The sequence below is a fragment of the Odocoileus virginianus genome, unplaced genomic scaffold, assembly GCF_023699985.2.
Source record: "Odocoileus virginianus isolate 20LAN1187 ecotype Illinois unplaced genomic scaffold, Ovbor_1.2 Unplaced_Contig_1, whole genome shotgun sequence".
NCBI classification, from domain to species: Eukaryota; Metazoa; Chordata; class Mammalia; order Artiodactyla; family Cervidae; genus Odocoileus; species Odocoileus virginianus.
Window position 1 is genome coordinate 4,803,119 of NW_027224318.1, and position 144,179 is coordinate 4,947,297.

The 144,179-nt window shown below is 40.1% G+C and overlaps 2 protein-coding genes, 1 non-coding gene and 2 pseudogenes across 3 annotated transcripts; 2 read left to right on the forward strand and 3 right to left on the reverse strand.

Annotated features, from left to right (window-relative positions):
- Window positions 1-5,793: 5,793 nt before the first annotated feature.
- Window positions 5,794-16,611, reverse strand: LOC139033741 (adhesion G-protein coupled receptor G4-like; annotated as a pseudogene).
- A 5,308-nt stretch (window positions 16,612-21,919) lies between these two features.
- ADGRG4 (adhesion G protein-coupled receptor G4) lies at window positions 21,920-121,108 on the reverse strand. Its single transcript, XM_070463247.1, is given in 32 exon segments — window positions 21,920-21,972; window positions 21,975-22,168; window positions 23,096-23,217; window positions 25,514-25,544; window positions 25,546-25,615; window positions 32,295-32,340; window positions 34,242-34,361; window positions 43,215-43,349; window positions 54,545-54,707; window positions 57,215-57,431; window positions 66,265-66,383; window positions 68,164-68,296; window positions 69,302-69,465; window positions 71,141-71,194; window positions 72,416-72,454; window positions 74,738-74,802; window positions 76,814-76,908; window positions 78,029-79,022; window positions 79,024-79,328; window positions 79,331-79,707; window positions 79,709-79,864; window positions 80,100-80,361; window positions 80,364-80,565; window positions 80,568-80,666; window positions 80,668-80,813; window positions 80,846-81,472; window positions 81,475-82,298; window positions 82,300-82,334; window positions 82,425-83,206; window positions 100,420-101,034; window positions 118,422-118,500; window positions 120,918-121,108. Coding segments are annotated over 31 exon segments (7,314 nt in total). The 5' UTR covers window positions 118,492-118,500; window positions 120,918-121,108.
- On the forward strand, window positions 84,095-84,935 carry LOC110125988 (small ribosomal subunit protein uS3 pseudogene; annotated as a pseudogene).
- LOC110125985 (small ribosomal subunit protein eS6) lies at window positions 107,152-107,931 on the forward strand. Its single transcript, XM_070463242.1, has one exon. The coding sequence runs from the start codon at window positions 107,167-107,169 to the stop codon at window positions 107,914-107,916; it is 750 nt and encodes a 249-aa protein (XP_070319343.1). The 5' UTR covers window positions 107,152-107,166; the 3' UTR covers window positions 107,917-107,931.
- A 3,890-nt stretch (window positions 121,109-124,998) lies between the features above and the next one.
- On the reverse strand, window positions 124,999-125,071 carry TRNAW-CCA (transfer RNA tryptophan (anticodon CCA)). The gene has a single exon. It is a non-coding gene; the product is annotated as a tRNA-Trp (tRNA).
- Between the last annotated feature and the right edge of the window lie 19,108 nt (window positions 125,072-144,179).

Genomic DNA, 144,179 nt, shown 5'->3' on the forward strand with positions numbered 1-144,179 from the left:
GTTAATGTAGCACATCCTTCAGGCTCAACTCCCCTCCCATCTAAGTGATAGGAGGTGTGAGCAAAAGCCATCAACCCTGTTTCTATGATGAATACTAGGTTCACAAAAGTAAATCTTGAAAACTTGGGAATTTGCCAGTTCCAACTTTTTATTTAATTTGCATAATCATTTGCATAGGACTACATACTTTAAGGAAACATCTGTAGTTTTCTTATGCTTTTAGATGACATGATTTTTTTCAATATTTGAAGTTCCCACTTATTACCAATTTTTTTTGCATCTTTTTTCAATACTCACACCAGAGTCCTGCAACACAGGGCCCTGAATGTCATATGCCTCCCCTGTTTCTATGAATCTATGTCTGTGAGTCTGTTTCTGTTTTATAAATAAGTTCATTTGTATCATATTTTAAAAATTAGATTCCACATATGAGTGATATCATATGATATTTGTCTTTGACTTATTTCACTTAGTATGATAATCTCTAGGTTCATCCATGTTGCTGCAAGTGGTATTATTTTGTTCCTTTTTATGGCTGAGTAATATTCCCTTGTGTATATGTACCACATCTTCTTTATCCATTCCTCTGTTGATGGACATTTAGGTTGCTTCTGTGTCTTGGCTATTGTAAACAGTGCTGCTGTGAACATTGGGGTGCATGTATTTTTCAGATTATGGTTTTCTCTGGGTATATGTCCAGGAGTGGGATTGCTGGATTATATGGTAGCTCTATTTTTAGTTTTTTGAGAAACCTCCATACTGTTTTCCGTTAGTGGCTTCACCGATTTACATTCCCAGCAACAGTGTACAGGATTCCCTTTTTGCTACATTCTCCACAACAGTTATTATTTGTTTCCTTTTTGATGCTCAGTTTAAACCAATATTTAATGAAGAGCAGTTACCTGTGGTATTGAGAAACAGAGTTCTGCCTTACCCAAACTACACCCCTAAACCTAGAATACCCCACTCTCAGCCTGAGTAAATAGTACATCATTTCCTGCAGGGGATGCACTTCTCTTTCATCACATCCTTGCTTTAATCATTCACTCTTCCAATGTGTGTATCTGATCTCCCCAGGTAAGCAATAAGCTGCAGGAGGTAGTGGCCTAAGTACGACATGTCTGAATCTTTCTTTTCTCGTCAGGGCTCAATGAATGCTTGGAGATTGACTGTTGATTGAAAACAGCCTAAAGGTTCTAGAGTCTCTGTTCCATAATTACTCAAGTCCTTTTTCAAGCAAGTGTCTACCATTTAGTGGGTCTAAGAAGAGTAAACCAAAGGATGCCTGAAGGATATTTATTTAATCAGTGTTTGCCCTACAGTCTTACAATGTCATCTAATTTGCCATAAACTCATGTTTTACTAATTAGCAGGAATAGTCATGAAAGGAATCATGAACTTTTCTATAAAATAGTGTTTCTATTCTTGACAGCATGTCAGATCACTAGAGACAAACTGCACGTTCATCACCCAGCAGCAGCAGAGCAATCAGAATCCTACTACTCCCTGAAAATAAATACAATCATGGGCATTGTCCACAGTCCCAAATGGTCCCCCCAAATCAAAGCACTTCCAGAATGCATTTTGTTGTTGCTGTTTAGTCACTAAGTCATGTCCAACTCTTTTGCAACCCCATGGACTGTAGCCTGCCAAGCTCCTCTGTCCATGGGATTTCCCAGGCAAGAATGCTGGAGTGGGTTGCCATTTTCTTTCTCCAGGGGATCTTCCCAACCCAGGAATTGAACTCATGTCTCCTGCATTGCAGGTGGATTCTTTACTGCTGAGCCACTGGAGAAGCCCATAAATATGCATAGGTTTGCTAATTATACCCAAGTCTTTTCCCTAGATCTATTTTTGAATGAAAGTGACTTAATGTTGCCAAATCAAAGACATTTTCTAACATTCAAGATACATTGTTCATCATTTACGTCAGTCCTTTCTCTCTCACTCCCTCACCTTCCCTTACTAAAAAAAAAAAAATGTACACATAAAGCCCTATGGGGAACAATGGAGGTGAGATTTCATGAGGACAACATTTCATAGACAATGGGGTTGACTCTGAGTCAGATATCCAGGGGCCTAAGTGCCTACCTACAATTTTTTGTTATGTGAAACGGTAGAGGGAGCAAACAGGGGTCTAAGAGCTTTATACCAGTGACTGGCACCAATGTTCCAATCTGTTTAGTAGTCAGTGTTAAATCTTGCTTAGAGGGGCTAATACAATAGCTTTAATGGGGGTAGACCTGGTGGGTTGGACCATGAGGGAGTGAGAGCTGAGTAGGTAAGAGTTATCAATATAAAGAGAAAGAGGTTAAGTTGTATTATGTTTCTCTGTGCTAGAAAACGTATAGCCCTCGTCTCATTTAAGCCGCACTTCAACTCTATGATGAATGTAATATTACTACCCCAAGCCTCACATCTAGGAATCTCTGTCACATCTCTGCCAAGAGCTGCAATATGAACTCAGCTCTGCTCTCTCCATGGCCCACTGCACCATATACATTCATGAGAGTAATGGGGAACTCAGTTTGTAATATTGAAACCCAAGAATTTATCTCTTTGTTCCTCACTGGAAGAGTCCAGTTACCTTTATTTATTTTCATTTATTTATTTCTTGAAGAAGTAGTACACTCTCTCAGCACAAGATTCAAAAGAGGTAGGGTGAAAAGTAAACGTCCCTTCCTCCTTGGGTCCCAGATACCCAGTTCCCCTTCCTGAAGACTACCACTCATACTTGTTGCTTGTGTATCCTTCCAGAATGTTCATCTCTTTACTTGTTTATACCCAAGGACAAATGTGAGCAACCTGCCTTGGCTGGGAAGCCTTGGTGACAGCATTTTGGATGAGATCAAGAAGGCCACCCTTTGTGCTTAGCCACAGAGAGCAAGGTAGGCAAAATTCATCCTCAGGGTCACTCCATTTCAGTGAGTCTTCTCGCCTCCATCCCCCTACTGTCCTGCTCACCCTGACCTATCCTTTCCTCCCAAGGGAGAAACACTGGCTTCAGACAGCTCCTATTCTGTTCCCTTGCTCAGAACCCTGCCTGCTGTGCCTCAGGGGCTGTCTTGGGTGAGAAGTTCATCCCCCCTAAGGAACTGATGGGTGTCTGGATTGATGAGCCACCGTTTTCACAAAACATGTTGACATTTTAACAAGGGGCTTCAATCAAAAGTGTAACTTGAATAATGGGGATTTCAGATGCTTTGTCATGACAAGCCAACAGGATAGCATTTTTTTTTCCTCAAAAGGTATGACCTTGTGACTTTTCTTCTCTCCTTCCTGTATGCGTGTCAGACCAACTGCGTACCTGGAAACTTGGGCCACCTGAAATTGCTTGACTCTCAGTGCAGTGAGGACTCTGACCATGGTCTTTTTTTTCCTTTCAGGATGTGGACACAAGAGTTTTTGAAACAAAATCTCCAACTCTGTAGACAGTTCTCCCCTAACATAGGCTCATGTCTTCTCTACCAAAAGATAGGAAACAACTATTACAATGAATAGGAGAATTATTCTAGCTTCAATATTCACTAAATGCTATCTCATTCTGCCCCTTCCAAAATAATATTTAGAATACGAAGTTGGAGCAGATGGTTTTACAAATTCAACATTTTCCACAATCTGAGGGTGGGGGAAAGTGGGATTTCTGCCGGGATTTACTGATGAAATCTTTGTTTGTGAATGGAATTCATTTTGATTTCCTCAGGTAATATTCTTCTCACACTATTAGACACAGCTTCACAACTCAAGGAAGAGAAACAGTTGGGATCTTCATCAAAGTCATCTGCATTGGAAAAAAAAAGAGCATTTTCAGCTGTGGCATTACAGGCTTTGCACATAGTAGCATCAAAAGATACATTTATCAATTGAAGGAATAAATAGAAGAATTAGAAAGGAAGTAAAAGTTGTGGTGCTTTCCTCAGATAGTTTAGTCTAAATCTGGGGTGAATTAATTCATCCTGACAGCATTGTTAGGCAATTACAAGTGCATCCGTTCGATCTGCATTATGACTTACAAGCTGTGTTGTTCACAGTAACCCTAACCAACGGGAGGCTAATCATGGGCAAAGACTGGAGGCCTTCAGGAAGAGACAACATAAAATAATAGCACACCTATCTGTATCCCCTATGAAATTGATATTCTTGCTCTGAAGGTTCAGCTGTTTCTCAAGTTTGAGAGTGCCTAAGTGGTACAGACAGTGCAAGTTTTCACTTAGTGCTAATGGAATCAAGTTTCTGGCTGCCATACGTCTGATGGCAGCATCCAGATTGCATTTTTATAACCTGTGGCCCAAGAGGCTAGACATCCCGCCCCATTGGCTGAGTTACTGTCACAAATAACGAGCATCTCGGTGCTGGCTGCAGGCACCTGGGCTCTCCAGGTCTATAGCTTGGTCTAACAACATTACAATCTGGGATGTGGTATTTACTACTGCTCTTTCAAAGAAAAACATGCCCATTTGTGTTGCATATTTGCTTATGAAACAATATCCCTCAGAGGCAGCAGGGGAGCCAGGAGTAACTCACCCTCTTAGAAAAATATTCCCCAATCAGTCACAGCTATTATCATCCAAGGAACTCCCACAATTCTGCCCTCCATATGCCATGCTTCTTCAGTGCCTCCTTATGAGCGCCAACATATCTTCAGGTTAGCTGGCCAGTGTATGATGGATGCTTGTCACCAGGGAAAGATTTTCTTCATATGCACCACCCGGCAGAAATGGAGACCGAGACTCCAACACTAGTCAATGAACCTAAACTGGAAAATGATGTTGCTTCACATGGTCCTGAAGCTGATAGGCACTTTGGAGATGGTCCATCTTGGCCCCCACTCCACCCTCCACCATCTTGAAGGTAAGGAAATGTCACTCTGAGTAGGGAAGTGATGTGCCCAAGGCCACAGAGTTAGTGGCTTAAGCCAAAGCCTTCTGATTCCAAATTTGGTGTTTTTATTTTTTTTTCAACCCATCATACTGCTTCCAGATTGGCTGCAGCTCTTGGAAATAGAACTGCTGAAGGAGCCAATAGAATGAAAACTACAATGGATGAGGCTGTTCTACCACCAGCACTGAGATGGTGGGAGAATGACTACAGCCAGGCCACCAGAGGTATTCTGTGCATTGACTGGAATCTACTTTGGTCTTTAAGAAAGGAAAACAACCTGCAGTACAATACAATTGGAAGCACAGAACACAAAGTCACTACATCACCCCCTTGAAGTTCTTAAGTTCTTGCTCTAGTTTGCCTTTCTCTTTACTTTAGGCTTTCAGACCAATCCTTTTGCTACACTTTCCCTCCTAACACTCAACTCCAACTCAACATCAGTCACTGTACCTAGAAACTTGGCTTCCTATGGGAGAAGGTGAGCATCTAAGAGTGACGTGCAGCACAGCCTGTATTCTCAAGGGTGTGTGATGAGCAACTAGCCTGGGAGCCAGAAGACCTGAGTTCTGGCCCCACTTCTGCTGCTGGTGGGCTGAGTGACTGTCCATAAACAATTCTCCTTTACCTGCTTAAGGTCCCTCATCTGTAAAATAGGGGCTTGCACCAAACAGCATATAAGGTGCCCTTGGATTTTAACAGTGTGTGAGGATCATTTGCAATTACCCATGAATGATTTTTTACCTCCAGTCTTTTCTCTCCTCCATTAATCTAGCCACCCACTGCATTGTACACATGAAGTTCAGTGTGTGCTTCTATGCACAGTTTCTCGGCCCAGAGTGAGCCTGGGTGTACACATGGACCTGTGCACGTCATCTTGAGGAAGAATCATCTCCCAAGACCGCATCTGTGGCCTCACACTAATTCAGTGTCTCTGGAATATAAGTGTAGACAGCATAGCCTTTTCTCCCACAAACTTGTTTCTCTAGGCATGCCTTGGGCAGAGCCTAAAGATTTCAAAATGGAACTAACTGTAGCTGACTTGACAGATGATGTCAACAAGTTGTGCACAAAGATTTTCCTCAGTCTTTCCTCTTTCTGCCCGACATTGAGCCCACACCAGGTGCTGCCATCTGGAATGACACTCCAAACAGTTAAAAACGGAAAACTCATCAAATTCTACACTTCAAATGGGTAGATTATACTTCAAGAATCCTCTTAAAAATATAAAGCTCAATGTACAGACTGTTCACTCTGGGTACCTTAAAGAGTGAAAAGTAAGTCTGAACCATAATGCGTAGTACAGGCAGAGCCAATTCACTTACCAAGGATGCCTCCTTCCCCTAGAGCCCAGCACAGGGATCAGCAGGTTACTGACATGCCCAGCAAAAAAGAACAGGATCTCTGTGCTACTTATAGAATCTTTCCAGTTCAAGCTCCGCCTTCCCTAAAGGCAATAAACTGAGCTTTGCATGGAAACTTAGAGAAGCTATCTAAATGGGATGGAAGAGCCTTTGGATGTATAAAAAACTGGTTTGCCTGGACTGGAGCTCTTTTCAGTGGCAACACCAGAGTCCACTACATCTCTCACTGTGCAGGAAGGACCTTTGGTCCATCTGGGCAGCCCACCAGCCATTTAGGGAGGCTGACAAGTTCTCTCCTCCTCCACCATCACTCTTTGTTTCCCACATCTGGCTATGGGCCAGAAAGCCCCTGGGACCCAGTGCTTGGAACACAGTAGGCACTCAATCAATGTTCTTTTAATTGAGTTGAGACTCAAGTGACAGCAAGGACAAGCAGTCCAAGGAATTTAGGCCAAAAGTGAAGCCTCACTAAGTTAAAATATGGCCCAAATCACACCCTTCACCTGACTTCATTCATCTCCACACAAAAGTACAAATCATTTTCCTGGCAAGGAAACAGCCTCCGTTTGATGCTAACGCTGTATGAACTCAAGTCAGGAGGCCAGTTAACCTCATCAGTTTGGAAAAGCTGCAAAAGTCAAAACTTTACCCCAAATGGCATCTTACCAGAAATGTTATCCAGTGGCAACCACCCATAACAGAAAGGCAGCTGCCACTACTTCTGCACATGCTCCTTCATTGCACAGTGGAACACAAAAATGAGGAACCCTAAGTCAGGAGAAGAAGGTCAGTCTCTTTCAACTTCCTTCACTCACGGTCACCAGTGCCTAGACCCAAGCCTACTCTTGTCACCATCAATACTCCTTCTAAGGAAACCCAAGGCTATTACTAGTTTTCTGAGGTCACCTTTCTAGCTCCTTCCCAAATGGCTGATAATAAGTGATAATAAGAAAGTGTATCAAGATTTCATATCAACCATAGTTTTCCTCCTGGGCTACTGTCCGTCCCAGAGCTTGAGAGGTCAGGTGTGCAGTGAGAAGCAGCCTCTGAGATGGCTTTCAATGTAGCCCAGACCCTGGCATTCACATCCTTATGGAGTCTCCTCCCATGTTGTACCAACAGAATAAAATATGGCAAAAGTGATGGCATGTCATTTGCAAGATTAGATTATAAAAGACATTGTACAATCTCTCTCTCTCTCTGGCTCCTTGTCTTTCTCTCCCTACCCACCCTGCCCCCACCCTCAGAGCTGATTAGAAGCTACAATGGTAATCATATTACAATATATGATGGGTAAAATGGAGTGTAAGCTTTAAAACTTGTGAATCACTATATTGTACACCCGTAACTTAAATAATATTGTACAGTGGCATTACTTCAATTTTAAAAAAAGAAAGAAGGGACTTTCCTAGTGGTTCAGTGGTTAAGACTCTGTGCTTCCAATGCAGGGGCCATGGGTTCAATCCCCGGTTGGGGAACTAAGTCCCCACATGCCACATGGCCAAAAATTAAGTAAGTAAATAAATATATGCAACTTAAAAAGTTTTTAAATAAATAAAAATAAAAACCATAAAGGCTTCCCTGGTGGTCCAGTGGTTAAGAATCCAGCTTGCAATGCAGGGGACACTGGTTCAATCCCCTGGTCTGGAAAGATTCCACATGCCAAGGAGCAACTAAGCTTGTCATGTACCACAATGAAATGAAGCCCATGCACCTAAAGCCCATGCTCTGCAACAAGAGTTTGCTGTTTAGTTGCTAAGTCATGTCCTACTCATTCAAGACCCCATGGACTGTAGCCCGCCAGGTTCCTCTTTCCATGGGATTCTCCAGGCAAGAATACTGGAGGGGGGTTGCCATTCCCTTCTCCAGGGCATCTTTCTGACCCAGGGATCAAACCTGATTAATCCCTGATCTCCTGCACTGCACGCAGATTCTTCACTGCCGAGCCACCGGGGAAACAACAAGAGAAGTCACTGCAATAAGACGCCTGCACACCACAACTAGAGAGAGTAACTCCCGCTCACCACAACTACAGAAAGCTTGCACAGCAATGAAGACCCAGTGCAGCCATAAATAAATAAAAATAAAAAAGAAAGAAAGAAAGAAAAAAGGGACATTAAATGGTCTGCTTCATGGAGTGGGGAGCTTTCTGTCTCTAGGAAGCTTCAGGTGGAGGCTTACTGTTACTTGATGGGAAGATCTGGCTTCCCGAGCCCCAGCCCGGAGACTCTCTAATTTCATGTGGGAGGCAGCAATCTGGAGGCTAAACAGAATGACAAATCTCACTACCTCCCCTGAGGGCTTTATCTCCATTTGTAACCGAACCACGGTGGTGAGGAAGCCAGCAGCACCCGCTCTTTGGCTAAGCAGTGACCACCTGGAAGGTAGTCCAGCAACTTGATGAGAGCATACCCCAATCTCAGTCTCAGAGCAGGTAAAACTCCTTCAACTTCAGCAGGAATAAGGGGGCCACAGTGACAAGCAGCTCCTCTTACTGCTCTGATTTCCTGCACGGAGTTTAGCTAGTTCTCAGACTTAAAGGTTATTCTGTGAATTGCAATGAGCTGCGTGCCAGCTCTCCCTCTCTGCCTGACAGCCTCCCTTTTTCTTTCCAATAACAGATTGATCTGCTTACTCACTAGCACATAGCCATGAGGGAAGATGGCAGGTTTTTGCCACCTGTATTTTTATTTGTGCATCCCTCCTTCAGAAACAGCTCATCAAGAGCATCCTTTTTTCACACCTGACCACAGGGCAACCCCCTTCAGCCAAACTCACAAACTTGCCATCTGTCTTTTAAATGGCTAATTTGTTCACTTGTTTCATTGCATTCTTGTTTTGAATATCTGGGACGTGTATGTATGTGTGTGTATGTCTATGGAACTTGAGTTTAAAACTCCGAGTTCTGAAACCCCCCTCTCTGCAAGATGGCACATTCTATCTTGTAGGCGGGACTAGGAACTAGGAAGTCTTGGTGATTGACATAAAGTCTATCTGACAGACAGAGACAGCCTGGCTCTGTCGATGCTGGATCTGTGGGGCTTTGGTTTTCATCCTCAGGAGATATCTCATTGGATTCTGCATCTACCCATCCAGGCTTCCCATTTAGAGACGACTCTCTCCTTCCAGTGTGAGAACGGAGCACGTGCTGTTTTGCAAACACCCCTCCCCTGCTTTTAGCTTTAAACTTATTTGCTTTCTGGTTCCTTCGTCTGCTTTCCCTTTAATCCCTGTTTCCATAAGGTTGAGTGTGTTTCTCCTCAGAGCTCGTGTGCCTGAGAGAAGCCTGGAGTTAACTGCTTAGGAAGAAATCCACACAGGCGTTTGGTTCTGAAGCCACCTCAGTACACAGTCTTGAGCAAGGCACTTTCGTTCTCAAAGCGTCATGCTGCTGAGACTGGGGTACCTCAGTCCAGGTAAAGTCAAGAAGTAAAATGTAGAACCTTTGCCAGGGCCTCGGTCAATGATCTGGGATACAACCAAGTGTTGGTAGCCTCAAAAGTCACCGTGTGACAGTGGTGTGCAGCGCTTCTAAAAATTCTGTCCCCACTGCCAGAAGGAATAAAGATGGCATGTGGGTAAAAAACAACACATTTCGTGTCTCTTTATATTCCAATCAGAATTGGCTATATAAGGGACACCCCTGGTAGTCCAGTGGTTAAGGCTTCACACTTCAATGCAGGGTGCATGGGTTCGATTCCTGGTCGGGGAACTAAGATCCTGCGTGCCACTCGGTGTGGCCAAAAAGTAAAAATTTTTTAAAAAGAATTGGCTGGTTGGTGGAATCCAGTGGAACAGAAAGTTTCTTTTTTTCTTAAAGATTTTTTTTGATGTAGACCATTTTTGAAGTCTTTATTGAATTTGTTGCAGTATTGCTTCAACATTGCTTCAGTATTGCTTTTTGGTTTTTTTGGCCATGAGGTATGTGGGATCTTAGCTCCCTGATCAAGGATGGAAGCAGCACACCCCGCATTAAAGGTGAAGTCTTAACCACTTGACTGCCAGGGAAGTCCCAAAAAGTTTCAGTTGGTACACCTCATTGCTCTAAAATGAGATGGTTTCTTGAATCACAGGACTTGCAGTCAAAGAGTATACCTTATTCTGGATTGTTTCCCCACCCCCTGCAGCACCTTGTAAATGACTGGCCTAAAGTAACTGCACAGCAATTCACATTTCCCAAGTTTCCTCAGGGGTTAACAACTACAATGATAAAGGATTCTGAGGTTTTTAAAACGCCAACTTTGAAACAAAGTTTTAACATTTTCCCCCAGCAGCATTTCTCAGACCTTCCAGATACCAAGGTACATTGTACCATTTCAAGAGTGAGGGAGGTACTTTTATGCATTTTCCAAAGTTCTTTAACCATAGTACTCCTTCTTGCTGAGCACCCTATGGGATCACCAACTCCCTTTACTCTGATAACAGGGTTAAGAGCAATAAAGGAGACCCTAACTCAATGGACTTCCCAGGTCGATTCACAGCCTGCCCCAGCAGCCCAGATGAACTGAGCCAATCTTGAGGATAATAGTATGGGGTAGAGTTTGAGACATCCAGGATTATTCTGCATGCCTCTTCTTACCAAAAATTTTAACCAGGCAACATCAGATTAAAACAAATAGCAGCAATTACTCAGAGGTGTGTTAACCAGAGCCCTAGCTTTTACTTTTCGTGGCATCTTTGGTCTTCCATTTATTAACTTCAGTAATCATTTGCTGCTTTCACCAGAAAATAGAGAGTGAAGGGCTATAAAGTCATTAGTTTAGGATCAGCTAATTCAACCAGCTGTAGTAACTTTTTTAAGATTGGTTTGTAGCAAAACCGAGACCAGAACCTTGGCTTCTTGCCAGGGCCCACTGCTCTTTGCTCTCCACCTCCAATCCTCTATGGCTCTAGAACTTCATAACCAGGTTCCTTCCCACAATATGAGGATATCTGATGCAGCCAGAGTCTATAGGGTCAACAGTTCAATGTTTCCACTGCCCAGTAATTTCTCTGTTCAACAGGATTTGAGTCTGTACACTTAGGAGCACGATGTATCGATGCAATGAATACTGTAGGAAGTACTGCCCATCAGTGTTCCATAGAGACATGGCCAACTAACAAGAACCTACTGTATAGCACAGGGAACTCTACTCAATAACTCTGTAATGGCCTATATGGGAAAAGAATCTAAAAAAGAGTGGATATATGTATATATATAACTGATTCACTTTGCTGTACAGCAGAAACTAACACAACATTGTAAATCAACTATACTCCAATACTCAGCTGGAGCTGAGTTATCTATCTGGGTTTCTCTCTACATCCCTGAGTAAGAGAGAGTGGGCTCATTTAATGAAGCCCTAACATCTCGCCAGTGTTTCTAATGGCTTCCTGTCAGTCACTGACAGCAGAGACCTCTTGGATTATTTTTTCCTCCTTTGAAAAAAGCCGTAAGATTTTCTAAAGCCGTAAGAACTTTGATGGAGGTCTAGCTTGAGCCACAGAAGGTACAGAGAAACAACAGTTACCTTGAAAAGTGTTAAAAATGGCAAAAAGATATAAGAAAAGGATCCTCACAGGTCCCCAGGCAAAAAAGGCCAACCCCCAGGTGAGACCAAGTAAGAAGGTCAGGCCGGTTGTGCCTTTGAGGTCTTGTAGAATCATCTTCCATCAAGTCTTTTGGCTTTGGGATTCCATGGAGTTCAGTTGAGCAAGAACAGTGCAGAACATGGAGAGATTCATGAGAAATATGAGGCAAAAATAAGCCACCACTGAGATGTAAAAGATAGGAACATCTTTAATCCAACAACTGGAAGAGACCAAGGAGAGAAGCCCACTGTGAGGTAGAGAAACATGAACTCCTACTTATTTTATTGGAGTGTAGTTGATTTACAATGTTGTATTAGTTTCAGGTATACAGCAAAGTGAATCAGTTATACATACACATATATCCACTTTTTTTAGATTCTTTTCCCATATAGGCCATTACAGAGTATTGAGTAGAGTTCCCTGTGCTATACAGTAGGTTCTTGTTATTTATTTTATACATAGTAGTGTGTATATGTCAATACACACAATTTATCCCTCCCCCTCTTTCTCTCCTGGTAACCATAAGTTTGTTTTCTGCATCTGTGACTCTATTTGTTTTTAAACTGCTATTTTTTTATGAGACTCTGAAGATCACTGAGTCAGTTTCATTTCACATGAGACCACCTAGGCCTAGGGTGTAAACCAACCCGACAGAGTTCACTCATGCTCATTGGGGGCAGAGCTGAGACCAGAACTCCGATCTCCTGAGCTTCAGTCCAGGGTTCCTCCCAGTCTCAATTTAGAAATCCTAGAGGACAGTTCTGCCTTACACATGCAGAAACTTCTCAGTCCAGTTCCCTAGGAGGCTATTTTCTTCCTCAACAGCAGAAAAGGAAATTACACATTTCCCCCCAATGTGGCTTACACCTGAGTTTTTATTTGCAGGATAGATTCTGCTTTGCATGATAAATATCACAGTGAAAAGATATAGGTAATGACTGGCTTTTTAGAATGTTATATCAAACAGTAATGAGATCATCAGAGATAATGAAAATGCAACAAAAACAGGACAGCTCTAACTGTATTGCTTTCAAATATGATGTTTATTTTTGACCTCCCACCACAGTTTCAAACTTCAAAAGGCAACTCTGGCCACTGGATTGATTAATGGCTCTACAGTTTCTATTAAAGAAGAAATATGTAGTAATTTATATGAACAGATACTTCATCTCATAATATGCCAGTTACTACAGACATTATCTCTGATTTTTGAACATAGACAAGCTTTATTAGTATAACTGTGTGTCAACTTAGCTGAGACTTCTTTTCCAGAACCAGGAAAATCCCCTGTGGTCATATTGTTCATGTTGGTATGGATACTTTCATGTACAAATGCCTTTTGTGTGTGTGGGTGGGATGGGATTCGGGCTGAGGGATGCATTTAATTCTCCCAGTAGAATCTAATACTTAGGGTTCCCCAGGCTTGTGGTTGCCAGTGGGGATGGGGAAGGGAGAGGGATGGATTGGGAATTTGGGATTAGCAAATACAAACTGTTACATATATGTGTAACTGAATCACTTTGCTGTATACCAGAAACTAACACAACACTTTAAATCAACTAGACTTGGATAAAATAGATTTTTTAATATATTTAGATTTAATAAATATTCTTACTGCATTCCTGTATGTGCTTATTTGCCAATCTGAAGTACAATAAATTGGGCACTTATTGCAAAATGTCTGTGGCTTATAACAATAAAGATGTTCAACCTTGTGGTCAAAACAACCCAGAACTTAAGGTTCCCCAAATATCACCTTCAACCTTAAAAAAGGCTCTGAAAATTTCTTAAAAAGGTAGCACTATATGTTTGCATAGAGAATCATCTCCATGACATGTTAAGTACGCAAAGAGTTGGAGATGACTGAGCGACTGAACTGAACTAATCTACTATTTGGGTGACAAAGTGTGCAGGAGAATATCTACACAAATTTGATTGCTGATAATAAGAGTTGCATAGAGGGATGAAAACTGGGGAGCTGGGCTTTGGGAGTGGACTTTACTTTTCATCCTCTTGTAAAAAGGACTTTACTTTTCATCCTCTTGTACCTTTCATCCCACCCTTTTGTACATTTGAATTTTATACCGTGTGCATGTACTATTTCTTCAAAATACAATTGTTTTTCAAAAAGCTCTTAAGAGTACTCTGCCTTTTACTCACCAATTCACATATGAAAGGGTTCTTTTCACGGGGAGTGGAGTGCATTTTGTTCTGGTTTTGCTTTTACTTTTGATCTTTGAAGAAGAATCACTATTAGACATTGGGGACCCTTTAAGTCACAAAATAAGCAAGGAAGGAGGATGGAGGAGATGAGAAGAAAGGGAAGAGAAAGGGGAGAGAAAGAAAGGATAACAAGGAATTATAATTAGAAGGCATCTGCTGGCAGTGGTAATATAATATTGACCCTCTGGAAACTGTCATCTCAATATGAAAGACAGAGAAGTCTAGGGGGCAAGACCTTGTGCATTTGATTCCAGTCCAGTGGGAGAGGAAATCTATAGTGGAAAAGAACTTGAGAGGCTACGATAAAGAGAATGAACATAATGAAGAATGGATAAGTAAAAAGCAATTCGAAGTATAAAGTGAGGTTGTAGAACTGGAGCCCATTATACAGAGTGAAGTAAGCCAGAAAGATAAACACCAATACAGTATACTAACACATATATATGGAATTTAGAAAGATGGTAACGATAACCCTATATGCAAGACAGAAAAAGAGACACAGATGTATAGAACAGACTTTTGGACTCTATGGGAGAAGGCGAGGGTGGGATGATCTGAGAGAACAGCATCGAAACATGTATATTATCAAGTGTGAAACAGATCGCCAGTCCAGGTTCGATGCATGAGACAAGTGCTCGGGGCTGGTGCACTGGGAAGACCCAGAGGGATGGGATGGGGAGGGAGGTGGGAGGGGGGTTCAGGATGGGGAACACATGTACACCCATGGCTGATTCATGTCAATGTATGGCGAAAACCACTACAATATTGTAAAGTAATTAGCCTCCAACTAATAAAAATAAATGGAAAAAATAAATAAATAAATAAATAAAGTGAGGTTGTACAGCCTGAAGAACTGCATGGTAACTATCTACAGGCCTGTGAAAGAAGGTTCTGGAAAGGTAGAGCGATTTGAATGGCTATTCTCTGGTACCTGTGGGTGAGAGAACCAAAGAGCTGGGCTTGTATATCAATTAGAGAAAAGAAAAAGTACATCAACAGGACAATAAGGCCAAGGTAATTTACAAAGGAAAGTTGTGGAGTCTTCTTCAGGAGATCTTTGTGGCTGAAATACAGAAAATGTTTCTAACCCACTTCAGTATTTCTTTATAGTGGCTCCTCCAACTCCTAAGTTCTGTGAGTTTTCTAATCATGACAGCTGGTGATGTCTATTATGTCAATTTCTTTTACTGTTTCTTTGCATTGCATCTACATCATTATTATATTCCCATTTCATAAATTTGAGAGCTCTTTACCAGCAAAAAAAATTTTTAAATAGATAAACTAATTAATAATCACTGCAAGATGCATATTACTTACCACAGAACAGGCCACATGCTGAGCACTTTATATACATGGCATCATTTTAATCTGCACCCAGCACTGAGCATAAACATTATTATGCCCATTTTCCAGAGGAGGAAATGGAAAGAAGAGGTAAAGTAAGTTGACCAAGGTCGTATGGAGTCCAGACGCCTTAGACATCTAACCATTATATCAGTGCACCCATTACTTTGTTAGAGTAAAAAGGCTGAGACTAATTTCCTCCCTGAAGCCAGTGTTTCAAGACCAAGGCCCAGGCCAGGAACACCTCACCATACCCTGATGGTTGAGACCACCACCATTGGAGAAGCAGAGATGCTGGTACTTACAATGGAGTTGTTGAGCTCAGAGTCCCATACAGATCCTTTTTCACACTGAGTATGATTGCCACCATGATGGCTGGGATTCCTAGAGTGGGGAAGCAAGCCAAAGGCATCCCATTAGGAAGCAGGGGAGAGTTCCTGATCAATGATTGTGAGTCCTGGTACACTAAGACACTGTTTAAATGAGCCACAGATGTGTGGGCATCAAAATACCATTGTTTGCAAAATGTTTGTGAATTCTTCCAAGTTAAACATTTCTAGGAGTTCTCCAATCTGCTAAACTAAACAGCATGCCAATGGCTCCAATACAACACCCACTGGTTATTAAAAATAGCACAAGTGCCAAAAATCAACTTGGCAATGAAAGTATCTCGTTCATGGGAATGCAAGTTCACATCAAGCATTTCTGCTCAGATGATCAGCTGCCAATTTGTCTCCCTTACAATACTGCCCATTAGTTCCTGGTATCTTTTTGTCTAGGTCACCTTGAAGGAAGGGCATAGGCAATCAGCTGCAGCCTTCAGTGCTTTTCTGACAGGGGAGCTGCTTGCACACTCGTTACTAGTTTGACATTTTGACTAGATCGACCAGTTAACGACCAGTCAATTTATCCTGAGTATAATAAAGCAATCGGTTCAGTCAAAGTGGTCAAACGTGATGTGAGTGTAGACATGGGGCTTAAAAAATCCAATTACATGTACATTTGCAAAACTTAAATGATTTCTCTCTTTCTCACAATGCATTTCTCCTAAACTAGGAGCATTATACTGGCACACATTTTAGGGGTCTTGTAAGAATACTTTCCAAAACTGTTTCAAAGCCCAGAGTGTCAAGCATCTTGAGAAATCCTCCACTTCCACTGTCCTGTCCTGTGATGAACAGGACAGTCCCTTCTGGTCTGTATGTGGCTCACCTAGCACAGGGCCCAGCATTATGTCGATTGGAAAAATAACACCCTGAAAAAATCCCACCCTGAAGGGAGGGATTGGAGGGAGGCCTCTCATTTAAGAAACTTGTGGGACAGTCTCCAGTCTGTGATTATACTTTGCTAATTGAGACAAAAAAATGTGTCTACTGGTTATTATAGGGCTTCCCCTGTGGCTCAGTTGGTAAAGAATCTGCCTGCAATGCGGGAGACCTGGGTTCGATCCCTGGGTTGGGAAGATCCCCTGGAGAAGGGAAAGGCTACCTACTCTAGTATTCTGGCCTGGAGAATTCCATGGACTGTATAGTCCATGGGGTCGCAAAGAGTCGGACATGACTGAACGACTTTCACTTCACTTCACTGCTTATTAGAAAATGTGGACAACTAAATCTACTGCCTTGGACAGGGATTTAAATAAAGGAATAAGCTTTGAAACAGGCTGCTTTGGCATTAGGAAGACAGAAGTTCAAACATAAACAGAGGCTAATATTTGCTTTCCTTATGGTTGACTGCATTTGTCTAATATTTAAATGCTCTGAGACTCCTTGTAGCGGGCCAGCTCTGCAGTGGTTCCCTGGCCAACGCTATAGGGATCCAGAGGCCAAACAGACAAAGGCCTAAACCATGGCTGATCCGAATTATGGTGGAATGCCTTGTGACCCCTGACGAATACGAGAAGACAGGGCAGTCCTGTGAGGAGGCACTCTGAGGCCGTCTATTACTTGCCTCCTCACACCCTCTGGAAGGCTGTCATGATGCAGTTTCTCATCGCCTCCCCCGGTGTGGGGCTTTGCACTCTGCCCCCTCAGAACAGAGTTGCACAATAAAAGTACCAAGCCTTAGCCTTGCCTATCTCCCCCTGCATCCCAGCAAGTGTGTGTGGGATGTGCAGATAAAACAGATGAGAAGCCAGCCCTAGGGAATACCAACATGGAAGGAACAGGCAAAGGAAGAAGGGTCAGGAGAGAAAGCTGAGAACGAGTGATGCCCGGGGATTGAGTGCTATTTCCAGTCCCTGCACGCTTAGCTACATGTGTGTTATCCATCTTCTGGATTATTCATGAAACCTCTTCCACAACATTTTTCAGTCTTTCAGTTGACTCGAGGTGAGGGTTGCCAGGCATAAAGGGGAGTATTGACTATTTTTGTCTTTGTACATCTGACGGTTCCAATGTATACTAGAACCATGTTTTAGATTGTGCTTTGTTTAAAATTAGCCTGCCTCCATTCACCACATTGACATGGGTAATAGCACTAACTGTGTATCCAAAGAAAGCTTTTTGTTGTTGTTCAGTCGCTCAGTCATGTCCGACTCTTTGCAACCCCATGGACTGCAGCACACCAGGCTTCCCTGTCCTTCACCATCTCCTGGAGCTTGCTCAAACTCATGTCCACTGAGTCAGTGATGCCATCCAACCATCTCATCCTCTGTCGTCCCCTTCTCCTCCTGCCTTTGATCTTTCCCAGCACCAGGGTCTTTTTCAGGGAATCAGTTCTTCACATCAGGTGGCCAAAGAATTGGAGTTTCAGCTTCAGCATCAGTCCTTCCAATGAATATTCAGGACTGATTTCCTTTAGGATGGATTGGTTGGATTCCCTTGCAGTCCAGGGACTCTCAAGAGTCCTCTCTAACACCACAGTTCAAAAGCATCAATTCTTCAGTGTTCAGCTTTCTTTATGATCCAACTCTCACATCCATACATGACTACTGGAAAAACCACAGCTTTGACTCTACGGACCTTTGTTGGCAAAGTAATGACTCTGCTTTTCAATATGCTGTTAAGTTGGTCATAACTTTTCTTCCAAGGAGCAAGCATCTTTTAATTTCATGGCTGCAATCACCATCTGCAGTGATTTTGGAGCCCAAGAAAATAAAGTCTGTCACTGTTTCCATTGTTTCCCCATCTATTTGCTATGAAGTGATGGGACCAGATACCATGATCTTAATTTTTTGAATGTTGAGTTTTAAGCCAGCTTTTCACTCTCCTCTTTCACCTTCATCAAGAGGTTCTTTAATCCTCTTTGCTTTCTGCCATAAGGGTGGTGTCATGTGCATATCTGAGGTTATGGCTATTTTCCCCAGCAGTCTTTTATTTTTAAATCATAAACCACTGTAGTTTATTTATTGTACTGCTTTTTAACAGTCTATCCCACTATATTCAGTCATGCTTCTGCTATAGAAGCATACAATTTGCAAATCTATGGAAGCATATAAGAGGCAATAAGTAAGAAAAGAAAATCTCACTTGCTTAAAAAGAATGGAGTCTCTAGATTAACATGATCAGCAATGAAGAGGTAAACAATTAGAAAATCATAACATTAGGTATATTCTTGCTGAATTACTGAAGTCCAAATGTTACCAAAAAAGCAAAGAACCTCATAAATTCCCAGCAGAACATATAAAACAGGACAAAAAGTTAAAAAAAATTAACCACCCAGAAAAATAATAATATTCATGTTAATAGATGCAGTCCTCCTATAAATTTTGTAAAATAGAAATAAGCAAAAATAACTCTATTATAATATGACAAATGCTATTTACTGTAATCAACAAAAAGTATCACTGTAAATAACAAAGCTTTAAAATCACTTCAATTAATATCAGAAAACTTATAGTGATAATCAAATTATTATTTAACATTGGAGTTTTGAGCAATAAGAAAAGAAAACTACTACACAACATTTTTATACTAACATGATTTTAAGCCTAGGTAATCTAAGATATTCCTATCAACTACTAGAATTAACTAAAAGATTTATGAAATTAACATACATAAGACAGAGGTACCAAAAATAAACAGTTCTCTCTTGTAGAAAAAAGAATCTAGAAATTAAAATATATATATCTGTGTTTTCCTCCTTTTCCAATACAGTGTTGAAAAACTCTAATGTATTAAATCTACTTACTAAACAATTCAATGCTACAATTGGTATCTTTGGAACTAATTATATCTCTTTACAAAAATCTAAGATATTAGATATTGAATAAAAGATATTAATCTGTAAAGCAATTATCTTTCAATTAAAAAATAATTTTTTTAAAAAAGATAATAAAACACCATAGATCTCTGAATGCCAATATAAGCTCTGCATTTCTAAGGAAGTATAATTTCTACAGGCAGTCTTGATTCCAGCTTGTGCTTCATCCAGCCCAGCATTTTGCATGATGTACTCTGCATATAAGTTAAATAAGCAGGATGACAATATACAGCCTTGACGTACTCCTTTCCCAATTTGGAACCAGTCCGTTGTTCCATGTCCAGTTCTAACTGTTGCTTCTTGACCTGTATACAGATTTCTCAGGAGGTAGGTAAGGTGGTCTGGTATTCCCATCTCTTGAAGAATTTTCCACAGTTTGTTGTGATCCACGCAGTCAAAGGCTTTGGCAATGAAGCAGATGTAGATGTTTTTTTCTGGAACTCTCTTGCTTTTTCTATGATCCAACAGATGTTGGCAATTTGACCTCTGGTTCCTCTGCCTTTTCTAAATCTAGCTTGAACATCTGGAAGTTCTCAGTTCACATATTGTTGTTGAAGCCTGGCTTGGAGAATTTTGAGCATTATTTTGCTAGCATGTGAGGTGAGTGCAATTGTGTGGTAGTTTGAACATTATTTGGCATTGCCTTTCTTTGGGACTGGAATGAAAACTGACCTTTTCCAGTCCTGTGGCTACACCTGAGTTTTCCAGATTTGCTGGCATATTGAGTGCAGCACTTTCACAGCATCATCTTTTAGGATTTGAAATAGCTCAACTGGAATTCCATCACCTCCACTAGCTTTATTCGTAGTGATGCTTCCTAAGGCCCACTTGACTTTGCATTCCAGGATGTCTGGCTCTAGGTGAGTGATCATACCATCGTGGTTATCTGAGTCATTAAGATCTTTTCTGTATAGTTCTTCTGTGTATTCTTGCCACCTCTTCTTAATATCTTCTGCTTCTGTTAGGTCCATATTGTTTCTGTCCTTTATTTTGCCCATCTTTGCATGAAATGTTCCCTTGGTATCTCTAATTTTCTTGAAGAGATCTCTAGTCTTTCCCATTCTATTGTTTTCCTCTATTTCTTTGCATTGTTCACTTAGGAAGGCTTTCTTATCTCTCCTTGCTATTCTTTGGAACTCTGCATTCAGATGGGTATATCTTTCCTTCTTCTCTTTTGCCTTTCACTTCTCTTCTTTTCTCAGCTATTTGTGGGCCTCCTCAGATAGTCGTTTTGCCTTTTTGCACTAGCCATTTTGCCCTTTTGCCTCTTTCCACCTCCTATGGATCCAACACATTTTCTGAATGATAAGTCTGATTTGAATAGGCAAGGGATGGGGAAGAGCTGAGCTGTTCATGTCAGTTAGAATTACAGGAAAGAACCAATGAGAACTATTCACGCTAAGTTCCTTCCTGGCTTCTTCTATAGGGTGGCAGAATGGTGACAGTTATAAGACATGGTGTGAAACGGAGTATGTCTGAACCAGCACCCTCTCACATCTTTCAGGTCTTTTCCCTGGCCTTAAACAATCTGACTACATCCTAGAGGTCAAAGTTCAAACTGTGGAGCTAGACTCCCTGGTTCAAACCCCAATTCTGCCACTTATTAGCTGTGCAAATTCTGGCAAATTACATAATCTCTTTGTGCCTCAGCATCCTCATCTGTTAAGTAGGAATAATGATGAAACCTTTCCCATAGGGATATTGTGAAGATTAAATGTTGTTGCTGTTGTTTAGTTGCTCAGTCATGTCCGACTCTTTGCAACCCCATGGACTGTAGCCTGCCAGGCTCCACTGTCCATGGGATTTTCCAGGCAAGAATACTGGGGTGGGTTGCCATTTCCTTCTCCAGGGGATCTTCCCCAACCCAGGGATCAAACCCACATCTCCTGCATTGGCAGGTGGATTCTTTGCCACTGAGCCACCAGGGAAGCCCGGAAGATTCAAGCTTAGATTAAATGAGACGCTTTGAACCAGGTTGGGCACATGGAACACTACCTCAGTGTTGGCTATTGTATCCATGTGTATTTGTTGGGATTGTAACTTGAGAAAGAGAAGGATAAAAGCTGACAGGTTCACTACTATAGGTCTAGCATTTAGCACAGTGCAGCAGCAGGTGCTCAGTAAATATGTGTGAACCAGTGTCTTGCCAAAAAGGTCAAAAGCTTGATTTACAGAGCAACAGACAGAAAAAGAAATGCCCACCCAAAAACCAGTGAGGCAATGCTTAATTCCTTACCTATGATAATATCAGAAGTTTGGTCTCAAATACTGTATAATAGAATTACACAGACACAGGCTTGAAACAGACATCAAGGACAATGGCAGATATACTTATCCTAACCAACCAGACAAAATTTAAGGATATAATTGGGAATGTACTTGTTGAAGACATGCGGACTGCCTCCAGGCCCATCCAAGTCAAAGACACGAGCAGGAAGTAATGAAGTGCCACAGCAGCTGTGATACAAAGGCCCGCTTTCTGAAATGATGATGACCAGGAATTGACTAGAAATACGAGGTTTAGCATCAGTAGTGCTGTGTACAAGTTGTTCAGGATTTTGGAAGGATGATCTTTTCGAAGTTTTCTAAAGGAGAAGGCGCAATGTGAGGCAGGGTCTCTGCTTTTGATCAAGCATGGCCATGCTTTCTATGTATAATAATTAAAAGAACAAAAGGACTGCCTATTAAAATTTAATTATTCATATTACCTTATATGTACTAAATTTTTTAGTCCCCCACCATCTTTCCAGGTAGAATCAAAATATTTCAAATAAGGTGACCTTTAGTAATAAGAATAATAATAGCTTCTCTCAGCTAAGCAGTCCCTTTTTTTGAAGAAAAGGAAGGAAAGACTTCCTTGGATACTACAATTCCACCATCACTCCTTCAAGTGACTCAAGACTAAATCTACACATGACCAAGTAGCAGGATGACTATAGGAACCATTTCACATATTTACTTGGGTATTTCAAAGATTCAGACACTTGACTTCATGGAATTTTTCAAGAATTTTCAATTTTCACTTGAAAAGAATTTTCCGGTCTTTTGCCTATTTTTAATGTATTGTCTTTCTTTTGCTTTTGCTTTGTAGTTTTTAATATATTCTGCATACAAGTCCTTTGTCAGATATATGTATAGTGAATATCTTCTCTTAATCTGTGGCTTGCATTTTCACTATTTTCATGGTATCTTTTGATGAAAAAAACTCTTAATTTTAATGAAGTTCAATTGATTAACTTTTTCTTTAATACTTAATGTTTTTGTACCCTGTTGGAGAAATCTTTTCCTATTTCAAACCTATTGTTGTTTTAAAAATTCAGTTACAATCTTTTTTTTCAGAGGAGCCTTGATTTTTTTTTAACCTGGACACTTCATAATCTAAAGGATCTGACCTATGCCTATTGTGATGAATAAGAACATTTTTGTTAAATTAACATGAAATTAACAAAGTTACAATGCCAAGAGCATCCATGAAACCAAATTAAACTTAGAGTAAAACTCTATCAACTTACTGAAAAGCTAAGTATGTCACTATTGCAGATCCCAGGAAAATGGAGGAGATTCCATATCCGATTTATGTTATAATCACTAATATCCATTCATTCACTGCATCCACTGCAGATCTGGATAAATCCTAGGGAATGCAATGTGTTGTATTTTATACATTTGGCTAGGCAAGTTTATGGTAAAAAGTTTTCAGTGCTCACTAATAGTAGGTTCCCAGGATGTACAGCATCTCTGCTAAAGCTCTTATAAAACCAGAGTATGTAGATGGATATACAGTAAGACTGTATATTGTTCGTTGATTATGCCTAGAGCAACTTACTGTGTATGGGACATGGAGAGCCATCAACAGCACTGGAAGAACATTTAGTCCTTGGTTTTATTGTCATTAACATGTTCCACACTTCAAATATAACCAAACTAATAGATGTGAATTTGAGATACAAAGTGAATTATTATCTGAACTGAGAGTTCCAAAACATTGCACGGAACATCAAAAAAATGTTCCTTTCCCTTAGACCTTCAATAATTTTCATAAAATTAAGAGACAAAGTGGACCTTAGCGATCACATAAACCAGTAATTTCTTAACCTGAGGATTATAAAAGACTTGAAATGGTATGCAAATTACTCGAATATATTTGTGCATCATTCTGGGAAGACGATCCATACTTTTCATCAGATGGCAGTGGAGCTTCGTGACTCCTGAAAGTTGAACAAATGCTGGTCCACGCTGGTAGTTCTTTAACTGGCCACAGTTTTACCCCTCCCCTGGCACAGGTGGCAAAGTCTGGAGACATTTTTGGTCGTCACTCCTGAAGAAGCTGCTACCGGCATCTAGTGGGCAGAGAACAGGCATGCTGCTAAACACCCTTGAATGCACAAAACAGCACCCATGACAAAGAAATATTTGACCCAAAATAGCAAGAGTGCTAAGGTTACGACATCCTCATCTACTCCAATCTTTCACATTCCAGAAGACAAATTTAAGATCCAAACAAGTGAAATAACCTGACCAAGATCACATAGATAGCTAGTAACAGAGCTAGACTGTGAACACGGTCTTTTGACTCATGCTGTAATGTTCTAACCAATTTGCAGGAGGGTAAACAAAATGCTTACAGTTCAATAAGTATCAGTGGGTTACCTCTTATTTGTTGAGTAGACATCGTTAAAAAAAAAAGAAAGAAAAAGAAAGAAAAAGAAAACTATAAAACAGATTCTCAGCCCTCAGGGAGTTTACCATTAGTAGAAGAAACAACTCATACACAACACATTCATATACCAGTATATAATATATACAGTGCAGTAACTTAGGAGAACTAAGAAATAAGAACTAAGAAAGTATTCAAGGGTGGGTAAAGAAGAAGGAAATGCATTTGAGAGCCAGTTTGAAGGAAAACTCATCAAGTCCTGATGTTAGGGAGGACCATAGGAAACGAAGGAGAGATGGATTAACAATTACTCCAAGGCTCAAAGCCTGGATATGCAAGTTGATTAGAAAACTCTTGTTTGGTTAACTATCACAAGTATTAAAAATAAATATTTCTTTCTTACACTGCAATGTGGCAATAACTGTTAAAATTTAATATTCTAAGTGGAAGCAGTTCTACTTCCATCAATTTACTCTATAGAAATACACCAGTATTAGAAGACAAATAAATAAAAATGTGTACTATAGCATTGTTCATAACAGAGAAAAACAGTAACAACTCAAATGCTTACTGTAGCAGATTGGTTAAATTCCACTGTGTTAAATTCACACAGTGGAATACCATAAAAATGTTTTTAAAAATTTAAGTAGATAGACATATATTTGCTTGAAAGGTGTCCAATATATATTGTTAAGTGAAAACCAAGTGGTAAAACAGTATGTATAATTTGATCCCTTTTTTTTCCCCATATATAGGAAAAGAATCTGAAAGAACATACATAAAGGTGTTAAAGATGGTGATTTCTTTGGAGGGGGATTATAGGGACTTTTCCTGTAAACTTTGAATTTTGAGAAATCGGCATTAATTTTACAAGGAAAAAAATAAACATTCGTTTCAATTTGCTCCACTTTGAATGAACAAGGTGGGGAGCTTTTTTTCCACTTGCATGCCATTTTTCCATAACTTAGTTCATACATATATTCCTAGTCTGTAATCTAATAAAAGTTGTCAAAACTCTATTTTAAAGGAGTGATTATGAGGCAACCAGGCTTCCCTGGTGTCTCTGATGGTAAGGAATCTGCCTGCAATGCAGGAGACATGGGTTTGATCCCTGGTTCGGGAAGACCCCCTGGAGAAGAGAATGGCTATCCACTCTGGTATTCTTGCCTGGAGAATTCCATGGACAGAGGAGCCTGGTGGGCTACAGTCCATAGGGTCTCAAAGAATTGGACATGACTGAGCGACTAACACTTCACACATTGAGACAACTCACCATTAAGACTTCGAAATGGGTAAGGTGATCACTGACAGACTGTGTAATTTACGTTTGTTTCCTTTATGTTACAGCCTGATGAATTCCGTTCACCTTGCCCATCTGCAAGTGACGGAAGGGAATTTCAAAGCAATTTTGCTTTTCTCAGAAATGTTTACCTTTTCATTATATGTACCTTTCCAACGTGTGCTATAATTAGTATTGTTTGTTAAGACAGCAGGATAGCAGTATAATTGAACACTGAAATTAAATTAATCCTAATAGGCAGAACTGACTTGTGGAGGACTTCATAAATGGCATAACTTCTTTGGTTGTCACTTTTCCTGTTTTTCTACAGATTAGGACAGACTTTAATGATGAAAAACAGTCCCGCCACCATGCTGGAGTGATAGAGTAAGGACTGTTTTTTTCAAGTAGCACAAAGAGGAAACAGATCTAGAACTTTTTGAAGGGTCTGAGCTATGGAATACAGGCTGACACGTGGGGTTCCTCAATGGGACTGGAATAAACATTTGAAACAACCAGCTCAACCTAGAATTCAAATGGTCTCAAGTGTTTTGCATTCAAGTCAGGTTATGGTCTAGAACTCCTTAGAGCCAATTAAAGCCTCTGGTCTACTTGACACCTGCCTAATTTCTCACTCCTGAGCTCATTCAGGGTTCTAGAACTAACCCACATACCTTGAGAACCTGTAGATCTTGGGTACTAGATGACATTTAGAGTTAAACCTCTAGAGTAGTACTAGACAAGAGGGGTTCTCCTAGGACAGGCAGCTAAGTGTGGTTAAAATTTGTCCATCCGGGGTAATGCTAAGAGATTCCAGAAGTTCTAGATCCATGGACAGAGGGTGGCGGCAAAAGATGACCTGGAAGGAGCCCATTACTGGATATTAATGAATACACAGATCAACTTATTGGGGCTTTGGGGGACAAAACTTATCATTTTACAGGAATCTTACCCTGAACGACTTGAAGGGGACCAGGAAAGGACAGTGCTCTCTTTGTTGTAAGAAAGCAGTAGTATTCCCTTTCCCCACCCCAGGATTCCAAGGATACTAAAAAAGGAAACATCCCAGACAGAGCTTCTACAGGTGGAAAGACTGCTCCCAGAGACACTCCTGGCATTCCAAGAGCAATTGCTTCTGTGTGGGAATTTTCTGAGATTGGGCTACATCCCTACAGATTCCAATGGCAATGGTCAAGCTTAAGAGGAACCCATTCAGCAATCCCTTTCCATCACCCTTTCTCTCTCTTTTTTAAAATTTTTATCAGAGTGTAGTTGATTCACAATGTATTAGTTTCAGATGTACAGCAAAGTGAATCAGTTATACATATACATATATCCACTCTTTTTTAGATTCTTTTCCCATATAGGCCATTACAGAGTATTGAGTAGAGTTCCCTGTGCTATACAGTAGGTCCTTATTAGTTATCTATTTTATATATAGTAGTGTGTATATGTCAATCCCAAACTCCCAATTTATCCACCTCACCCCCTGCTAACCATAAGTTTGTTTTCTACATCTGGGACTCTATTTCTGTTTTGTAAGTAAGTTCATTTATAGCCTTTTTTTAGATTTCACATATGAGTGATATCATGTGATATTCCTTTCTCTGTCTGACTTACTTCACACCTTTAGAGCTTCTCTAAATCCATCTATGTTGCTGCAAATGGCATTATTTCCACGACTCCTTCTCTTATGGCCCCCAAAGACTCATACTCAATCAAGTAGGAAGGGTCCATAGAAACCAACCAGAATGTCTTTTTTTTTTTTCTTGCTCATAAAACATGTCCTTTATTATTATGTTCCAAGCCCATTTGTTTATACTGTCAAATGCATATGTTTTATTTTTCTTTTTTTTTCCATTTATTTTTATTAGTTGGAGGCTAATTACTTTACATCATTGCAGTGGTTTTTGTCATACATTGAAATGAATTAGCCATGGATTTACATGTATTCCCCATCCCGGTCCCCCCTCCCACCTCCCTCTCCACCCGATCCCTCTGGGTCTTCCCAGTGCACCAGCCCCGAGCACTTGTCTCATGCATCCCACCTGGGCTGGTGATCTGTTTCACCCTAGATAGTATACATGTTTCGATGCTGTTCTCTCAGAACATCCCACCCTCGCCTTCTCCCAGAGTCCACAAGTCTGTTCTATACATCTGAGTCTCTTTTTCTGTTTTGCATATAGGGTTATCATTACCATCTTTCTAAATTCCATATATATGTGTTAGTATACTGTAATGGTCTTTATCTTTCTGGCTTACTTCGCTGTGTACAATGGGCTCCAGTTTCATCCATCTCATTAGAACTGATTCAAATGAATTCTTTTTAATGGCTGAGTAATATTCCATGGTGTATATGTACCACAGCTTCCTCATCCATTCGTCTGCTGATGGGCATCTAGGTTGCTTCCATGTCCTGCCTATTATAAACAGTGCTGCGATGAACATTGGGGTGCACGTGTCTCTTTCAGATCTGGTTTCCTTGGTGTGTATGCCCAGAAGTGGGATTGCTGGGTCATATGGCAGTTCTATTTCCAGCTTTTTAAGAAATCTCCACACTGTTCTCCATAGTGGCTGTACTAATTTGCATTCCCACCAACAGTGTAAGAGGGTTCCCTTTTCTCCACACCCTCTCCAGCATTTATTGCTTGTAGACTTTTGGATAGCAGCCATCCTGACTGGCGTGTAATGGAACCTCATTGTGGTTTTGATTTGCATTTCTCTGATAATGAGTGATGTTGAGCATCTTTTCATGTGTTTGTTAGCCATCTGAATGTCTTCTTTGGAGAAATGTCTGTTTAGTTCTTTGGCCCATTTTTTGATTGGGTCATTTATTTTTCTGGAGTTGAGCTGGAGGAGTTGCTTGTATATTTTTGAGATTAATCCTTTGTCTGTTGCTTCGTTTGCTATTATTTTCTCCCAATCTGAGGGCTGTCTTTTCACCTTGCTTATAGTTTCCTTTGTTGTGCAAAAGCTTTTAAGTTTCATTAGGTCCCATTTGTTTATTTTTGCTTTTGTTTCTAAAATTCTGGGATGTGGGTCATAGAGGATCCTGCTGTGATTTATGTCGGAGAGTGTTTTGCCTATGTTCTCCTCTAGGAGTTTGATAGTTTCTGGTCTTACATTTAGATCTTTAATCCATTTTGAGTTTATTTTTGTGTATGGTGTTAGAAAGTGTTCTAGTTTCATTCTTTTACAGGTGGTTGACCAGTTTTCCCAGCACCACTTGTTAAAGAGGTTGTCTTTTTTCCATTGTATATCCTTGCTTCCTTTGTCAAAGATAAGGTGACCATAGGTTCGTGGATTTATCTCTGGGCTTTCTATTCTGTTCCATTGATCTATATTTCTGTCTTTGTGCCAGTACTATACTGTCTTGATGACTGTGGCTTTGTAGTATAGTCTGAAGTCAAGCAGGTTGATTCCTCCAGTTCCATTCTTCTTTCTCAAGGTTACTTTGGCTATTCGAGGTTTTTTGTATTTCCATACAAATTGTGAAATTATTTGTTCTAGTTCTGTGAAAAATACCGTTGGTAGTTTGATAGGGATTGCATTGAATCTATAGATTGCTTTGGGTAGTATAGCCATTTTGACAATATTGACTCTTCCAATCCATGAACACGGTATATTTCTCCATCTGTTTGTGCCCTCTTTGATTTCTTTCATCAGTGTTTTATAGTTTTCTATGTATAGGTCTTTTGTTTCTTTAGGTAGATATACTCCTAAGTATTTTATTCTTTTTGTTGCAGTGGTGAATGGTATTGTTTCCTTAATTTCTCTTTCTGTTTTCTCATTGTTAGTGTATAGGAATGCAAGAGATTTCTGTGTGTTAATTTTATATCCTGCAACTTTACTGTATTCGTTGATTAGCTCTAGTAATTTTCTGGTAGTCTTTAGGGTTTTCTATGTAGAGGATCATGTCATCTGTAAACAGAGAGAGTTTCACTTCTTCTTTTCCTATCTGGATTCCTTTTATTTCTTTTTCTGCCCTGATTGCTGTGGCCAACACTTCCAAAACTATGTTGAATAGTAGTGGTGAGAGTGGGCACCCTTGTCTTGTTCCTGATTTCAGGGGAAATGCTTTCAATTTTTCACCATTGAGGGTGATGCTTGCTGTGGGTTTGTCATATATAGCTTTTATTATGTTGAGGTATGTTCCTTCTATTCCTGCTTTCTGGAGAGTTTTAATCATAAATGGATGTTGAATTTTGTCAAAGGCTTTTTCTGCATCTATTCGAGATAATCATATGGTTTTTATCTTTCAATTTGTTAATGTGGTGTATTACATTGATTGATTTGCAGATATTAAAGAATCCTTGCATTCCTGGGATAAAGCCCACTTGGTCATGGTGTATGATTTTTTTAATATGTTGTTGGATTCTGTTTGCTAGAATTTTGTTAAGGATTTTTGCATCTATGTTCATCAGTGATATTGGCCTGTAGTTTTCTTTTTTTGTGGCATCTTTGTCTGGTTTTGGAATTAGGGTGATGGTGGCCTCATAGAAAGAGTTTGGAAGTTTACCTTCTTCTGCAATTTTCTGGAAGAGTTTGAGTAAGATAGGTGTTAGCTCTTCTCTAAATTTTTGGTAGAATTCAGCTGTGAAGCCATCTGGTCCTGGGCTTTTGTTTGCTGGAAGATTTCTGATGACAGTTTCGATTTCCTTGCTTGTGATGGGTTTGTTAAGATCTTCTATTTCTTCCTGGTTCAGTTTTGGAAAGTTATACTTCTCTAAGAACTTGTCCATTTCTTCCAAGTTGTCCATTTTATTGGCATAGAGCTGCTGGTAGTAGTCTCTTATGATCCTTTGTATTTCAGTGTTGTCTGTTGTGATCTCTCCATTTTCATTTCTAATTTTGTTGATTTGGTTCTTCTCCCTTTGTTTCTTAATGAGTCTTGCTAATGGTTTGTCAATTTTGTTTATTTTTTCAAAAAACCAGCTTTTAGCTTTGTTGATTTTTGCTATGGTCTCTTTAGTTTCTTTTGCATTTATTTCAGCCCTAATTTTTAAGATTTCTTTCCTTCTACTAACCCTGGGGTTCTTCATTTCTTCCTTCTCTAGTTGCTTTAGGTGTAGAGTTAGGTTATTTATTTGACTTTTTTCTTGTTTCTTGAGGTAGGCCTGTAATGCTATGAATCTTCCCCTTAGCACTGCTTTTACAGTGTCCCATAGGTTTTGGGTTGTTGTGTTTTCATTTTCATTCATTTCTATGCATATTTTGATTTCTTTTTTGATTTCTTCTATGATTTGTTGGTTATTCAGAAGCATGTTGTTTAGCCTCCATATGTTTGAATTTTTAATAATTTTTTTCCTGTAATTGAGATCTAATCTTACTGCACTGTGGTCAGAAAAGATGACTGGAATGATTTCAGTTTTTTTGAATTTACCAAGACTAGATTTATGGCCCAGGATGTGATCTATTCTGGAGAAGGTTCCGTGTGCACTTGAGAAAAAGGTGAAGTTGATTGTTTTGGGGTGAAACGTCCTATAGATGTCAATTAGGTCTAGCTGGTCCATTGTGTCCTTTAAAGTTTGTGTTTCCTTGTTCATTTTCTGTTTAGTTGATCTATCCATAGTTGTGAGTGGGGTATTAAAGTCTCCTACTATTATTGTGTTACTACTCATTTCCTCTTTCATACTCGTTAGCGTTTGCCTTACATATTGCGGTGCTCCTATGTTGGGTGCATATATGTTTATAATTGTTATATCTTCTTCTTGGATTGATCCTTTGATCATTATATGTAGTGTCCATCTTTGTCTCTTTTCACAGCCTTTATTTGAAAGTCTATTTTATCTGATATGAGTATTGCGACTCCTGCTTTCTTTTGGTCTCCATTTGTGTGAAATATTTTTTTCCAGCCCTTCACTTTTAGTCTGTATGTGTCCCTTGTTTTGAGGTGGGTCTCTTGTAGACAGCATATATAGGGGTCTTGTTTTTGTATCCATTCAGCCAGCCTTTGTCTTTTGGTTGGGGCATTCAACCCATTTACATTTAAGGTAATTATTGATAGGTATGGTCCTGTTGCCATTTATTTTGTTGTTTGGGGTTCACGTTTATACCACCTTTCTGTGTTTCCTGTCTGAGAAGATCCTTTAGTATTTGTTGAAGAGCCGGTTTGGTGGTGCTGAATTCTCTCAGCTTTTGCTTGTCTGTAAAGCTTTTGAGTTCTCCTTCATATCTGAATGAGATCCTTGCTGGGTAGAGTAATCTAGGTTGTAGGTTATTCTCTTTCATTACTCTAAGTATGTCCTGCCATTCCCTTCTGGCCTGAAGGGAGAAACCAACCAGAATGTCTTATCCCCTCCATGAAAAGATAAAAAGATTGAAGCACCTAGAGAGTAAACGGACCACTCAAGGTCACACAGTCAATGTAGAAGAGAAGAGGGAAAAACAGAGGAGATAGTAGACCTGGAAGATCTCATGGGAAAGCTCAGATAAAGAGCCAGATCTTCATCCTTCAGCTTTCTTCAAACAGCTCAAGGCTGCTCTGTACTGCTGTTTTCCAACTTTCTTTCTTCCAGTTTGTTGAGTTATGTGCTTTCTTTCTAATCTCCTAAATAAGTCTTTTTTTCAAAAAGAAAGTTTTAAAAATGAAACTCCCAAGCCTTAATTAGATATGAAGCACATTCATATCTTGGTCATTTGGAGTTCCCTGTAGGGTCTGTTAAGACAGTAGCTTCAGTACAGCTTGCTCCCTCATAACTCCCAAATAGCAACATGGTCAAGGACAAAGTCTCATTGAGAGCAAAAGCCAAAGTTTGCTATGAAAATTACTTACTGTTATTCCCAAAGTCTCAAAAGGCACAGCGAACTTGATCATAATTCTAGAAAAAAGAAAAATCAGAGGCAAATAGCTTTCCTTGTGACTGTCACCAAATAATGACAACTACACACAAGTCTTTTCTTCTTGATGTTTTCTCGAAGACACACACACACACCATTTGTAAGCTGGTTTTAAAATAAACTCCAAGTATCTTGGGGTTTACAAGTGAGTAACAAAACAATATGTTACTGCTGCATAGTGATTTGGTATGTATCCTTTAATATCTTTGGTAAAGTGAGAATTTGCCATGTCTTCCAGGTACAAGGCCCAGGAGGAGGATTGGAGTAGCTCTGATGTGTGGTAGATGCTTCTTGTGAAATTCTGGAATTTGGGGCTCATAGCTGAGATCGAGCCTTATGAATACAATATTCAGATGCCTCAGGCTTCCTTGGTGACTCAGGGGTAAAGAATCTGCCTGCCAGTGTAGGAGACACGGGTTTGATCCCTGATCCAGGAAGATTCCACATGCTGTGGAGCAACTAAGCCCATGAGCCACAACTACTGAGCCTGTGCTCTAGAGTCCAAGAGCCAAAACTACTATGCCCATGTGGACCCTGTGCTCCACAACAGAAGCCACGGCAATGAGAAGCCCAAGCACTGCAACTCCATAGTGGCCCCCGCTCACCACAACTAAAGAAAAGCCCACACGGCAACAAAGACCCAGAAGAGCCAAAAATAAAATAAATAAACTTAAAAATAAAAAAAGATCAACCCGCCTCCTCATCAGGTCTAGTGAGCATTCCTGAAGCCTCACCAGCTCCTGCAATCTCCAAGGAGCTGGAGGGCAATTAGAAATTGGTTATGGGGGATGCCTAGAGAGCTATGGCCCCAGCCAGAATTAAGAGATCTTACCTGTTAAATATATTTCATTTGGTATCTTTTTTAAAGAATTCCTACTCCCACTCTTCCTTTTTTCCTTCTAGAATTAAGACCTGTGAAAAATATGCTGTACCATATGGTCTTTTAGATTGGCAATGAAGGAAGCTATTAAGACTCCACACTGGACATAGATTAACATCAAAGAATGGAGTAGTAGTTTATTCTTATATCACAGTTAAATTTGAGCATTTAGTAATATATACCTTATGTTATGCCATATGACTATGGTTTTAATTCTTTGGTGATAATTAATACATATTTTAATGCTCTTCATGGAAATTCAAAGGATAAAAATGTTTCACTATGTTGAATTAACTTGTTTGCCTTTCTCAAAAATAAATGGAATTAAATATCATTTAGAGTGATGGGAAAACCAAAAGACCATTACAGTATACTAACTCATATATATGGACTTTAGAAAGATGATAATGATAACCCCATATGCAAAACAGAAAAAGAGACTCAGATGTATAGAACAGACTTGTGGACTCTGGGAGAAGGCGAGGGTGGGATGTTTCAAGAGAACAGCATTGAAACATGTATATTATCTAGGGTGAAACAGATCACCAGCCCAGATTGGGTGCATGAGACAGGTGCTCGGGCCTGGTGCACTGGGAAGACCCAGAGGGATCGGGTGGAGAGGGAGGTTGGGAGGGGGGACTGGGATGGGGAATACATGTAAATCCATGGCTAATTCATTTCAATGTATGACAAAAACTACTGTAATGATGTAAAGTAATTAGCCTATAAAAAAAATAAATAAATAAATAAATAAATATCTTCTTGCCCCCAGTCACGCCCCTGCTGATCTGCCACAGTGCTGGAAGCCTGTTGATACGTATCCCTTTGGACTAAGGCATTGTTTCTAAAGTCCCCAATTACAATACCCCTCTGCTACCTGGAAGGAAACAATCTTTGTTAAATCTTGGAATCACATCTGTTAAGTAGGCAATTATTTTTAACAGGAGAATCGGGGAGGGGTTCTGAGGCCTTTTAATTTTGAGATGAAAATTGATATGTTACCCGGTTTCCTTGAACATGCTGCAGAGTAATAACCACTGGGTCTGCCAAGTTTTGAATGGATATATCAGAAATGCTGGCACTCACGACATATGTGGTTAATGCTTTCGTGATGTTTTTGGTCTGCAGATGAAACATACAAGGAAGAGGAGTTCAGGTCCTACCTTTCTGATTTCTGGCATGTTAATCATCAATCTAGAATTCTGAAGTACTGCACGGCATTAGGTACAGACATGTGGAAAATAAAATCAAAAGCTAAGAGGGAAGTTTCAGAGATAATTTAGCTCATCTCCTGTCTTCACATCAGGTCTAAATTATACCCAGCTGGACCAATTTCCAGCCATATACCCAAATATCTATCCAATGAGCATTGGTTTTGCACCTGCAACGAAGTTCAGCTATTGCCTACTAGTGAATTCCAGACTCTGACATGACGCTGCTGCTGCTGCTGCTAAGTCGCTTCAGTCATGTCCGACTCTGTGCGACCCCATAGACGGCAGCCCGCCAGGCTCCCCTGTCCCATTGGGATTCTCCAGGCAAGAACACTGGAGTGGGTTGACATGATGCAGTTTATCACAATTCTAACCCTCACCCATCCTTACTTTCTTTGAGAGAGCCTCTCCTTATAAGGAACATCAACTCATCATGGGTTAGTTACAACCTCTTCCTTTTGCATCCTCATTGGCAATGGAAGCTGGTTGATCATCATCCAGCTTGGAACAGTGTCCTCCCAGGACACCGTGACCTCTTGAGCATAGGCACTGTGTGTCCTGGTGTCCCCCACATGGCCTAGCACATAACAGGGGGACCTGTGCTCACCTGTACCTACGGTGAGCCAGTTACTTTGTTAAGGGTGTTTCATGTGCACTATCTTCAGTTCTCACTGGAACAATGTAGGCATTTTTCAGGTATACTGGGGCTTGGGAAGGCTCAATATCTTGGACAAAGTCACACAGTTGGTGAATGATAGATCAGGGATGCGTCATAAACATTGGTCTAAAGGAAATGTAGCCACTGAGATGCAGAGCTTGCTAATGCAGAGCCACTGAGATGCCGGGCCCATGAGCCACAGGCCAAGGCTCTAGGTGGCCAGGCAGCTGGGAAGGAGCTGCTTCTGGGGCTCACCTGAAGAGACGAGAGGTGGGGCGGGTACAGGACAGGATAGAGAGGAAGCAAAGCCTCTGAGGACTTGCCAAGAAAGCCTAGAAGTGGGGCGCCCTCATGATGTCCCATGAAGAACCTGCTGGGCCACTTTTAGAAGATGCCAAGCCCTCAAATTTCCTCAAATTTTCCAAAATCACTGCAGATGGTGACTGCAGTCATGAAATTAAAAGACGCTTGCTCTTTGGAAGAAAAAGCTATGACAAACCTCAACAGGGTATAAAGGTCCATATAGTCAAAGCTATGGTTTTTCCAGTAGTCATGTATGGATGTGAGAGTTGGACCATAAAGAAGGCTGAGCACCGAAGAATTGATGCTTTTGAACTGTGGTGCTGGAGAAGACTCTTGAGAGTCCCTTGGACGTGCAAGGAGATCAAACCAGTCAATCCTAAAGGAAATCAACTCTGAATATTCATTGGAAGGACTGATGCTGAAACTGAAGCTCCAATACTTTGGCCACCTGATGTGAAGAGCTGACTCATTAGAAAAGACCCTGATGCTGGGAAAGATTAAGGGCAGGAGGAGAAGGGGACGACAGAGGATGAGATGGTTGGATGGCATCACCGACTCAATGGACATGAGTTTGAGCAAGCTCTGGGAGATGGTGAAGGACAGGGAAGCCTGGTGTGCTGCAGTCCATGGGGTTGCAAAGAGTCGGACATGACTGAGCAACTGAACAACAACAAATTTCTGAGCCCTTCAGCCACTGAGAAATGAGGAATTATGAACACAGCCTGGGGCTCCCTGAGGAAGCTACTCACTTTCTGTTCCTGATCAGCTCTGTCAACCAAAGCCTGCGTGGTGGTTCAGTGCTTCCCTTCCCAGAGGAATCCCCCTGGGCAGTTCTTATGTAGAGGAGGGTTTGCAGCAAGATCCAGAGGAAAGGGTCCTGACCGATGGTTAAAAAAACAAGTCCTAGAGGATCCTGCTGTGATTTATGTCAGAGAGTGTTTTGCCTATGTTCTCCTCTAGGAGTTTTATAGTGTCTGGTCTTACATTTAGATCTTTAATCCATTTTGAGTTTATTTTTGGGTATGGTGTTAGAAAGTGTTCTAGTTTCATTCTTTTACAAGTGGTTGACCAGTTTTCCCAGCACCACTTGTTAAAGAGGTTGTCTTTCTTAAAAAACTGGAAATAGAACTGCCATATGACCCAGCAATACCACTTCTGGGCATACACACCGAGGAAACCAGATCTGAAAGAGACATGTGCACCCCAATGTTCATCGCAGCACTGTTTATAATAGCCAGGACATGGAAGCAACCTAGATGCCCATCAGCAGATGAATGGATGAGGAAGCTGTGGTACATATACACCATGAAATATTACTCAGCCATTAAAAAGAATTCATTTGAATCAGTTCTAATGAGATGGATGAAACTGGAGCCCATTATACAGAGTGAAGTAAGCCAGAAAAATAACCACCAATACAGTATACTAACACATATATATGGAATTTAGAAAGATGGTAACGATAACCCCATATGCAGGACAGAAAAAGAGACACGGATGTACAGAACAGACTTTTGGACTCTGTGGGAGAAGGCAAGGGTGGGATGTTCTGAGAGAACAGCATCAAAACATGTATATTATCTAGGGTGAAACAGATCACCAGCCCAGGTGGGATGCATGAGACAAGTGCTCGGGGCTGGTGCACTGGGAAGACCCAGAGGGATGGGGTGGGGAGGGAGGTGGGAGGGGGGATCGGGATGGGGAATATACGTAAATCCATGGCTGATTCATGTCAATGTATGGCAAAAACCACTACAATATTGTAAAGTAATCAGCCTCCAACTAATAAAAATAAATGGAAAAAAAAAGAAAAGAAAGTCCTAAAAAAAAAAACAAAACCAAAAAACAAGCCCTATCCCAGGCCCCCTTGTTTCTTGAAAGTCCCTTCCCTTTTTGGGGACACTGGTAACACGAAGGAAGGTGGACCAAATACCTAACAACCCTCCCAACTTAGTCTCAGAGATGTGGTTTTCTATAGTGAGAAGGCCAAAGGAGGAGAAACACATAGTGACTTGGGACTGAATTAACCTACTTTCTGGTTATTTCCTTGGCCTACAAAGTGGCAACCATTCAGGGAAAGGAACTAAACCCTTGCTCACTCTTCTACCCTCTAGTTCTAGGCTCTGGTTGGACCTATTTCCATTTCTGAAGCTTTACAGAAGTGGTTTCCTCTGCCTGAAATACTCTTCCCTCCTTCTCCTCACCCTTTCAAATCTTCTAGCTGGTACTTGACCTCCATCTCAGCTGACACATCTCCTACAGAGGCCTTTCCTGAGCTCCCAGACAGCTGGGGTGCTGGGGCTCTGTGCTTCCAGAGCCCCTGGGCCATATTGTACTTGCCTTGGGCTTTGGCCCTCTCCCCAAGAGCCACCACTAATGGACGGGTGGAAGAGGAGGCACATGTTTTCCAAGAGTGGTGTCTTATTAACAATTTGGGGCTTCCCTGGTGGCTCAGACAGTAAAGAATCTGCCTGCAATGCAGGAGACCCAGGTTCGATCCCTGGGTTGGGAAGATCCCCTGGAGAAGGAAATGGCAACCCACTCCAGTATTCTTGCCTGGAGAATTCCATGGACAGAGGAGACTGGTGGGCTACAGTCCATGGGGGTCACAAAGAGTTGGACACGACTGAATGACTAATACTTTCACTTAAGGTAATATGTTGTAATGACAGTTAAGGTTTTGATCAAAAGATGTTAGAAGAAGTAGTGTGAAAGCAGAGCTGTGAGACTTGGAACTTGGGCGGGGGAGGGTTTGTAGTTAAACTGTGCCATTTCTTGTATGTGCTTACTCCCCCAAAATGAGTGGCTCAGGTCCCAGCCTCAGGTCATCCCCTTGCATGTGACAACCCTCCCCTATACAGCACCACACAATACACATAGTAGGAATTTAATAAATATTTGCTGGTTGAATAAATAACTGGGTGAATAAATGAATAAATTGTGTCCCTTCCGCTCTCTGGGTCTCAATATCCTCATTGGTAAAATGAGGAGATGGGACACAATGAATTATAAGGATCCTTCCGGTTCTGAAATTGATGATAGGTTACTTCTAATCCTTCTTCATCTGCCACTATGACGTCTGAAGGCTAATTTTGGCAAAGATCTTTAATCTTTTTCAGTAGAAGGTGTTAGTGAATAAAAATGACTTATTAGGTGTGAAATCTATGCAAAACAGGTTTATCTTTTATTTTACAAAACAAGCACACCTCTCTGAAGAAAGGAGAGAAGCTAAGACCAAAATAATGGCATCTAAGGTGACAGACATTACAAGCTGGCCAAAAGGGTCTGAGTGCTATGAATCACATTCTTAATTTTTATTATGATTATTTGTTCATTAACTGGCTTGTCCTGGGTCCAGCTATTTTTCTCCATTAAAAATGCCTAATAAATATATAGCTAGTGAAAGCATATTGAGAACCTAGCCCTATGCTAGGTGCTATGAAAATAAAACATGTCTGAGCCATGACACATGCCACAACCTCCTTGGGAATACCAATCTAGAAACTAGGCAGAGGTGTAACACAAGAATACAAGCAGAGGGTAAGGAGGAGAGCAGAGGTTCGTGAACTTTAGGCAAACTTCCCGGGTGGAATTTAAGCTACGCCCATAGGAACAAATAGAATTTAGACAGAGAGGGGAGCAATTACAGAATTCCAGGAGAACAGCATCCTGGAGATATAGCAGGAAATAATGTTATAATGAATTGATATGCAGTATGTTTAAGCTGGCTCAGTACAACCGCCTCCAAATCACTGTGGAAATTTGACCATTAGAAATTCATTTGTTTGGATAGTTTCTTTTAAAAATGTGCACACCCAGGCACTAGTTCATGAACCTCATAAATACTTGAACTTTGGAGTCAGACATTCTGGATTTGATTCCTAGCTATGCCACTACCTAGCTGTGTGACTTTGGGCAAAATTACCTAAGCTCTGTGTCTTAGTCTGTTAGGGCTGCTATAACAAAGTCCAGATTACGTGGCTTATAAACAACAGAAATTTATTTTTCACAGTTCTAGAGGCTGCAAGTCCAAGACCAAGGTGCCTACATGGTTGGATTCTAGTGAAGGTTTGCTTTCTGGTTGACACCTTCTTGCTGTATTCTCACATGGTGGAAGGGGTGAGAGAACTCTCTGAGGCTTCTTCCATAAGATCACTAATCCCATTCATGAGGTCCCCATCCTCATGACATAATCACCACCCAAAGGACTCACAGGGTGATACATCACCTTGAGGGTTAAGATTTCAACAAAAGAATTTTTGGAGGATACAAATGTTCATATCAGAGCACTCTTTGAGTCTTGGAGTATAAATACTAACAATTAAGAGTGGTCATCAGCAACTTCATGCCATCTCTGAGTGCTCTCTTCCCAGCAGCTGGATGGGACAGAACAGGCTGAAGAAATGCGCTTTTCGTTAGGCAGAGCTCCAAGATAATCAAATAGTAAGATCAATGCAAACACTTACATGGTGTTAATTGTGTACAAGGCACTATTCTAAGCATTTTATATGTATTAAGTCCTTTAATCCTTCAACATCCCAGTGAGGTACTACTATCCTCCTGTTTACATAGGATGAAACAAAGACACTGGGAGTTGAAGAACTTGCCCACGAGTTCATGTGGGTGGACAATGGCAAAGCCAGCTTTATTTTTTCATTTATTTTTACTAGTTGGAGGCTAATTACTTCACAACATTGCAGTGGGTTTTGTCATACATTGACATGAATCAGCCATGGAGTTACATGTATTCCCCATCCCGATCCCCCCTCCCACCTCCCTCTCCACCTGATTCCTCTGGGTCTTCCCAGTGCACCAGGCCCGAGCACTTGTCTCATGCATCCAACCTGGGCTGGTGATCTGTTTCACTATAGATAATATACATGCTGTTCTCTCGAAACATCCCACCCTAGCCTTTTCCCACAGAGTCCAAAAGTCTGTTCTGTACATCTGTGTCTCTTTTTCTGTTTTGCATATAGGGTTATCATTACCATCTTTCTAAATTCCATATATATGTGTTAGTATACTGTATTGGTGTTTATCTTTCTGGCTTACTTCACTCTGTATAATGGGCTCCAGTTTCATCCATCTCATTAGAACTGATTCAAATGAATTCTTTTTAATGGCTGAGTAATATTCCATGGTGTATATGTACCACAGCTTCCTCATCCATTCATCTGCTGATGGGCATCTAGGTTGCTTCTATGTCCTGGCAATTATAAACAGTGCTGCGATGAACATTGGGGTGCACGTGTCTCTTTCAGATCTGGTTTCCTCAGTGTGTATGCCCAGAAGTGGTATTGCTGGGTCATATGGCAGTTCTATTTCCAGTTTTTTAAGGAATCTCCACACTGTTTCTCCATAGTGGCTGTACTAGTTTGCATTCCCACCAACAGTGTAAGAGGGTTCCCTTTTCTCCACACCCTCTCCAGCATTTATTGCTTGTAGACTTTTGGATAGCAGCCATCCTGACTGGCGTGTAATGGTACCTCATTGAGGTTTTGATTTGCATTTCTCTGATAATGAGTGATGTTGAGCATCTTTTCATGTGTTTGTTAGCCATCTGAATGTCTTCTTTGGAGAAATGTCTGTTTAGTTCTTTGGCCCATTTTTTGATTGGGTCATTTATTTTTCTGGAGTTGAGCTGGAGGAGTTGCTTGTATATTTTTGAGATTAATCCTTTGTCTGTTGCTTCGTTTGCTATTATTTTCTCCCAATCTGACGGCTGTCTTTTCACCTTGCTTATAATTTCCTTTGTTGTGCAAAAGCTTTTAAGTTTCATTAGGTCCCATTTGTTTATTTTTGCTTTTATTTCCAATATTCTGGGAGGTGGGTCATAGAGGATCCTGCTGTGATTCATGTCGGACAGCCAGCTTTAAATTCTGCATCTGGCCCCAGGGTCCCTGCTGTTAACCACCACATCATACTGCCTCTCTATTTAATAACAGGTGAGGACAGAAGCCCTTAGAGAAGGTTCTGTGGAGGCGGTGGGAAAGAGCAACCATGTCTGCAGTCAAGTGTCCTGCTGGACACCACTCAGCTTCAAATAAATTGGCCTGAGAAATGTGTGTGTTGGCCATACACAAAAATAAACTCAAAATGGATTAAAGATCTAAATGTAAGACCAGAAACTATCAAACTCCTAGAGGAGAACATAGGCAAAACACTCTCCGACATAAATCACAGCAGGATCCTCTATGACCCACATCCCAGAATTTCAGAAATAAAAGCAAAAATAAACAAATGGGACCTAATGAAACTTAAAAGCTTTTGCACAACAAAGGAAACTATAAGCAAGGTGAAAAGACAGCCCTCAGATTGGGAGAAAATAATAGCACACGAAGCAACAGACAAAGGATTAATCTCAAAAATATACAAGCAACTCCTTCAGCTCAACTCCAGAAAAATAAATGACCCAATCAAAAAATGGGCCAAAGAACTAAACAGACATTTCTCCAAAGAAGACATACAGATGGCTAACAAACACATGAAAAGATGCTCAACATCACTCATTATCAGAGAAATGCAAATCAAAACCTCAATGAGGTACCATTACACGCCAGTCAGGATGGCTGCTATCCAAAAGTCTACAAGTAATAAATGCTGGAGAGGGTGTGGAGAAAAGGGAACCCTCTTACACTGTTGGTGGGAATGCAAATTAGTACAGCCACTATGGAAAACTGTGGAGATTTCTTAAAAAGCTGGAAATAGAACTGCCATATGACCCAGCAATCCCACTTCTGGGCATACACACCGAGGAAACCAGATCTGAAAGAGACACGTGCACCCCAATGTTCATCGCAGCACTGTTTATAATTGCCAGGACATGGAAGCAACCCAGATGCCCATCAGCAGACAAATGGATGAGGAAGCTGTGGTACATATACACCATGGAATATTACTCAGCCATTAAAAAGAATTCATTTGAATCAGTTCTAATGAGATGGATGAAACTGGAGCCCATTATACAGAGCGAAGTAAACCAGAAAGATAAAGACCATTACAGTATACTAACACATATATATGGACTTTAGAAAGATGGTAACGATAACCCTATATGCAAAACAGAAAAAGAGACTCAGATGTATAGAACAGACTTGTGGACTCTGGGAGAAGGCGAGGGTGGGATGTTTCAAGAGAACAGCATTGAAACATGTATATTATCTAGGGTGAAACAGATCACCAGCCCAGATTGGGTGCATGAGACAGGTGCTCGGGCCTGGTGCACTGGGAAGACCCAGAGGGATCGGGTGGAGAGGGAGGTGGGAGGGGGGACTGGGATGGGGAATACATGTAAATCCATGGCTAATTCATTTCAATGTATGACAAAAACTACTGTAATGATGTAAAGTAATTAGCCTCCAACTAATAAAAATAAATGGAAAAAAAATAAAATAAAATCTTTATAACCTCAAAAAAAAAAAAAAAAGAAAGAAATGTGTGTGTTGGCTTTGAGGATACAGGGGAGATTTGGGAGGGGAGCACAGATAAGCCTAAATGGCATTTTATCAGGAGAATTCGCTGTTCTTTTCTGGTTTTGAAACATCTTGAGGCCTCCGTTTGGTCATCAGATAATCCTCAAGGTCCCTTCCAAAGCTGAGAAGCTGTGAAAATGAAAAACTGAGGGACATCATTAAAGTCGACGTTGATTCATGCTGAGAGCCAGGGGTTGTGCTGGGAGATTTGAAGAATAAATCAGAGAGCATATTTGAGAATAAACAGCACATCATGAAAATAGCAAGAGTTCATAATTACAGTGAGTCACCATATGTCGGTTCATGACAGCTACCAGAGGCAAGAACTTACCTTAAAGAGTGAAGTTTGGCCAAAAAAATTAAACAAGATGGTGTGTAAGCTGCTAAGAGGAATTCTCTCCCTCAGTGATTTAGGTAAATATATGGAGGCCAAAACTCTCCCCAGGGGGACTTTGTCTAGGGAAATCTGTCAAGGAAAACCAGGAAATAAAAAACAGAGTCATCATCCATCAGCTTGAAGTCCTCCCCACTTTCTGCCCCAACCCCAGCCTCAGCCCTGGAGGCTGAGGGCTGAAGGGTGAGAACTAGCTCCACCAGCTATGCAAATCTTTTATTGAGTGGACCAAAAAGCTCCTTCAGGTTTTTGAACAATGTTATTGAAAAACTTTTGTTGCGGCTGAATGAACATTTTTGCCAACTCAATACATGCACACACTCAGATTACAGGCCAGGATGTGACCCAGGGGGAGCACAGACCCAGACACACACACACACACCACTTTTCCTTTCTTGACCTTTCCTTGTTTCTGTCCCTTCAATCTGCTTCCACCTGGATATTCATAGAGGTGGAAGAGGGATGACAGATAAGGTGATTTGCCATAATTCTCAGGAATAAAGGCCAGTCTTCAAAAGCAGGCTACCTTCTCCCATACAGTTCTGAGAGAGGAAGAAAAAAAAAAAAACAGAAAAAACCAACACAGTGACATTAGGCATTGTCTTACAGTTTATTGAGCAATGCTTTTCTTAAAAAGTGGGTCAGGGAAGTGAGGCATTAGGCCTTAGGAATTAGAGGCTCACTATTAGAAGAGTTTGCTGATTTGATAGGTGCGTGTGAGCATGTTAAGTCGCGTCAGTTGTGTCCGACTCTTTGCAACCCCAAGGACTATAGCCTGCCAGGCTCCTCTGTCCATGGGATTCTCCAGGCAAGAATACTGGAATGGGTTGCCATTCCCTTCTCCAGGGGATCTTCCCAACCCAGGGATCGAACCCACGTCTCTTATGTCTCCTGTGTGGCAGGCAGGTTCCTTATTGCAAGCACCACCTGGTAATAGTATTTGATAAGTACAGGTATATTTTTGAGAGTGAAAGAGGGCTTTATCAATAATTACACTGGAACCACAGTTGCAAACCTGGACTCCCCCAGGAAAAACAAGGGTATATGAGACCCTTACATGCATCCTGTCACTGAAACTCTTTATTGACTCTGAAAGATATACAGTATTATATCAGGAAATGAAGGCTTAGAAAGGTTAAGTGACTTGTCTAGGGTCACACAGCTGGGATGTAGCTGAACAAACATAAATGTAATCTGCACCCACATTTTCCCCATTATCCATTTTGCTTTTCAAGGAACAATTATCTTGCTGGGTATATCATGGGGAGATGAAAGTTTGTAATATTTCTGAAAATGAATTGTGAGCCCAAAAGCCACAATTGAACTGGCACAAATGAACTTTGCTACAATCAAGTACTATGAAGAGGTGATGATTTAGCTTCAACATGTGAGTGATTTTGGTACCAAGAAGTTCATTGGGGTTGCTGGGCTTTTTTCTTGACCAGGGTCTTTAAGAGAAAACCCTATATGTAAACAAAATGCAGTGGGAAGATATTTACTTCCAGTATGGTTGAGTAGCTCCAGATGGACTCAGCCTTCCTAGATATAACAACTATACAGATTACAATGACTTGAAGACACTGGAAAATGAACAAAACCAGGCAGGCTCTGGAGAAGAGTAGACACTCGGAAAAAAGTGGCATCACAAGGTGAATTAGCTGTTTTTACAGCTGTTAGCCAGATGACAGCCTGAAACAAACACTGTGAAAGACACTCAAAATTCTGATAGAAAACCTTCAGTCTTTGTGGCATGAAGAACCAGAAAACAAAGGTCAAAGTAACTACAGCCACTGGGAGGTCAAAGGGAGATCTTGGAAAGGAGAGAGCTAGTGATGGGGAGCCAAAATTCTGAGTGTAAACTCAGCCTGACCTCAGAACCACATATATATAGGACAGACTTCAACTAAGGATAAAGGAATTTAACTGACATTTGAGCTGCCATCGAAGAGTTGGAATCTAGTTTGACTCCAACCATGTTAATTGTCTGGTATAACAAAAACAAATAATTTTCAGAGAAACACAGAAAAACCCAGAGTCTCCACAATATACCATTCACAAAAGCCAGGACATAACCCAAAGTTACCCTATATGTTAAGAAAAAATGAAAATGACCGATTTAAAGTGAAGACAGTCAATGGAAATGAATCTTGAGATTACTCAGATGTTAGAATTAGCAGATAAGGATTTTAAAGTAGTTAGTATAATTATGCTTAAGCACTTAAGTGTTTAAAGAAAATACACTTGCAATTATGCTAAAGGAGTAAATAACAGAGAAACAGAAGCAAAAAAGAACAAAATGGAAATTTTAGAACTAAAAATACAATATTGAAATTTTTAAAAATTGCACTCAGTGGACTCAGTAGTAACATAAAGATGACAGAGGTCAGTGTACTTGAAGAGAAATCAATAGAAATTATACTATCAGAAGACTAAATAATAAAATGATTGCAAACATGAACACAGTCTCAGGGACCTGTGGGGCAGCATCAAAAAATCTTACATCTGTGTAATCAGAATCCCTAAAGGAGAGGAGAGAGAGAATGGTGAAGAACCGATATTTAGAAAAATAATGGTGGAAATCTCCCCAAATTTGGTGAAAGACATAAATTTACAGATTCAAGAAACTCCGCAAACTTCAAATGGGAAAAATATAAAGAAACACATGCCTAGGCACATAATAGTCAAACTGCAAAAAAAAAAAAAAAAAAAGAGAGAGATAAAATATTGAAAGCAAAGAGAGAAAAATGACACATTACACATCACAAATAGAGAAACAAAATTCAGATGACTACTGATTTCTGATCAGAGAACATGGAGGCCAGAATAGAATGGAACAACATCTAAAATGCTGTCAATCCAGAATTCCATAGTAAACAAAAATACCCTTCAAATAAAGGCCAAAAAAATTTTTTTTTCAGATAAATGAGAGCCAGGAAAATTCATTATCATTAGACCATATACTACAAGAAGTGCTAAGTGAATTTCTTCAAATTGAAGGGAAACGTCACCAGACCTTCAGGAAGAAATGAAGAATATTGAAAATGATAAACATCTTGATAAACATAGGGCTTCCCTGGTGACTCAGATGGTAAAGAATTTGCCTGCAGTGCAGGAGACCCAAGTTCAATCCCTGGATCAGGAAGATCCCCTGGAGAAGGGAATGGCAACCCACTCCAGTATTCTTGCCTGAAGAATCCCATGGACAGAGGAGACTGGTGGGTTCCACGGGGTTGCAGACTCAGACACAAATGAGCAACTAAAACTTTCACACTTTCCCTGGTGACTCAGACAGTAAAGAATCTGCCTGCAATGCAGGTTCAATCCTGAGTCAGGAAGATCTCTTGGAGAAGGGAATGGCTACCCACTCCAGTATTCTTGCCTGGAGAATCCCATGGACAGAGGAGCCTGATGGGCTACAGTCCATGGGGTCACAAAGAGTTGGACATGACTGAAGCCACTGAGCATGCAAACATAAAACCCTACTTTTAGTCTCAATTTCACAAGACCCTTTAAAGCAATGATTATAACATTGTCTAGTGGAGTTTCTGATCTTGTTAGTAATAATACATATGACAGCTAAACATAAAAGACAGAGGGTATAGGGACTTCTTTGACAGACCAATGGTTAAAACTCTGTGTGTCCGCTGCAGAGGGTGCAGGTTTGATCCTTGGTCAGGGAACTAAAGCCTGCATGCCACACAGCCAAAAAGAAGAAAAAAAAAACCCAGAAGGAGTGAGAGAGAAAATTTCTTGAACTGAACAAAAGTGAAAATACAGCATATGAACCTAAAAGCATTTTTTAAAAGACAGAGGGTATGTATAGATATGAATGGTTAAAGTTTCTACATTTTCCATGAAGTGGTACAATAGTACCTCTAAGTAGACTGCAAAAATATAAGGATGTATATTGTAATCTTTAGAGCAACCATTAATAATGCAAATAGACATACCTAAAGAGGCAGAAAAAATTAAAATTCAATTATAAAAAATATTAAATCAAAAGGAACAAAAACCAGAAGAACATAGAAAATAAAATCAAATGATAGTCCTAAATACACAACCATATCAAAAATTATGTTAAATGTTAAAGAAGTACACACTCTATTAAAAGGCAGATATTTTCAGATGGATAAAAAATGAAACACAAATTGTGTGCTATCTATAAGTGCACAAATACAAAGTAAGTGGTTGAAAAAAATATTATATATGTATATGTATACATACAGTAAGTATAAGAAAGCTAGAATTACTATATTAAAACCAGATAAAATAGATTAGAAGACAAAGAGTATTATCAGAAATAAGAAAGGCTATTTCATAATGATAAACAGGTTAGGATTAGAGGTATAGTCAGGAAGACATGACAACATATATATTCACTTAATAAACAAAGCAAAATGTGATGCAACTAAAGGGATAAATACACAATTTCACAATCCAAGTTAGAGATCTTAGCACCCCTTTAAACTAGGAAACAACCAAGAAAAAATCAGTAAAAATGTAAATGATCTGAACACTATCAACCACCTTGAGATTTAATTGATATTTTCAGTACAGCATATCCGACAAGTGTAGAATGCAAATTTTTTCAAGTGCACATGAAGCACCAAGGTTTTCAAGTGTATGAAACACTAAAATAGATCATACACTGGGATATAAATCAAATGTCCATAAATTTAAATGGATTGAAGTTAAACTGAATATATTCTGTAACCAGAATGAAATAAACATGAAATCAACAGCAATAATATATCTTAGATATATCCCAAATATTTGGGACTTAACAAGTACACTCCTGGGACTTCCCTGGTGGTCTAGTGGTTAAGACTTTGCCTTCCAATGCAGGGGGTGCAGGTTTGATCCCTGGTTGGGGAGCTAAGATCCCACATGCCTCATGGCCAAAAACCAAAACATAAACAGAAGCAATATTGTAACAAATTCAACAAAGGTCCACATCCAAAAACTCTTTAAAAAATAAACAAAAGAATACACTCCTGAATAATTCATGGATCATAGAAGAAAGTAGGAAATACTTTGAACTGCTGCTGATGAAAATACAACGTATCAAAAATTGCAGACTACAACTTAAAACAGTACATAGAAAGATATTTATAGCTTTTTATGACTATATTATTAATAGAAAAGAAGAAAGGTCTAATGTCAGTGGTCTATGGATCTCCCTTAAGAAGCTAAATAAGGAAGAACAAGGTAAACCCACAATAAATACAAGGAAGGAAATATTAATAATAAAGATAGCAAGAGCAAGCCAAGTCACTTCAGTTGTATTTGACTCTTTGCAACCCCATGGACTACAACCCACCAGGCTCCTCTGTCCATGGGATTTTCCAGGTGAGAATACTGGAGTGGGTTGCCATGCCCTCCTCCAGGGGATCTTCCTAACCCAGGGATCGAACCTGCATCTCCTGTGGCTCCTGCATTGCAGGCAGATTCTTTACCACTGAGCCACCAGGCAAGCCCAATAATAAAGATAAGATATTAACAAAATAAAAAATAAAAAATTAACAAAGCCAAAAATTGGTTCTTGGAAAGGATCAACAAACTGGAAAATATCCCTAGTTATACTGATCAATTAAAAAAGAGCTAGAAAAGAAAATTATCAATATCAAAAATGAAAGAGAGATTATCACTATAGATCAGAGACTGACAAACTGGTCAGCAAGGCAAATCGCACCAAGGGCCTATTCGGTAGGACTAAGTATGGCTTTTATATTTCATATATTAAATGGTGTGAAAAAGAAAGAAGGAAGGAAGACGGGAAGAAAGGAAGCAAGCAAAGCAAAGAAAAAATGTGCAGCAGAGGGAGACCATTTATAGCTTATGAAACCTAAAGTATTTACTATCTTCCTTCTACAGAAAAGTTTTGCTGACCACTCATAAATGTTATAGATGTTAAGAAATAATAGGAATGTTATGCACAACTTTTGCCAATAAACTTGAAAAGCTAACTGAAATAAATTCTTAGAAAAATATAACTAACCAAAATAGACATGAGATGAATCAGAACATCAGAAGGGCTCTACATCCATTAAACAAGTTGGATTTGGTATCACAATACTTCCCATAAAGAAATTTCAGACACAGAGTTTCCTAGTGAGCCCTATCAAGCATTTAATGAAGAAATAACACCAATGTCACACAAACTCTTTCTGAAATAGTTTTATAAAGTTGGCAAAACACCAACCCAAAGTCTGATAAAGAAACTAGAGGGAAAGAAAAACTCTCAGGAGCTTCTCCAGTGGCTCAGTGATAAAGAATCTGCCTGCCAATGCAAAAGATGCCAGTTCGATCCCTGATCTGGGAAGGTTGCACATGCCTTGGAGCAACTAAACCGGTGCACCACAATACTGAGCCTGTGCTGCAGAGCCCGTGCTCTGCAATGAGAAGCCACCACAATGAGAAGCCTGCACACCGCAACTAGAGAAAAATCTGTGTAGCCCCTAAGACCCAGTCCAGCCATAAACAAATAAATAATTTCAAACCTACATCTTTCATGAACATAAGTGCTAAAATACTTAACAAAATAGTATCAAGTTGAAAATACCACTATATAAAAATGATAAAACATCATAACCACTATGCAAAGATTGGTTTAACATCCTAAAATCAATGTAATTTACCATATTAGATAATGGACAAAAGCCAAATGATGTTTTCAAGAGATACAGAAAAAGCATTTAACAAAATTCAACAACCACTCACAGTAAAAATTTTCAGCAAACTAAGAACAGAAGAAAACTTCCTTAATCAAATAAAGGGTATTTAAAAAAACAAAACAAAAACATGGCTAATATCATAGTAATAGTAAAATAGTGAATACTTTTCTCCTGATATCAAGACAAGATGTTCACTTTCACCGCTTAGTCAACATTTTATTGCAAGTACTAATATCAAAATAAGTCCAAAAGAAGGAATAAAAGGAATAAAAATTAATGAGAAAGATGACTAATGTCACTATTTTCAGATGGCATTGCATAGAAAGGCCCAAATAATCTCTAAAACAACTACTACAGCTAATAAGTGAGTTTAGCAAGTCCATAGGATACAAAATTTAGATATATGATAGATGGATGGATAGATAGTGAGAGATTAGTGATAGATATAGCTTATCAATTTTATTTTTAAATACAGCAGATAATTGTACAATTTAATTTTAAATTAAATTTAAAAATAATTTCACTTGTACTAAGTCAAAAAAGAAAGACAAATATCATATGATATCACTTATATGTGGAATCTAAAATATGACACAAATGAACCCATCTATGAAACAGAATCATGGACATAGAGAGTAGACTGGTTGTTGTCAAGGGGGATGGGGTTGGGTGAGGGTTTGATTTGATGTACATTGGTATATACAGAATGGATAAACAATAAGGTCCTACTGTGTAGCACAGATAATTGTATTAAATATCCTGTGATAACCATAATGGAAAAGAACATGAAAAATAATGTACATATATATAGAGAGATATAATTGAATTATTTTGCTGTATAGCAGTATTTAATACATTGTAATTGGATGTGAGAGTTGGACTATAAAAAAAGCTGAGTGTCGAAGAACTGATGCTTTTGAACTGTGGTGCTGGAGAAGACTCTTGAGAATCACTTGGACTGCAAGGAGATCCAACCAGTCCATCCTAAAGAAGATCAGTCCTGAGTGTTCATTGGAAGGACTAATGTTGAAGCTGAAACTCCAATACTTTGGCCACCTCATGCGAAGAGCTGACTCATTTGAAAAGACTCTGATGCTGGGAAAGATTGAAGGCAGGAGGAGAAGGGGACAACAGAGGATGAGATGGTTGGATGGCATCACCGACTCAATGGACATGAGTTTGGGTAAACTCCAGGAGTTGGTGATGGACAGGGAGGCCTGGTGTCGCAAAGAGTCAGACATGACTGAGCAACTGAACTGAACTGAACTGAATTAAACTATACTTCAATAAAAAAAAATTTAATTCCATTTGCAACAGTATCAGAAAAAATATTTAGGATGAATTTAACAAAAGACAGGCAATACCTCTACATTTAGCACTTGTGGCTGATTCATGTCGATGTATGGCCAAAACCACCACAATATTGTAAAGTAGTTAGCCTCCAATTAAAATAAAAAATTAATTAAAAAAAAGAAAAATAAATAAATAGAAGGAAAAAAAACATTGCTGAGAGAAATTAAAATAGACCTGAATAAATGTTCCTGGATAAATATTACAAGATTCGATATTACTAAGTAATCAATTCTCCCAAAATTGTGCAATCCCGATTATAATCTTGGCAAGGTTTTTTTCTGCAAATTGACAAGCACATTTGAAAATTCACATGGACATACAAAAGACCTGGAATAACCACAGCAATCTTGAAAAAAAACAAAGTTGAAGGATTCCTACTACCTGATTCAAGACTACAGGAATAAAGATAGTGTGATATATATATACATATATATATATTTTTTTTGACAAAAAATCAATAGAACTGAACAGAAAGCTCAAAAATAAACCTACACAAAGAATTCCATGGAAGTCCAGTGGTTAGGGCTCTGTGCTCTCACTACCAGGGGCCCATGTTGGGGAACTAAGATCCCACAAGCCATGCAGTGAGGTCAAAATAGAATTTTTTTTTAATAGACCTACACTTACATGAGTATTTGATATTTTGTCAAAGGTGCCAAAGCAATTTATGGAGAAAGGAAAATCTTCAATAAATGATGCTGTAATAACTGGATTTCTAAATGGAACAAAATTAACTCCAAACCACACACCATACCACACCTAATACTATACAAAAAATTAAGTTCAATTAATTAGGATTATCATCCTAAATGTAAAAATTGAAACCATAGATCTTTTAAAGGAGAGAGTATCTTCATGATCTGTTGATAGGCAAAGATTTCTTAATCAAGTCATATATTGTTATTCATGAAAGAAAAAAAAAACTGATGAATTATACCTCACCAAAATTACAACTTAAGCTCATCAAAAGACACCACTTATCTAATAGATAGACCACAGAGAAAATATTTTCAAAACATGTATCTGACTTATATCCAGAAGTTGTAAAAAAAATACTTTCAACTCAATAAGAAGAAGACAAACAATCCAACTGAAAAATGGGCAAAAATTTTTTTTTCCATTTATTTTTATTAGTTGGAGGCTAATTACTTTACATCATTACAGTAGTTTTTGTCATACATTGAAATGAATTAGCCATGGATTTACATGTATTCCCCATCCCAGTCCCCCCTCCCACCTCCCTCTCCACCCGATCCCTCTGGGTCTTCCCAGTGCACCAGCCCCGAGCACTTGTCTCATGTACCCAACCTGGGCTGGTTATCTGTTTCACCCTAGATAATATACATGTTTCAATGCTGTTCTCTTGAAACATCCCACCCTCGCCTTCTCCCAGAGTCCACAAGTCTGTTCTATACATCTGAGTCTCTTTTTCTGTTTTGCATATAGGGTTATCGTTACCATCTTTCTAAAGTCCATATATATGTGTTAGTATACTGTAATGGTCTTTATCTTTCTGGCTTACTTCGCTCTGTATAATGGGCTCCAGTTTCATCCATCTCATTAGAACTGATTCAAATGAATTCTTTTTAATGGCTTTTTAATGGGCAAAAATTTTAACAGATATTTTACCAAAGATATAGAAAAGGCCAATACAAAAATGAAAAATCGCTCCATATCCTTAACCACTTTAAAAAGGAGTATGGTTGGTTCTTACAAATTTAAACATATAACTTATGAACCAGCAATTTCATTCATAGGTATTTACTCAGTTCAGTTCAGTTGCTCAGTCATGTCCGACTCTTTGCGACCCCATGAACCACAGCACGCCAGGCCTCCCTGTCCATCATCAACTCCCAGAGTTTACCCAAACTCATGTCCATTGAGTTGGTGATGCCATCCAACCATCTCATCCTCTGTCATCCCTTCTCCTCCTGCCTTCAATCTTTCCCAGCATCAGGGTCTTTTCAAATGAGTCAGCTCTTCGCATCAGGTGGCCAAAGTATTGGAGTTTCAGCTTCAACATCAGTCCTTCCAATGAACACCCAGGACCGATCTCCTTACTGAAGATAAACGGAAATATATATCCATACAAGGACTTTTACCTAAATCTTCAATGCAGCACTAAACACAATAGCCCCAAACTAGAAACAATCCAATCTGTGATATATCCATACAATGAAATATTAGTCAGCAATAAAATGAATAAACTATAGAAACAGAAGAATGAATCTCAAAAAAATCCTACTGTAGTACATAGAAGAAGCCTTATACAAGACAGTACATATCATATAATTCATTTATATAAAGTTCTAGAACAGGCAAAACTATGGTTAAAAAAAATCAGAACAGTGATAGGCAACAGAGGTAGCAGTCACAGGGATTAATGGGAACAGCCACAGGAGGATTTTCAGGAGGGATAATGGTGTTTTATATCTTGACATGGGTTTGAGTTACACAGATATACACATTTGTCGAAAATCAGAGAAAGTATACTTCAAATTTATGCTTTCCCCATATGCAAACTTTATAATTTTTTAAACTATGAATTTAAAAAGACTGCTCTCCCAAACTGTTCTGAGCCAGGGTTGGTGGACAAATGAGGTAGTGTGGAGTAGAGGAAAGGGTTCAGACTTTAAAACCAGCCAGACATAAATTTGACTTCTAGCTCAGTCATTAGGTTGTGTGTCTTTGGGAAAATTACTTAATTTCTCTGTTTCCTATGTGTACAGATGAAATAGTAGCACAATGCCCAGCATATAGTAAGTGCTCCATAAATGGTTTGTGTTAGTTGCTCAGTCATGTCCAACTCTTTGTGACCCCATGGACTACAACCTGCCAGGCTTCTCTGTCTACTGGCTTTCTCAGGCAAGAATACTGGAGTGGGTTGCTATTTCCTTCTTCAGGGGATCTTCTAGATCCAGGGATTGATCCCCGGTTTCCTCCTGGGAGGAATTCTGTATCCACTGAGCCACCATAAATGGTAGTTATTGATAAACTGACCTTTGAGATGATTTGGGGTCACAGGGCCAAAAGCAGTATTATTGCATACCTCATGGACACCGTTCCAACCAAGCTGTTGGCTTACTAAGGGTTATGCATGAATCTTCCCTGGGATATTTGTATTTTCATAAGGCTACATGAAGGTTAAAAAAGTACCCCATCTCCTTCCAAGGAGTAGATGAATGAAGATTAGGAGCAGTGTTTGGCTGATTTGCTCTCACTACCCTGAGCTCCACTCACCTCAGGCTCTGTGCCTTCTTCATAGGAGAGAATGCTGAAGGCCATGCCTTCAAATGTGTGGTACACCCGTAGGACAGCCAAAGCCAGCCTGGCCACCGTCAGATTTGTTGTCCTCCCAGGAAACTCCATCTTGTGATCAGCACACTCAATTATCCTCATAATTCTGCAAGGAATAACAGGTAGAGAAGAGTATTCTTAGCTTTTGAATGTAAAACCCATCCTCCTTACAAAATATCCTCTACATAAAATTTTCTTTGAGATTTAATCACTATCTTTATATTGCTTAGAAATTACTAGATAAGAGCATAGGCTTTGGAGTCAAAGCAGCTGAAATTTAAAGCTTAGTTGCTCTAATTTCTAACTGTGTGGGCAAATCAAATGACCTCATCAAGCATCAGCCTCCTCATTTGCAAAGTTAATAATATGAGCACTCATCTCAAAAGAATGTATTAAAGATTAGATGAAATTGATATATGTAAAGCCAGATGCTGCAGGGTCTCATTAGCCAAGAAATTTGGATTTTAGTCTATATGTAACAGAAGTCTTCTGAGTGTTTTTAAAAGCAAGACAATAACATGATCTGATATATGCATTAAAAGATCATTCTGTAGAAGATAGACCGCAGAGAGGCAAGAGCAGAGGCTGGGAGATCAGTTAAGAGGTTATTGTAGAAGGTCAGCTGAGAGAAAAGGAGCTAGGCCTAGAGTGGTAGTGGTGACAATGGAGAGAAGTAGATGGTTTCCAGGAAAAATATGCCAGTAAATGTGGAAACCTCAGAAGTGGCCATGGGACTGGATAAGTTCAGCTTTCATTCCAATCCCAAAGAAGGGCAATGCCAAAGAACATTCAAACTACCACACAATTGTGCTTATTTCATATGCTAGCATGGTAATGCTCAGAATCCTTGAGGCTAGGCTTCAACAGTACAAGAACCAAGAACTTTTAGATGTACAAGCTGGATTTAGAAAAGGCAGAGGAACCAGAGATCAAATTGCCAACATCCATTGGATCATAGAAAAAGCAAGGGAATTCCAGAAAAACATCTACTTCTGCTTCATTGACTACACTAAAGCCTTTGACTGTGTGGATCACAACAAACTGTGGAAAATTCTTAAAGAGATGGGAATACCAGACCACCTTACCTGCCTCCTGAGAAACCTGTATGTGGGTCAAGAAGCAACAGTTAGAACCAGACATGGAACATGGACTGGTTCATAAATTGGGAAAGGAGTACATCAAGGCTGTATATTGTCACCCTGCTTACCTATCTATATGTAGAATACATTGTGGAAAATGCCGGGCGGGATGAAACACAAGCTGGAATCAAGATTGCTGGGAGAAATATCAATAACCTCAGATATGCAGATGATACCACCCTTATGGCAGAAAGCCAAGAGGAACTGAAGAGCCTCTTGATGAAGGTGAAAGAAGAGAGTGAAAAAGCTGGTTTAAAACTCAACATTCAAAAAATGAAGATCATGGCATTTGGTCCTATCACTTCATGGCAAATAGATGGGGGGAAAATGGAAACAGTGACAGACTTTATTTTCTTGGGCTCCAAAACCACTGCAGATGGTGACTGCAGCCATGAAATTAAAAGACGCTTGCTCCTTGGAAGAAAAGCTATGACAAACCTAGACAGCAGAGACATCACTTTGCTGACAAAGGTCCATATAGTCAAAGCTATGGTTTTTCCAGTAGTCATGTATGGATGTGAGATGGTGCTATGTCACTTTTGTCATGTCTCTTTTCGACCCTATGGACTGTAGCCCACCAGGCTTCTCTGTCCATGGGGATTCTCCAGGCAAGAATACTGGAGTGGGTTGCCATGCCCTCCTCCAGGGGATCTTCCCAACCCAGGGATCAAACCTGTGTCTCTTATGTCTCCTGCATTGGCAGGTGGATTCTTTACCAGTAGTGCCACCTGGGAAGCCTGGGATGTGAGAGTTGAACCATAAAGAAGGCTGAGCACCGAAGAATTGATGCTTTCAACTGTGGTGCTGGAGAAGACTCTTGAGAGTCCCTTGGACAGCAAGGAGATCAAACCAGTCCATCCTAAAGGAAATCAACCCTGAATATTCATTGGAAGGACTGATGCTGAAGCTGAAGCTCCAATACTTTGGCCACCTGATGTGAAGAGCCAACTCACTGGAAAAGACCCTGATGCTGGGAAAGATTGAGGGCAGGAGGAGAAGGGGTGACAGAGGATGAGATGGTTGGATGGCATCACTGACTCAATGGACATGAATTTGAGCAAACTCTGGGAGATAGTGAAGGACAGGGAAGCCTGGTGTGCTGCAGTCCATGGGGTCACAAAGAGTTGGACACAACACAGGGAAGTAATTAGTGTCCTCAAGTTTTTTTGCTTGAGCATTGGGTGGATGCACTATGTAGAAATGGGGAACATTGGGGAACACCAGGAAATTGAACATTTGACTTGGGATAACTATTTATTTGGAAAGTTGCTGTCATTAAGGTTCAGTTAGAATTTGAATGCATTCTTTCACAATTGAGATTCCAAGAGGATGACCCCATCATGTTGTACTAACGAAGCATTCAACCCATAGCCACCTGACCTTTAGAACTATTAATGCCTGTATGCAAAGGGATTAACAATATATATTTTAAATATTTTGAAATAACTTATTTTACCAAAGTACTAGTACTTACTTGTTGCTTACTTCATGCAGATCAGATGCTGAATTGTTTTGTTTTCCCAAAGCAGCACTGATTATTTGTAATATAGTCTGGGTTAGGTTTATACTTATCGCATCACATTGTGAAATATCAGATACTTTCGAAACAATAATCTTTGTTTCTTCTTCATCCAGAAGAGGGGATTCATTGATTAAATTTTAAATGTGCTCTGCAACATCATTTACATTTTCTGGGGAAAGAAAATTGAAATATAAAAGCTGCTGCATTACCTAGTTTTGGGCCATGCTGGTCTGCTTCTTCCCCTTTAAAAAGTAAAGGCAGTAAAATGGAAACATATACCAAGTTAACAAAATTTGTGAAGGAAACACTGGACTTCAATTTCTACAATTGATGGAGTCCCAGAAAGTAGCACATAAGTCAAATTTTTATTCACTAAATCCTTTTTTAAATACTCCCCTAGGGAAACCTTTCTTGTCACTAAAGATTATCTTGCAATTAGATTCTAATTAAGTTAAGACTTTTGAGTATTGGATTGAGTTAAGTAGATCCCATCTGTACTCAAATATCACACTCACTCTATGCTTTCATAATCAAGGATGGTGCTTATGTTGTTCTGTCAAGAACCAGCAACGTGCAGAACAAAAGCAAATATGGACCACATAACAATAAAGAGCACTTCAGGTTTTTCTAGAGAGTAAGAACAATAGATAATAATTCACCCACTCTTTTCTTCACTTTTTATTATGGAAATTTTTAAATATGCACAAAAGTAGAAAGAATAGTATAATGAATCTCAATGTACCTCATGAATCACCTAGCTTCAACAAGTGTCAATGAAGAGCTAATCTTATTTTATCTACAATTCCACCTACCTTCTCCCAACCCCAGATTATTTTAAAGCAACCCCCAGACATCATATCATTTCATCCATGAACACTTCAGAATGCATCTCTAAAACAAAGGACTATAATTATCCTCCAGATAAAAATAAAATATAATAAAATAAAAAACTTTGTCAGAACCACAATACCAAGATCATATCTTTTAAAAGTTTATAATAATACTCAATATTATCAAATATCCAGTCAGTGTTCAAAAGTCCTCATGTCTCGTAAGTGCTTTTTAAAAGTAGCTTTTTGTTGGGATCATCACCCACTGTTAAACAGCTTTATTAGACAAATACAAAACTAGGCTTTAGTTTGATATAACCTATATGAAGCAGTATTCTTGTCTGGAGAAACCCATGGACAGAGGAACCTGACAAGCTATAGTCCACGGGGTCGCAAGAGTCAGACATGACTTAGCAGCTAGAAAGAGAGAGAGAGAGAGATGAAGCTGGGCTCCCTTGTGGTGCCCTCCCAGCTTAAAACACTCACATTCAAGTCCAATAACTAAAATATAATGGAAAATAATTGAAAAATAATGTGAAAGCCAACAATAAATGATTTTTGAGAAATTTCTTTAAAAAAGAAAAATACGGTCTGTTGAGAAAAATTCCAGAGAGAGATTACATTCATAACACACTTAACCCAAGTTACATTACAAATGACCAACTCTTTGTCTCACTGTTTCTCTCTCTCTCTGCATCCTCCACAGTTGGCAGCATCTCTCCAAACCCCTCTCTCCTACCCTAAGCGCCCCACAATTTTATCCCCAACATAGCTTACAAAGGCCATTTTTTTCTTTCTCCCATTCCTCTCTCATTTCTTGCTTTAATCTGTCTGTCTGTCTCTCTCTCTCTTTAGTCCGTTCTTATCAACATAAATTAAATAATCTTAACTGAGATCCTCTCAATTGTCCCTCTTTAACCATTACCCCAATATGTCCAGCAATGGCAGGAAAATAGAGCATGCTCAGTCACAGATATTTCTACTGCTCTTATTAAATTGTCCAGGCTTTGTTGTAAATGGGAGCTGCCTCCCTGGGTCATTATTCTTTGCGTTTCAGTGATGGGACTTCACTTCATGCACTCTCTGCTGTGGCCAAATGAAAGTAAACAATAGGCCAATGGGAGACTATTACATATTGTGGAAGATTTTTCATTGGCGGTTGTATGGTTTTTAAGCAAAATTCAAGACAAATTACATGCATTGTGTAAAAATTCTAAGTTCCCAAGCAAAAGCAATAAAAGCAGTCCTCCCTTATTAGCTGTAGAATAAATAACCTCCATTGCTTGAAGTAGTTAAAATTAATCTGCCAGTAATTACAATAATGAAAACAAGAACATCAGTTATTCACTGAGCAACTTCTATAAGCCAGTGTTCTAGTTATCTACTGCTGCAGAACAAACAACCCCAAAACTTAATGACTTAAGACAACAGTTAATTGTTATCTCTCATTGTTCTCTGTGTTGATAAACCTCAGGTGAGCACTTCTCATTTGGAGTCTCTCATGTAGGTGCAGTCAGATGACAGGTGGGACTGGAGTCATCTGAAGGTTAGACTGGCCTGAAAGTCCAGGATGGCTCCCTCACATGCCTGGCAGTTGAGGCTACCATGGACTGGTCAGTTGAGGTTGTTGTCCTTGAGTCAGCTGAGGCTCTTCCCTACACATGACCTCTCCCGCTGGCTTAGGCTCAGTGGTACACTGGATCTGGTTTATGGTGTACTGGAGCCAGCTTGTATCAACTTTTGAGAACCAATTGTTATATTTTCAGGAATTTTGTGAGCCATTATTAAGAGTTAAATTACATAAACTTACAATTAAATAAAGCATATTACAAATAATAGTGATAATCAGAACTCATTACTTCCTAATTATTCTACTGCATTTTAATAATCTATGCTCTTGTGATTGTTTACATCTACTGTATTCATGCATCTCTTACCAACTTTATGTTCAGTGCTATATGTTGTAGTTTGTGTTCAGCCTTGGGAGGAGTATTACAGCAAAGAAATCAGCAAATGCTACAGATTTATTACTTTTTTCCCATTGAGCTTGCCATTAAACATTTTCCAGCACACCACTGTTTGGGCTTTTGGAGTCTGGGTTCTGAGAGGATGAGAATGTACTAATAGAAAGGAAGGAGAAGATTCCAGTCTTCTTAAAAGTTAGTTCCATAAGTGGCACAGTAGTCACTACTGCCCAATTCTATTGGGTTAAGCAGTCACAAGGTAGCTCTGATTCTACTCTCAGCTGACAAGGAAGGAATGAATCGATGGTGGCTACTTTGGAGACAAGATACCATAGCAGGGCCATATACATACATTTTTTTCCATCTCACCATCACCTTAAACCTATGTGGTAGGTACTAATATTGTCTTTTATACAGATTAAGAAATTAAGACACAGACATTCTAACCCAGATTTTAATCCAGGCCTACTTGATTCCAAAGCTAGTGTTCTTCAATATCATTTCCTACTACAGCATTTGTGCCTTTGTCCCTTTTCTCCATGGTGTTGGGTGTTGGAGCAGCTGTACTTTGCAGGCCTTCTCCCTGACATCCTGAGAATTACATCATTCTGTGTCAGTCACATACTCTTCTACCCTGATGGTGGAATGAACACAGACAGGAGACAACTTTGTGAAAAGTTCTAGCCAACTTCAGAGAGTGAAGCAGCCTCAACATCATAGAGGTAACAAAAATTCAGCACAATGAAGAATCTACAGAACTTTGACATAAGGGTGGTTTTTCTAACTGTGATATTAAGGAGTTTTGTGAATTGAGAATTTAAGTGGGGAAGTGATGAGTTTTCTCCAATCAAGATATCTCACACTTGTCAGCAAGATTGAAAGCTAAAGAAAAATTGTTTCAATGTGAATGCATTTTTCTTTCCTTAACTGTACTCATTTGTCATTAAGCTTCTACCTTGCAAGGTGAAAGATTCTTCCAAAGTTAATAAATTTGATAGTTTATTTTTCAGTTATATACATATAGTCACCCTCTCACTCTTCTGTTTCTCTGCAGATTTTTTTTAAATAAAGTGACTTCTGACAGTTAATTTTCTAAAAATCCCAATCCAATGCCACGCTTTTGTTGTTGTGGTGGTTTTTTGTTATTTTTTCTTCCACAGAGAAAATTCTATTAGCATGTCTAAGAAAAATGTGTCACTCAGAAGGAGGGAGACCAACAGGAAGCACAGACCTTTCTATCTTGCCACCCACTCACTTCAAGCTGCAACACTCTCTCTTGCCCTGACTCATGATTTCAGATGGAGAAACCATCAGAGATGTGCTTGCTTTTCTAATTCTCTAGGTATTCCTTGCCTAGGATCTCGAATTTAAGTCTTCTGTAAAAAGACAAGACTCAGAAGTTCACTGCCTCAAGGTTCTTCCCTGGCCCTTTTGCAGGGTACTGGAATGCCTACATCTCAATTTCTAACTCTTCATGATGGGAGGAAACCACTGTATGCAGTAGAGCAATGCCTGACAGGATGTGCATAAGCCGAAATTCTGTGTGGAAAACTTTATGTATAATTTAAAAAACACTGACAAGCAGAGGCAGGACTTTCAGGATAGTGTAGTAAGGAGAGGCTTAGGGAAACGTTCACCAAGAGAGATCTCTGGTGCTGGTCAAAGTTAGCTAAGATAATCATTCAAAGTCTCTGGAGTTTGATGGGAGATCTTACAGCAGACTGACAAGCATTTATTGAAGAAAATCTACAGAAATTTGTCAAGTGCAGTGGTGGGCCATGGTATCTGAGCTAGGAACTGCATGCATCCTCCACAGATCTGCCTTGTGAACAAATAGTTCCACTGGGCTAGGCAGCTGAGTGGCACTTACCATCTCCCCCAGGTCCCTGAGATGGAAGAAGTATTCTGAGTGGATTTGATGGCAAGTGAACGTTTGCAGTTTCCACCTTTCCAACTCTGGGCTATTGAAGATCCATAGTAGGCAGTGGCAGCAGCTGAGTGTGAGCAGTAAGTCCCTCTTGTGCCCAAGTGCACACATACAACTCCTGTTGCATAGAGAAGACCCTAGTGAAGTACCTGGTGAAGGGCATATTCACCACCACCACCACCCCCAAGTTTTTGCCCCATAGGACAGATATTTTGCCCAGAGGAGGCTAGAAGAAAGGCTCAAAGATTGGGAATACTCTTCTCCTAACAAGGGCACAGACTTTAATTGGATCAAACTGTGGAGCAATTTATACCCTAGGGTTTTGTAAAAAAAATGACAGAGCACTCAACTATCAACTAGGATGTTAACAACTGGCTGTGATACCAACAGGGGCAGGCCAGCCAGAAGCTCAGTGGGGAAATCAGAAATAGAGAGAACTCAGCTAGAGCCACAGTCATTCCTAGTGCTCAAGGAAAATGTGTACATCTCCAAGGCTGTATCAACTGCAGGGGAAACAGACTTCACCAAACTGGTCTAACCAATGTCATTTTTTACAGAGATAGAGTAAACAATTCTAAAATTCATATGGAACCAGAAAAAAACCCTGAACAGCCAAATTGACCTTGAGAAAGTAGATCAAAGGCATTGTACTCCTTGATGTAAAAATATATTAAAAAGCAACAGTAATCAAAACAGTATGAAGTTTGTATGAAGACAGGCATATAAATCAATGAAATAGAATAGAAAGCCCAGAAATAAATCCATATATCATCTGACGTTCAACAAGGATGCCAAGAATACACAGTGACGTTCAACAAGGATGTCAAGAATATACAATGGGCGAAGAGAGTCTCTTAAACAAATGGGAAACTGGATATCCACATACAAAAGAATGAAGTTGGACCTTTATCTTATACTACACACAAAAATCAACTCTAAGTGGATTTAAGACTTAAAGCTTTAAAACTCCTAGAAGAAAACATAAGATAAAAGCTTCATGATATTGATCTTGGCAGTGATTTCTTGGATGTGACACCAAAAGCACAGATGACAAAACCAAAAGTAAGCAAGTTGGACTACATCAAACTAAAAGCTTCTGCACAGCAAAGGAAATAATCAACAGAGTGAAAAGACAACCTACAGAACGGGAGAAAATATTTGCAAACCATGAATCTGATTAGGGATTAATTTCCAAAATATACAAATAACTCTGACCACTCAATAGAAGAGATCCCAGAGAACCCAATTTAAAAATAGGGTAAGAACTTGAGCAGACACTTCTCAAAAGAAGACATACAAATGGCCAATAGGCATATATGAAAAGATGCTCAACATCACTAATCATCAAGGAAATGCAAATCAAAACCACAATGAGATGGTAATTATTAGAAATAAATAGATAACAAGTGTTGGCAAGGGTGTGGAGAAAAGGGTACCCGTATACACTGTTTATGTAAATGTAAACTGCTGCAGCCACTGTGGAAAATAATAAAATGTTAAACATAGAACTACAATATGATCCAGCAATACCACTTGTGGGTATATATCCAAATGAAATAAAATCATTATCTCAAAGAGATATTTGCACTTCCATGTTCATTGTAGCATTATTCACAATAGCAAATATATGAGAATAACCTAAGAGCCTGTAGAGAGGTAATTGAATAAATAAAAATTTATTATACATATATATGTATACATACATACAAAATGGAATATTATTCAGCCTTAAAAAAGAAGGAAATCCTGTCATTTGCAGCAACATGGATGAAACAGAAGGGTATAATGCTAAGTGAAATAAGTCAGACTCAGAAAGATCAATATGCATGATCTCACTTATATGTGGAATCTAAAATAGTCAAACTCACAGAAGCACAGAGTAAAATGGTGATTACCAGGGGTTAGAGGAGAGGAAAGTGGGGAGTTACTGATCAACAGGCATAAACTTTCAGTTAAGCAAGATGAATAAGTTCTAGATATCTGCTATAAAACATTGTGTCAAAAAAAAAGCATTGTGTCAGGTGTCAATAGTAATGCATTGTACATTTTAAAATTGTCAAGAAAGTAGGTCTCATGTAAAGTGTTCTTACAACTATAAAATTAAATTAAAAGAAGAAAGAAAGTAGATTGGGTTGGGGGAAAGAGGGGATGGAGAGTGATTGCTAACATGTATGGCATTTCGTTTAGGAGTGATTAGAATGTTCTAGAATTAGTGGTGATGGTTGCACAATCTAGTGACTACACTACAAAGCACTGAACTGTACACATTACATGGCTGAATTTTATGTCAATATCTCCATAAAATTTTTAACTACATTGAGATTAACTTATCAAATCACAAACATCCAAAAATCTGATAACATGCTGTGTTGATTTGAAGATGTTCAGAAACAGGCACTTTCAAACCTTGTAAGTGGGAGTAGAAGTTGGTGCAACTATTACAGAGAGCATTTTGATATCATGAAAAGTATGATTGATTTGAAAAGATCCATGCACCCCAATGTTCATAGCAGCTATTTATAATAACCAAGACATGGAAGCAACCTAAATATCCATTGACAGATGAATGGATAAAGAAGATATGGTACATATATGTGGAATATTACTCAGCCATAAAACAGAATGAAATAATGCCATTTGCAGCAACATGGGTGGACTTACAAGTTATCACACTAAGATAAGTAAGTCAGACAAAGACAAATATCATATGATATCACTCATATGTGGAATCTAAAATATGATACAAATGAACTTATTTACAAAGCAGAAACAGACTCACAGACATAGAAAACAAATTTATGGTTACCAAAGGGGAAGCAGGGAGGGATAAGTTAGGAGTTTGGGATTAACACACTACTATATACAAAATAGATAAACAACAAGTTCCCACTGTATAGCACAAGAAACTATACTCAATATTTTGTAATAACCTACAATGGAAAAGAATCTGAAAATATATATATATATATATATATATATATATGCACATGTATAACTGAATCACTTTGCTGTACATTTGAAACTAACACATTGTAAATTAACTATGCGTGCATGCATGCTAGTCGCTTCAGTCATGTCCGACTCTGTGACCCCATGAACTGTAGCCTGCCAGGCTCCTCTGTCCGTGGGATTCTCCAGGCAAGAATGCTAGAGTGAATTGCCATGCCCTCCTCCAGGAATCTTCCCAACCCAGGGATCGAACCCACGTCTCCTGCATAGCAGGCAGATTCTTTACCACTGAGCAACCAGGTAAGCCCAAATTAACTATACTTCAATTTTAAAGCTTCCCTGATAGCTCAGTTGGTAAAGAATCTGCCTGTAATGCAGGAGACCCCAGTTCAATTCCTGGGTCAGGAAGATCCACTGAAGAAGGGATAGGCTACCCACTCAAGTATTCAAAAATGCCAGAAGAAATAAAGCAAATAAGAAAAAAGAAATGCTAATGTAAAGTACAGCGTTATCAATTCAAAAAGTTTTGGCATAGCAAATAAAAATAATTTATCTTAAAAAAAGTATGATTGACCCAGCAATTCTTCTTTTGGGAATTTATGCTTCGAGCATACCATACTTGCACAAAATGACACATATAATGTTCATTACAGCAGTTTTTAAAAAACAAGGTGTAATTATCAAGTTAAATGTCCATCCGTATGGACATCCATAGGCAACAGTTTAAAGAAATCAATTGGGGCATATGTGTGTTAATACAACGCAGTGAAAAAAAATAAGGAAGCTCTTCATACATTAATATGATAATTTCTGCAATATAATATTAAGAGAAAGAAGCAAGGTACAGAACAGCATGTATATCACTCTCCATTATGTGTACAAAAAGGGAGGAAGAAAAAAAAGGGAGGAAGAATATACATACACATGCACATTTCCTTATAGATGCATAGGTATCTCCATGGATACTAACTAAATGGCTGGGGTCAGCTGTGGGAGGGAGAGGTTTCATGGCATACCTTTTTTTTATTTTTTCAATACTGAACTTTATGAAATATTATCTACTAAAACTCTTAAAAATTAAAATAAAACAAAATGATAACTAACCAAACATTATAAAACAGAAAATATTATGAAACAAAAATCACTGACAGTTCTGACTTCTCACGCTTCACTCCCACTTTCACCACCAGTAACTATCTCATTTCTGAAATTGGATTGTTGTCAGGTAGATTTTCCTATGGGAGATTTGCCTGTACACTCTCTGATCTCAGGTCAAGTAGACAAACTAACTGAGGATCCATTATTTCTCTAATGTGTGCAGAATAGTCTTACCGTCACTTATTGTAATATTAGCAAGATCCACAATCTTATTAGGAAGCGCTTGAAGCAATTTGCATTGTTTAAACTTTGGTTTTTCCCAGTGAGATTTGCCAGTGTCGATACTGATTGAGCTGAAAAAGAGAGGAGCAATGAACAGAATCTTCATCGTTGGAAGATGAGGTCAGAATAGTTTGAAAGCAAATGGTGAAGGAACATGGTATGTCTTTGGCATGCCTCCCCTTAGCCTACTGCCAACTTCCTAGCTGAGATGGCAAAGGTAGGAACCCAGTGTTTGTACAGTGAAGAAAACTTCGCTCTTGGGGAGCAAGTGAATCTAGGGTTCCCATGCAGGAAGCATAGGCAGGCAAGAGAGCCCAAAATGGGGCAGGGGCACGTCCACTAGACCAAAAGTCAAGGCAGAGAATTTTGCCCCTCTGGACATGACTCCTACCCTCACTTTTGCCTCTTACCTTCATTTTAAGAGAAAATTTCTGTTAGAATTGTGGTCTCTATTTCAGCATATTCAACCACTCAAGACAGTTAGTATAGCCCCCGCTGTGGTTCATTGGCCCTCATCATCCACCCTCCACTATGCCCGATCCAATTCAAGCCAGTTCATTGCAAATCAGCTAACCTCTTTATTGAGAGTCTTCTGTGTTCTAGGAGTGGTAGTAGGCACTACAGACAAACAAGACAGCTCCTTGAGGAGCTTGCAACTTGGTGCTTTGAGATTGTAAATGTAACTACATTTATTAGGCAAAACATGAAATGGAAAAACTATAGAAATGAAACTGAATCTGTTGAAACACCAAGCAAGGAGAACTTATTTGTAACTTTGGAGCTGAGCTGGGCTCTAAAAGAACAGAGATGGAGAAAGTGCCCCCACCCCGCAAAGAGAGCAAATAGCACAAGCAGAGAAAAAAAATGCAAGTCCAGAAAGGCAACGGTCCTTCTTGGGGGGAGTGGGGAGGAAAGGGGCCTGAGGGTCTTAAGTACTTTATTTAGGGTTTTGGACTTAATCCTTAAAGCAATATAGAACTGGAGTGGGGAATCGGCATGTTGGCAGCCATACTTCAGGAAAATGATGCTGGCAGCAGTGTGAAGTAGAGCTGGGGGTGGGGAGGTAGCAGGCAGTTAGAAGGCCAGGAGACTGCTCTAATCGTAGGCACCCAGGGAGTGGCAGCGGGGTCAGAAAGGAAAGGGCAGAGGTGAGCTCTGTTTGTGACCATAAAAGCTGCACGACTCACTAAGTGACTAGATGCAGGGAAGAAGAGGTAGGACTCAGTCTAAGATGTCACCTTCCAAAAGACAGCTTTTACGGTTTTGTCAAAACCTGCTGCCCCTCCGCTCTGCCCACTTAAGTTAATGGCATAAACCGGTAGCAGAGCGCAAGAAAAGAGGGGCTGATGAAAAAAGGAAAATGTTAAAGTCAAGAATAGTAGAGTGATTTAGTAAATTATTATGGCCCATCAACGAGGTAGCTTTTGAGGCAGGTTTTTGAAAAGGTCATTAAGACAATAAATGTAAAGCATGGAAAATGTTTGATAAACCACTGAGTGAAAGGTTAAATGACATTACTGCTATAAGAAGGGTGAATACCTATAAGAAGGGTGAATACCACTACACGCATAAAAGGCTACATGGAAAAAAATACGACCACCTAAAAGCAGCTGTGTTCAGGTGGTAGGATCATGGGTTATTTTTTTTTTCCTCTTGTCTTCTTGAAAATTTTTCTGGATTGTTATTATGTGGCATGTGTATGCTTAAGTAGACCCAAAAGGTGAAAGAAAGGAAGATGGGCACTAGAGGGGGAAGGAGGAGGCGTGCTCAGACAAATGACTTGGAAACATGCTCCCAATTAAGCAGATCTTTGTGTACCCAACTAGTAATTAGAACTTAGCCGGTGCATACCAGAGTCTAGTAGCACTTCCATCTTCATTTTTTATGCATCTAGTTTGGGCTGTCTCAGTAGGGTTGGTTAAGAGCCACTTATATGTCCCTTTGTATTTAGAGGCTGTTTCTTCGGCTTTGCACTTTCCGGGCTCTACAGAGAAAATGAATGCACATTCGAAAGGGCAAAAGGCACTTAAAAGTTTCATGAACATCCATTACCACCCATCATTATTACCCTGCACATAAACATCAGCAAATAAAAGGGGAAACTTTTCTACCAGGCAATTTAAAGCAGGTTGAAAATAACATTAAATTGAGTCTTTTTTTTTAAATAAGGCTCCCAGTCTGATCTCACATTTGGTCCTTTGCTTTAAAACTACCACTTGACAGGACAGTTTTTCTGCTTTGGTTTCATTAAAATGGTACATACGCATTGAAAATAGTCAAGCCACACAAAGAGGTGTAGAGTAAAAATCGAAAGTCCCCACCTGCCGACTGCCCGCCTTTTGAGTGCAGTTGTTAATAGTTTGGGGTGCAGTGACCAGACACTAAAGGCTGACTTCTCTTTCTTAATGGACTTTGGGCTGGACTTGGTTTTAATAAATTCAATGTATTCCTCATCAGTAGTATAGATCAGGGTGCTCTGTTCTGATGTTGATGCTAAAAGCAAAGTTTTGCTGCCAAGTGTTGTCACATAAAGGGAGATGTGTCCTGAGCTAAGTTTTTGTGAGAAAGTTGCCGTTTTTACTGACCACCCACTTGGTTTGTTTGAGTCCAGAAATCAGGATGGCCAGAGAAGCAGGTCAGAAAGCCTTGCCCAGCCATCCCAGTCTCCTCTCTAAGGTCATAAGACACCTTCCTCTCCTTCTCTGAGGATTTAAGCAAGAGAAAATGTGCTCCCACTCCACTGATGAACTGGCTGCTGCTAATATCCAGAGCAGGTCTATGGTCTCTGGTGACTCCTCTGATACTCTGGGTTTTTTTACAAGCTCTTCCAGGTAAAAAGGCTGTCAGGGCATGATGAATACCAAGGATGTGGAAAGGAACTTGAAGACAGTTTCTCTCCCCCTCTGAAGGCAGGGTTTCTTGCTATGTATACATTCGGAACTTTATAAAAAAGGGAATTAATTCATATGAAAACACTCACCCAAATTACCTAGTTTTCTCACTGCAGCATGTCCAGACTTTACTGATAATATCAATTGATCTTGTGTGAAGTTTCCATGTATGAGGTTGCCATGTATTTTACTTTTGATCCTGCTAATCAATTTAGTGGGCTCTAAGGAAGAGCTGGCCTTTATAATGACCTGACAAAGACAGCTAAAAAGCAGAGCAAAAGAGAAAGATGTTCCAGTTATGGCCACAGAGTGCAACTTGGCTTGCGGTGCTGAAACTCTGTGCAGATGACTTAATTAGTAGTCCATAAATATCAAGCATTTTACAGCTATTAAGTGGCAAATCTTCAGAAATGATGGAGTACAGCACATTGAAATCATCTGATAAATGTTCTCGTATCCAAAACAAACAACTCAAAACCCATTTTTAAAAGAACAGTCAGCAACATTTGCATTATGTTGAAATTGACTAGCTATGCAATTTCTAGGGGTTTGTGATAATTAATAGAGAAGATGGAGCATTCAGAGAAAACCTTTTACTCTTCTGGTCTCTAATTTATCCATCATTACCTCAATAATAAGGCAAATAGGCACATGCTCAATTAGTCTAGAAAACTGTGTTCTGCAGAAGGCCTATTTCTATAATAAAATAATAATGATGATAATAATAGTAGCCAACATTTGTAGAGCTCTTGTTCTGCATGTTTTAATTCATATTATCATAAGAACCTTGTGAGGTAGTGCTATTGTTACCCCCATTCTGCAGATAAAGAAACTGAGCCTTAACCAAGGCCACAAAGACCTAATATCTTATTCTGGAATGTTCTGTCCATTAAAGATATGGTGTGAAAGAACAGGGCTGCCCTTAACTTCAAGCTCTATAGCGAGGTCCTCAGACATTCTCAGTATCTCTATCTTCCATTACAAAGCACATTTCAGACTCACAAGTTTACCTATGCTTTTTCTCCATTTCTGTTTATAGATCCATCTTTTGGACAAATACTTTCTTATATTTCCTATCAGCTCTTTAAAGTCAGATGTGCCTGTGTTTACTCAGAATTCTCTCTATATCCAATCGAAGCCACGCCTGCCCCATCCCCACTGCTGATCCATATTTAGTGAAGTCCTTGTTCATACTACCCATTCCACTGGTAGCCAGTCTCTTCACAGCTTTCACCTTCTCAGTTTGAAGAGGACTTTTCTTTTTAAACCTCTCCTCTTGTTGCAAGAGTAGAGCTGACCCTCTACCCTTCACACCCTGAATATTTTAATAACCTTCCCATGAGCCTTCTGTAGTATACGTCCTTTTTTTTCTTTCTTTTTTTTATTGGAATATAATTGCTTTACAATGTTGTGTAGTTTCTGCTGTACAACAAAGTGAATCAGCTGTATGTATACATACACTCCTTTCCTCCTGAATCTCCCTTCCACCGACCCCCATCCCTCCCCGCTAGGTCTATATGTCCTTCTTGGGTTGCATCAGGCAGAACAACAATAATAGCCAGTGTTCCAGGAGGACCTGGACCACGAGCCTGAACAGGACTGAGGCTGCTTTCCAGGTTGTTTTGCAATTTCCCTGCTCAGTATTTCATGGAGTTTTTTGATGACAACACTTTATTGCCCTATCCCTGAATTATGACCACTTTGGACCCCATTTTCTCTTCACTACAAAGAGGCAGCAGGCAGGCTGCTAGGCTGTGCTGTGACCAACTGAAGCAACTTATTTCTTGTAGGCAAGAGTCCAATTACAGCATCTGCAAAATAACCAGCAGGTACTTTGATCTCCCTCTGACAACTCCGACCAACAGGCTACACATACAGAATTAAATGAAAGAAAATTAAAAGTAAATGTACCAGCTCTAAATAAACTCAGCTCCTACCTGTATGGTATGTGGGAAATTGTAGCCAGTCCTTGCCCTTCTCTCTGTTTCAAATAACGCAAAAGAAAAGTACATAGTCACTGAAACCTTTAAACAAATGTCACAATTGACTACAGGCCTATTGTTAACAACTACAATCATAATTATACTTTATATCTATGTAACCCATTGCCATCTACACATCACCCGCAAAACATCGATGCGTTTAGTCCTGACACCAGCACTGTAGGGTGGATAATGCACAGATGTGTCACCCCATTTTCTAGTCTCAGAGAACTTAAATGATGTGCCCAGTATCTCACAGCCGACGGGTCACAGAACTGGCAGCAGAATCAAAGCCTTCAGGCTCTGGATCCAAACATGGTGATGACAAATTAAACACTACCAGGATTTCATGCTCTACGTCCTATACTAAGCACTCTATGTGGGTTATTCCATTCCATCTTTCCCACATCCCTGTGAGAAATGGTCATATTATCATCTCCATTTTACAGATGAGGAAACTGAGGTACAGGGAGTTTAATTAAGTTGCCCAAGGTCTCATCAGAAAGTGGAAAAGCAGGGATTCTAACTCAGGCAGCCTGACTCTGGGGGCCGCATTACCACCAAAAGGCTTTTACACCTATTAATTGAGAGGAATTTTAGTTATGTCACAGTATGTATACTGTTTTCAATTTTTACATTCTGACTCAGGTATTTACAGAAAGTATTTTAAGTGATGGCAGATAATTTGGAATGCACTGTAGGCTTGACTATATTTTGTGTAGTCAAAATATTTATCTCAGATTTAAATAACTTAAAACCTTGGTGCATACTAATTCTTTCAGAATCTAACATTGTAAAGCTTTAAGGCACTGGAACAAATAATGGGAAATAGTTTTGTCACACTGACTTGAATTCTACACAAGAGTGGATTTATTACGTGAATGCCTATTTTGCAAATAATTGTGTCACTCTTGGAACAAAAAAAGGTTTCTTTGCCAGATGCCTACAAACAAGAAATTCCATTTATCATTTGCAATCCTCAAATCATTCCATACTCCCATAGGTCCCAAAATGTGCCTCAAAAAATTACCACATAGACAGTTCAGAAAAGCAGAGATTGGTTTTCTTAGTGGATTCTTATGCAGATCCCAAAGAAAGTAATGTAATTTACCCCTCAGTTATTACAGCTGAACCTTGCCTGATAATATGCACTTGAATGGAAGAGCTATTTACCCATATATAATCAGGTATAGGGTGGGTTACAAGTAGATTTGTTTTGAAAAAATACTTACAAATTGGTCCATGGTTATTTCTTCCCCAGTAATGTCTCTGTACCAAAATCACCAGAAAATTATAGGAAAATAAACCACAGTACCAAATACATGAGAGAACAAGTTCAGGAGAAAGACAACTGTGAGGTACAATGGTAGAATCCCCCTGCCTGAAATTTAGATAATACTAGGGCTCTAAGGAGACACTTCATTTTATTTTATTATTTTTTTTTCATGATGTCAATTTTTTTTTCATTTATTTTTATTAGTCTGAGGCTAATTACTTTAGAATATTGTAGTGGTTTTTGCCATACATTGACATGAATCAGCCATGGATTTACATGTGTTCCCCATCCTGATCCCCCCCTCTTCCACCTCCCTCCCCATCCCATCCCTCTGGGTCTTCCCAGTGCACCAGCCCTGAGCACTTGTCTCATGCATCCAACCTGGGCTGGTGATCTGTTTCACACTTGATAATATACATGTTTCAATGCTATTCTCTCAGATCATCCCACCCTCACCTTCTCCCACAGAGTCCAAAAGTCTGTTCTATACATCTGTGTCTCTTTTTCTGTCCTGCATATAGGGTTATTGTTACCATCTTTTAAAATTCCATATATATGTGTTAGTATACTGCATTGGTGTTTATCTTTCTGGCTTACTTCACTCTGTATAATGGGCTCCAGTTTCATCCATCTCATTAGAACTGATTCAAATGTATTCTTTTTAATGGCTGAGTAATATTCCATTGTGTATATGTACCATAGCTTTCTTATCCATTCGTCTGCTGATGGGCATCTAGGTTGCTTCCATGTCCTGGCTATTATAAACAGTGCTGCGATGAACATTGGGGTGCACGTGTCTCTTTCAGATCTGGTTTCCTCGGTGTGTATGCCCAGCAGTGGAATTGCTGGGTCATATGGCACTTCTATTTCCAGTTTTTTAAGGAATCTCCACATTGATCTCCATAGTGGCTGTACTAGTTTGCATTCCCACCAGCAGTGTAAGAGGGTTCCCTTTTCTAAGGAGACACTTTAAAAGAGCTGGGTCATTATTTGCATACCAAAATGGTGGTAAGCCTTTGACTCAGTGATCCTACTTCTAGGAATCTGTTCCATAATAGTATCAGCAGGGGTGTATACAAATATATATACAAAGGTGAAGAAAATCAAATGTCCATCACGAGGTAATTGGATAAATACACCACAGCACACCCATACAAAAGAATTCTATGCAGTAATTAAAACAAATAAGCTACATCTGTAAGTACTAGCTGGAAAGGATATACATGATGTATTCTAAGGCAAGAAAAGAAAGTTGTAAAACAGTATGTAGAATGTGATCCCATTCTCTTAGTAAACCCATGACAACAAATCTAGAGAAATATATAAAATAAGCCATTAACCAGAGTTCTTAAAGTAGGTGGGGAAAGGCAGCTTTCTGGAGATTTTTGCTGTCCATGTGATAGATTTCTGTAAAGCTCTAAGTTTTTACATTGACCACATATTACCTCCGTAATAAAGAAAAATCATAGACATAGTTCTTTGAAAGAATGGTGTATACTTTAGACATTTCCAATTTTCTTTTAATAACCTATCATGGATTTACTTCCATTACTTTCTGTGAACTTTCTTGAACCCATTTATGTTTGAACATGCAAAAGAAACAAAAATCCCAGTGTATGGAAGACAGGCAGTGTTTTTTAAAAAATCAGCTAACCATGGTGTACTAGAACCACACTTATTTTTCAAAGGGATTCTATGGGATTTTCCTTTAACAGAGGACTAGTCTATGTGCAGGACAAGAGCAAAGAAAATATTTCTCAGATGACCAGTTAACTTTGTTATGGTCTTCTAGATAGTACTCAGCACCTGCCAGTTTCACTGCAATCACCTCTCCATATCTGTGCCCCAGGCAATTCTGGAACTAGCTACCATTCCTCTCTTGAAACATGGCAAGTTCCCTTAGAATTTGTCATTCTTAAAAGTGCATTATCCAAAAATAAAAGGCCTTGTCAATCCTCATACAATGGCCATCCCTAACCTTTCATCCCTTTAAGATACGATTTTTTCCCCTAAGTCGCAGAATCATAGCATTTTAAAGTTTAAAGGGGTTTTAGGGGTAACTGAGTCTAATTCCACTACTTCCCCTATTTATTTTTTTCTGTTTTGTTCTCTCATTGACTTTATACCTTACAGTAATAATACAAACCTTTTTATCAATCCAAAGAGAACCTACAGTCAGAAGGGAAGATGCAACTCAAAATGCAGAAGTCTCAAACAAAAACCAAGGATATACCTTCCAGATAGGAACAGACCCACAGCAGATGACATTCACATACCTGTTTTTAATTTGAACAGCCAGGTTAGCAAGAACAAATTCACTGTCCTGAAATATAGAATTCAACTGTAAAAGATAAAACGTATTTGTTAAAAAAAAAAAGTATTTGTTTTAGTACTCCTGCTCCTCTTTCTTAACCCAGCAAAGTTACCTGAGATGATGTGATCATTAAGCTGCATTTATTATTTCAGTTGGTTTAACATTTCCATCTGCTCCACTCAGCTTTTTGATTTACATTTTATCTATTGGTATGGGATGAACTGCGTCCCTGCAAGATTCATGTTGAAGCTCTAACCCACTAATGTGACCGTATTGGGAGATAAGAACATGAGAAGGCAGAGAAAGTGCAGAGTGTTAGTTGCTCAGTCATGTCTGACTCTGTGACCCCATGGACTGTAGCCTACCAGGCTCCTCTGTCCATGGAATTCTCCAGGCAAGAATACTGGAGTGGGTTGCCATTCCCTTCTCCAGGGGATCTTCCTGACCCAAGGATTGAACCTGGGTCTCCTGCATTGCAGGTGGATTCTTTTACCATCTGAGCCACCAGGGAAGCCTTTAAGAAGGTACTTTAGGCTAAATGAGGTCATAGGGTGGAGCCCTAGTCTGATAGGACTAGTCTCCTTATGGAGAAAGAGGAAGAGACACTAGAGATGGCTCTGTGTGCACACACAGAAAAGGCCATGTGTGAGGACACAGTGAGAAGCCAAGGACAGAGGCCTCACCAGAAACCCACCTTGCCAGCACCTTGATCTTAGACTTGCAACCTCCAGAACTATGTCTGTAAAATAATATGTACATAATTTAATCATTTTGCTGTATGTGTGAAACTGGCAGAGTATCATAAATCAACTATACCTCAATTAAAAAGAAAAAGAAAAAAAGTCTGTCATTTAAACCACCTAGTGCATCATGTTTTGTTATAGCAGGCCTGGTGGATGAATACACCAACCCATTTTCAAGCACTTATAATCATGCCGTATATACTTGAAAATAAATGCTGATGGGGACAGAGGGGAAACAGACATCATCAGTTACTGTTGGTGAGGGTGCAAGTTGGTATCACCTATCTGGGAGGTGACTTAATGATAGCTATCAAAATGTAAAATATTCATGTCCTTCGACCTAGCAATTCCAGTTCTAGGAATTTATCCTATAGAAATACTCAAGTACAATCCCTTCAAATTTATTGCAAGGGCATTATTATCAGCATTGTTTCCAAACAGAGAAAAAAAATAGAAACAAACTAAATCTCCTCCAAAGGATGCCTGGATTAAGGCTACCACATTACAACCTCCTAGGGAGATCGTTTTAAAGTGTATGAGATACGTCTATGTTTACCAGCATGAATGTGCGTAAAGACACATGGTTAAATGAAAAGAAACAAGTTGCAGAATAGCATAATTAGCATGATTCCAGCTACTTTTGCAAAAGAACATGTATGAATCACTGTTATCATATATAGAAAAAATCTGAAAGAATAAGCTTCAAACTGTTAAGAGGTGTTAATACAGTAAGTGATATTAGGGAGGACATTTATTTTCTGGGTTTCAGATTTTAGTGTCAGAATTTTTTACACAGAGTAGGTATTACTGCTTATTGTCAGAAAAATGTAAGGATAAATAAAACATTTCTTGCGTAAAAGAGAGAATAAATGAAAGTACAGAAAACAAAAATATTTAAGTACAATGGCATACACTATGTTATCACAGCTCTCCTAGGTTCCCCAAGTAGGGAAATGTGGCAAAGGTGCAGAATTCATATCAGTGGAGGGACATGTACAGTTCTAAACCAATTAAAATAATAATACCTCATAAAAAGCTTTCCAGCATTGACACTATAAAAGAGAGACCACATACATCTTCATGGTGTTGCTTCCAGAGTGGATAAATTTGCAGCAAAAAGAAAAATCAAAACCAACGTGCTGTAATGTATTATGCTTAGAAAAAAGTGAAGCCTAGTTTTATATATATCAGGTTGGCTAAAAAGTTCAAGCTTTTCTGCAAGATGTTACATATTTATATACATATATCTATTCACTTTTTTTAGATGTTGCATAAACAGTCAATAGATTATTTACCCATTTTTTTGCAAATTCTTTTACAACACTGGTAATAGGGATCCTTGGCTCTTCATCAAAGACAGAGAGGCTCATTTCAATATTGTAGAAGGAAACTGTAAAAATAAGATCAATTTCATTCATTTAGTTCAAGAAATTTAACTTCTGTAAGTCTGGTCAAAACTGCTCTTCACTTTAAAGAAACCAAACAGTGAAGCCTCATTCTTAAACTTTGCTTAATTTAACTCCGAGGTCAACAACCAATACTTTTGGCTCCATATACCAAAGCAAACTAGGATGTACCCTGGCAGTTTTGCTTTAATTTTTTGGGCTGTTCCTTGATTTCTGCACAATTGACAGATATTCTACAACTCCCCCCGAATCCTAGTTTTCATTGGCTAACAGATTTCTAGTCCACTAAAAGGCCAAGCTGAACATTATCTCACAGGTTCATTTGTACTGAGAAAATGCTTATTTCTTCCTATGCCCTTCTTTGTGCTTCAGGCTTTTCTCTTTATTCCCTTGTTTCTCTTGTCTGTACTATCAAATTCAATTTAAATAATTTTCTATTTTAGAATATTAAAGTTGGGAAGATGTATTTCCCTGGTGGTCCAGTGGTTAAAGCTCCATGCTTCCATTACAGGGGGCATGGGTTTGATTCCTGGTTGGGGAAATTCTGTATGCCATTAGGTGTGGCCAAAAAAAATCTTTGTATATGTCTATATCTATATATAAAAGTTGAAGGAACATCCAGTATTTTAATTATTTGGAAGCCAAATACTCCCTGGCCACAGATAAGCATTAGAAGCCAGCTGGAGGTGGGAACTGGAGAAGATTGAAACCTGCATTAACGGAATTCAAAAACAGCAAGCTAGAGTATCTTCTGGTGTTTTCTGGTATGTGATCAACATGTTGGACCTAAGGCCATATAATCCTCTTATAGGAAGGGGGTAAAGTTTCTGACCCATGTCCACACCGGCATTAGGAACAAAATGGATGGGAAGGAGGCTTAGAAATGTCATACATTTGCATTATATATCAATAAAGGAAAGGTAAGAAAGATGGCAAGAGAATTGTGCTTGGAATAAGGTACCCACTGTAGATACTGTCTGAAGCAGAGAAGAAATACCTGTACCCTTCTCTTGCCCTTTCTGCCTTCAGAGAATTGGCTCTCTTTAAGAACACATATCCCATTGTGCATACATTCTATTATGCCACATACACTGCAGAACATACCTTTGGACTTAACGGCAATAGGTAAAGTCTAAGTTTTGGTAGATAAAAAGGAAGGTGTGGAGTCCAACCAGCCTGTCTCAAGAGAGGAAGAAGGTAATGAGGACACATTTGCTGTAAAAGGATGTGTTACTCCAGTGGAGATGAGTGGAAATGGGGCTCCAGTAGCAGTGGATGTAGTGGCAGCTATATTTAGAAGGGACTCCTGTGTGGGCTTAGGAAGAACTAAGGTAGTGGGTGCTGATGCAGCTGGGATTCTGCTCCATGCAGATGTTGTTGTAGGGCTAGGTAGAAACGTGGCACCAACAGATGGGGTATGGTCAACTGGAGGTGATTTACTCATTCTGCTAAAGGATGGAGCTTGAGGCACAGTCCTGGAGTTGGCAGTCACAGTGATTCTGGAAAATGCTTCAGAAGATTTGGAAATGTAGGTACTGTCATCTGTGACTTTTATAGACACAGGGAAAGGACTTGGGAAGCCCATAGTGATACCGCCCACTGTAGGTGTAGGGGTGGTTTCGATGAGCACAGCACTTACACCAGCAAAGGGTCCTATTGTAAAGTTAGTGAGTGGGTGTGTTGGTGTTATGTCAGAAGTCAGAAATGTGGATTTTAATACCTCTTTTGGAGAGGAAGATATAATGTGAGTATTGGATCTGGTTGCCAGAGGTGAACCTGAAGGAAGACTAGATAAGATCCAAGTCAGCATGGGTGAAGTAGAAGCCTTTGAAATGATAGATTCTGAAGCAGCATCAGAAATATTTGATGGGAGTGTGGTCCCAGGAGTTACAGATGTGGTTGTCTTCTCAAATGTGTGCTTAATGTCAGCCAAAGTAACAGGGATAGATTTTGAAGATATTGATAATGAAGGGCTCTCAGACATCCCCAAGGTAGGAAGAGTTCCTGTTGTGGAAATTGATGACATTGCCATTACATCTCCAGGTACAAGACCAGTCTGAGAGACTGGGAATGTTGACAAAGACTGTACTAACGTAAGGACTCTCTGTTTGCTTCTTGTTGGATGTAGGTACATAAGTAGTGGTAGAAGCTGAAAATTTAGAATCTTCAGCTGTGGGTGTGTTCCAGGAAGTCAAAAGCAGAGACTGGGTGTTACTAGATTTGGTTCTTGTTTGCAGAACTGGAAATTCAACCGTTTGGGACATAGGAGGAAGAGAAGTCTTTAGAGTAGAGAACTTGGTTTCAGTACTTTGAGGTGAAACAAGAACTGATGTCAAAGAGGGTGAAGTTGACCCGGATGGAATCCAGGGAGGGTATGAAACAGGTGTATTCACAGACATGGCACCTTTGTCAGTTCAGCTGTTGAAGTATTTTCTGATGAGGAAGTCTTTTCTGTATTTGAAGAATGATAAATGGTAGTTTTTACACTTTTTATGGATCCAGGGGTGCTCTTAAAGCCAGTCAAAGATGGGGAAATTTGAATGTTCAAGGAAGCATGGAGATTTTCCAGAGTAGGTGAAAGCACACTTTCAAGGGCAGCAGTTCTGAAGAAGTAAGTATTTGTGAGAGCTATTACTTTACCACTGCTTACAGTTGAAAGAGAGATCTTAGTAATCTCAGGGAATATGCCCAGAGTGGTGGCCTGATATCTTTGTGATGATTGTTGGGCTGTTGATAGAAATGATGAAAATGTGGTCTTTGGAATGGAAGAAATAGCTTCAGTTCTTAGAAATGAGTAGGGGAGAGACAGGGATGCCTATGAATGGAGTCACGGTCCCAGCCATGGTAGTGGTTGGAATGGTTTTCCCAGAGGGAAAAGTTGGCTCTGCTGGGGAGGAAAAGGATGTAGGTGTGATGCTGGATGATACTTTAGTTATTTCTTTTCTTTTTTTTAACATGTGAAATAATTTTTTTTTCATTTATTTTTATTAGTTAGAGGGTAATTACTTTACACCATTGTAGTGGTTTTTGCCATACATTGACATGAATCAGCCATGGATTTACATGTGTTCCCCATCCCGATCCCCACTCTCGCCTCTCTCCCCATCCCATCCCTCTGGGTCTTCCCAGGGCACCAGCCCTGAGCACAGTGCAGGAGACTTTAGTTATTTCTGAAGTAGTGAAACTAACGGAAGTCACTGTGCTTTTTGAAGCAGACCCAGCATATGTCAAAGGTGTGACATCTAATGACAATGTTTGCATGGTCATAGAAGGCCTGGGGGTAACTGAAGACAAAGTATAGAATGACCCATCTGTTGTGGAAGCATCAGAAGAAACAGTAAGAGGTGGAAAAGCAGAGACACTAACTGACATTGAGGACATCTCAGACCCCAGCCCAGAAGTGGCTACAGAGGTGCTTTTCAAACAATCTGAATGTCCATTTTAGAAAATCCAGCCATTAGTACAGTGGGAGTGCCCAAAACACTTTTAGAGGTGAGGGGAGTGACTCTAACTGGCCGTGAGGACATCTAGTAGGTAGGAATGGACGTTATCATAGAAGTTTTCCCAAGAAGTGCTATAGATACATTTGAAGCAGAAAGGGCTGTAGTGATCCTGTCAGTAGACACAGCTATAAAATTGGCACTAGATACTGTCGAGCTATGGAAAGAGATGGGGACTCAGGGTAAGTCGGTGTGCTTTCAGAAATGAGAGGGGCAACTGAAGACACCTCGGGCTGAGTCCTAGGTAAGTGAAAGCAAGTGTAAAAAATTTGTGTTATTATTTATAGGACTTGATATCCTGGTTGTCCCGGAAGTTACAGTATCTACAAAGGAAGTGTCCTGGCGGTGTGCGAAAGGGTGAGTCACAGAGGTGGTGCTTACTATCTTTTAGTCACAGAGGTGGTGCTTACTATCTTTTTCTCAGTCCTGGGAGTATATACTGAGAGGACACTCATGCTCTCTGTCTCAGGAGACAAAAGTGTGGTAATTGTCAGAGCTCGTGAAGGGAGAGCTGTTTTCCCAAGACCAGTAGACATTTCTGAAACATGGCCCTCCACTGTGTTACTTGAGGTTGAGGTAGATGGAGTCTGTGTGCTCCCAGAAGTGGGAGATGGAGTTGGATTCCCCTCAGGTGGAGTTTCTGAAGTCCAAGGTGCTATGTAGATGTGGGTGGAATTAAAGATATCCATAGTTTCGTTGTATGAACTCTTAGGTGTCGTTTTCATTGATTTTGTAGAAAACCAACTTTCTTTCACCTCAGCAGTTGTTGCATTATCCAATTGGGTAGTCAGCTTCTCTGCATCAAGAAAGGGGTAAATAGACTCATCTGTTGCTTCCAGCATTGTTGCAAGTGGAGAAACCTTGGTTGTCACTGCTAGAGCTGATTTTCCCTCAAGATAATGGGAAGTTGTTTCTTTCCTTGTCACAGTAGCAATGAATCTTTGTGTCATTGCAGAGTCTGGAACAGGGACTGTTGTCTCTCCAAATGCAATTATACCATTTGTCTGTGTTTGTGTGTTCTCAGAAGCACTCTCCTCAGTAGAAAAATTGGTTCCACGTCAGCAAGGGTAGATATTCTATCTACAAGTGGAACAACTGTCTCCCTTGGTGTTGAAAGAAGTTCATTTCCAAGTACTGTGGATGCAGGGGTGGTTTTTAGTAGTAAGGTGCTAAATTTAGACTCAGGCAGTTTTGTTACAGATGTGAGTCCAGAAACCATGGAGAAATTAGTGAGCCATGGAGATGTCACTTTGGATAGAACTGTTGTATATCTGTCTGTAGTAGTATTAGCAATAGTGGTGACCTTGCTCTCTGTGGATGCTTCTGGTTGGATGATAATATTAGTAGTTGTGGATGAATGCTCTGTATTAGAAGTACTCCCATTTAACACTGATGTCAAAAAGGTCTGATCTGGCCTGGAAGTCCAAATGAACTCATTTGTGGAGAATAGATGGTCAGCTTCATCACTTGTTGATGTGGGACCAGACTCAGATTCCTTGGATGTGGAAGCTGATCTAGGAGAAATCAGAGGAAGCATGTTTTCACCACCTGTGGGTATATTCTATGCACGTACTGGCCCAGTGATTGTGGAGGAAAATAGAGTTTCTGCCACTGTAGGTGCAAGTGTTTTCCCAGGAGTCAAAGCTGTATGTGTCATCTCAACATCAATAACAGTTTGTACACTCTGAGCTCTGGTGAATGGAGAGGATGTCCTGAAAGAAAGTGCCACAAAAGAGGCCTCTTTTGGTATGAAGGTAGATATTGCGTCTTCCACTGTGGATGAAGAGTCAGCCTGAAAATTTGTAGATGGTGATTCTGTTTCAACTGTTCTTAGCACAGGTGTCATCTCAATAGACCTAGTTGAATAAACTAGGTATTTCCACATCAGTTGTGGCCAATGTGGATGCTGTCTGCTGCTGCTGCTGCTAAGTCACTTCAGTCATGTCCGACTCTGTGTGATCCCATAGATGGCAGCCTACCAGGCTCCCCCGTCCCTGGGCTGTCTGATTTCTAGGAAATACAGAATTCATTGAAACAGCTGTGGAGATAAGCACAGACTCAGGTGGCAGTGTTGACACAGTCCTAACGGGAGTAGCTGTAGTTGAAGTCAGATCCACCGTGGACTGACATACACTTCCAGCAGCTGTAGATGCAGGTAACTCCTGGCTAGCTGTGGCAATAGGGAGTGCCCCAATACCTGTGGATTTGTGTTTGGGCCAAAATGTTATAGACATGGATGTTGACTCAACAGGTGAGAATAAAGATGCTGTCCTCATAACAGCTGACTGAGATCCAGTTACTGAAGGTTTGAATACAATTGAATTGTTGGTAAATCTAGATGTGTACAGGAAATTAGTAGCTACCACTGGATGAGAAGTCTCAGTAGCAATGGATTCAGCCATTTTGGTTGTCCTTGTGCTATCTGAAGATGGGGATTTAGTTACTTTCATGGAACTGGTAGTAGGGCCTACGGAGGTACTCTTGGTAGACAGAGCAGTGGCTGCTGATTTAGACAAAAGGTCTGCTGCGAATGTAGCTGTCTCAGCTATGGAAGTCTTTTAAAAAATTGGTGCAGTCATTGTTTTCAGTGGTGGAAATGTTTTATTGGAATACAGTCGAGTTGTATAATCAATTGCAAATACAGGCATGCTTTTAGACACCACTGTAGAAGAATATGCAGTCTTTTGCAGTTTTAGTCCAGTAACTTGGGATGGAGTTGCCCAGTCTATTTGTTGTGAAACAGTAGTACTTGTTTCTTGAATTATTATATTTTCAGAAAGAATTGAAAAATTACAAAGCATATGTTAGTTTGGATTCACTTTAGAAGTCAGAAAGGATTCTTTAAGAAAGAGCTTTATAATGGCTTTTCATGTTCTTAAGAGGAAAGGAATATCAGATATAAATCAAACCACGTGGTTACAATTGACCATTAATAACAGGGGTTGAGCTGTGTGGGTCCACTTACACATGGATCTTTTTTTCCAACAGTACAAACTACAGTAATTCACAATCCACCGTTGGTTGAATCCTCATGTGTGGAACAGCAGATACGGAGAAACAACAGATACAGAAGGCCAATTGTAAGTTGTAATGGAATTTTCACTGCTCTGGAGGGTTGACGTTCCTCATTTTCCCTTGTTCAAGGGTCAAATATACCTGGTTTTTCTTAAGATGACTTTCTACTTTCCAGAAATCTATATATGGTTCTCATAATGCCCTGGTTAAGTAACAAGTAGAAGGACATCCATTCCATGCTATCTTCATTAAAAAAAAACAAAACAAAAACAGGCATTCCTAACAGAGGGATGCATGGTAGCACACTGATTAAGAGGATTACCTTTGGAAATGAATCAATCTCTTGAAAGACACAAGTTATCAAAACTCACTTAAGAAGAAATAGATAACTTTGAATAGTCCTGTATCTATTACTGAAGTTGGATTATGTCTTTAAGTCTTCCAAAAAAGAGGACCGGCTTTGGATTCAAATAGATGTATTTTTAAATCATGGTTCCTTCACTTATTCATTATGTAATCTTGGACTAGTTAGTTTACCTTTCTGTGCTTCACTTTCCTCCTTTCTAATAAGAGATAATAACACTGACCTTGAAAAATTGTTTTGAGGAGATTTCCCTGGTGGTCCAGTGGATAAGACTCAGAGTTCCCCTTTCCTTTCGGTGGCTCACGGCGGCAAGATGGCGGTGCAAATTTCCAAGAAGAGGAAGTTTGTCGCTGATGGCATCTTCAAAGCTGAACTGAACGAGTTTCTCACTCGGGAGCTGGCTGAAGATGGGTACTCTGGAGTTGAGGTCCAAGTTACACCAACCAGGACAGAAATCATTATCTTGGCCACCAGGACACAGAATGTACTTGGTGAGAAGGGCCGGCGGATCCGGGAGTTGACTGCTGTGGTTCAGAAGAGATTTGGCTTCCCTGAAGGCAGTGTAGAGCTTTACGCTGAAAAGGTAGCCACAAGAGGACTGTGTGCCATTGCCCAGGCAGAATCTCTGCGTTACAAGCTCCTAGGAGGCCTTGCTGTGCGGAGGGCCTGCTATGGTGTGCTGCGGTTCATCATGGAGAGTGGGGCCAAAGGCTGCGAGGTCGTGGTGTCTGGGAAACTTCGAGGACAGAGGGCTAAATCCATGAAGTTTGTGGATGGCCTCATGATCCACAGTGGGGACCCTGTTAACTACTATGTTGACACTGCCGTGCGCCATGTGCTGCTCAGACAGGGTGTGCTGGACATCAAGGTAAAGATCATGCTGCCTTGGGACCCAACTGGTAAGATTGGCCCTAAGAAGCCTCTGCCTGATCACGTGAGCATTGTGGAACCCAAAGATGAAATACTGCCCACCACCCCCATCTCTGAACAGAAGGGTGGGAAGCCAGAGCCGCCTGCCATGCCCCAGCCGGTACCCACAGCATAATAGGTCTCCTTGGCCGCTGGATCTGGAATCTGAATGTTGCTCTGCAAAGACCTTTAATAAAATCTTTTTAAAAGAAAAAAAAAAAAAGACTCAGAGCTCCCAATGCAGGGGGCCTGGGTTCGATCCCTGGTCAGGGAACAAGATCCCACATGCTGCAACGAAGACTGAGCATGCTACAACTAAGACCCAACACAGCCAAATAAATAAAGATTTTTTTAAATTGTTTTGAGAATTGAGTTAATGCATGTAAAAACTCTTAGCATAGTACCTGGGGCACAGTAAGTGCTCAAAAATGATTAACTGTTGTCAAATGCTTATATTCATCTCAATACTGTAGATTAAAAATGCTTTGATCTGGGACACCAAGATTAAAATTTCTTGAACATATGTCATTTATGTATGTATATTTACAAATAATATGTATATATATACATATATAATAAATTTACAATATGTACATTACAAACATAGTCAAAATATGTCAAAAGAATGATAAAATAAATAGAAACTTCACAATATTTTCTTCCTGTACTCTAATGTATTATCTGTATACTCCCTAGAATTGTGCACCCCACTTTGAAGACCACTGGGGGCTATCTTATATCTCAATTCAAGTAAATTAGATTGAACAAGTATTGTAAATACTATTGTAGATTCCGTGAGAAATGTATAGAGTTTATGACATGACTTTCTCCCTCAGAGAGCTCACATTTTATTGGAAAATCTTATATTACTGAAATATTTTTAGACAAAATGTAACATAATATTTTAAAAACAAAACAGTAAAAACACAATGAAATAATACAGTTGATAATAAAGTGAGCAATGGAATATACTCAGGTTTCACATCTCTAAAGTAATGAGTTGGCCAAAAAGTTTGTTTGGATTTTTCCATAAGATGTTACAGAAAACCCAGGTGAACTTTCTGGCCAACCCAACACAAAGGACAATCAGTGCACTAGCTCTGAGGAATGAGGAAGGTTCTTTTTAGAAGATGTGGGCCTTTTGAGAAATGATAGGGTTTGGATAGTGAAAGCAAACTCACACAGCAATGAATACAGAGGCACTGAAAGGATCAGTCTAACTGGAAGGGAGTATGCTGGATAGGGGTGCAAAAGAAAGTCAGACTAGGATGGATAGGCAGACAGATAAGAGAAGGTAAGATAGCAGCTTTACTTACTACAAGCCAAGCACTGTGCTACTTGCTCTCTTATTTAATGCACCTAACAACCTTATAAGGTAGATATCACAATTAACCACATTTTAGAGTTGAAGAAGCTGAGTGGCAGAATCTTTACATGAGTTGCTCAAGTTCACACTTGGAGGTCTATCACCTATGGTCTTAATCACCATACCATTTGCAAAGATGTAAATTCTTGAACAAGGAGATTGAGTTGATAAAAAGTAAATTTTAAAAGATGACTCAGATGGTAAAGAATCTGCCTGTAATGCAGGAGACCTGGATTCAATCCCTGGGTCAGGAAGATCCCCTGGAGAAGGGAATGGCAACTCACTCCAGTATTCTTGCCTGGAGAATCCCATGGACAGAGGAGCCTGGTGGGCTACAGTCCATGGGGTCGCAAAGAGTTGGACACGACTGAGCGACTAACACTTGGAACTTAGTCTTTAAGGAAAATGAATTCTATGGCAGTGTACAGGATGGGTAGGAATGGGAAGATACTGAGGGCAGGGAGACTTTTTAAAACACTGATAGAGTCTTCCTCCCCACCTCACTCCCACCAACCCAGCCATCCACCCTACCTGCACTTGAGCAGACAAGCACTGCTGGACATAGCCATATAGGAGGATGAATGAATATTTCATAAATTCATGGTCACCAGCCTCAAACAAGCCTTTCCCACTGTGCATCCAGCCTAGTACACTTCTCTGGTCAATTTATGCTCCTACTCTGCAATAGCTATTGATAGTCTTCCCCATTCTCAGACTTTACCCTCACATGTTTATCAAGTAACCTTGCCTCTTACTTCATAGAAAAAACAATAAAAGTCATCAGACAGAAACTTGGCTGTGCTGACTTCCCCTCCTAATTTTAAACATGTTCCACTCTCTTGAAAAAGAAAACAAAACCCCTATATCCTTCTAGAGGTACTGTCCTCTCACTCTTCCCCCCATCACACCCAGACTTTTTTAAAAAGAAAGTTTATCAGACATCCCTGGTGGTCCAGTGGTAAAGACTCCATGTTTTCATTGTAGAGGGCTCAAGTTTGATCCCTGGTTGAGCTCAGATGGTAAAGCGTCTGCTTGCAATGCAGGAGACCTGGGTTCAATCCCAGGTCAGGAAGATCCCCTGGAGAAGGAAATGGCAACCCACTCCAGTACTCTTGCCTGGAAAATTCCATGGATGGAGGAGCCTGGTAGGCTACAGTCCATGGGATCGCAAAGAGTCGGACACGACTGAGCAACTTCACTGTCACTGAAGAACTAAGATCCTGCATGCCATGCAGTGCAGCCATAAAATAAAATAAAACTAATAATAAACATCTTTAAAAAGTTTAGCTATACTGGCTATCTCCATGCTCCCCTGACCCATTCTTTCACCCATAGTAAGCTGGCTTCTGCCATCATCATTCAACCGAACAGCACTCTCTAAGGCCACCGGTGGCCTCCATGTAGACAAATACTATGAATATTTTGTCAGTCCTCATCTTACTTGACCTTTCAACAGCTTTTGATAACGTTGACCACTCCCTCCCTCTTAAAATACTCTTTTAACTGACTTCCAAGACATAATGCACTCTTGGTTTTTCTCCTACTTCTCTGGCCACTCCTTCTGGCTATCACCTTTGCAAACATACCTTATTTTACCTGGCCATTAAATATCAGGGTTCCCCAGGGATCGGTCCCAGCACCTCTTTTCTTCTCACTCTATGGTTTCTTTATACCTTGGATTCCAACTTACACCAATGCACAGATGAATCTCAAAGTTATATTTCTACACCAGATCTCTATTCCAAACTCCACACTTATATAACCAATTGCTCACTTGACATCACCTCTTGCATATATATCTCATTAACACCTCAACTCAATATGCCCCAATCTGAACTCTCTCCAAACTGGGTCCTCTTTCAGTATCCCCTCAGTGAATGACATCATCATGCATTACACTGTGCAAGTCAAAACTCTCTCCCTCTGTCTTCTTCATTTTCTTTCATCTGCTACAGCCAAGTCATAATCTTGCCCCATGGATCTTACCTGCTAAACATCTCTTGATTCCATCTTTTTCTCCATCATTATCACTTATCACTGTGCCCAAGCCACCATCAATCTCTCACCTAGACTATGACAGTAGCTTCCCAGCTAGATTCTGCCTTCATTCTTGGTGCTCCTCCAATCTGTTCCATAATACGATCAGAATGATCTTTTTGAGATGCAAATTTGATCATGTATCACACACACACACCTTCACATACTTAGCTCCCTTTAGTGGCCTTGTGTTACTTATAGGATTAAAAAAGAAAAAATTTTCAGGACTTCCCTGGTGGTCCAGTGGTTAAGAATCTGCCTTGCAATGCAGGGGATGGGTTTGATCCCTGGTTGGGGAACTAAGATCCCATATGTGGCAAGGCAGCTAAGCTTGTGAACTGCAATTACCGAGTCCACACACCACAGCGAAAGATCCCAGACACTGCAGTCAAGATCCCATGTACCACAACTAAAAGCCGAGGCAACTGAATAAATACATAAATAAAGTATTTTTTAAAAATCTTAGCAGAGTTTAAATAAGCTATGCATGGTTTGTTCCCACCTACCTCTTCATTCTCAGTTTGTACTAAATTTCTCCCTTGTTTTCTGGGCTTCAGCCCATCAGCCTCATTTTAATCCTCTAATACTTGGCATTATTTTCCCACCACAAAAACATTGCATATGTTGCTACTTCTACTTGGAATGATCTTCCCACCCTTCTTCATCTGATTAACATCTATTCATCCTCCAGATCTCACTCATGCATCACTTTCAAGAAAGCCTACCTTCTTTTGCCTCCATGACTGAGTCAAACCAATCTATTCTAGGCTCTTATGAGAACCTTCTTATGACATCCCTCATACTTCTTCTTCCTAGTACTTATCACAGATGCAGTTTTACATGTGTGCATGTGTGCTTATTAATATCTGTCTTTCTCACTACACTGTATGGGTAGGGATCTCATCTTTCTTTTCTCACTCACCATTGCATCCCCAGTGCCTAATACAGGGCCCAGCACATGGTAGATGTCCAATATATATTTGCTAAATAACTAGACAAGTGGAAATGATGAAGGTTTGGAATGAGATGAGAGTAGTGTGGGAAATCCCAATCCTACAGCTATTGGAAAGGAAGAATTGACAGGATATGTTAGCAAAGAGGTTTAAGAAATGAAGATAGAGAAGTCTCAGAGAACTTAATTTCTACTTTTGAACTAATTGGAGAACAGTGGTGATATTTATAGAACTAGGGAAATTGGGAGAGCAGCCTTACTCGGAAGGAAAACACCCACTTCAGGCTTGGATAAGGGGAATTTGGAATGATGGTGGAAAATCTAAGTGAAAATGGTGCATAGTAAAATTCAAGACTGAGTCATAATTTTTCTGCAGTTCAAATCACCCAAAATGAAATCATGCATATTTACCATTGGGAAATTATCATTTCGAATCTACCTAGGAAGCACAACATCTATGACGTAGGAATAACTATTGTGGTAGACAACCGACTAACTTATTTCACTGTCTCAGGCATTAAAATTGCTTTTAATTTGCATGTACAGAAATTCTGAGATGTGTGTGGGATGTTCTTTGAAATTCTGTGGTCATCAGCAAATTGAGTGGCGATCAGAAACCTGCAACTAGCTGTATAGATCAGTTGAAAAGTTCACACATTTATAAAAATAAAACAAAGTGGTATAAGAAATACTTTTTTACTTAATTTTACAACATTGTTTCAATTATTGGAGATTCACATCCTATCAAGCTATAACAGGACAATATTTATTTCAAGCTTTCTGCCTTCAGGTTTGACCATAACTGCAAGTAAAAGAATTGTCAGGATCTTGGCTCCCATTTTTACAGATGGCTTTATCACAGCCAATTGGCTTAGCAAACCTGTTAAAGTGTCACTTATATCACATTGGAGGAGTGTGGCATCCCAGGGCCTGAATCACTCCCCATGAATGCACTAATTATTGAGAGAAGGGTTCACAATTCACATTCCTTAACAAATGATTAATGATTGAGCTGCATTCACTTTTAGGAAAACAATAAAACACTAAATACCACAAAAGCCTAAGTTATGTTCTTTGATGCAGCATTCAAACAGCACTGTTACAGAAACCCTTAACAAGTAATGGGAAACTCTTTTAGAATACAGAGGATGGGAATTAGACATGGTATTTTTATCTAGAGAGGGCTGAGCTATAGATGTTGTTATTAACACTTCTTGTAAGCATCTCAAAAAGAAGCAAAAGATTGAGAAAAAGACAAATGAGTTGAACAAAATTGCCAAGCAGGTGGCATTTTAAGTACCAGATATCGCTTAGGAAATAATGCAACTTTAATTTTAACTTAGGGGCTTCCCAGGTGGCTCAGTGGTAAAGAATCCACCTGCCAATGCAGGAGACACAGGAGATGGAGTTCAGTCCCTGGGTCAGGAAGATCCCCTGGAGAAGGGAATGACAACCCACTCTTGCCTGGGAAATCCCATGGACAGAGGAGCCTGGTGGGCTGCAGTCCATGGGGTTGCAAAGAGTCTGAGCAACTGAGCACACACACATGCACACACTTTAACTTAAAACCTGGATTTGTATATTTCAGCAAACAAATCCCATTGAATCTTTCAGATGAAATGTTTTTAATAAAGACTCAAGTCTTCCATAATTAAATCACAGAATTTTAGAACTGCCTTGGAGATTGTATTCAATTCCCTCACTTAGAGATTAGGCCCAAAGAGGTGTAGTGTTGAGAAGATGAGATTTCCACAGGTGAAATATGTAGAGAAGAAATAAGACAGTGTGCGCTGGTGCTTCAGTTATCCAGTACCCATAAGTGCATGCCCTCAATTTACACAGAAAACCACAAACCCTGGAGAAAAAGGGACTCTATCTAAAAGAACCAAGGGTTGGCAAACTTAAATAATAAACGCCAGGTTGTGCAGATGCTGAACTGCTCAACAGAAAGCAATCACCCAGAACAGTCAGATACAAACTTTAGAAGAGATCATCACAGTGCTAAACCAAAACATGAAGACACCTTGCAAGCCTTGGCATTGAAACCCATTGGGAATCCCAAATTATAGCCATGCCCTGAAACAATGTTTTTGTTTATGTTTAGACAAACATCTTGAAAAACACCTACTTCTGCTTTATTGACTATGCCAAAGCCTTTGACTGTTTGGATCACAACAAACTGTGGAAAATTCTTAAAGAGATGGGAATACCAGACCACCTTACCTGTCTCCTGAGAAATCTGTATGCAGTCAAGAAGCAACAGTTAGAACCAGACATAGAACAACAGACTGGTTCCAAATTGGGAAAGGAGTACGTCAAGACTGTATATTGTCACCCTGCTTGTTTAACTTATATGCAGAGTACATCATGCGAAATGCCAGGCTGAATGAAGCACAAGCTGGAATCAAGATTGCTGGGAGAAATATCAATAACCTCAGATATGCAGATGACACCACCCTTATGGCAGAAAGCAAAGAGGAACTGAAGAGCCTCTTGATGAAGGTGAAAGAGAGAGTGAAAAAGCTGGCTTAAAACTCAACATTCAAAAAACGAAGATCATGGCATCTGGTCCCATCACTTCATGGCAAATAGATGGGACAATGAAAACAGTGACAGACTTTATTTTCTTGGGCTCCAAAATCACTGCAGATGGTGACTGCAGCCATGAAATTAAAAGACTCTTGCTCCTTGGAAGAAAAGCTATGACCAACCTAGATAGCATATTAAAAAGCAGAGACATTACTTTGCCAACAAAGGTCCGTCTAGTCAAAGCTATGGTTTTTCCAGTAGTCATGTATGGATGTGAGAGTTGGACCATAAAGAAAGCTGAGTGCTGAAGAATTGATGCTTTTGAATTGTGGTGTTGGAGAAGACTCTTGAGAGTCCCTTGGACTGCAAGGAGATCCAACCAGTCCATCCTAAAGGAAATCAGTCCTGAATGTTCATTGGAAGGACTGATGCTGAAGCTGAAACTCCAGTACTTTGGCCACCTGATGAGAAGAACTGACTCATTTGAAAAGACCCTGATGCTGGGAAACATTGAAGGCAGGAGGAGAAGGGGACGACAGAGGATGAGATGGTTGGATGGTATCACCGACTAGATGGACATGAGTAGGCTCTGGGAGTTGGTGATGGACAGGAAGTCTGGCATGCTGCAGTCCATGGGGTCGCAAAGAGTTGAACACAACTGAGCAACGGAATGGAAATGAACTGAACTGAAACAATATTCCTTGAATAATCACTCATATCCCAAATAGAGTCGATCTAATCATGTCAGTAGCTATTTAACCAAGATTCATGGGAATTAAAGATCTTTTCAAACTCTAAGTCTAGCAATTAATTAGAATGGTCTAGCAAACCTGTTCAATTGATACAGAAAAATCATTTGACAAAATCCCACATCCATGCATGAAAAAAATATCTTGGCAAGTTCAGAATGGAGGGTGTTTCTATTAACTTGATAAAGATCACCAAGAAACCCACAGCTAACATCCCCCATAATGGTGAAAGGTTGAATGTCTTCCCACTAACACTGGGAAATAGGCAAGGATGTCAACTCTCACCACTCTTATTCAACATAAATAAATAGTATGGCAAGTTAGAGGCACTCCAATAAAAAGTAAAATAAATAGTAGGCATTGCAGATTAAGTGATTGTCCATGCAGAAAATCTCAAGGAAGCTAAAAAGATAAAAAATCTCCTGAAACTTAACAGTGAGTTTATTAAGGTGGGAGGATACAAAATTAATACAAAGTAAAGAGTTCTTAGGCTTGACACCAAAGGCATGATCCACAAAAAGAATAATAATAAATTATACTTCATCAAAACTAAAAGCTTTTGCTCTGTGGAAGCCCATGTGAAAAGGATAAAAGAGTAATCTACAGATTAGTAGAAAAGATTTGCAAAACATATGTCCAACAAAGGACTAGAATATATAAAGAATTCTTAAAACTCAACAGTAAATACATCCAATTTAAAAATGGCGAATAAATTAGGAGTTTGGGATTAACATATGCACACTACTATATATAAAATAGCTAAACAATAGGGACTTGTATAGCACAGGAAACTATACTCAATATCTTGTAATAACCTATAATGGAAAAGAATCTGAAAAAGAATATATATGTGTATAACTGAATCACTTTGCTGTACACTTGAAACTAACACAACATTGTAAATTAACTATACTTTAATTTTAAAAAAAAGAGAAAATAGGCAAAAGACATGAATAGTTCATTGAAGAGGTTATATAAATAGCAAATAATCACAGGAAAAGAGGTTCAACATTCTTAGGCATCAGGGAAATGCAAATTAAAACCACAATGTGACATCACTACACACTTACCAGAATGGCTAAAATTGAAAAACAGTGACAATACTCAATGCTGACAAGAATGCAGAGAAACTGGACCACTAATACACTGCTAGCAGAATAGAATATGGTACAACCACTTTGGCAAACAATCTGACAATTTCATATAAAACTAAATGTTCAACTATTACAGTTTGGGGCATTCATCCCAGAGAAACAAAAACCTATTCTCACACAGAAACCTACACACAAATACTCATAGCAGAGGTTTTTTTTTTTTTGGTAATAGCAAAAAATTAGAATCATCCCAGATGCCTTTTAACAGGTGAATGGCTAAACAGTGATGTATCCACACCATGGAATCTTACTTTGCAGTGGAAAGAAATGAACTATGGATAAACACAACCTGGATGACTCTCCAGAGAATGATGCTAAGTAAATAAAAGCCAATCCTGGGCTTCCCAGGTGGTTCAGTGGTAAAGAATCTGCCTGCTAGTGCAGGAGACGCAGGTTTGATCCCTGGTCCAGGAAGATCCAACATGCTGTGGAGCAATAAGCCCATGTCCCACAACTATTGAGCCTATGCTTTAGAGCCCACAAACTGCAACTACTGAGCCTGTGTACTGCAACTACTGAAGCCCACGCACTCTAGAGCCCATGCTCTGCAACAAGAGAAGCCACCACAATGAGAAGCCCACGCACTGCAGCTAGAGAGTAGCCCCCACTTGCCACAACTAAGAAAAATCTGCATAGCGACGAAGACCCAGCACAGCCAAAAATACAAATAAATAAATAGATAAACTTTTAAAAAGCAAATCCTTAAAGGCTACATATTGTATGATTCCATTTGTTAATGTTTTTGAAATGACAAAATTTTAGAAACAGAGGACAGATTATTTGTAACTGTCAAAGGTTAGGGATGCGAGAAGCAGAGATGTGGGGAAAGGGAGGAAAGTGGGTGTGTTTATAAAAGGGCAACATGATGGATCATTGCGGTGTTGAAACCATTAACCATTCTGTATCTTGATTGCAGCGATGGACACGCAAGCCTACACAGGTGATAGAACTGTATAGAACTTAATACACACACACACACACACACACACACAAATTAGTACAAGTAAAACTAGAGAAATCTAAATAAGATTAGTGGATTGTGTCCAGGTCAATATTCTGGTTGCTTTACAAAATGTTACAACTGGGGGAAACTGGGCAAAGTGTACAAGGAATCTCCAGCTGCATGTGAACCTACAGTTATCTCAATGAAAATTCATTAAAAGAAGCAAATGCAGAAGTCCACACCCTGCAGGCAGTTGAACAATAACTGAATGTCCGTTTGTACTGGAGAGACCATAGAAGCCATGAAGAGTGGCCTCCGTCTTTGAAGGGCTTACGAACGCATTTCATCTCATTCACCTTTTGTGAACAAGAGATCACTTGCACAAAAGACCTGCATGAGTTTTGCTGTCTCTGTATTTTAAAGTGGTGATAATCCATACTAATTCATAGAGGCCTGTGGACTTAATTGTCATTTGCTCCTTCACTTTAGACCAAATTGTATTATTGTAACCATTGGGAGATAGAGGACAGAGGTATGGAGTAGCTGAATATTCATGAGGCATTTTGTTGCAGATGTACCTGCCAACAGAATATTAAGTAGAACATTTGCTCAGGTACCAAATTCTGCTTGTGATTTGGGTATATCACCTCATATTAAATCTTTGCATTTTTCTAGACCACATTTCGCATCTGATTTTTCTTTCAATCACAACCTCTGGAAATATAATTCAGAGTGTGTTTATTAGATTTGTGAGAGATAATGGTGACCAGAAACCGTCACAGACACATCTGCCTATGGGTTAGAAAAAATACAAAATGAGCATCTTTAAGATGATGAGGAAAAAAAATTGTTTTCAAAATGGTGTCTGTATTCAGTTACCAGGAAAGGACACAAAAAATGAATCCTGCAATAGAGAGATAGATAGGCTAGAAGTTTCCATCTCTGAATCCATAGACGAATGTCACTCTGTGCAGGAGAATACAAATAAGGAGGTTTGAACGAACTTCAAACAGCCCTTGCTTATCTTTCATGATGAAAAATGAGTATCGCACAGAGAATTGATGTACAGGGGCAAAACCAAATCACCTTTTAGCTAGAAGAGCCCATCAGAGCATCCTATCAGAGCTGATAATTGGACAGAAGGCTTAATAGTGGGCCAGACAAATGTCTTAGGTAGTACATAAACTATATAATCAATCTCTGCATATTTTAAGAATGGTTAGTTCATAAAGTAATTCAAAACAGCTGGAGCATTAGATTAATTAATGGGCTTCCCTGGTGGCTCAAACAGTAAAGAATCTGCCTGCAATGCCAGGAGATCCGGGTTCGATCCCTGGGTCAGGAAGATCCTCTGGAGAAGGGAATGGCTACCCACTCCAGTATTCTTGCTGGAGAATTCCATGGATTAATTAATAAATCTTAGCAAATCAACAGCTTCATGCACACAAGGACCTTATGCTTTGATACAGGGTAGATTTCGCAGAATTGACTCAGTTCATGTTACTTTATTCTTTTCCAAGAAGGGATTTCTGAAATGCATTAACTGAGTGATTTAATCTACATACCTTTAGGAAGACTTTTCACCTTCATACTTTCCCAAGTCAGAACAAATCTTTGTTGGATCATGTGTCTGAGCTGAGATTAGGAAATTATGCTCAATATACCTAGAGAGGAATTTTAGCTTGTGATCAGTCCCTAACTGTCACTTCAAGAAATTCCAGTCACCATCCATTCCTTTTAAAAATACATTAGACTTTTGTCACATTTAAAGCCTGGAAACAACTTAAAAGTCCTTCAAAGGGAGATCATTGAATAAATTATACCATGGTTCTATTCTGTATAATCAGAAAGCCCTATATTTTCTGATATTGAAATATCTCCAAAATATACTATTAAATGTAAAAAAAAATACAGAGGACTATGCTTATGGTCATGATCTCAAATGTGAAAAAGAAAAATGAAAAATATTTACACTGAAACACAGTTTTAAATTGTTTCTGCAAGGATATATAAAAAAATTAATCATTACTTTTAGGGAGAAGTACTTGGGCTAAGGGATTGAAGAGAAAGGAGATTTTTACTTTATGTCTTTATGCGTTGTTTGAATTTTAGCCATGCATGTCATTACTTTTAACTTAAAAACTGAATCAATTTTAATGAATAGTTAAATTAATAAAATAACTAGCAAAAATGGTAAATCAATTTAAACTATAAAAGCTTATATCCTTTTGTCTTGAAATTGTACTTTTAATCATGTTTCCTGTGAAATTACAAGCCCATGTATACCAAGATGTGTATACAAGAAAATTCACTGTAGCATTATTTGTAACTGCAGAGTTGGAAGCAATTTAAATGCCCATTGATGGTGAGTTAGTCAAATAAATTATAGTATACCTATACAATGGATATATTAATATGAAACCCGAAAACGAATGAGGTGGATATATTACTAAACATCTGATGTGGCCATCATATTAAGCTAAAATAAATCAAATTGCAAAACTACATGTACATATGCATATATTATTTTTGTTTTTTAAACTATACACACACATTATAAATCCACAGGAAAAAAATTCTAAAAGAAAAATGACACCTCTGTGGAGAGGATGCAGGGTAGATTTTACTGTATACTTAATGTACTTCTGTATTATTTGAGTTTATTTTATTCACAACAATATGTATTGCATTTATAATATTTTTAAATAAAGAGATGCTTTAAAACTACTCTAAAATGAAATTACTAATGATTTTGATGCTTTAAAACTACTCTAAAATGAAATTACTAATTATTAGCACCTTTGCCTTGATTATCATTTTTTAAATAATAAACACTTTTATTAAAATAAACCCTTTGTTTATTCCTGAGATATCGACAACTACAATGAATACTTGTTTATTAAACTCAAGTAGTGTTCATGGTTTTCAGCAAATGTTCCCCCAAAGCATTGTTCTCATGAATATATAAATATATACATATATAATTTATGAATAAGTAGGTTTATTGAGAATTATAACCTAGTAATGTGCTCATTACAATTTATTTTTGAAAAGTCATAATCTTTCTATGGAACATAAATAGCAATTTATTAGGCAAAAGCTGAAGCTAGACATGTAGTAACCACTTCTATTTACTCAGATAATTGCCCTCTTTTTCCCAGATGTCAGATGGCAGCATGGAGTTAGAAGAAATTCTGTGGTGTTCCAGTTCCTTCAGTGGGGAGCAGGCAGTGATCATAGCTGATAGCCAGGTGGGTTAGCAGCAGCAGCAATTCGCTTCAAAGGAAGCTTCTAAGACAGTGTCTCATAAGATTTTGGGGGGCCACAGACTCCTTTGAGGTAGTCTTGCAAGCTGTGGAGGGTGAAAAGAATGGCTTTGCAACAGGACAGATCTTTGTTCAAATCCCTGCTCTGATACTTATCTGATAGGTGACCTTCAGCAATTTATTTAAACTCTCAGAGCCTCTCTTTCCTCATCCATAAAGTGCCTGGCACACAGCAAGGACTCAGTAAAAGGCAGCAATTATGTTATTTTAGAATATGATGAAAACTACAGACTGTCCTCGGGGGGAAAAAATTCACCTTACATTTTTAGCATGGTGCATGCCATCTCAAGGGCTTTGCTCACCCGTCAAAGCCATTCTGCACCTCAGGTTAGAAACCCCTGGTGTAAGGTTTGAAAAGAACATTTGAAGACACCAGAATAATAAAAATAACATTTTCTACTCCTTTAACTATTTTAGGTTGTGTTTTCTTTTGCTTGTTCATTGTATTGGATTATTTGTATATTATGTCCACCAAGACTTAATGAGAACAAGAGGATAGATTGTACATTAAAAAGTGTACAAAAGAGCAAAATGAATGAGGGCCATCTAACACTTTAACACTTCAGTTAGATTTAGTCATTTACCAGCAAAGTGTAGGAAAGACCATTGCCATTCACTGGCCAGATTAGGCTTTCAAAGACCACCGCTAAGTATATGGATTTAATAGAGCCATACTTCTGGTTCATTCCATCAAAGACAAAGTTACTTGAAACTGCTTTGAGTGAGCTGTTCAGGCTTAACCTACTAGTCCCTAGCTCAGTTTTTGTAAGCAGAGCCAGCCTGGACTTTTCACTTTCATTTTCAAGCCTTCACAACAGAGAAAAACCAAATGCCTTCAGGTAGTAGCTCAAACGAAGAGCTCTCCTGTTCCTTTGTATTAGTCTGAGCTCAAAGAAATACAGAAAGCTTCCGGAATGTGCCTCTGCCATTAACTCAAACAGCATCCAGACCATTGGTGAAAATCTATCTCCAGAGTCAGTAAGAGCCCTATTAGGCAAGGATATGGCCCCTAATCCCTCACTACCCCCTCCCAAACCCATAAGAATAGTAAATAATATCCTTCTAAGAATAAATTAACATTTCAGGAAATGAGAAAAAATTCTATCTGTATGCTGTTATCAATGACTTTGCCCACGCTTTGGCTGCTGCTGACGATGATGGAGAATATTGGATTTGAGAAGTGGGGTCATCCAGAGAAAAACAATCTTAAATTTCCTCCTTAAAACTGGAAAGAAATACATGTGTAATTCCAAAAACCCAAGTTTCTTACAAGAGTTTCATTTCAAATGGTTCTCCCACATCACCATTGCTTTCAAAAGAAAAATTATTTGGTTTACCAATATTATTTCCCACTAAAAGGGATCGGGGTTCTTTGGTAAAATGGCTGAGTCTTGGGCTGAGTGGGAAAAGTACAAGATGAGCCTCTAACACTAATATTGTGCTAGAAACTAAGGAAGTGCTCAAAAAATAATGGGAGTGTGTCAAAAGGACACAAGAGCCAGACTGAAGGACTCCCACTGGCCAAATCTGGGCCAATCTGAGCATGAAAATAAAAGATAGTGACAGATTGTAACCCATTGAATAAACTAACAGTCAATGAGTTCATGCTAATATAAACATATAAACAACCAGAGGAATAAATAAGTAAACATGGAAGAAGAAGACACTCTTCCTCACAATAGAATACTAACTAATAAATAAGGGAAAATGATGGAGTTCTAAAAATCATCATTTTGTAGTCACTATAATAATAAGTGATTGAGGCATGAATCATCAATAGATATAAAACTACTGGGTGAAAGTTTAATAAGAACAGGATATTGACATAGTTTCCAAATATCTCCCAGGAAATTACTTAATTACAAAGGAAAAAAAATAGTAACTTTGCAGTGGAGAAATCTAACAGTCATTATCAGAAACAATTGATCAAAGTTTCCATCAGCAGTAATGAGACCAATTGGCATCATGAAAGGCAGGGAAAGACAAAGGATCTGTTCCAGATAGAATCTGTAAAGATTCATAACTAAATCAAATGCATGATCTGAATTGGATCCTGGACCAAGTAAAACAAGAGAAATTATTAGGACAATTGGATAAATTTGAATATGGACTATGAATTAGATATTAGAATTGTATCAGTGTAAAACTTCCTGATTTTGACCACCGTACTGTGGTTATGTAAGGGAATTTCCTTATTCTCAGGGAATTACACACCGAGATACTAAGGGATTGAAATGAAGTCTTATATCTGCAACTTAATCTCAAATTATTAGGAAATAATTTGTGTGTATGTGTGTGGGGGGGTGGGTGTGAGAGAGAGTGTGTGTGTGGAGTGGGGGAAAATAAGGAGAGTGAGAGGGAGAAAGATAAAACATGAGGAAATTGGAACAGTCAGGGAAGCTGGGTAGAGAATATATAGAAATTTTTTTGTCCTATTCTTGTGATTTTTCTGTAAATTTGAAATCATATCAAAATACAACACAGAAAATATTTGCTTTAAGTTAAAAGAAAAATGACAAAACTGTGGCAACCGTAGGCCCCTCTGAGGAAGACAGAACCTGAGCCTAGGAGTGGGTTGTTTAGAGTAGCGAACAGAAGAGTTCTGTACCATCACTACCCTTGCTAAGAAAGCCAATTCATCCGTTACTCACAGCAGTTCAGTTTCACATCAACAGTTGGAATGATCTTGTTGACGAGCCAAACATCTTTTTCCCAACTAAACACATTTCTGTTCAGACACTTCATAAACTCTTCATTTCCCAGGATGTGGTTCCAGAGTTGAAACTGGCACAAGCTGCTGGTGAACCTAGGAACCAGGCCTTGAACCTGGTCATTGCCTTTCTTGAGAAAATGTCCTAGAACCAGAGTCCTATTAGGCGCTAGGTTTTGTGGTTGATCCAAAATTATCAGTATCCTTTTCTTATTCAGGAAGAGCTCTAATCTGCCTTTCACACCATTCCATACCAACCATACTGTGTACCACTGAAATGGAATCAGGTGGTAACAGATGTGAATGGTCTTGCCAAATTTGTACATGATTAGCTGCTGATGATCTTCCGAGAGTTCAAGTTCTATGTCTTCTCTGCCCAGGAAAGTATTATTAGTAATGTAGGAGAAAGCCATACAATCACTTGATTTGACACTCACAAATCGCAGGTCAAGGCCTACTGTGAATTGACTTAGTCCAGGAATATTGTTGGTCAGGCTTACATATGTGTCAGCTTTGCCATAAAAATCCAGCCTTTTTCCTTTTAGTGAGAGTGCATCTGTTCACATTTGGGGGAAGGGAAAAGAGAAAACAAATGAAATTTCAGTAACAAAAAAAATCAATTTTAACATCTTCCTTAGCCATAGAGTCAAATCCAGATTGTACAAGACTATTATGAGTCAATACTGGTGCACATAAGCTGAAAGAGTAGATATAAAAAAAAATCACCTCTATTTGACATGTGACTTTATTTTGGCAGAAGAGCTTCTTCCTAATTATATTTAGCCTGGGATAGAATGAAAAGTTAGATTAGTGTTCCCAGAGGCCACAGCACACACCAACTGAACAATCTGGGGGACGGGGCAGTTAGAAGTGTGCAGCTAGTGGTGGGGAGAGGCCAGGAAAAGGCAGCTTGGACTTAAAATTTGCTGCACATAATACTCACTCATACAATCAAAAGATGACCATTTCCATCTACCTAAATGCCTTATTATATTCACATTGCAACAGCAATTTATTTCTCCAATGCCTTTTGCTGATCCAAATTACCTGATTTATTCTGCCTCTGGAGATGGCTTCTCACTGAGGCACTGACAGGGGCCTGAAGGATGGACAACACTGGAGCTGCAGGGCTTCTGTTTGCATTCAGGAGGGGTGCAGTGGCACTTCCCAGAGCGCAACCTGATTCCCTCCTACCATTTCTTCACTAAGAGGGCTGCAGCAGCTTTAAGAGGCTCAAGATGGCCATGGACCTGGTTACCATTGACTTTGGAGTCAGACGACCTGGGTTGGAATCCCAGCTCTGACACTCTTCAGGTAGGTCACTTTGAGCAAGTAACCTAATCTCCCAGTGCATCAATGTTTGCTTCAGTAAAATGGGAATTTAGGGCCACAAAGTTGCATGAATGCACAACCCAGGGTCGCCACCAAATAAGTTTCCTACCTATTAGCCTTAGAAGATTGATTGAGGATTAAGTGAGATGATGTGTGTTCTCAAACATTACTGACGGATATGTGCATTGGTCCAGTCTTTTGGCAGGCAATTTGGCAGGATCTATGAAGTACAGAATAAAGGACAGAAATGGTATGGACCTAACAGAAGCAGAAGATATTAAGAAGAGGTGGCAAGAATACACAGAAGAACTATACAAAAAAGGTCTTAATGACCCAGATAACCACGATGGTGTGATCACTCACCTAGAGCCAGACATCCTGGAATGCGAAGTCAAGTGGACCTTAAGAAGCATCACTATGAACAAAGCTAGTGGAGGTGATGGAATTTCCAGTTAAGCTATTTCAAATTCTAAAAGATGATGCTGTGAAAGTGCTGCACTCAATATGCCAGCAAATCTGGAAAATTCAGGTGTGGCCACAGGGCTGGAAAAGGTCAGTTTTCATTCCAATTCCAAAGAAAAGCAGTGCCAAAGAATGCTCAAACGACAGCACGATTGCACTCACCTCATACGCTAGCAAAGTAATGCTCAAAATTCTCCAAGCCAGGCTTCAACAGTACGTGAACCATGAACTTCCAGATGTTCAAGCTGGATTTAGAAAAGGCAGAGGAACCAGAGATCAAATTGCCAACATCCGTTGGATCATCGAAAAAGCAAGAGAGTTCTGGAAAAACTTCTGCTTTATTGACTATGCCAAAGCCTTTAACTGTGTGGATCACAACAAACTGTGAAAAATTCTTCAAGAGATGGGAATACCAGACCACCTGACCTGCCTCTTGAGAAATCTGTATGCAGGTCAAGAAGCAACAGCTAGAATTGGACATGGAACAACAGACTGGTTCCAAATTGAGAAAGGAGTACATCAAAGCTGTATATTGTCACCCTGTTATTTAACTTCTATGCAGAGTACATCATGAGAAATGCTGGGCTGGATGAAGAACAAGCTGGAATCAAGATTGCCAGGAGAAATATCAATAACCTCAGATACGCAGATGACACCACCCTTATGGCAGAAAGCAAAGAGGAACTAAAGAGCCTCTTGATAAAAGTGAAAAAGGAGAGTGAAAAAGTTGGCTTAAAACTCAACATTCAGAAAACTAAGATCATGGCATCTGGTCCCATCACTTCATGGCAAATAGATGGGGAAACAATGGAAACAGTGACAGATTTTATTTTGGGGGGCTCCAAAATCACTGCAGATGGTGACTGCAGCCATGAAATTAAAAGACTCTTGCTCCTTGGAAGAAAAGCTATGACCAATCTAGACAGCATATTAAAAAGCAGAGACATTACTTTGCCAACAAAGGTCTGTCTAGTCAAAGCTATGGTTTTTCCAGTAGTTGTGTATGGATGTGAGAGTTGGACCATAAAGAAAGCTGAATGCCAAAGAATTGATGCTTTTGAACTGTGGTGTTGGAGAAGACTCTTGAGAGTCCCTTGGACTGCAAGGAGATCCAACCAGTCCATCCTAAAGGAGATCAGTCCTGGGTGTTCATTGGAAAGACTGATGCTGAAGCTGAAACTCCAGTACTTTGGCCACCTGATTGAAGAACTGACTCATTTGAAAAGACCCTGATGCTGGGAAAGATTGAAGGTGGGAGGAGAAAGGGACAACAGAGAATGAGATGGTTGGATGGCATCACCGACTCAATGGACATGAGTTTGAGTAGGCTCCGGGAGTTGGTGATGGACAGGGAGGCCTGGCATGCTGTAGTCCATGGGGTCGCAAAGAGTCGGACATGACTGAGCAACTGAACTGAACTGAACAAGGATATTTATTGCAGCATTGTTTGTAATTGAGAAAAAAATAGGAAAATCTCTATGTCTATCAAAAAGTGACTAGTTAATAGTCATCTGTATACAATGGAGTCATAAAACAAAGTAGATGTATAGAGTCATGGAGAGATTTCCAAAGTTTACTATTATGTGAAATGGAAGTTACATAAATGGTGGAAAGTATTATCTATGTGCCAGATCCTATTTCAAAAATAAGAGAAAAGTGTGTGTGCTGGCAAACACTAGAAAAAATCTGAAAGAATATATACCAAACAGATAAGAATGAGTATCTTTAGGTTTGAGGGTTTAGGGGGATTTTTACTTTCTCTGCTATTTATTTCAATAATGTTTGCGATCTTTATAAATAAGGCATTACATTTCTAATCAGAAAAAAGGTGGATGTGTGGATAAATGATAGATAGATAGAAACCACTTGTGGACATACTTGGGGTTCTGCAGATAGAGGTAACTTCTGCTTGTGTGTGTGTGTTAGTCACTCAGTCATATCCGACTCTTTGTGTCCCCATGGACTGTAGCCTGCCAGGTCTCCTCTGTCCATGGAATTCTCCAGGCAAGAATACTGGAGTGGGTTGCCATTTCCTTTTCCAGGGGATCTTCCCAACCCAGGGATCGAACCTGGGTCTCCTGCATTGCAGGCAGATTCTTTACCATCTGAGCTACTTTGAGCAGAAATGTGGTATAGTGAAATCCATAAAGGCCAGATTCAAGCCCCAGTTTTAACCCTTCCCTAGCTGCATGAACATGGGAAATGAATGCAGGTAAAAGCATTCAAATATTTTTAAATGTTTTATTAAAGTATAGTTGATTTACAATGTTGTTTAGCTTCAGGTGCACAGCAAAGGGATTTGATATAGATATATATATAGAACTGAAGACACACACACATTCTTTTCAGATTTTTTTCCATTATAGATTATTGTAAGATATTGAATATAATTCCCTGTGCTATATGGTTATCTATGCTGCATAGAATAGTGTGTATATAGTGTGTACATGTTAATCCTAAATTCCTAATTTATCCCTCTCCCATGTGAAAACTTTTAAGACAGTATCTGGCACATAGTGAGCACTATATAAATGTTAAATAAGCTAACATCACTTCTCTATGTCTCATTCCCCCATGGTAAAACAGGAGGAATAGTGACCTACCTTGGAGGGATGTTATGAAAGTAGATGCACAAAACCACAATGAGGTACCATTACACACCAGTCAGGATGGCTGCTATCCAAAAGTCTACAAGCAATAAATGCTGGAGAGGGTGTGGAGAAAAGGGAACCCTCTTACACTGTTGGTGGGAATGCAAACTAGTACAGCCACTGTGGAGAACAGTGTGGAGATTTCTTAAAAAACTGGAAATAGAACTGCCATATGACCCAGAAATCCCACTTCTGGGCATACACACCAAGGAAACCAGATCTGAAAGAGATACGTGCACCCCAATGTTCATCGCAGCACTGTTTATAATAGCCAGGACATGGAAGCAACCTAGATGCCCATCAGCAGACGAATGGATAAGGAAGCTGTGGTACATATACACCATGAAATATTACTCAGCCATTAAAAAGAATTCATTTGAATCAGTTCTAATGAGATGGATGAAACTGGAGCCCATTATACAGAGTGAAGTAAGCCAGAAAGATAAACACCAATACAGTATACTAACACATATATATGGAATTTAAAAAGATGGTAACAATAACCCTATATGCAGGACAGAAAAAGAGACACAGATGTACAGAACAGACTTTTGGACTCTGTGGGAGAAGGCAAGGGTGGGATGTTCTGAGAGAACAGCATTGAAACAAGTATACTATCAAGGGTGAAACAGATCACCAGCCCAGGTTGGATGCATGAGACAAGTGCTCAGGGCTGGTGCACTGGGAAGACCCAGAAGGATGGGATGGGGAGGGAGGTGGGAGGGGGGGATCAGGGATGGGGAATACATGTAAATCCATGGCTGATTCATGTCAATGTATGGCAAAACCACTACAATATTGTAAAGTAATTAGCCTCCAACTAATAAAAATAAATGAAAAAAAAAGAGAAAGTAGATGCAATAAGTAACAAGTTCAGGCAATAACTAACGCTTCGGTCACATATGTGGGAAAGTTGATAAACTGTAAAGCCCCATATAAATGTCAGCTGCCCTGTTTGCCATTGTTATCATGAGAGGTCTCTTCTCCCACCAGCTCTTTCACGCTCTCACACAGGCAAGCACATCCACACTGAGCCCTTTTTGCAGCCTCCACGCCCCAAGTAGGGCTCCAAGGAGGCCGGGCTGTGATGAGGTGGGACAGGAGCTTTGTCCTTCTGTTTGGCCAGCCAACCAGCATTCTCTGCTGGGCCTCTCCAGTGCCTGCTTCAAAGCCACTTGTGTCTTTGCATATGATTAAACTATCCACTGCAGATGTCTGCTTGGATGCTGCCATCTGTTCCCTGGCAATTTTCAAGTTCAAATTGCATGATTGCTCCCCTGAAGTGTGTTCTCTCTTGATTTGGCTCCTCTGTGTCTCTTCGCCTCTACCCTCTGTTTCCTTTTATTTTAAATTACATTTATTGTTTCTCCCACTTTAGAAAAAGAAGTGTTTTTTCCATTATAAAAGTGATACTGAAAAAAAAAAGTGATACTGTACATGCTTTTTAAAAGAAAAAAATGGGAAGTATTAGAAAGTAAAAAGATAACAAAGTCAGCCAGAGTCCCACCACCCAGAGACAACCACTGTAAACATTTTACAATATTTGCTTTGTTCCATACATGGTTTTTGCTTGTTTCTTTGTTACTGAGAACATATTGTGTGAAAAATGTGGTGCCCTGCTTTCCTCACTTAACATTATGACATATGTGTTCTCCATGTTAGGAAAACCCTATCATAAACCTCATTTCAGTGACAAAGTCACAGCCACCAGGAGTACCAGGCACCATTGTATTTGTATTGATAAAACACATATAAAATTCACCATTTTACTCATTTTAAAGTGTACAATTCAGTGACATTTAATACATTCACAATGGTGTACAAACATCTCTATTATCTATTTCCAGAACATTTTCATCACTCCCAAAGGAAACCCTGTACCAGTTAAGCAGTCACTCTCCTCAGCGCCCCTGGCAACCACTAATCTGCTTTCTGTCTCTGTGGATTTGCGTATTCTAGACAGTTCATACAAATGAAATCATACAATGTGGCTTTTTGTATCTGGCTTATTTCACTTAGCATAATGTTTTCAAGGTTCATCCATGTCATAGCATGTGTCAGTACTTCACTCTTTTATACGGCTGAATAATATTCCATTGCATGGGTATACCACATTTCAAAAATTAATCTATTAATGGGGCGTCTGCACATCTCGCGAGAACTGGAAGAGCCTATGTGACCTGGGCTAAGCGGAAGTTGGGTCTCTTTTTCGTGGCGCCTCGGAGGCTGTTGGCCACTTCAGAATGAAGCTGAACATCTCTTTCCCGGCCACTGGCTGCCAGAAGCTCATTGAAGTGGATGATGAACGAAAACTTCGTACCTTCTACGAGAAGCGTATGGCCACAGAAGTTGCTGCTGACGCTCTGGGTGAAGAATGGAAGGGTTATGTGGTCCGAATCAGTGGCGGGAACGATAAGCAGGGTTTCCCCATGAAGCAGGGTGTCTTGACCCATGGCCGAGTTCGCCTGCTACTGAGTAAGGGGCATTCCTGTTACAGACCAAGGAGGACTGGAGAGAGAAAGCGCAAATCTGTACGGGGTTGCATTGTGGATGCCAATCTGAGTGTTCTCAACTTGGTCATCGTGAAAAAAGGGGAGAAGGATATTCCTGGACTCACTGATACTACAGTGCCTCGTCGCCTGGGTCCCAAAAGAGCTAGCAGAATCCGCAAACTTTTCAATCTCTCTAAAGAAGATGATGTCCGCCAGTATGTTGTGCGAAAGCCCCTAAACAAAGAAGGTAAGAAACCTAGGACTAAAGCACCCAAGATTCAGCGTCTCGTGACTCCACGAGTTCTGCAACACAAACGCCGGCGTATTGCTCTGAAGAAACAGCGTACTAAGAAAAACAAAGAAGAGGCTGCAGAATATGCTAAACTTTTGGCCAAGAGAATGAAGGAGGCCAAAGAAAAACGGCAGGAACAGATTGCCAAGAGACGGAGGCTGTCCTCTCTGAGAGCTTCTACTTCTAAGTCTGAGTCCAGTCAAAAATGAGATGTTCTAAGAGTAACAAATAAATAAGATCAGACATTTAAAAAAATCTATTAATGGATATTTGGGTTGTTTCTACCTTTTGGCTATTATGAATAGTGCTGCTATAAACTTTCATGCTATTTGTTGTGCTTGAACATGTTTTCATTGCTTTTGTGTGTATACCTAGGAGTGGGTCATATAGTAATTTTATGTTTAACTTACTGAGTAACAGCCAAATTGTTTTCCACCAGCAATCTATGAGGGTTCCAACTTTACCTCCTTGCCAACCATTGTTTTCTGGGGTTTAAAAAATATTATAGCCATCCGACAGGGTGTGAGTGGCATCTCATTGTGAGTTTGATTTGCATTTCCCTAACGACTAAGGTGGAAAAGGCAATGGCACCCCACTCCAGTACTCTTGCCTGGAAAATCCCATGGACGGAGGAGCCTGGTGGGCTGCAGTCCATGGGGTCACTAAGAGTTGGACACGACTGAGCGACTTCACTTTCACTTTTCACTTTCATGCACTGGAGAAGGAAATGGCAACCCACTCCAGTGTTCTTGCCTGGAGAATCCCAGGGACGGCGGAGCCTGGTGGGCTGCCGTCTATGGGGTCACATAGAGTCGGACACAACTGAAGTGACTTAGCAGCAGCAGCAGCAGCAGCAACGACTAATGATATTGACCATCTTTTCATGTGTTTGTTGGCTATTTACATATCTTCTTTGGCGAAAAGTCTATTGAAGTCCATTGCCCATTTTTAAAAATGGGTTGTCTTTTTGTTGTTGAGTTATAAGTACTCTTAATGTATTCTGTGTACTAGGACCTTATGAAATATGTTGAAATAGATGACCTGCATATATTTCCCCTTCTGTAGGCTTTTTTCTTTTCTTTTTTGACCATGCCATGGAGCATGTAGGATCTTAGTTCCCCAACGAGGGATAGAACTCATGTCCCCTGCAACAAAATTGCAGAGTCCTAACCACAGAACTGCCAGGGGCTTCCCAGGTGGTGCTAGTGGTAAAGAATCTGCCTGCCAATGCAGGAGATGCAAGAGATGCAGGTTTGATCCCTGGGTTGGGAAGATCCCCTGGAGGAGGACATGGCAACCCACTCCAGTATTCTTGCCTGGAAAATTCCATGGATAGAGGAGCCTGGCAGGCTACAGTCCATGGGATTGCCAAGAGTCAAACACAATTGGGCAACTGAACACAGCACAGCAACCACTGAACTGCCAGGGAAGTCCTTGTGGGCTGTCTTTTAACTTTCTTGATAATGTCTTTTGATGCACTAAAGATTTTAATTTTGATGAAGTATAATTTACCTATTTTTCTTTTGTTCTTGTTCTTTTGGTGTCATTTCTAAAAATCTACTGTCAAATCTACTACAAGGTCATGATGATTTACCTCTATGCTTTCTAATAAAAATTTTATAGTTGTAGTTCTTATATTTAGCTCTTTCATCCATGTTAATTTTTGTATATGGTGTGAACTTCATTCTTTTACCTGTGTTTACATGTATTTTTATGTATACAATGGATATATATTTGTATATCCTGTTTTCCCATCACTTTTTGTTGAAGATTACTTTTCTTCATTGAATGGTCTTGGTACCCTTGAGACCATTCAATGAGGAAAAAGTAATTAATTGATCAGACGTGTATGGGTTTATTTCTGGACTCTAATTCTGTTCCATTAATCCATGTCTTTCCTTATGCCAATAAGGTATTGTTTTGATCATTGTAGCTTTGTAGTAAGTTTTTGAATCAGGAGGTATGAGTCTTCTAATTTTGTTCTTTTTCAAGGGTGTGTTGCCTATTCAGTGCTCCTTGCAATTCCATATGAATTGTGGGATCTGTTATTCCATATTTGTAAAAAAGAGCATTGGAATTTTGATAGGGTTTGCACTGAATCTAGAGATCTCTTTGGGGTATATTGCTATCTTAACATTAAATCTATAAACATGGGAGCTTTTCCATTTATTTAGGTCTTCTTTATTTTAGCAATGTTTGTGGTTTAAGTGTAGAAATCTTTCACTTACTTGGTTAAATTTATTCCTAGGCATTTTATTCTTTTAGATATTATTGTAAACAAAATTGTTTTCCTAATTTCATTTCAGATGCTCATTGCTGGTGCATAGAAATATCACTAATTTGTGTATGTTGATATTGTATCCTGCAACTTTGCTGAATATCTTTGCTAACTTAAATATCCTTTTTTTTTATTCCTGAGGATGTTCTTTATGTAAGATTATACTATCTGTGAATATAGTTTTACTTTTTCTTTCCAGTTTGGATGTCTTATTTCTTTTTCTTGCCCAGTTGCTTTGACTAGAACTTCCAGAATAATATTGAATAGAAGTGGTGAAAATGGATATTCTAGTATTGTTCCTCATCTAAAGGAAAAGCTTTCAGTTTTTCACCATTAAAAATGATGTTCACTATGGGGTTTTCATAGATGCCCTTTACAAGTTGAGGAAGTTATGTCCTATTTTTAGTGTGTTGAATGCTTTTATCATGAAAGGGTGTTGGATTTTGCCAAATACTTTTTCTACATCAATTAATATGATCATGTGTCTTTCCCCTTCAATCTATTCATGCAGTGTACTGTACTGATATGTTAATTTCATATGTTGAACCACATTTGCATTCCTGACATAAATTCCACTTGGTCAGGGTAGATAATCCTCTTAATATGCAACTGGATTTTGTCTGTTAGTATTTTGTTAAGAATTTTTGCATCTGAGACAGGATGCTCAGGCTGGAGCACTGGGATGACCCTGAGGGATGGGATGGGGAGGGAGGTGGGAGAGGGGTTCAGGATGGGGAACACATGTACACCCATGGCTGATTCATGTCAATGTATGGCAAAAACCACCACAATATTGTAAAGTAATTAGCTTCCAATTAAAATAAATTAATTAATTTAAAAAAGAATTTTTGCATCAAAATTCATATGGGATATTGATCTGTATCTTTTTTTCTCAGGATGTCTTTATCTATCAGCTACCATTTTTAAACTCTCTAGCAGATTGATATAGCAAGATCATGCCCCAGGTGTTTCTCTAGCAGAGCCTGAGGGAAAATAATATTCTTGCCACAATAGTTATTCAGTATGTAATTTTGTTTTTTGCTAAATTCCAAAGCTTGGCCTGATGATGCTAAGTTTAAGCAATTTTTAAGCAGAATTGAATTCACTGAGCACTGAACAATGCCAGTTTCCCACAGAATGTTCCTGCTTTTTATTATCTGATTTTCAGAGCAGTAGTATAACTGGAGCCTTGGCCCCTACTGCCAGTTTCCAGTGCCCAGCATAACGATTGGCACATAGTAGGTCCTTTATTGCTATATACTGAATATAATGGTTGTGCCCTGTATTAGGGCTCTGAGTTGGAGGCTAACAAGTGGGTAGATGGAGGGCTGTCCATTGTGCAAAAATTATCAGCGATGTGGGTGAAGCGTCCGGCATAGGATGACAAATTCTGAACTACAAACTGAACTCATGCGCCCTGCCCTCTGTTTTAGAAAATCTTTGGCAAAATATCAGGAGAGAGTTCACTCTCCCTATCAGACCCCAAAAGTAACAAACACATTCATTGTAAAAGTCAGTGAGGGAATTCCTTGGCAGACCAGTGGTTAGGATTTGGCACTGTCACTGCTGTGACCCAGGTTTAATCCCTGGTTGAGGAACTAAGGTCCTGTAAGTAGCACAGCCAAAAATAAATAGATGATAGATAGATATACAAATTTTAAAAAATAAAATAAGTAAAAGTCAGTGAATAAAAATTCTAGGGACTTTCCTGGTGGTCCAGTGGTTGAGAATCCATCTTCCACTGCAGGGGGCATGGGTTAGATCCTGGGTTGGGGAACAAGATCCTACATGCCATGTGGCCACACACACAAAAAAATTAGAACCCTAAGAGATAGATAGTCAGAATGATTTTTTTCAGCAAAGTCCCTTTGTTTTCTGAAGACAGGATTAGTAATCATCAGATATATTCTATACTTGCTTTCCTGTCCTCTCTTGGTAAAGATTCTCCTTGAAATGTTAAAGTGTTTCTAAGGTTAGGGGACTGAGATTTCAGGAGCACTGCTCTGCACCATCTTAGGAGGAGTGAACAAATGGGGTTCCTCCCTGGCTAGGCACTGTGGGCATAACTGTGGGTCACTGTTTCTCCCCCATAAAAAACCTGCTTTCCTCTACTTTACGCAAGAGTTTTGATCCAGAGACCCTGACCGAGTGTCTGAGTGGAATAAGTTGCCAGGGAGCTGTAAGCAAAGTACCATAAACAACAGAAATGTATTGTCTCACAGTTCCGGAGGCTAGAAGTCTGAGGTCAAAGTGTGGGCAGGGTCGTTTCCTTCTGAGGCCCCTGAGGGAAAAATCTGTTCCTGGCCTCTCTCCTAGTTTCTGGTGGTTTACTGGCAATATGGGGTGTTCTGTGGCTTCTGCTGCATCACCCTAATTTCTGCCTTTATCCTTCATGGCCTTCTTCTTGTGTGCCTGTCTGTGTCCATATGTCCCCTTTGTATAAGGACCACCAGTCATATTGGATTAGGGGCCCATACTACTACAGTATAACTTCATCTTTTTAATAATGTACTAATTACATTTGTAATGACCCTATTTCCAAACATGGTCACATTCTCAGGTGCTGAGGGATAAGACTTCAACATATGAATTGTGTGAGGGATACAATTCAACTCATAATACTGCATAAGGTTCAAAGCCCAGCTAACCACCTGGCAATGCCTCCTGTCCAAGGAGGTGCAGGAATCAGAGCTGATTTGAGGGAAGGGGCTCCCTAGAGTCATTGGCTCTACCAGTCCTGTAAAGAATCTGCCAATTCTGAAGGTGAATATTCTGCCAAGGGTATACCATGCCTGCCTCAACGAAGGAAATGTCATTACTCATAAAAGGGCTCTTCTGGCTCTCAGTACACAAATCTTTGCAAAAGAATATCCAAGAGCATTGAAAAATTTAGTAGCCCAGCCTTGGCTGTCTAAGTAGATATAGTAGATACATGCTTGATACTGGGGAGCTCCATGACCCACATCACTATGGCCATCATGTAGACAACCATCCACATGATGATGGCTACTGCCATCTACTGCCTACACTTCCCTCTGGTCTTGTGAGCAACCAACTGTTTTTTAGATAAACCCTTGTACACTGTTTATGAGATTGCAAATTGGTGCAGTCGCTATGGAAAACAGTGTGGAGCTCCTCAAAAAACTAAAAATAGAGTTACCATGTGACCCAGCAATTCCACCATCTGGTATATATTTGGAAAAAATGAAAACACTGATTAGAAAAGATACATGCACCCAGTGATCAAAGTAGCACTATTCACATAGCCAAAATATGGAAGGAACCTAAGTGTCCACTGACAGATGAACAGATAAAGAAGATGTGGTACTTATGGTACTATTTCCAAACTGAACCTTAATACTGATACAGCTTAATAAGGCAAAGATATCCTGACAATGTTGGTATTACTAATATTTTGATATTATTGACAATAATATTTTATATAAGTATTAACACTTTTTAAAAGATGTATATATACACACACATATACACACAATGGAATATTATGGATCCATAAAAAGAATGAAATTCAGCCACTTGCAGCAACTCAGATGGACCTAGAGAATATTATGTTTAGTGAAATAAGTCAGACAGAGAGAGATACAGTATGATATCATTTATACATGGACTCTAAAAAGTAACACAAATGAATGTATATGCAAAACAGCTCACAGATATAGGAAATAGACAAGCAGTGGAGGAAGGGATAATATAGGAGTAGGGGGTTAATAATTACACATTATTATGTACAAAATAAGCTACAAGGATATATTATACAGCACAGGCAATTCTAGTCATATCTTGTAATAACTCTTAATGGATTATAATCTGTAAAAATATTGAATCACTATGCTGTACACCTGAAACTAATATAATATTGTAAATCAATTATACTTCAATAAATTTTAACTAATTAAAACAGATGGTATACTAACCTGGAACTTTACATATAGAAAAAAATTTCCTACCATCAATGAATAAATTTGCCCCCTACAAATGTAAAAACAAAAATGAAAAAAACAGATCTTCCATATATAGAAGCATCCAACTTTGAGCCTCATTTCTCTCACCAGTCCAGTCACAGAGTTATCCAACATGGCCTCTCCTCCAGACCATGTATGTGGCTTGCCAAGAGTTCTTGGAATAGGAGGCAGAGGAATCACCTTCACAAAGGTAATGAGATTGTCCCTTCAAATCTTGCATCCAAGGCCCAGTCTCACTCAACAAAGTAGATGTTCTTATTCATAAAGCCAGAAGCATCCTGGAACATTCATTTACTCAACAATGATGGTCATCGAGTCCTGATTATGTGGCAGTGTTGGAATACAGTGGTAGAGTGAACACATGGTCCACACCAGGTCCCTGGCCTTAACATTCCAGAGAGAGAGAGACAATCACTCAACAAGAGAATTACAAACTCTAAACTGTGCTCTGAAGGAAATTGAAAGGCTGATGAGCTAAAAAGTGGGGGAGGGTGGATCAGGAATGCCTACATTCAATCAGACAGTTAAGGATGACCTCTCTGAAGAAGAGACATGTTAGTCCCAGGAGATGAAAAAGAGCTAGGGTTACAAAGATGTGAAGTAAGAGCGACCCAGACATGGGTAATAGTATGTGCAAAGGCCTTGAGATGGGGCTGTGCTGGCCACACTCGAGGACAAGGAAGGTGTGTCTGGAGTGAGAGAAAGGAAGTGTGGTAGGAAATGAGGCCCCAGAGGCACTGGGAAACCAGACCATGCAGCGCTTTTTTTTTTTCCATTTATTTTTATTAGTTGGAGGCTAATTACTTTACATCATTGCAGTGGTTTTTGTCATACATTGAAATGAATTAGCCATGGATTTACATGTATTCCCCATCCCGGTCCCCCCTCCCATCTCCCTCTCCACCAGATCCCTCTGGGTCTTCCCAGTGCACCAGGCATGCAGCGCTTTTTAGGGCTAATTACAAGAGTATCCTAATTGTGATGGAGATGGACTGACAAGTTTTGAGTAAAAGAGTGACTGACTTAGTACTTTAAAGGCTTTCTCTGATTGCTCTGTTGAGAACAGGCTATCAAAGAGCAAAAGTAAAAGCTGGGACCGACAAGTCCATTCCCTGTGTCTGCATCTCTATTCCTGCCCTGAAAATAGATAGCTAGTGGGAAACAGCTGGATGGCACAGGGAGTTCAGCTGTGATGACTTAGAAGGGTGGGATGGGGGATGGTGGGAGGGAGGTTCAGGAGGGAGGGGGTATATGTATATTTATGGCAGATTCACTTCCTTGTACAGCACAAACTAATACAACATGGTAAAGCAATTATACTCCAATTTTATTTTATTTTATTTTATTTTTATACTCCAATTTTAAAAAAACCAAAAAATTGTTTTTAATATTACTCAGCATTAAAAAGAATTCATTTGAATCAGTTCTAATGAGATGGATGAAACTGGAGCCCATTATACAGAGCGAAATAAGCCAGAAAGATAAAGACCAGTACAGTATACTAACACATATATATGGACTTTAGAAAGATGGTAACGAGAACCCTATATGCAAAACAGAAAAAGAGACTCAGATGTATAGAACAGACTTGTGGACTCTGGGAGAAGGCGAGGGTGGGATGTTTCAAGAGAACAGCATTGAAACATGTATATTATCTAGGGTGAAACAGATCACCAGCCCAGGTTGGGTGCATGAGACAAGTGCTCGGGCCTGGTGCACTGGGAAGACCCAGAGGGATCGGGTGGAGAGGGAGGTGGGAGGGGGGACTGGGATGGGGAATACATGTAAATCCATGGCTAATTCATTTCAATGTATGACAAAAACTACTGTAATGATGTAAAGTAATTAGCCTCCAACTAATAAAAATAAATGGAAAAAAAAAAAAAAGCAGGGAGCCCAGCAGCTATTTCTGCGTTATTCTTTCCCTTCTCTTTCCCCTTTCCCCTCCATTCTGCAGCCATTCGATTCCTGACCTCAGTCTTCACTCCCTTGTTGGCGCTGCTCTCACCCTTTAGGGCTTATGACAGATTTGGTTTCTTCTTCTTGACCCTTGATATTCTCTCCATGGATGTGGTTTTCCTCCATACTCTGGCTTCATCCAGTGATGGCATCTGAATCACCTTCTGCCCGATCTAGGCTTGACCTCACCCTGTCTCCCACGAAGACCCTCACAGTCGGGAAGCTGGAGACTCATCTGAAGTCCGATGGGGAATGAATCTGAATTATACCACTGTTTCAAGAACCGATTTTTTTCCCAGGAAAAAATGATGAATTTCTCACCAATTGAAGGACAACGAAAACTAATTGTTGGATAACCTAAAAGAAACATTGTCTTTTTTTTTTTATATATTGTAGTAGTTTTTGCCATGCATTGACATGAATCAGCCATGGATTTACATTTATTCCCCATCCCGATCCCCTCTCCCACCTCGCTCTCTACCCGATCCCTCTGGGTCTTCCCAGTGCACCAGTCCTGAGCACTTGTCTCATGCATCCAACCTGGGCTGGTGATCTGTTTCACCCTAGATAATATACATATTTGAGGTACCATTACACGCCAGTCAGGATGGCTGCTATCCACAAGTCTACAAGCAATAAATGCTGGAGAGGGTGTGGAGAAAAGGGAACCCTCTTACACTGTTGGTGGGAATGCAAACTAGTACAGCCACTATGGAGAACAGTGTGGAGATTTCTTAAAAAACTGGAAATAGAACTGACATATGACCCAGCAATCCCACTTCTGGGCATACACACCGAGGAAACCAGATCTGAAAGAGACACATGTACCCCAATGTTCATTGCAGCACTGTTTATAATAGCCAGGACATGGAGGCAACCTAGATGCCCATCAGCAGACGAATGGATGAGGAAGCTGTGGTACATATACACCATGGAATATTACTCAGCCATTAAAAAGAATTCATTTGAATCAGTTCTAATGAGATGGATGAAACTGGAGCCCATTATACAGAGTGAAGTAAGCCAGAAAGATAAACACCAATACAGTATACTAATACATATATATGGAATTTAGAAAGATAGTAATGATAACCCTATATGCAAAACAGAAAAAGAGACACAGATGTACAGAACAGACTTTTGGACTCTGTGGGAGAAGGTGAGGGTGGTATGTTTCAAGAGAAACATTGTCTTGATTCATGAATTTGAAGGTTTAAAATCAACACATTTATTGTAATTTTCATTGATTAATGACATTCCTCACAAAACCCATTCTAATCTTCAACTTTTTCTTCCATGACTTCACTAAACACTTCTAGGTCCCTCTATTCCTAGATCCCTCTTTACCCACCACACACACAAAATCCACTTAGAGTTTGTGTCACATGCACCACCACCATACAGGTGTTCAAAGTTTTATAATTTCAAACTGCATTAATTTATTAAATCAACAAATATGTACTGACTGCCTCAGCTGTGTGTCAAGACCTATGCTGGATGCTTTGGATAAAGAAACAAGACAAACATCCTGCCTTTGAGGAAACTGGGAAAAGATAAATCAACATCGTAGCAAGCAGTCAAGGCCAGGCGACAGAGTTGTCACTGTGACTCCTAGATCCAATTTCAAGCTTCATTATAAGAAACAGAGTTTCCCATCAGGCCCTGCACACAGTCAGTGTTTGTTGCTGATGGTGACGATGATTTGGTATTTTTCCAGAAGATTTGCTCTCAAATCTGAGGGCCATTCCAATTAAACCCGAAGTATATTTCATCAAGGAATTGTCACTCATTGGCATGTATGGCCTTTTAGCTAAAGACTGATGTGCTAAATGAGCAATCTTATCTTACTGAATTCACTTAACATGGATGACATTGCAGTCTTCCAAAACGATCTCATTCTTAAGTCTCCAAATTACCAGCTACTGCAGTTCAACTGTCTCAATCATCTATTTGCTGCAGATAGAAACAAAGACAGAATATATCTCTGTTTTGATCACAGTCTAGTCAAGGGTTGGACCTCCTGGATCAGATACATGTTCCTCACCATGAATCAGTGACCAGCTTTTGGCACACCTCAGCTTTCCCATGTGTATTCTATGATTGTTGCTATATATAATAATAGAGATAGGAAGATGATATCATAATGCTCCAGGGAGCTTTAAATAAAGCATTATGCATAAAAGAAAACAGTCTAAAAGTAAAACCAAAGCTTCAGTTTGGTGTGGATTGGCCCCCAAATGGCATTTCAGAGTTTCATTAAGAAATGTCAAAGACAGCAGTAGTCCAAGCTGTTGCCTACTTGAGGCCAGCTCTCCATCCATCACAGGTAATCCTGAGTGAGTGGATTCACTTGCTGAAGCTTCAACTCGTCCTATAGCCATATGAACCAACAGGAAGCCGTTAAGAGGCAACCCAACAATTTGTCAAATACTTTATTTCGATAACCTACTGTCCACGAGATATTGAAAGAGTTCATAAGAATACATTTTCTTACCTGAGAGAAAGATAAAACTCGACACGAGAATGGTTCCATAAAGCTTCTGATATATAATGTGTTCTTTCATTGTTTAAACCTGCAATCAAAAAATCAGAAATAAGCTGAGCTCAGAGTCAGAACAAATGATTTCCAAGCGCATGTGACTGTACTTGTCCTTCACATCCCACACAAGACTTTGCCTATTGCTCAAAGCCAACATTTGTTGTTGCTGTCTAGTCACTCAGTCGTGTCTAACTCTTGTGACCCCATGGACTATAGCCCACTGGGTTCCTCTGTCCATGGGATTTCCCAGGCAAGAATACTGGAGTGGGTTGCCATTTCCTTCTCAAGGATCTTTCCGCCCCAGGAATCGAACCTGCGTCTCCTGCATTGGCGGGAGAGTTCTTTACCACTGGGCCACTAGGGAACCCCAAAACTGACATAGTCAGCCACAATATAGACACTTGTCTGAGTTATGCAGCTTGGCTGCCACCTCATTGAGTGATTTATTTGCATATCCACTTAACACATTTTATTGAGTGCCTACTATGTGTCAACACTGTGTTACACACTGGGAATACAGTGCTGGAAAGATAAGACAGAGATACCTGCTCTCATGGGGCAGATAGCCCAGAGGGGAACTCGGTCATTAAATGTATAATTACAAAAGGTGATGTATTCAACCTTTTGTCTTTAAATCTCAGAAACTGTTTTTTTTTTCCATTGGAGTATAACTGCTCTACAATATTATTTTCTGCTATATAACAAAGTGAATCAACTATGCTGCTAAGTCACGTCAGTCGTGTCCGACTCTGTGCGACCCCATAGACGGCAGCCCACCAGGCTCCCGTCCCTGGGATTCTCCAGGCAAGAATCAACTATATGTATACATATATCTCCTCCCTCTAGAGCCGTCCCCACCCTCCCCAGAGGTGATATATTCAACCTTAATGCACACAACTTCAACCCAACTTGCTGTTTTAGTGATCCTAAACTTTTTGGAGCAAGCATTATGCAAGATCTGATAGACAAAAGTAACTCATCAAATCACTGCTATTTCTAAAAGCACATCTGTTTAGAGAAACCTGACTATCTTCTTACATTGACCCACCTTCTCTCCTTAAATAATCATAACTAAAGCTGCTTATTTGGGAAACATACTGGGAAGTCCCCCTTGCTCCAACCGAAAGCAGTATTAAAACTACAAATCCTATGGAAACTATTACAGAAGCTTGGCAGTAAGGCACTGGTGGGTATTTTCTGATTTTAAATAAAATACACTTCTGAATGTTTACCACTGATTTTAACATTTTTTCTATAGAATACGGCAACATATTGTATTTCTTTCCACTTCTAAGCAGGATTTGGAGTGAATAGACTCACTTTATATTTAAAGTAACAGAAGTCAATTAGGAAACCAAATGAGTCTTAGGCATGCTATAAGCACCAGCCATTAATAAAGCTCTTCATATTTACCAAGAGTGCTACTGCTATTCTCATTAGAATAATAAGGGAATTTGTATGACTTGGATGGATTTTCTAAACTACAAGCTTAGAAGTAAGGGGCTGTCTAAATCTTTTATGACTTGAGAGATGAAATGCAGTTTAAATTTCCCGTGCTGGAAGAGGATCCGACTGAGAATCCATAACTAGCTTTGTGACTATATTGCTTATTGCCGTTCCTTCATTTTCCTGGGCCTCAGTTTCCTTATCTGTAAAAATGGAGATAATAATCTGCCTATTTCCCAGAGCTGCTACAAAAGAGGATCAAATGAGGTGATATTTCAAAGGCAATTTTCAAAGTATAAAGTGCTATAGAAATGGATATGATTGCTATCTATAAAATGGAATTTTCAGCAGCAAACAATCCAATTTATACCTTCCTTGCATTTCCTCTAAACTTTTATAACAATTTCAAGGTATATTTCAGAAACTTACCTCGCACCCCATAAATAAACCATGGAACATTCATACTACAGAATACTATGCAGTCATTAAAAGGAATAAGGTAAATCTCTATGTTTATTAGGCATGAAAGGTGGGTTAGAGGAGGGGGGCTGAGGACTGAGGATTTTTCCTTTGTATACCATACAATTCTGTACTGCTTGATTCTTTCATAATTAGCATACATTACCTATATAATTTTGAAAAGTGAAGGAAAGGAGAAAGAAAAGGAGGGAGGGAGAGAGGAAGGGAGGGGAAACAGGAAGGAAGGGGACAACAGAGATAGGAAGGAAGAATGGGAATGAAAGGGGTTTCCCGTATGCCTCATACCATTCTGTACTGTTTACTTTACAGTGATCCTGCATTACTTTCATAATTTTTTTTAAAAAATGAACGAAAGAAGGAAAGGAAGAAAAGGGCAAGAGAGAAGAGAGGGTAGAAATGAAAGACTTTTATGTCTCATACAATTACATGCAATTTGGTTTTTATGATGAATATCTGTTACTTTTGTAGTTTAAAGAAATTTAAAGGAAGGTGAAAGAGAGAGAAGGAAGGAAGGAAGACACTTACCTGAGGACTAGACTCCCTTAGCCTCCCACCCCTGTGTCACTGCGGAGTCCAGAAGACGAGTTTGCTTTTCCAATGACTAAATCTGGTTTCTGAATCCCTACATTTGATGTGAAATGAGACAAGCAAAAAAAATAAATAAAAAAGCAGGAGGCTCATTATCTGCTGGCCATGCCTCAGTCACCTTCTTCTGTGGATCAGATCAGCCTCTCTGCTCTTAGCTTTATGGGGCTTGTTGATTGGGCACATCCCGTTTTTGTGGCTGGTAGCACGTCATGGGGCTGCTCTCCCAAGCATGAAATCAGCAGGAGTAAAGTTCTCAGGTATATTACACACCTGCAACAACCCATTAATTTGAGGGCTCTTTCCCAGTTTTCAGCCACAATTATCTTCAGTTGCCGGTTGATTATGGTTTTGGTAAACTAGATCTATTAAATAGACACTTAAGCTCTTTTCACTTTATTAAGACAATGGGGAGAAGGGGGCAGTGATATTCAGAACTAGAAGCAGAAAGCAAGAGGCCAAGGAAGTATAACTTGTTCACATTTCATACTGTCTGTAAAGGGAAGCCAGCTGTTTGCTCTCACTGCAGATCCAGCCTTCAAATTGCCTTGAGAAGAAGTAAACTTACAGAACTGGTTTGTTGGTGTCATTCTCAAGATGGAGGATATAGCTTTTGCCCCAGAAGGTGTCAGTAAAGACCTTTGGGGATGATGGAAATACTAAATCCCATCAACCATCCAGAGATGATTCCTGCCACCCTCTGCATTTCCAAGATCAGGACCTGAGGTCCACAGGGTAGAATGAATTGCTTAAGGTCATGGAGCTTATGAGAGGCAGAGCAGGAATGAGAACTGAGGCTCCTGACTCCCAGACCAGTGCATTTTCCTTTCCACCTCACACCATAAATGGGAAAAGACAGTCTAAAAAGAGGCTGAGTTAACCTATCATCTGTAGGTTTTTCATGGGAGAAGGGGGAAGAAGGGGTGTATAGAATCACCCATTACTCATCCCCAAGCCCAGAAAATGTAATCAATATGTTGGATGAGAGCCTAGGCTTTGCGGAAGCTAGACTTGAGTTTGAATCGCCATTGTGTGAATTTAGGGCCAGATGTTCCTTAACATCTCTGGAACCCCTGTGTCCTCACTTGTAAAACATGGACAAGGGCATTCACACCATGCCTGCTCATTGGTCTGTCTCTCTCCTCCCCCCATGAGCTCTGGAAGGGTGGAGGTTCCATATTATTCAGTGGTTCACACACTGCCTGGCACATAAGCACTCTGTCAATATTTGATGAATGGGGACTTCCCTGGTGGTCCAGTGGTTAAGACTCTGCACTTCCAATGCAGGAGGCATGGGTTCAATCCCTGGTCAGGGGAACTAAGATCCCACATGCCCTGAGACATGGCCAAAGAAAAGATCTGATGAATGAATGACTATGCTTTTCTCCCCTCCTAAGGACAGGAAAACACAGCTTTCTCCTCATGCCTTGCCCCAAGAGTTAGTACAGTGCCTGGCTCATTGCAGGTATTTAATGAATATTTGTTGAATTTTTTAAAAATTTTGAGGCGAATATATTCATACATACTTGAATATGTTAAAAAAAAAACTCTCTGGAAGAAGACCTTGGTGAGAATAGTGGATTCTAGAAAAGGAGACTGAGAGGTCTTGAAGAAAACTCACTTTTCTCTGCATATGCTTTTGTACTATTAGAATTTTAATAATCTGCATGTATTGCTTTTTCAAAGAAAAACACTGGGGTTTAGTTTACTTGGTTGTAGTGCAAATGAAATAATTGACTGGAAAATGAAATGTGGAAAAAAAAATAAAGAAGTTGGAACCTTTTGGTCAAGAAAAAAAATGCCACCTGAGGAGGAAGGGCTTTCATGGCTACATTCCATTCTCAGGAAGGTTATTAGGAGAATGTTGACCATCTGTTCTCCATATCTATATAGTAATAGGAAATGGATTGAAATTGCAGTGGGAGATATGAGTTAAATATAAATAAGTTATTATTGACAATAGGGGTTGATAAATACCAGAAAAGGCTATCACAGGATGTTATGAGCCATCCATCCCTGGAAACTCGAAGGTCTAGATAGCCATATGGCTCTGCTGATTGAAGTGTCCTCCCACACAAAATGCTGAGCTTGGTGAGACTCTGTCCCTGTTTTGGACAATACAATAGACCCTTAATCTGGTGAAGGTCCAGGCTGTCATCATTCCCTCTTCCGTTTCCTGCAATGAGCATCCCACCAGGCCAGTTAGGAGTCTGATGGTTTCCATACAACATGGCCTCCCAAACGCAAGTACACTATTGAATTCAGGGCTGAACCATAGAAACAGTGGAAGAGTCCAATGCTGGAGGAAAAATCATCTGAATGGGTGACTTCCTAAGGGATTTCCAAGGACAATCTTGATTATATTTGACTGCTGCCTCAAACACTGGGGACTTCCTGGGTACCTCAAATGGTAAAGAATCTGCCTGCAATGCAGGAGACCCAGCTTCAATCTCTGGGTCAGGAGGATCCTCTGGAGAAGGGCATGGAAACTCACTCCAGTATTCTTGCCTGGAGAATCCCATGGACAGAGGAGCCTAGCAGGCTACAGTCCATGGGGTCGCAAAGAGTCAGACATGACTGAGTGACTAACACAGACACACCTCAAACACTACCTACCATCCCACCAACTCCCTGCTGGTAGTGGTTTCTGTGCGTACCTTCATACTTTTGCTTTATATGTAGGTATCCCTTGACAACATGTAATAGTATTTCTAGGAAAAAGCCAGCTTAGCTATTTGGGGTAAAGTGTTCTTACATAACCACAGTACACTTATCAAAATTAGGAAACTTAACTTGATGTACTATTATCTCCTATACAGTTCATATTCATATTTAACCAACTGTTCCACTAATGTCCTTTCTTTAAGTTTTGCTCTCTGATCCAATGTCCAGTCTAGGATAACACAGTGCTTTTAGCTGTTATTAGCTTTTAGTCTTCTTTAATCTGGAAATATTCCCTCAACCTGTATTGGACTTTAATGACATTGACATTTTTGAAGTGTACAGGCAGCTATTGTGCAGAATGTCCCTCAATTTGGGTTTGCATAATCTTTCCTCAGAGTTCAGGTTATATATTTTTGGCAGGAATAGCACAGAAGTGATGTGTCTTTCTCAGTGCATCACACAGGACACACATGATGTTATTTTGTCCCATTATTGAGAATGTTAGCTGTGATCACTTGGTTAAGATGATGTCTGACAGATTTCTCCATGTTAAAGTTATTCCATTTGTAATTTGTAAGTGATCTGTAAGAAAATACTTAGTCTGTATAAATATCCTATTCTTCATTGTCTTAGTTCACACAAGACGCTATAAAAAATTACCAGAGACTGGGTGACTTATAGACAAGAGACATTTATTTCGCACAGTTCTGGAGACTGGGAAGTCCAAGATCAAGGCACCAGAAGATCTGGCGTCTGGTGATGGCCCACCTCCAGGTTCTTAGACAGCTGTATTCTTGCTGTGTCCTCAAAAGGCAGAAGGAATGAGGGAGCTCTCTGGGGCCTCTTAAAAGGGCACTAATCCCATTCATTAGGAATCCATCCTCCTAACCCAATCACCTCCCAAAGCCTCACCTCCTAATACTATCACATTGTAGGCTAGGCTTCAACATATGAATTTGAGACACAAACGTTCAGTGTATAGCACTCCTTAAACCTTCAATCAATAGTTTTAGCAGTCATTGCTAATTTTTGCCTAATGTTTGCCAAATGCCAATTTTCTATTACCATTATTTGTCCTTCATTTATTAGTAAGTTTTCTACAGAAAGGAAGAGCTTTCCCTTCTCCCATATTCATTCATTCATTTTTATCAGTATGAACTCATGGATTCTTACTTTATTGAGTGGGTCACAATCTATTATTATTTTGATGTTCAAATAGTCCTAATTGGGACAAATTGCCAACAGGAACTCCTTCAAGCTGGGCTCTGTGTCCTTTTGACACATCTCTATGATTCTTTTTTTTTTATATTTATTTATTTGGCTATGCTGGGTTTTAGTTGTGGCATGTGGGATCTAGTTCCCTGACCAGGGATTGAACCTGGGCCCTCTGCATTGGAAGCATGGAGTCTTAGCCACTGGACCACCAGAGAAGTTCCAACACATGCCTGTGATTCTCTGAGCACTTCTTACCTTCCTGCACAAGATACTCCTGGTTTATCTTGTATTTTCCCTACCTCAGACTTATAGTGTGCCATTCTTTTAGGACCCCTGGTTCCATTTAATGGATAATAGTGTCTAGAAGCCAAGATATGGGTCATGACAGAGTTTTGAGTTGAAGAATAACATGATCTGACATGTTTTAAAAGGATCACTCAGCATGCTGTGCTAAAAATTGACTCTAAGGGGATGAGGGAGAAAGCAGGAAGATGCATTGGTGCTGACAGAGTAGACTTCTTTCTCTGCAGTGCCAGTCTGAGCATGTGACTCTTCTGCCAAACTTTTTCAACAGAAAATATCATTATCATTGAGTTATCTAACGATTTGCCTACTCATCCTTCAAGACTCAACACACCAATTTTTAACAAATATTTCTTTTTGGCCGTGCTGGGTCTTAATTGCTGTGGACTTTTCTCTAGTTGCTGAGAATGGGAGGCTACTCTCTAGTTGTGGGGCTTATTCAGTCTGAGGCATGTGGGATCTTCCCAGACCAGGGATCAAACCCATGTTCCCTGCATTGGCAGGCAGATTCTTAACCACTGGACTACCAGGGAAGCCCCAGTACAGATATCTTTTTCCTCTGCATAGCCTTCCCTTAGCACACTCTTCTTGCATCCCATCCTAGGTATAAATGATCATTCAGGCCATCATGAGATAGTGCCTTTCCTTCAGTCAAATTTCTAGACTCTGGGAGGGAGGAAAGTCACCTTTTCAGGTTCCTTTGGTCCTAATTTATCAACTATAATGATTGGCCCTTGGCTGTGAGGCCTTCGGAAGCTCAGGTTCACTAGACCCTGGCCCCGTAGTACAAGTGAAGCCCCAAGGCTGGAATCCTTGAGATTACACAGAGGTAATAGGACTTCCAGGAGAGCACAGGCCTGCACAGACAACCCTAGGAAGATGGGTAGGCCAGAATTCAAAGGAGCCTGGGGCACAGGGAAGAGGGAAGTAATTGACTAATTCGAAGAAATAATTCAGTTGAGTTTTTCCCTGTTTACTCCCTCTGTTCCTACTCTGTTTTCATTTTCTTTAATTAATTAATTTATTTATTTATTTAGGGCTGCCCTGGGTCTTTGTGGCTGCACAGGCCTTTCTCTAGTTGCAGTGAGCAGGGGCTACTCTAGCTGTGGTGCACGGGCTTCTCATTGCGGTGACTTCTCTTGTTGCAGAGCATGGGCTCTAGGTGCACAGGCTTCAGTAGTTGTGGCTCCCAGGCTCTAGAGCACAGGCTCAGTAGTTGTGGGCATGGGCTTAGTTGCTCCCATGGCATGTGGAATCTTCCTGGACCAGGGATCGAACCCATGTCCCCTGCATTGGCAGGTGGATTCTTAACCACTGGACCACCAGGGAAGTCCCTTGAGATGGAAGCCCTTCTTCTCTTAGTGCCCTCCAAATCTTATTGAAGCCCAGCAATAATGTTATTCCTCTTATTATCTGACAATGAGTTACAGTCATCCAAGTAGGTAAGATCACAGCCTTTAAACCAGCTGGAAAACTGTAAAATGCTTCAAGTTAGTCCTCCTGCAAAGATCTAGCTTTCTGAAATACTTCCTTCAGGGTCTTAGAGATGAGTCTCATGAGCAGGTCCCATCAAAATGCTCTAATGTCAATGCCCTCCAGCCGCAGGCCACCAGGAACACAGTCACAGTTGAGCTTTTATTACTTGTTGCCACAAAGGAGAATACACACCATGAGGAGCCATAAGGTGTCTCAGTCAGAGGGAGTTAGAAAGGACTAATTACAGGATTTGGGTTTTGGTTGGGTAATTTGGGGAGAGTTTAAGAAAGCAAGGAGGGCTTCCCTGGTGGCTCAGTGGTAAAGAATCCATTTGTCACTGCAGGAAAAATGGGTTCCATCTCTGATCTGGGAAGATCCCACATGCAGTGGAGCAACTAAGCCCGTGGACCACAGCCGCTAAGCCCACGCCTTAGAGCCTGCACTCTGCAACAGAAGTTGCAGCGATGAGAAGTCCTCGCACCATGACTAGAAAGTAGCCCCTGCTTGCTGCAACTAGAGAAAAGCCCGCTCAGCATGGAAGACCCAGCACAGCCAAAAACAGATAAACAAAATCATGAAAGAAAGGGTTTGCTTTAGATGAGGTGCTGTCAGAAAGCGGGGACAAGTGTATCATTGGGTATCTCAGTAAATCTGACTAGAGTGAGGCTAAAGCTAGAATTGGGAAAGGCTGAAGCGAGCATTGGTAGATAAGCAGCAGTCACTGAGCTTAGCCAGGAGAAGGCAATGTTTGGCAGTGTGTCGGTTGCACAGTGACCTTGTTTTTGTTTGTGCTTAGACAAAATTATGAAGTGACCTTGTTTAGTCTGACTTGACTGTAGTGTTGGAGTAATCTTATCTGACACTGCATGCCAAGTCACTTCAGTCATGTCTGGCTCTGCAACCCTATGGACAGTAGCCCACCAGGTTTCTATGTCCATGGGATTCTCCAGGCAAGAATACCAGAGTGGATTGCCATGCCCTCCTCCAGGGGATCTTCCCAACCCAGGGATCGAACCCATGTCTCTTACATCTCCTGCATTGGCAGGTAGGTTCTTTACCACTCATGCCACTTAGAAAGCCCTATCTGACACTGGTGTTCTGTAAAATTAAGTCTCATAGGAGAAGAACATGGTCTAGAACATGGTACCAGTCCAACCTGTACCAACACCAAGGCTCAGATGTGAGCATCAGACCATTTCCTGGTTGTCAGGGACTGCTTCTTTTCTTTCTCCTTCAGCCCAAGGCAGGTGAAGTCAGGCTGCTGGTCATCACTCCTGGGTAGCCACATTTCCCCACTGCATATCAGGAGGTTGTTTTGAAAATAGTCTTTACTGGGACTAGGATTTTTCTCTCCTGCTTGCTGCAGAGTGAGTCACTGCATGCTTTAATATGAAAATGACTGCGCAATAAGAAGTTAATATAAAAAGACTTTGGGTATTTTGCATCAGCCAACTGTACAAGCAATCATCAGAATCAATGACTAGTAATAGATCTTGAAGTCAGAAGTCTAGAACATAAAACCTAGATAATGAAAACATGTTTCAGAATTCAGTCAGGTTTGTTTCAGGCAAGCAGGTGGCTTTTTCTTTTAGCCTAGTCACAAACTCTTCTGCTTGCCCTGTAGTGCTTACATAAATATAAGAAGTAATATTGCTCTAGCACAAACTTCCCCTTGGCTGGATAACAGGAAATCAAGGGCAATGTGATTGCCCAGGACAACTCTGGCTAATAAGTTTAGATGAGTTTGTTGAGCTTCCAGAGCAGAAGTATACCTTTTATAACTTCCATTAGTGGCAGAGACAAGATTCAGACCCCCATTCTAGTTGAATTATCCCCATTATGGGAATTGCAGCTCATAGTGCAGATCTAAAGAGGAAATCAATTCTCCCTCTTGGAAGTACTCCTGAATAACTTGTGTTTGCCTCATTTTAGAGGCTTCTGGGTATCCTTCTCAAGGTAGAAGACTGATGTCCACATAAGAAGTGGTACCCTAGTGGAGCACAGATTATATTATGCAATGTTAGGACTGCAACTATCACTTTCTACAACAGAAGTGAGCCAATTTGTGTCTCTCAGGTGGACATATCTCTTTAGTGGAGTTAAATAGTTCCCACAAAGCAGGTTGAAGAGAACAAACAGACCACTGCAATCAAAATATTCTCAATATTAGCATCTACTCCTGATTGACCAGGCCTTGCTGATGGGATTATAACAACTTCAGCAGAAGCATTTTGTTGAGGTGAGGTCAAGGTCCAATTTTTATAAGACTAAACATTGAGGTTAATGCTGTGAGGAAAACAGGTACTAGAAGGGACTTGTAAAAGGAAATCTACCTCCTGAAGTGTTTCAAGGAACAGCTATTAAATTGTTGCCAGCAGGGTTAGGTAGGGGGTAACAGAGTCCACAGTCAGTTAAATTCGAGCACAGGTTACAGGGAAAACACATAAGAAAGCATTACTTTTTCTTAAGTGATGGAAGGAGACATAGGGTGACAAAAATCATGGGATGGAGATAAGGGATGTCCCATTAGTGTTCTAAAAGGCCTCAAGTAGAATAATAGGGAGGTTTAGTGAAAGAGTAAAGGAATAGAAAAGAATGTAGAAGAATCAGAAAATTCACCTTGTTCTGTCATCTGGGGCAAATGCTGTTCACTTTAGAGGTCAGCAACTTGTCCTGTCATCTTGGATAGAAGCTGTCCACCTCTGAAGTCAACAGACTTTGGAGGATTCCTAAGAATCCAAAGTTTCAGGTCTCCAAGTAGAGTGGATGTCTTGTAATCAGGATGAACTGACATGTATCTTTTGAGTTGAGAACCATGAAGCCAAGGATCAATATATTGAAGCCATACAGCTGTGACATGTGTTAACAGTACCTGATAAGGTCTTCTCTTTTGCAGCTCAAGAGCAGTTTTTCTCCACTGTCTTTTCCAGAAGATGAAATCTCCAGGTTGCCAGAGCACATCAAGGCTGTTCAGGTTAGATATTTTGGAAATGTGACTGTACATATAGGTGATAAAGCCAGAGGTATTGTCTGAGTCCCTTGCATTAACAGAGTAGAATTGAAGGCTGAGGGTGAGATTCCCAAACACATAGAGCTTATTATTTCATTAACCTTTAGTAATTCATAAGCTAGTTTGTGGGTCCCAGAGGCAATTGACCTTACAGACATTAAAGTTAATGGCAATACTTTAGGTCATAGAAGATTTAGGGTTTCTGACAGCATTACTAGTTTTTACTAAAGTTTTCCATTAGTTCTGTCTATTTTTTATGAGGATACTGGGTGATAAGGACAATGGAAGTTTCTGGGTAAAAGGGGAAAAGTTTACTGAGCTTCTTAAAATGAGTTCCACTATGACTACAGGCATAAGTTGGAATGCCTCACGATGGAAAAAAATGAGATTAAGATTTTATTTTTTCCAGTTAGAACCTACTACATGTTTAATTGTGTACCACCCAAATTCATATGTGGAAGTCCTAACCCTCAGAACTTCAGAAAGTGATTTTTTGCAAGTGGAATCTTTGCAGATGTAGTTAGTTAAGTTGAAAGGTCATCAGTGTTAGCCCTAATCTGGTATGACTAGTATTCTTATAAAAAGAGAAATTTGGACACAGAAACAGGCACATAAACAGGGAAATTGACAGCCATCCACCAGCCAAGGAGAAAGGCCTCACAGCCTTAGAAAAAGCCAACCCTGCCCACACCTTGATCTTGGACTTCTGGCCTCCAGAACTGTGAGACTGTCAATTCCTGTTGTTGGCGCCACCCAGTTTGTGGTACGTTATTACAGCAGCCCAAGCAAACTAATCCAGGGCTGTAAACCCTCTGACAGGAAATGCTTTAACCACACTGAAAATAAACAATAACCAGATACTTACAGCCTTGTTATTGTTGTTTAGTCACTCAGTTGTGTCCAACTCTTTTGTGACCCCATGGACTATAGCCCCACCAGGCTCCTCTGTCCATGTGATTTCCCAGGCAAGAATACTAGAATGGGTTGCCATTTCCTCCTCCAGGGGATATTTCCAACCCAGGGATCGAACCTGTGTCTCCCGTGTCTCTGCATTGCAGGCAGATTCTTTACCAATGAGCCACCTGGGAAGCCTACTTATAGCTTCGTGAGGAGTTGTTTGTAGAAATAAACTTGGAGGTATTCAAATGGCCCTTCAAGCTTCGAATCCTGTCCACAACTCAACTTTACAGTTTAACCGGGTTTATGTTGTTAGAAGGTAGAGCATGATTTGGGAACATGTCTCTAAAATTACCCCAACCCAACAATATTAAGTATAACATCATGGCAAATTTATCTCTGCTTTTATTGTTAATATCATGAAGAATTCTGTCTAACATCCATTTTAAAGGATTTGACATAACCGGTTAGCCATACCAAGAGTACCAAATATTGTCTTTATGAAATGAGCCTTCAAACTTTTCCAGGTAATTTTTTTCCAAATTAGAAGCTTCTATCTGACAATAAACAGTAGCTAACAACAAACTTAGAGGAGTCTATTAATTCCTCTAAGGCCTCTCCTTTCTGGTCATTACAGGAGCAATTATCTTAGTAAAAGCTGCTTATTTAGTGGTGAAAATGATCAGCTAAGGTTTTATCATGAGATGCTGAGCACTTTGAATGATGCTCCACTTTTATTGTAACTATTTCTGTAAGTTTTAAAAGTTCTTTACTTTGTCCATTTTTACAAGTGTTTCTGTTGAGGTCAGAAAACCTTTGTGTTTCAAAGCATTTTGAAGTCAGATTAACCTAAAGCCATATACTTAACAACCAATATAAATATTTCTTTTATCCTTTGTCAATTGGTAAGTTTAAGTGAGGGCAACCAATTAAGCTACTTGAATAAATTTAATTTATATGAGAGGTTTATATTTTAAGAGTAAATGTAAGTCTGTGATTGTATATTCTGTTTGTCAACTTTGGTTGTACTTCTTATATAAGAACAATTAACAAACACAATTATATTAGCATTACTCAAAGAGGGTTCTAGAAGTTCTGTACAGTATATGGTGTTGGGGAGGGGTAAATTCCCCCCCCCTTACATTCTTGTGGCTGGACTAATAATAAAATTGATACAAGACAGATTAAAAGGAGGAAAAGAAATAAACTTTAATTTGTGTGTACAAAAGTCTCAAAGAAATAGGATCTAAGAAGTAGCCAAAGCAGGCAGCTTTTATACTTTTTAGACAAAGAAGCAACACATTTGTGAGGAATTGACAGGACAAAGAAACATAGATTTTGGGTGCTCAGTTAAAGAAGAATCTAAACAGAGTATAAGCTTGGAGTAATCAATGAAAGAAGAGACAAAAGTTTGTTTATACAAATCAGAGACGGCCTAAATTCCCCACCTCTGATGTTAAGAGCATCCTACCTCCATATGTAGATGTATACCTTTCATAGGAGATTTATTTCCTTCTTTCAGGGAGACAGAAAGGAGGTCAGAGTGTCCCTCTTACACTGGCCATTTCTAAGTAACTTTTATTAAAACTATTTAATATGTCACTAAAGCATATTTTGAGGTAGCCTGCTCTGGGTCCCAGTGGATACTTTTTTGCTGTTGGATTTTTTTTTTTTTTTTGACAGAGGGTATGCGGTTTCTTTTTTTAAGCAAAGGAAAGAGGCTGGGTTTATAGCATTGCAGCAATAGACAGTGATATTTGAAGAAGAAAGCAACAGCACTTTATAGGAAGTAGGTAACAAGCTAAAACATGGTGAGCACTATTTTTTTTAATGCAAGAGGTTTTACAGCATGGAGAACCATGAAGTTTACTTAGAGCTAAACTCACTGAGGTTTTCACATGTTCTGCTACTGCTGTTTCAGTTCTTAAGAAAGTGGGATATGTCTTGACTCCGGGGTCTAATCAAAGACTGAAATAAGCCCTGGGCTCTGATTAGTGCCATGGAGATAAGGCGGTACTCCTAGTGCCTGTTCACATTCTTTATGAACCATAGAGGAAGTAGGCTTGTGAATCTATAGAATTCTGTAAAACATTTTGTGGTTAACAGTTATTGTATCAGTCTTTGTGCTTATCTAATACTGTTTCTTCTACCTTGAAAAGTACTCAGTCATTAAAATATATTCACATTTAACCTGGTCCTGGTCTGAGTACATCACAGTTAAGGCCAGGTCATAATAGTTGCTTAGGTCATAATGGTTGCTTAGCACACAATAGCAGGATCTGGGCGGGGCCAGGGTATAAATATAGTGCCACTGCTTGTGAGGGCTCAGACTCTGGAGAGGAGCCTAGATGAAGATATCAGAAACCCACGTTCGTGCCTAGGCTCATATTCAGAGAATCACTAACACCTGTCCACTCACCTGGGGTTGCAGTTGACATCTATCAAGTCCTACCAGAAGCAGACTTGCCGGAAAAAGAACAAGGTAGTAGGAGAGAAAGTGAATGGGGTACATGGAACAAGCAGCAGAGCTAGGGTTTCAAGGTGAAACTCTCCAAGACTCTATTTACTATTAATTTATCCTATTTGCTGTAAAAAGAGTTGGAGACAGTTATAAGGATTCATTCAATAGAGTCATCCAAACAAATTTTAAATCAAGTAAGATAGAGAACAAAAGAATAAAGGGACAAAGCAGGTAATCTAGTCCAGGAGCACGGTAAAGATGCAGTTATGACGCTGGGTCTCAATTCAAACCAGCAGCAAAGGCAGAATTTGAACTAGAGTAGTAGGCTTCAAAGGAAATAATGGACTTGGACTTTGAAAGATAAGTGTACTTTGTGTGGGTGGAGATGACGTTAGCAGCCATTTCAGGCCGAGGTTGAGCTCTAACACCTACACTAGGTCTGGGTAAAGCACCCACAGCAAAGATGATGGGGAGGAGCCTTGGGAGATGGATGAGGCTAGAGGGAGAACAAGCGACAAATCACACAGAGTCTTTAATGAATGCCTGCTTTTTCATCACTCAAAAGTTTTGAAGGTTCTGAAGTATGGGGAAACTTAGATGTGCTTTAGAAAATACATTGGATAAGGAGGTAAATGTAGTGTCTCAATGTGAGTGCACCTAGGTATGGGAATGGTCAGAGTTGTCTCTACCAACAGTTGCCTGGTTACTGTGACTTAGGGAGACTGTGACATCACAAAATAGCAGCAGGGAGGATGGGTGGGGATATGAAGGGATGGAGGGTGAGAAAATGGGACCATGAGAGACTTCAGAGACTCCTTACTAAATAACTACTTTTTGCACTTTTGCCCCAAGGGAGGTTGTTCAGAAAAGAGATACATTTCCTGACATCACTATTCATGTGCCTGAGTGGCTGAGGGGCCCATGGTGAGGTGGAGTGGAGAGGGAGCCAGGAGGAGCCATGGTGCCTCACAATGGAGGCATGATTCATCTTCTGCACACGGGGCCTTTTAGTCAATCAGGGAGCACCTTCTGCTGACATGTGAATAGTGATGTCAGGGATGACTAATACAACCCTCTATTCCTTCCCCTGGGGTAGGGAGGATTGTGTGAAGATGGAAGTGTTATGGGGGAGTACTAACTTCTAGGTACAGCTAGTTTCTGTGGTATGGGCACTGAGGTGGGAAGCAAGAACACCGATTTCTAATATGAACAAGTGATTAAGTAGGAGATAGCCACTGGCCAGCTCCCACTAATAGGAGATTTTGGTTTGTGAGACAATTAAAGCCTCACAATGGGAGCATCATGGCTCCACTGTCCTCCTTCTCCTTCCCTCCCTGTGGGTTTCTTAGCCAATCAGAGGGCACCTTGTGCTGACGTGAATAGTGATGTAAAGGATGGCTTCCGCTACCCTGTCAAATCCTCTTCCTAGGATTAGGTCTGGAAAATGAAAGTGGGTGTTCGGGGGGACTACTACTTTCCAAGGCCAACTCTATTACTATTAATGGCCTGTCACATTGGATACTGCCATCAAATCAATCACCTTAGCTATTGATACAGAGTTCGCGATTAAGTAAGAGTCAGCCATTGGTCAGCTTCCACCACTGACAGACCTTAGTTTGAGAGGCCATCAATGCGTCACAATGGAGGTGTCAAGGCTCCTCCCCACATTGGATGAGTCCCTCATCCAATCAGAGAGCACCTTGTGTTCACATGTGAATAGTGATATCAGGAATATTTTCTGATTGGGTCTGACCAAGGTTCGTGTCTGACCAAGGTTCTCTCTAATTGGCTGAAGGGACCCTAGTCCTTCTCCTAGGACTAGGTCTGGAGAATGAAAGTGGGTATGTCTTGGGGGACAAACATCTTCCAAGGCCAATCTTCCAAGACCTCTCAAACTAAGGTCTCCTATTGGTGGAGGCTTGCCCAATGGCTACCCTCCTTTTCTTCACAGTCTTTTTATCAGCAGCCATTTGCTGGCATCTTACTCCAGAATTTCAGATCATAGTTTCTGATCTTTGAGAAGAAATAGGATTGGCCCTAGAAGATAGTGCTACCCTAATGACATCTCCACTTCCATACTCTGCACCCTGCCCTACGGGAAGGACATGAGAGGGTAGGAGAACTTATCCCCAACATCACTATTCACACGTCAAATCTAGGGTACTCTCTGAGTGGTCAAAGGGAGCTACAGGAGGGGGAGGAGCCATGTAGCCTCCAATGTGAGGCACTGTTGAGCTCTCAAACAAAGATCTCCCATTGGTGGAAGCTGGCCCAAAAGATACCTCCTACTTAGTCACATACTCTGTATCACCAGGCTTTGTGCTTGTTTACCATTCCAGCACCACAAATCATAAGATCTGGCCTTTGAGACAAATAGGGATGATCTTGGAAGTAGTGCTTCTACATTATACCTCCACCTCTAGTGCAATCTACCTTGGGAAAGGAGTTCAGAGGGCTCCAGAAGCCATTGTTGACATTACTATGCACGTGTCTGACCAAGGTTCTCTCTAATTGGCTGAAGGGACCCATAGGGGGAGGGGAAAGCCATGATGCCTCTATTGTCAGGTGGCAACTGGCCTCTGAATCTACGTATTCCCATTGGTGGAGATGGACCAATAGCTGCCCTCCTACTTAGTAAGAGTTCCTCTTTGCCAATCACGTGGGGGGTTTCTTTTAGGTCTAAAGGTGAAAAGGTCTCTCTCCCATTACCACTCTCCTGAGTATACAAAAAGCATAAGCGAGTTTTAATGAAGGGATTATTATGCCTTAAGAGGTTAGATAAATGTCAGTTGAGAGTTTGTGGAACAAGATAGATACTATTACACAAAAGGGGAAAGGAATTTTTAAATCCTTCATTATACCTCCACCTCTAGTGCAATCTACCTTGGGAAAGGAGTTCAGAGGGCTCCAGAAGCCATTGTTGACATTACTATGCACGTGTCTGACCAAGGTTCTCTCTAATTGGCTGAAGGGACCCATAGGGGGAGGGGAAAGCCATGATGCCTCTATTGTCAGGTGGCAACTGGCCTCTGAATCTACGTATTCCCATTGGTGGAGCTGGACCAATAGCTGCCCTCCTACTTAGTAAGAGTTCCTCTTTGCCAATCACGTGGGGGGTTTCTTTTAGGTCTAAAGGTGAAAAGGTCTCTCTCTCATTACCACTCTCCTGAGTATACAAAAAGCATAAGCGAGTTTTAATGAAGGGATTATTATGTCTTAAGAGGTTAAGAGATAAACGTCAGTTGAGAGTTTGTGGAACAAGATAGATACTATTACACAAAAGGGGAAAGGAATTTTTAAATCCTTCATTATACCTCCACCTCTAGTGCAATCTACCTTGGGAAAGGAGTTCAGAGGGCTCCAGAAGCCATTGTTGACATTACTATGCACGTGTCTGACCAAGGTTCTCTCTAATTGGCTGAAGGGACCCATAGGGGGAGGCGAAAGCCATGATGCCTCTATTGTCAGGTGGCAACTGGCCTCTGAATCTACGTATTCCCATTGGTGGAGCTGGACCAATAGCTGCCCTCCTACTTAGTAAGAGTTACTCTTTGCCAATCGCGTGGGGGGTTTCTTTTAGGTCTAAAGGTGAAAAGGTCTCTCTCCCATTACCACTCTCCTGAATATACAAAAAGCATAAGCGAGTTTTAATGAAGGGATTATTATGTCTTAAGAGGTTAAGAGATAAACGTCAGTTGAGAGTTTATGGAACAAGATAGATACTATTACACCAAAGGGGAAAGGAATTTTTAAATCCTTCATTATACCTCCACCTCTAGTGCAATCTACCTTGGGAAACGAGTTCAGAGGGTGCCAGAAGCCATTGTTGACATTACTATGCACGTGTCTGACCAAGGTTCTCTCTAATTGGCTGAAGGGACCCATAGGGGGAGGGGAAAGCCATGATGCCTCTATTGTCAGGTGGCAACTGGCCTCTGAATCTACGTATTCCCATTGGTGGAGCTGGACCAATAGCTGCCCTCCTACTTAGTAAGAGTTACTCTTTGCCAATCACGTGGGGGGTTTCTTTTAGGTCTAAAGGTGAAAAGGTCTCTCTCCCATTACCACTCTCCTGAGTATACAAAAAGCATAAGCGAGTTTTAATGAAGGGATTATTATGTCTTAAGAGGTTAAGAGATAAACGTCAGTTGAGAGTTTATGGAACAAGATAGATACTATTACACCAAAGGGGAAAGGAATTTTTAAATCCTTCATTATACCTCCACCTCTAGTGCAATCTACCTTGGGAAACGAGTTCAGAGGGTGCCAGAAGCCATTGTTGACATTACTATGCACGTGTCTGACCAAGGTTCTCTCTAATTGGCTGAAGGGACCCATAGGGGGAGGGGAAAGCCATGATGCCTCTATTGTCAGGTGGCAACTGGCCTCTGAATCTACGTATTCCCATTGGTGGAGCTGGACCAATAGCTGCCCTCCTACTTAGTAAGAGTTCCTCTTTGCCAATCACGTGGGGGGTTTCTTTTAGGTCTAAAGGTGAAAAGGTCTCTCTCCCATTACCACTCTCCTGAATATACAAAAAGCATAAGCGAGTTTTAATGAAGGGATTATTATGTCTTAAGAGGTTAAGAGATAAACGTCAGTTGAGAGTTTATGGAACAAGATAGATACTATTACACAAAAGGGGAAAGGAATTTTTAAATCCTTCATTATACCTCCACCTCTAGTGCAATCTACCTTGGGAAACGAGTTCAGAGGGTGCCAGAAGCCATTGTTGACATTACTATGCACGTGTCTGACCAAGGTTCTCTCTAATTGGCTGAAGGGACCCATAGGGGGAGGGGAAAGCCATGATGCCTCTATTGTCAGGTGGCAACTGGCCTCTGAATCTACGTATTCCCATTGGTGGAGCTGGACCAATAGCTGCCCTCCTACTTAGTAAGAGTTCCTCTTTGCCAATCACGTGGGGGGTTTCTTTTAGGTCTAAAGGTGAAAAGGTCTCTCTCCCATTACCACTCTCCTGAGTATACAAAAAGCATAAGCGAGTTTTAATGAAGGGATGATTATGTCTTAAGAGGTTAAGAGATAAACGTCAGTTGAGAGTTTATGGAACAAGATAGATACTATTACACCAAAGGGGAAAGGAATTTTTAAATCCTTCATTATACCTCCACCTCTAGTGCAATCTACCTTGGGAAAGGAGTTCAGAGGGCTCCAGAAGCCATTGTTGACATTACTATGCACGTGTCTGACCAAGGTTCTCTCTAATTGGCTGAAGGGACCCATAGGGGGAGGGGAAAGCCATGATGCCTCTATTGTCAGGTGGCAACTGGCCTCTGAATCTACGTATTCCCATTGGTGGAGCTGGACCAATAGCTGCCCTCCTACTTAGTAAGAGTTCCTCTTTGCCAATCACGTGGGGGGTTTCTTTTAGGTCTAAAGGTGAAAAGGTCTCTCTCCCATTACCACTCTCCTGAGTATACAAAAAGCATAAGCGAGTTTTAATGAAGGGATGATTATGTCTTAAGAGGTTAAGAGATAAACGTCAGTTGAGAGTTTATGGAACAAGATAGATACTATTACACCAAAGGGGAAAGGAATTTTTAAATCCTTCATTATACCTCCACCTCTAGTGCAATCTACCTTGGGAAAGGAGTTCAGAGGGCTCCAGAAGCCATTGTTGACATTACTATGCACGTGTCTGACCAAGGTTCTCTCTAATTGGCTGAAGGGACCCATAGGGGGAGGGGAAAGCCATGATGCCTCTATTGTCAGGTGGCAACTGGCCTCTGAATCTACGTATTCCCATTGGTGGAGCTGGACCAATAGCTGCCCTCCTACTTAGTAAGAGTTCCTCTTTGCCAATCACGTGGGGGGTTTCTTTTAGGTCTAAAGGTGAAAAGGTCTCTCTCCCATTACCACTCTCCTGAGTATACAAAAAGCATAAGCGAGTTTTAATGAAGGGATTATTATGTCTTAAGAGGTTAAGAGATAAACGTCAGTTGAGAGTTTATGGAACAAGATAGATACTATTACACCAAAGGGGAAAGGAATTTTTAAATCCTTCATTATACCTCCACCTCTAGTGCAATCTACCTTGGGAAACGAGTTCAGAGGGTGCCAGAAGCCATTGTTGACATTACTATGCACGTGTCTGACCAAGGTTCTCTCTAATTGGCTGAAGGGACCCATAGGGGGAGGGGAAAGCCATGATGCCTCTATTGTCAGGTGGCAACTGGCCTCTGAATCTACGTATTCCCATTGGTGGAGCTGGACCAATAGCTGCCCTCCTACTTAGTAAGAGTTCCTCTTTGCCAATCACGTGGGGGGTTTCTTTTAGGTCTAAAGGTGAAAAGGTCTCTCTCCCATTACCACTCTCCTGAATATACAAAAAGCATAAGCGAGTTTTAATGAAGGGATTATTATGTCTTAAGAGGTTAAGAGATAAACGTCAGTTGAGAGTTTATGGAACAAGATAGATACTATTACACAAAAGGGGAAAGGAATTTTTAAATCCTTCATTATACCTCCACCTCTAGTGCAATCTACCTTGGGAAACGAGTTCAGAGGGTGCCAGAAGCCATTGTTGACATTACTATGCACGTGTCTGACCAAGGTTCTCTCTAATTGGCTGAAGGGACCCATAGGGGGAGGGGAAAGCCATGATGCCTCTATTGTCAGGTGGCAACTGGCCTCTGAATCTACGTATTCCCATTGGTGGAGCTGGACCAATAGCTGCCCTCCTACTTAGTAAGAGTTACTCTTTGCCAATCGCGTGGGGGGTTTCTTTTAGGTCTAAAGGTGAAAAGGTCTCTCTCCCATTACCACTCTCCTGAATATACAAAAAGCATAAGCGAGTTTTAATGAAGGGATTATTATGTCTTAAGAGGTTAAGAGATAAACGTCAGTTGAGAGTTTATGGAACAAGATAGATACTATTACACAAAAGGGGAAAGGAATTTTTAAATCCTTCATTATACCTGCACTTCTAGTGCAATCTACCTTGGGAAACGAGTTCAGAGGGTGCCAGAAGCCATTGTTGACATTACTATGCACGTGTCTGACCAAGGTTCTCTCTAATTGGCTGAAGGGACCCATAGGGGGAGGGGAAAGCCATGATGCCTCTATTGTCAGGTGGCAACTGGCCTCTGAATCTACGTATTCCCATTGGTGGAGCTGGACCAATAGCTGCCCTCCTACTTAGTAAGAGTTACTCTTTGCCAATCACGTGGGGGGTTTCTTTTAGGTCTAAAGGTGAAAAGGTCTCTCTCCCATTACCACTCTCCTGAGTATACAAAAAGCATAAGCGAGTTTTAATGAAGGGATTATTATGTCTTAAGAGGTTAAGAGATAAACGTCAGTTGAGAGTTTGTGGAACAAGATAGATACTATTACACCAAAGGGGAAAGGAATTTTTAAATCCTTCATTATACCTCCACCTCTAGTGCAATCTACCTTGGGAAACGAGTTCAGAGGGTGCCAGAAGCCATTGTTGACATTACTATGCACGTGTCTGACCAAGGTTCTCTCTAATTGGCTGAAGGGACCCATAGGGGGAGGGGAAAGCCATGATGCCTCTATTGTCAGGTGGCAACTGGCCTCTGAATCTACGTATTCCCATTGGTGGAGCTGGACCAATAGCTGCCCTCCTACTTAGTAAGAGTTCCTCTTTGCCAATCGCGTGGGGGGTTTCTTTTAGGTCTAAAGGTGAAAAGGTCTCTCTCCCATTACCACTCTCCTGAATATACAAAAAGCATAAGCGAGTTTTAATGAAGGGATTATTATGTCTTAAGAGGTTAAGAGATAAACGTCAGTTGAGAGTTTATGGAACAAGATAGATACTATTACACCAAAGGGGAAAGGAATTTTTAAATCCTTCATTATACCTCCACCTCTAGTGCAATCTACCTTGGGAAAGGAGTTCAGAGGGCTCCAGAAGCCATTGTTGACATTACTATGCACGTGTCTGACCAAGGTTCTCTCTAATTGGCTGAAGGGACCCATAGGGGGAGGGGAAAGCCATGATGCCTCTATTGTCAGGTGGCAACTGGCCTCTGAATCTACGTATTCCCATTGGTGGAGCTGGACCAATAGCTGCCCTCCTACTTAGTAAGAGTTCCTCTTTGCCAATCACGTGGGGGGTTTCTTTTAGGTCTAAAGGTGAAAAGGTCTCTCTCCCATTACCACTCTCCTGAGTATACAAAAAGCATAAGCGAGTTTTAATGAAGGGATTATTATGTCTTAAGAGGTTAAGAGATAAACGTCAGTTGAGAGTTTATGGAACAAGATAGATACTATTACACAAAAGAGGAAAGGAATTTTTAAATCCTTCATTATACCTCCACCTCTAGTGCAATCTACCTTGGGAAACGAGTTCAGAGGGTGCCAGAAGCCATTGTTGACATTACTATGCACGTGTCTGACCAAGGTTCTCTCTAATTGGCTGAAGGGACCCATAGGGGGAGGGGAAAGCCATGATGCCTCTATTGTCAGGTGGCAACTGGCCTCTGAATCTACGTATTCCCATTGGTGGAGCTGGACCAATAGCTGCCCTCCTACTTAGTAAGAGTTCCTCTTTGCCAATCACGTGGGGGGTTTCTTTTAGGTCTAAAGGTGAAAAGGTCTCTCTCCCATTACCACTCTCCTGAGTATACAAAAAGCATAAGCGAGTTTTAATGAAGGGATTATTATGTCTTAAGAGGTTAGATAAATGTCAGTTGAGAGTTTGTGGAACAAGATAGATACTATTACACAAAAGGGGAAAGGAATTTTTAAATCCTTCATTATACCTCCACCTCTAGTGCAATCTACCTTGGGAAAGGAGTTCAGAGGGCTCCAGAAGCCATTGTTGACATTACTATGCACGTGTCTGACCAAGGTTCTCTCTAATTGGCTGAAGGGACCCATAGGGGGAGGGGAAAGCCATGATGCCTCTATTGTCAGGTGGCAACTGGCCTCTGAATCTACGTATTCCCATTGGTGGAGCTGGACCAATAGCTGCCCTCCTACTTAGTAAGAGTTACTCTTTGCCAATCGCGTGGGGGGTTTCTTTTAGGTCTAAAGGTGAAAAAGTCTCTCTCCCATTACCACTCTCCTGAATATACAAAAAGCATAAGCGAGTTTTAATGAAGGGATTATTATGTCTTAAGAGGTTAAGAGATAAACGTCAGTTGAGAGTTTATGGAACAAGATAGATACTATTACACAAAAGGGGAAAGGAATTTTTAAATCCTTCATTATACCTCCACCTCTAGTGCAATCTACCTTGGGAAAGGAGTTCAGAGGGCTCCAGAAGCCATTGTTGACATTACTATGCACGTGTCTGACCAAGGTTCTCTCTAATTGGCTGAAGGGACCCATAGGGGGAGGCGAAAGCCATGATGCCTCTATTGTCAGGTGGCAACTGGCCTCTGAATCTACGTATTCCCATTGGTGGAGATGGACCAATAGCTGCCCTCCTACTTAGTAAGAGTTCCTCTTTGCCAATCACGTGGGGGGTTTCTTTTAGGTCTAAAGGTGAAAAGGTCTCTCTCCCATTACCACTCTCCTGAGTATACAAAAAGCATAAGCGAGTTTTAATGAAGGGATTATTATGTCTTAAGAGGTTAGATAAATGTCAGTTGAGAGTTTGTGGAACAAGATAGATACTATTACACAAAAGGGGAAAGGAATTTTTAAATCCTTCATTATACCTCCACCTCTAGTGCAATCTACCTTGGGAAAGGAGTTCAGAGGGCTCCAGAAGCCATTGTTGACATTACTATGCACGTGTCTGACCAAGGTTCTCTCTAATTGGCTGAAGGGACCCATAGAGGGAGGCGAAAGCCATGATGCCTCTATTGTCAGGTGGCAACTGGCCTCTGAATCTACGTATTCCCATTGGTGGAGCTGGACCAATAGCTGCCCTCCTACTTAGTAAGAGTTCCTCTTTGCCAATCACGTGGGGGGTTTCTTTTAGGTCTAAAGGTGAAAAGGTCTCTCTCCCATTACCACTCTCCTGAGTATACAAAAAGCATAAGCGAGTTTTAATGAAGGGATTATTATGTCTTAAGAGGTTAAGAGATAAACGTCAGTTGAGAGTTTATGGAACAAGATAGATACTATTACACCAAAGGGGAAAGGAATTTTTAAATCCTTCATTATACCTCCACCTCTAGTGCAATCTACCTTGGGAAAGGAGTTCAGAGAGCTCCAGAAGCCATTGTTGACATTACTATGCACGTGTCTGACCAAGGTTCTCTCTAATTGGCTGAAGGGACCCATAGGGGGAGGGGAAAGCCATGATGCCTCTATTGTCAGGTGGCAACTGGCCTCTGAATCTACGTATTCCCATTGGTGGGAGCTGGACCAATAGCTGCCTTCCTACTTAATAAGAGTTACTCTTCGCCAATCATGTGCGGGGTTTGTGTTAGGTCTAAAGGTGAAAAGGTCTCCCTCCCATTTCCACTCTCGTGAGTATACAAAAAGCATAAGCGAGTTTTAATGAAGGGATTATTATGTCTTAAGATGTTAAGAGATAAACGTCATTTGAGAGTTTATGGAACAAGATACATACTATTACACAAAAGGGGAAAGGAATTTTTAAATCTTTCTGTGTAGTTATATGTAAATGCATGTACTATATTGTCTATATAATTTATATACTCTATAAACATATAATGTAAAAACATTTCCAGTCAGAAAAGGTATAGGCCTTTTCCTGACCCCATTTGAATCTTTTGAAACTGATTTTAATTTGCTTTGGAGATATATATGAATTGGTCCATGGTTGCTATGGAGATCTCAAAGCTCATCCTATCTTCTCTCTCGTTATGTCTAAAATGATGTCTTTGGGGAGATTCAAATTATGAGAATGAGGACTGTGGGTGTCTGCCTCTCAAGATGCCACTTGTTATCAGCTACCATCTTCTCCTAAGCTAGAAATGTTCATAGATTCCCAATCTTAATAGATGATTACATTTCATAGTAGATCTTTTATCCTGTCAACCATTCTGAATAACACACCAAATTAATTTGGGGGCATAAGTGGATGTGCTTTTTAGGAGAGTTTGGCTCTATTTTCAGCTGTGAATTATGCATTAGTAAGAATTATTTGGACAGCATTCATCATCGTTTCCAAAGTTAATGAAATTCCATTACACTTCAGTACATTTTCATTTCACCCAGTGGTAAATTAATTCTCCTTCCCTCTTTCAATCTCTCGCTCCCCTTTTGCATC

Excerpts from the sequence above, each read along its gene's own strand:
- LOC110125985 (XM_070463242.1), top strand. The coding sequence starts at position 107,167 with ATGAAGCTGAACATCTCTTTCCCGGCCACTGGCTGCCAGAAGCTCATT.